Genomic DNA, 144179 nt, shown 5'->3' on the forward strand with positions numbered 1-144179 from the left:
CTGTTTTTCTCAGATAAACTCAGTTTATCAACAGATAAACACAGTTTATCAGAAAAACTCAGTTTATCACTTAATAAACTCAGTTTATCAGTTAATAAACTCAGTTTATCAAGAAAAACTCAGTTTATCAATGATAAACTCAGTTTATCAACAGATAAACAGAGTTTATCAGATAAACAGAGTTTATCAGTTGATAAACTCAGTTTATCAGAAAAACTCAGTTTATCAGTTGATAAACTGAGTTTATCATTGATAAACACAGTTTTTCTGATAAACTGAGTTTATCTAGTTTTTACACAATGGGCTTGCCATAGCCGGGCCCGTAGAATTGAGCCCGTGGATCCGCGCCTGCTCTTGAGATCAATGTATGTGCTTGCATAGTGGTGTTTGCATTTTTATAAGTTAACATAATGGTTACTGATATGAGAATATACATGTACCGTACATACTTATCAGTATATCTTATCTCTATTTACCTTAGAGCATACAGATGTTGTAGTTCACATCGCATAAATTAGATTGAAATACTGGCTAAATGAAAGAGATTGTTAAACAAGCGATGCAAACTCCAATAGTTTGATTAAAGGGGAATCAACCCCCAAATAAATACAACGTACATATATGTGCATTCTAATAAGAAATATATACCAACCTCTTTTGGAGGGAATATACAGTAGTTTTGCCATACAAAGACTAATATAAATAAACTGCATTTTGAATAATGCAAAATACACTCAAAGAATGAGCGATGAATGTAAATGTTTGTAAACTGATCTATCAAAAAAAAGTCTTCATCATATGTCTTGAAAATAATAGAGAGGTTTATTCCCATCATATATTGTATATTTTATGGGAAATCCTATAGACTAGCAATAAGAACATATAAATCTTTTAAGAATGAGGGCATTTACATTTCGGAATCAATTTTATATAAACTTGGTGGTGGTGGTTATTTTACCTGACTGTTATTAAGAAAGCATAAATGCTTGTAAGTATAAGCAACCAGACGGCCGACAGCTTTAGGTCCTCTCTGAGGGACCTGGTATTGAGGATTAATGCCTTACCAAAGGGCACTAGCGCATCGCCTTGGTTTCAAACCCGGGTCACCGGATTACGAGACCACTGCTCTACTTTTCAATATATATATAAGATGAGCATGCCATCGTGTCTGAAATCAACATAGAGGTGCAATTACCTGAAAAGCCCAAAATATAAATAAATCACTGGGTGCATTTTATGTTTTGAACATTTGGTCATATCTTCTCAGCATAACCTAGGTACACATGTAAGTGTAAAGTGTTCTTAACTTGAATCTGTCTTTAACCCCCTTCACTCCTAAAGTTAATATACAGATGATGATACCAACAAAACATGAACATATCCCTTGGATAAAACAGATGTATGCAGTATAAATCTAGAGCTTCCCATTTTACTGAACATTAGAGTATTCTAATTGCAGACATCATAATTTTAGTTGAGGGATTCACCAATTCTCAAATACAAAAAACAGAACATATAAAGTGTTCTTTGTACATATTCATGGTGAGAAGATACATAAAAGACCTTTAAGTTACTTACTTAATGATAAGTCTTGTATACATGTATTAGAAAATGGAGAAAAAAAAATCATTACTTAATTGGCATGAAATCTTCTGCATTCTCCAATTCTACATTGAAATACAAATGTACTTTAAAAATCAGTGGCACTTAGTGGCTTTGGAAGTTTATAATGATGCATGCTACACTCACTAAGTGTATTGAACTACACATTGATAAAATATGAACTTTAGAACACCATGGCTCAAAGTTTGAATGAGATGTAATGATTTAATCATGAACTCTTAATATTTGGCAGCATTTGGCAGCTTTGGAAGTTTGTGATGATGCATGCTACACTCACTAAGTGTATTGAACCTGCACAATGATAAAATATGAACTTTAGAACACTATTGCCTAACGTTCGAAAGATATGTAATAATTTAATCTTGAACTCCAATATACAAACAAAACTGAACTTTATGGCCTTCAAACTTGCAGGATTACATTTTACGTTGGCCCAACCTTCGAGAGATTTCATTAGGGGTTCCAAGTTCGAAGTTAAATCGGCTATAGAATGAATCACCATCTAGCTGACCATGTTGAGGAGTGTTGGTTGGATTCAGAACAAATTCACCTGAAAAATAATGAGAACAATTATAATAAAGAGTTTCTTCATGGGTTTCGAGAACAATCCACCCACAAAACAAAGGAATCAATTCTTGCATAATTTACTGATGCAATCAAAAATTTATCTTTAATTCTATTTGAACACTGCAGAGTGAGTTTGTAAGCAATTATAAGCCATTATATAATCCTGATTGTTAAGTGATATAGGTTTTATAAGTTATATAATCGTGGCTTTGCATTTTGTGTTAAGCTCCCCTGATGTTGTTAAGAAATACAACAACAAAAAACAAAAACAATACAGGTAACTCATGTATTAATGCAAATAAAGCACTGAGCTCATCACCTTTGCAAATAGATTTAAAGATTTTTTGACACGATTGCACGATTCTTGTAGACTTTACACAGGAACCAATTTGGGAACTAAAAAATAATTCTCCACTCTTTGAAAAAAGAAAAAAAGTCAATTCTATATCTACGGCATATAATTATTTCTATAACTAACTTCTTATTTTTTTTTCTTCTTCAAAATACCACATGGAATACCATGCTACAACCAAAACTCATCACATTTCATGACTAATGATCAGTAAAGATTCACAGTCATTTGTTTATTGATCTTACTTTTAAATGTACGATTCTCTGTTTGAAATCAAAAGCCACTTCCAATTGCTTGCATTTAGAGCAGTCTTGGTTGCCCAAGTCCAGTAAGCCTTCTCATAACATCAAGTTTAATGTTACAGAAAGGGTATCAGGGAATAATTTTCCTGGTATCGCATCGCAATTTGCTATGCATTTTTGCATGACTGCTATACAAAATATCTTTTGTGTAGCAGTTTTCTTCCATAGAAATGTACAGAATTTCATTTGAAATATTTATCCATCGGCTGAAATTGCTAATCAAAAAATTATGTAAAATTATTCCCTGGGTATATAAATGTAGTAGTAACCCTTGAAAGTAATATATTAAAAGGAAAGTCCACCCTGATATTAAGTTGGTTTTTCATAGAAGCAGAAAAATTAGAACCAACTTGATATCAGGGTGGACTTCCCCTTTAAAATTAAAGTATGTTACAAGTCAAGGAGGGTAGTATATTTCTTACGCTCAGCTGGTGTTGATTTCATTCTCTTCTCTTCTGTTGAAAATGTTCTCTTATGACCTGTAGTAAAAGAAGTATTTGTAAGGTTGATATTAATTACTTTGTTAATTAATAGTTGGAAATGTAATATGAAACATCTGAAAATATTTTGTATCTCATATAGTCATTCCAAACTATCCTATAGACCTGAAAATATTTCAGTTTTTTTGAAAAGTTGAGCTTGAATATCAGGCAATACATGAATACAAATTTCAAAGAATTTTATTAAACTTTCTCTTTAGGAATAGGGTCATAATATTTTATTCTATCTTTTAAATGCAACTGTCTATGATGCTTTCAGACATGTTTGTATAATCATTTTGAAAGAAGAGTCAATTTTGAAAATCATGGAATGATACGACACAAATTCTGCAGAACTATAGGGCCTATATCAGAGATAGCAGAACAGCAATATAATGAATTATTGTTTGAATTTATTTCCAACCCTACTTATCAAAGTGAACTGATTTATTTTATTTTCATATCGTTTCAGGTGATAGCAAATTAAAAGTTATAAGAAGTTTCAGGACCAAGATATGTTTAACGTTGAAATCTCAGGTCACACTTCATTACACTGGTTATCCTGAAGATGGCGCTATACCAGTTTAGTCCTTATGGACTATCCAATGCCTGGTTTCACAAGAAAATTATTAGTTGCCAAGTGCATGAATTTGATCATTTGGATACAACACAAGAATTTACAAACTCTACTTTTTCAACTCACTCCACAAAAGCACATCCTTATGGACTATCCAATGCCTGGTTTCACAAGAAAATTATTAGTTGCCAAGTGCATGAATTTGATCATTTGGATACAACACAAGAATTTACAAACTCTACTTTTTCAACTCACTCCACAAAAGCACATCCTTATGGACTATCCAATGCCTGGTTTCACAAGAAAATTATTAGTTGCCAAGTGCATGAATTTGATCATTTGGATACAACACAAGAATTTACAAACTCTACTTTTTCAACTCACTCCACAAAAGCACATCCTTATGGACTATCCAATGCCTGGTTTCACAAGAAAATTATTAGTTGCCAATTAGTGCATGAATTTGATCATTTGGATACAACACAAGAATTTACAAACTCTACTTTTTCAACTCACTCCACAAAAGCACATCCTTATGGACTATCCAATGCCTGGTTTCACAAGAAAATTATTAGTTGCCAAGTGCATGAATTTGATCATTTGGATACAACACAAGAATTTACAAACTCTACTTTTTCAACTCACTCCACAAAAGCACATCCTTATGGACTATCCAATGCCTGGTTTCACAAGAAAATTATTAGTTGCCAAGTGCATGAATTTGATCATTTGGATACAACACAAGAATTTACAAACTCTACTTTTTCAACTCACTCCACAAAAGCACATCCTTATGGACTATCCAATGCCTGGTTTCACAAGAAAATTATTAGTTGCCAATTAGTGCATGAATTTGATCATTTGGATACAACACAAGAATTTACAAACTCTACTTTTTCAACTCACTCCACAAAAGCACATCCAGGATATACCCCTCTCGTGTCATCAAGCTAAGCCAGGGTAATAATCGGGAGTGTCATTGTCACGTGTGACAGACAATTATGAGCCCTATAAAAGAACCCACTATTTGTAGAGGTGTCATGGTCGAGTGGTCACCTCGCCAGACTTTCGATCACAAGGTCTGCTGTTTGAGTCCCGCCGCAGCACTAATGTCCATTGGCAAGACATTAATTTACATTTGCCACACTCAACCCAGGTGATGTAAATAGGTATACCTGGCAGGACTTAATTCCTTGAAATGCCAGAGCGCCATATAATGGCAGCACAGCTAAAGTCGGGGTAATGATCTCCAAGTTTGGAAGCGCTTAGAGAAATAATTGTAATTCACGCTATAAAAGCTGAGTATTAATAGTATTATTAATTTTATCAATAAAAATTAATCTTTTGTTAACCCTTTGACTACTGAATTCAGTCACTCCCAACAGCATTAGTACAGGGCTATGCTGGTTCGCATACGCTAAGGGTTAAATGCTTACTTTCTACAAATGAGATAGGCATCTCAAAGTCCCCTGCACCGCCTGATCCTGCTGGTCCTACAGATGCACTTCCATCTTCCATGTTTGCCACTGATATAGATTTCCTATCAAATCAAAGATGATAACCAGGGCAATGCAATAATAATAACATTCTTTATTTAAAAGGGGGTAATATAATATTCTGCTTTTATATAGAGCTTAATACATCTACGGTGTCTCTAACTGCTTTACAGAGCTATTATACCTGGTCATTGGATTCAATACTTGCCCGCACACACTGTGTGCACAATCTCCTTAAAGTACTTGAAGAATAAAAAAATCAGGAGAGTGTCCTATCATATTACGACAAGTATTATTTTCATCAGAATTGTTTATCCAAATATGGTTCTTCTGAATGTTATAGGGTAATATGCAGGCCCTTGAATCCGTAAGTGTTCAACTCTGTATACAAACATCTTCTTTCCAACTGGGAAATGAAACTTATCTAAAATAATGATAATTATGTTTTTTCTGAGTACGGTAGTCCTTACTCGATGTCAAAATCTGAATTAGTATTTGCAAGAACATTACAATATATGATATAACAATTTTAGTAAAGAACTTAATTGGAAATTGATTTATTAAATTGGTCCAGGAGTGGAGATCTACATGTATAGTCAGTTCAGTTGGCCATATCTTCCAATGGATGCGCACTATGATGCAAGAATTTACCCAGCCTGTAGGCTACATCCTTGCAACACAAACTATATAAACAATCACTAAACCTAATGAACTGATTCTGTTCTTGACTTACTAATGACAATTTTCAACAATATGAAATTTACTTACCTCCTTAGTGAATCGTACATCAACTGTTGGTAAAGATATGATATAGATAGAAAGTGTTAAATGTAGATCCGATTTGTCAATAGGCCATTTTCATAATTTAACCAAATTTATGCATATATGATTTCATTTACCCGTTATTAATAAATGTATCTCAATCGTCACAATTCAATTTGCATATAGTTGTTGCTAGGTAGGACAAAAATTAAGGCTTGTCCTACCTAACAACACGTAATATATGCAATTTCCATTCTGACTATTGAAATACGTTTATGTGGGACATAAACAATGTACATGTTAAAATGAATGTCTAATTTTAACATTCTTTTTTCATGAAATTGTATAGTGATACATTGACTTAAAATCACAAACAATTTTATTTGTCAATTTATTTTATAACTTGAGTATAAGACCCCTAATGCCTAAGGTCTGCTGGTAAATACATTCTTTATGAATTCTTAAGTTATTGGTAAGTGAATATTTTTCTGACCAGTATGAATTTGCAAATCTGATTTTGCTGTGCATTCCACTTTAGCTTCTGCACAATATTATACATTGAAAATCTTCATGAAACATAAATCCTTAAATCAGCTCTTTGAAGCTAATTTTAGTAAAGAAATTGTATATCATGATTAGTTGAAAAAAGACTTGCTTGACAAAATGAATGGTTTGACTCGAACATGTTACTTTTGACTATTCATGAATGCAATATTTAATCTCTACCTGGAGCTTCTGGTGTTGCCGATTCCTCTCCACAAGTTTCTCATAGACATCGTTGTATCGCTTCTTTGTTGTTTCAACTTCTCTCCGCAAAGCTGTGTATTAATCAAATCAACATAAACTACTGTAGTAAAATCATGCAAATAAATGCTGACCCCAAGAATATTTATGATAACAAATTCAAATTCTTCAAAACAAACTCTCTCCACAAATTTCTCATAATCATTATTGTATCTCTTATTTGATGTTTCAATTTCTCTCCACAGAGCTGTTATTTATTAATTAATCAAATTAATATAGAATAGTGAAATCAAACAAACTAAATGTTGACCATTAAATTAATCTGAGAATAACTTCAAAAATTTCACAACAAATTAACAGCAAACTATAAAAAAGTAAATTTTGTGCTGAGCTAAATGAAAATAAAATTGGAAAGTATCACACTATTATGTATACTAACTTGCCAATATCAAGGAAAGGAAAAGAAAACGTTCATTATAAATGTAGCTAAATCATTTTTTAAAGAAATGAGTTGGGCTATTTATTTCCATTACTATGACATCATGTACTTACCTGAAATTTGGGACTTCAAACCTGACATAATATCAATGAAGGAAAACATAACAACATAATTGCGCTAATCTTAACACTGATTGTGTACCCTTTGTTAATTTCATTGATGTGGATGGATGAATATGTAATTTTTAAAAAAGAAATCATAAATAATTAACCAATGTTTTTGTAATCTGTTAGCTTTTAATGTATGTACTCCAATAAAATTTAAATAGATTAAAGGGAATAAAATAATTTGATAAAAGTATAATGTATGAGCAGTTACACAACTCATTATTCTAGTAGGATATATGAGTTTATATCATTATAGACCTGATTTATTGTGATAAAGGAAAGAGATCTGCTGTGACCTTATCATTTTATTCCTATGATGAATAATAATATATAAAGTCTGGGAAAAATTAATTTGTCTTTATTTTATTTTTCTTGAGAATGTGACATATTAAAGCTTACATCTAAAAGTTTTAAACAAAGGCCCTAATTCAACCAGTCTACCTTTCATTCTCGAGTTACGAAAAACACAAAATATGAATAATTTATTTGTAAACTGTATCAGTGTATATGTGCGAAGGATACTAGTGACTTCAGTCTGTGTCCTGTTGAGTAGCTGTTCACAATACTGTTCCATCTGTGTATTCCTCTCCTTTGCTTTCTTAGCCACATAATCCTGATACATTCTCTCCTGATCTATCTGAAAAAGAGAAACGTTCATTCTTATTTTAGGCTTCAACATGGCTGCCCTACAGAGTATGAAATGACTTCAGATAACAACTTTAATACATCATACTTAATTATTCATTTATGTTTTGCATATATTTCTTTTTCGATGACTGATTCCTACTTTCATATCTAAAGTAGATCGACATTGAGTCAGACTTTTATCTGATGGTCAAAAGCTGCAATGGATATTTCTTTTTCATTCTTATTCATGTGAATCGCAAATGTGCCTTTGATATAATATTCTTTGCTGTGGAAAACTGGAAATATTCATTACAATAATTGGACCATCTAATATTGAGATATACATTACAATGACATTAATGTATGTTAAGCTAATGTGTCCTAATTGCATTTTAACTGCAGTGAGCTAAACATACTTGAGTATGATCTTATAATAGTCAACCATAATTCCTTATTTAATACAAGCTTACGAACCTTACTCTTTCACGTACCATGTATGATCAAATCATGTAAATGTACCTTTACAATAACAACAATTTAATGCAATTTACACAACTTCTCAATTCACATCCAACAGATTATTAAAAGGATATCTATAATATATCGAAAATCACATGTTCTCTCATTTGAATGGGATGAAGGTAGCACAATTCCAAAACTAAATTAATTCAACAAAAAGCACAGAATTAGCTTTGGTCATTTCTACGTTCATATCTTCAGTAGATTTGATTTTCTTCATATCCATTTAATTTGATCATTATTACGGCAAAGCCTAAAGAAATGGGTATTTGAATACATCTATCATCCTAAATGAAACACGGCAACACTCAGGAAATTTTCAGTCCATTTATTTTATTCACCCGCTTAAGCTTTGCTCATTCTACATTTATATCTTCAGTAGATTAAATTTCCTTCAAAATCCATTTTATTTGATCACCATTATGGAATCTAGTCTAATGAAATAGGTATTTGAATGTATCTATCTATCAGTATCATCCTCAATGGACATCACAACGCTGTGGACAATTCTCAAATCTTCAGTCCATTTATTTTGTTAATATCTGTTAAATAATTGTTTAAAGCCTGTCTGCACTAGTTTGGTCAGGAGGGATTAGACCTCCCTGCGTGGTCACTGACAGGTGGTTATTTCATCAAATCAGCTCTTAACTAACATTAGAAAAAGGGGATCACGGGGGACCAACGAGTACCGCTTAGGTATTGTTTGCTATATAGAGAGCGCAAGTAGCTACAAGTAGTGCAGTCCCACTTTAAAAGGGATAGTGTTAAATACCTGGTAGGTCCAAAATGTGAGTGCCCTTGAGCAAGCCTCTAAGATGATTTCCGGTCTTTGTCCAGCCAGCACCATCGATTTATACTGTTCACTGGGAGACAGATCAATCCTTATTACATCAAACTTGCTGGGTAGGTGGGTATCACCTGAAATAGAGTACAGTCATGGAGAAATTGTTCAGAACTAAATTGATCAGCTGTTTTTATTCAAAATTGGCAACAATGGGATTATTCTTTGCCATGTTTTTCTTATGAATAGTCCTTCATCTGAACAGAATTCGCACCGACAAATACTAAGTAAAAGTGTTGCCAATTTGCTTTAAAAAATGAATTACTTATGTTGGCAATATACAGATTTGTATGCTTTAAAAAAAAGTCCTCTTAAAACACCCTGCCAATTGCCATCAAATCGCGAATTATAACACAATGAATTGGACACAGCCTGTGTAGAAACATTTTTCTGTTTCTGTTTTGAAAATGCATTTGGTATATTTTTTAAGACTCAGAATAAAAATCTATCATACCAACAACAATACAAGAAGAAGTAAAAGTGGACATTGTTGTAAATGGGTGCTTAACTCTTTGCCCGCCACGTTCGGCTAGCGGAACATACAGCGGGCTGCCAACTTCGACTCAAGTCACATTTCATTCACAATACACACGGAACGCATTTAATTCTATTGTACGCACACACACACAATAGTAACGCGTGCTTCGCATTGTATACACATCACACTTCATTGCACCGCTTTCGCAGACATTGTTTACATTGACATTTTCCGAGAAAAATTCTTTCAATTCTAATAGCTTGCACAGCCTTGCAAGTAATAATAGAATCTTACCATCTTACCTACAGACACAATAAAGGTCATCAAAGTACAATCAAGAGACAGGAAGTCTATTCAAAAGTACCCAGGGTCAATTTCAATAGGAGATTAGTTCATTGTCGGCTTACTCTTTATTCAATCCTAAATTACCATGCTCATTGTGACCTTCAGCACATGAATTTGGTATGTAGTGAAAGCTCATGAATACATCTTTTCAATGAACTAACTCAGGACATAAACCTCCATAACAAAGTATTAGATATAAGAGGTATAGAATACCCTTCTAAACGAAAACTTGGATACAAAATGTATAGTTGATAATCTCAAAATTTATGATAATATACATTACAAAAATGATACCATTGGCAAGACTATTAATTTCTATACAATATTGCTACACAAAGTTTTTCATTACAGTACACCAATCAAAAGTTATTGCGAGTTAAATAAGCATAGTCCATGCAGAACCCCTCCTAAGGTGGCACCCTAAAAACAATGTGGCACTGGGGGGATTGTGTACGTGGCGGGCAAAGAGTTAAAAAACAATCCAGCTACCAACAGTTACAGTTTACACACTTGCTTCATAATTCGGTGTTGTTAGCTTTTGCTAATGGAAGCAAACAATGTACATCAACATGGCACTAAAAAAGTAACAGTGCTTACCATACATGTTGGTGTACTCAAAGGCCAATCTATATTTCACTAGTTAATTCAATTGAAACTATACAAGCTGGGTTCAAATCACTTTTAACAAGAGGAAAACTTGGACATTGGTCTAGTTTCCTTTGTTACATTCGACTACAGACGAATCTTAAACCTAGCGTTGAGTTGATCGCAGAATATGGGCAATATGTTGAAGTCTATTTTATAACATGAATTATAACAGCATACTTACATGCAGGGCAAACAGATTTCTTGTTGAATTCTTTGGCTCCATGCTCATCACAAAAAATATCTAACATTTTTTGTCAAAGAAACTATAATTTTTTTGGATTTTACTCTTTATATGCCACACAAACAATCTCGCTGTGTCACACTAACTGTTTTGAGTACGAGATTAATTGATACAGACAGGTGTTAAAAGGGTCGTCATGGAGCTTATCAAGACCAGAAATGGGTAATTTTCAACGCCATTGTGTTCAATAAAGCAATCTTCCTGTCACTTGGAGCCTATTGTTTTGTGCAAAATTGTATATGAGCAACCTAGCAAAGGCAGAGAAAGATAAAGTGTTTACTGTTGAGTGTTAATTGTGAGTGTTAATTGTCAGCATTATCAATTTGACAATAATTTTGTAGAGTCTAAAGATCCTATTCTTGATTGCAGTTTGTACATTAACCTGAAACTGTAGTATAAAATTAAAAGTTTGGTCTCCCTAAATAGGCTACCATATTTTTCTTGTCGTGTTAGTTGGAATTTGCTCTGAAGCTTGGTTTCTGGTGTAGATCTAGACGTCTAAAACTAGACCCTACTGCTGAACTGTTAAAAAATTAATGCAGGTTGGTTACCTGGAGTGGGCTGGACAGTTGCCAGGTTTTAAACAGTGTTTTGATTGAAGAAGTTTACAACAAAATTTATACAAGCAATGTTTACATAACTCTTCTAGAGGTCTAGACCTAGTTCTAAGACTTTAAAGAGTCTAGTCTGTACTGTAGTCATTGCTATGTTGAACAATATTGTAATGCAAAGCCAAAGGACAAATACATATTTTGGATATTTATATAGAGTCTAGATCTAGCGCACATATCCACCATACAATTAGGTGCTCAAAGCGCTCCAATATTACCCGCTAGACTATCGATTTCGGCGCTCACAAGACCGCAAACCACCGGCCTGGCCCTGGGCTCAGGCCGTCAATTTATTGCCCATCGACCTGTAGGCCTACCCGGGCACAAATCAGATGAAGTGAACGAACGACAACATGCATTGCAAGCAAACTTTATTGAGATTTTAGTTTCTAAACAATAAATAAAGGTAGAGGCAATATTTCAAGAAAGGATACGAGAACAAGATGTCACCCATGCATTCGAATTAAGACCTTGTCTGCACTTTCGATAATTGCAAATCATATCCTCCATGTTTACTTTCTCCAGCAGTCTCCGATCTAGACAGAAATACAGCGTATCAGCGCGCGCGTGACTTCGACTTAGGCCAATCAGGGACTCGCCTGGGAACCGGTTCCCCAACGAGTCCTTTTCATCTTTGGTGAGTGCCTCTTATCAGGTGCGAGAAATTCCCTTTTCCCCTTTGATATTTAATTTTTACCCGATTTTGCTTTGACTCGTCGTGCTCCTTGTCCTTTTTAATAAGCGCACTTGTTTCCTTCTAATACTGTCACTTTCTCTTTGTAATACGAACCCCTCCTTTTCCTCTTAAGTGCCACTTTTTTTTCCTTCTTTTTTTAGGGGGGGGGGGGTAGTCACATATAAGGGCATGCGGGGGTGTGCCATTCTGATAAGTGCCCCTTTTATTTTGACACGTGACCCTTTTCCTTTCTTATAAGTACCATATTTCCTTCGGATAAGTACCCCCTTTTTATATGAGCCCCTTCCCCTTTTCAATTTTCAAAATGTCCCTTTTTACATCTGATAAATGCCCCTATTAACTTCAACAGATGCCCCATTTCCATTCTCACAAGTGCCTTTTTCATCTCTGTTGAGGTGCGTGAAGTGCCCCATTTTCACCTATAATATTTTTGCCCATTTTACTTTGACACGTGCACCTTTTTATTTTTGTCCTCTTTATAAGATTTAATTTTGTTTGCACTGCAATCTCACAAATCTTCAATTTTTTCCTAACTCACTTCGCTCCCTCGAAAATTAATATTCACACCATCACACCCAACTGCAAAGTATGTAGCTTAAGCAGTATTTTGCACCACGCCGGGGTACCACATATAGAGAGAAACAAATATTGATGTCATCCCTGGTAGTGTAATCACAATCAGATGTAAGTGGATATACCAACGTCTAAAAATGCCTGGTGTATGTTCACTTTGAGGTTTCCCTTTCTGGGTACCCTTTTTTTCCCCTCCTAAAGTGACCTTTTTGTTAGTGCCCCCTCCACTTTGGAAGATGCTCTACCGCCCCTGAACCTAAGTCAAATCGTTATCCACCAATTAACTAACTTAAATTAACTACGTATACGTCTAGTCTCTGATCTTACTGCATAATTTCTACATATATTCTTTTGTCATGTGTAAATTTGCAATATTTGTTTGTTATATATTTGTAAAAATGCAAAAGAAAAAGAAAATCAAACAGAAATAAATAAATCAAATCAAATCAAATCAAATCAAATTTTATGAAGAGCTAGCTAGCTTACTAATATTATAATAGTTAGATTATCAAACTATCTGCGAGAAGATGAGAGGAGCCGAAACACAACCTTTTTAGTCGCAATTCCACCTCATTACTAAAACAAAGACAACAAAAAAAAAGGGGGGGGGGGGGGGGACACGAGATGCAAAATACATCCAAAATTATATAGATTACACCTTGAATTACTTGTAAAATTACAGTTGTGAGTAATTCATTTCATGACCTGTGAATCAGTATTGTTTTTGAGATGGGCATCCCCGGATATTTTCATTTGATAATGCGCACCCTCGTATTTTTCTTAATAAAATTAAATACGATGCTATGGAAGTTGTGTTCAATCTTAAAATGACACAATCTAAGCCTTCTAAACGCTAACACATGTTTTAAACTATTACATTTTCACATTGAATTTTGTAGAAACATTTTACAAGATATTTGGATGTTTTTCATACAAATATTGACATTTTTAGTCCACTTATAGACACAATAAAAAATAATTGTCACTTTTAAGTGTCTGAAGAGATTATAGGACATAACATTTGACTAGTTTACCGTCAGAAATCAGAGATTTTAAGATGATGTAAGCGCTGTACCTACTAACGGCTATGAATCAATTATTTTTCGAAATGATACAAATTTCCACGACCTTATAGGCTTTTACATAATTGCTGTGATCTATACGTGTTTCCCTTGTTTACAGTGTAATGATTTGTTGAGAGGGAGGGGAAGGGGTGGGGGTTCAGTCTTTCCAAGGGGATAAATATTACAAGTGTTTAAAGTCTTTGTCCCGTCACACTTTAAAACGGTCTAATCATTAGTGTTTTCCATGTCCCACTCCTTGTTTTTAAAAGCCCTATTTAACATTTTTCTTCCCCTTCTTATTTTTTTTAATACTTAAATTGTCTTTAGGTTTGTTAGTTTTGTTAAATATGTAATGACCTTACTTGAAAAATGTATCTTTTTAAATGACAATGCGGAAATAAACGCGTATAATCAGTTTGATTTGCTGGAATTTAAATAATCGAATTGAATTGAATAGTTCAGTTGGAAAAAAAGCCTTTAGATATAAACATGACATGTTTTCATGCAATGCTCATAATATATAAATAAGTTTATATCCCTATTTAAGAATATGTTGGAAGAGTTCTTGTCCGGAAAAAGTCGTAAAAAAAGGAAGAAATTATTGAATCTACATAAAAAAGACATTTCATGAACAAAAATAATAAAGACTTTTTGTAGGATTTTAACAAATTATAAAAAGTGATCTTTGAGTAAAATTGAGACTGAGAGTGAGATATGGTGTCCAACTTGTGCACCTCGTGACCCCCCCCCCCTATATTGTAATATTATGGCTAAGCCATGGTGATGCGAAGGCCTGGGTACGCCATTGTTCCTACTTACAGTAATTAAAGACCCATTGTTCGGCTACACATTTCTTTTTAAATTCTAGCTTTGTTTTTAACGTTGAATATGCAGTTTCATTATTTCACCACAGTTAACTTTGAATGCATTATTTAGAGCAAACAGTAATAAAAAGACACTTAATGAATACAATAGAAAGTATATTGGCGCGACAGCTTGGGTAGCGTTCAAGAAACCACGTCGCCTTAACATCGCATTGACCATTGCAGTCAACAGCTGGATACATGGCCATTGGTCATAAAACTGTATATAACCCCTCTATTCTATCAGGCAATTCATTTTGCGGTTGATGAGTTTCATCGAGTCTCTCATAAACGATTTCAGCTTTTCGGATTCAAGGTAAGTGTCATTCTTATTCTTTTTATCTATATGTTGAAACTCTGTGATTTTATCAATCTTGTTTCATAATAATCATGTATCCAATTGATATGAATTGCCGCTTTTATTGCAGGTATTCACATCTAAATCTGATGAAAGTACATGTATATACATGTATATTATATATTCTTTCAAAATATACATGAGAGCCCCCAGTAGCGCATACTCAAGACGGAGGGGGGGGGGGGGGGGGGGTCACATGTGCAAATTAGCACAACCTAAAAATGTTTAAAGTTCACACATAATGATGATAAATATGCGCTCGAAAAATTATGTTCTTAAACCCTTGCACAAGCCTTAAACAAAAAATGTAATCTGAAAATGTGATAATCTGAAATAAAAACATTAAACTTTCTACAGCAAATAATGTTCTTGCTTTATGTCTAAGGAGCAAGTTATTTTATAGAATCCTGTTTATATACTCGCGCATACAGTCAATTAATTTGTTGAAATATATAGATGTTGTCAAATTGATTCAATCTGATCTAATGGAATGTTGATTAATTCAATTTATATGCCCATACAGCATCAGCATCATCAGCAGCAGCACCACCACCATCGTCTTCCTTTCTTCTGAACCGTATCCAATCATCTGATCCAACGATGTTCTGGTTCACATCCGTCGTCGTCCTTCTCATCGCTCTCTCGGCTAACGATGTCGACGCCGCTAAGCGATTCGGCAAAAAGAAAAACAAACCCTGGGAAGATTCGGATAGAGATAGCGAGAATGATCTCCTAGTAACGAAGAAAGTTTTCTTCGAAATGGAGATTGATGACGAACCAGCTGGTCGTGTTGTTATAGCTCTGTTTGGTGACACATGCCCCGTGACTGTTCAAAACTTTGCTGCCATTGTCAGAGGAAACTGGAGACAAGATGTAAGTGAAATTCCTTTTAAAACCCTCTAAATTTGTTGTATCGTTTGATATTGAAAAAGGCAAACAAAGAGCGGCTGAAATCATTCCTGACCATCATATAAAATTAATCTTGGTTTTGCATTAGAACTGCTGTCATTTGGATGGATTTCTATCAATGTTTTTCTCGCGACGCTGCTCACTCCCCACTCTTAATAAATAGACAATTATTGTTAAACCGACCATTTCAAAAGATCCGTGCACTACATCATTCGGAACGCCTTACCGCCTGATTTACGTGCCATTTTATCTTTACTTTCATTTTAAGAGACGATTTTAACACCTTACCATTTTAAATACATCTTCAGAAGCAATTCGTATCTATTCTATCAAATGTCGATGTCATTAAGTATACATGTTTTAGGAGTTATATTTTGCTTATTTTTTGGGAAATAAATCCTAACCTTGTATATTTTGTATTTTTGCTTAATGTTTTTTCTTTTTCGGGGGAGGGGGGGGGGGGATTATCTAATGTTTTAATGTTTCGTTAAATTATGTTGTTTTAATATTATTGTACAGACAGTGCTCCTTGGAAGAGCAATATTCGTTACTGCAAGGGCTACACTTTTTAAAGAAGACTAAAATAAATAAATAAATAAATAAACAAATAAAGGAATTTTTAAAAGGGGGCGTGGCACCACCCTATACATATCTTGAGAACACCAATTTTCCATATATTATGTCATTCTAACATTCTCTCGTGTTGTTCTGTTTGTTTTTACTAGAAACGATTGAGTTATAACAACACCCAGGTTCATCGCATCGTACCTGATTTCGTCATTCAGATGGGTGACGTCACGGAAGGAGATGGAACTGGAGGTAACAAATCAATAATCTTGATAAATTTATATGATTTCTTTTTTTTCCTAGTATAGTCTGTTTTCGAAACAAGATAAAACCAAATATTGGCATTAGTAAATGATACAAGTTTCAATCAAATAACATATTTAGGGAAAATGTATGTCTATTGTTTGATTACCAATACTTGTGTTGTTTTATCCTAATTTCCCTACCTGAAATAGTTAGCCTTGAATCTTCTCCGTTGCTCCTCGTATCAAAGAAGATAGAGAGCATTATATTACATTATTGCTCAAACGCAACTTATTGTAGGTTGCTCTGAAAATATTCATAAGATGTTATTTGAAATGTGATGATTTGTTGTTTTTGTCCTCAAATGTATTATAGAAGACGGAATCATGCAGGCGCGGATCCAGGATTTCTTAGGGGAGGGGGCTCAACTTTTTTCTTTTTTTTTGCTCCCGAAAATTTGAAAGTCGCTCAGTGGGGGGGGGGGGGGGGGGGGGGGGGGGGGGGGGGGGGGGTACAGAGCACAATTTTTTTTTTGATCCTCAAAAAAAATTCAATTTGCACCCCCCCCCCCCTTGAGCGCCAGGGGGGGGGGGGGGGGCCCAACCCCCAAAAAAGGTAGAAATCACGTGATTTTACATGATTTTTTTCTCAAGGGGGGGGGGGGGGGGGGCCCGGGCCCCCCGGGCCCCCCCCCCCCTGGATCCGCCACTGGAATCATGACAATTTACAGGTGGTTCTTTAGAATATACATCATGAAAGGCATCGTCATATCAACCACAATAATCTGTAGTGGTTGATGTGACGATGCCTTTCGTGAGCTCATTTGAGATCGTTAGGTTAGAAATCAATGACGCTTGTCAAAAACCGGGGAGAGTTGAGACTCGTACCTTACATAACCGTCGCCATTACGAGTTTCTAAATTATTTTATTTACTTAATTTTATTTTTATATTTTATTATTTAATCTCTGTTTTTCAAACACATTGATTATAATGATTTCCATCATGTTTTACTCTTACACTCTACAAGGTAAGAGCATTTATGGTAACTTCTTCGCCGATGAGAATTTCTACCTACGTCACTGGGGACCCGGATGGGTTGCTATGGCAAACTCTGGTCCTGATACCAACAATTCTCAGTTCTTCATCTTATTGACTCGAGCTAGATGGTTGGACGGCAAACACGTGGTCTTTGGAAAGGTTATCGAAGGAATGGTAAGTTAGTAGACACATTTTCCATATTTGTTTCTGTTCATTTATACCTGTGTGCCGAAGATGGTATTTTTGATAAAATGCATATAAAATTGATGCGGCCCCGCTCCTCTTCACTAAAATTTGAAAAATAACCTGCCTGGAGCAAGACTTGCTGGTCATTGCAATACTTTTTTTGTTCTTCACATGATCTCGTGGAAGCTGTCCTCCCCAAATAGGGTCCGAAGCCCTCATTGCTTCATGGACGTAGTTCCACTTAATCTTGAGGTGGAAGATTAATAATGTCAAAGCAGCAAGTGATATATATATATATATATTGCTCATCTTTTTTCCCGTATCAATATTGGTACTGATTATTTATTATGTTTTAAATCTTGTACAATTTGATCGAATTCGTATGTAATGTTTAATATCTATTACCTGTTACCATGCCACTTTGATCTCATTTTTATCTTTTTTAAAAGTTGCCAAACATCAGTCCGTTCCTCACGTGATAAATAATGCGATTCGTTTGTCTATACACACAAGCGCCTTAAAAAGTAATGTTTACGTTGGCAACAGATGGCGGGAGGCGTCTTATTTTGAAGTAACCAATATTCGTCAGCTGCTACCTCATTGCAGTTAGGTTTATTTCAAGATGTATGACATAATAACACAAAGACAAATGCGATAATGATTATACATACACAACCTAGTTATGTAATAGTAACATTTTACAAAGTTTAACAGTGGTAGAACATCCTGACGAGTTTGATATTCATATCTGTTTATTAACCCTTTATTTCACCCCTCCTCCAACTCTCTCTCTCTCTCTCCCTTCCTCTCTACCCCTCCCTCTCTCTCTCTCTTTCTTCCCCTCTCCCTCTCTCTCATGAATAGGACATCGTTGATAAGATGGCTGAGGTAGATGCTGATGATAATGGTTTTCCTCTCGAACCAATCAGAATCGTTGACTGTGGAATCATCCCTGTCCCCACGCCATACCTTATAGCAAACCCAGACGCTGAGCCATCTCAAGAAAAGAAGAAGGATAAGAAGAAACAGTAGATGATCACCCATTTTGACCCAACGGAACTATTTCTTTAGCAGTCCTATTTTGGGTACTTATTTAATCATCCGTTGGGATATGTTTTTTGTTTTTATATATATCTATCTCTGCCTAGTTTCCGCTCACCCAGTACACCTTTAAACTTCCCGTTTCAGCCTTCATATCCCTTTTTAATTCACATATAAATGAAAATATAAAAACAGAACTAGGCTTTTAAATGGTTTTAATATTTCTCTTTAGGTTGTCGTAAACTATTTTGTTTATATGGAAGAAAACAGGATTTTTTTTGTCAACCCTAATTTACTATCTATTATAGTTTGATTGTCTACATGAATACTTTATGTCAGTTCTATGATTGTAGGATAAAGTATCTTTGACGATAGACTAATGGAGGCTAATGTATTACATTGGCCATGCACAATAATAAATCAATATTCATTCGCTTAGCAATACATGTACTTTAAATTCACAAGTTTGTATGCATAATGGATCAAATAAAAAGAATTCAAATGAACCCATATCAACATTTGCATTGCACGTGTCATTAGTGGATGTCTGTTGGATTTATAGATCTACATGTGTTTATCTCATTTTCAGGAATATGAAGCAAATTTGAATCAAATTATCTTGTTACATCGACGAAAATGTATAGGTTAAAACCAAACGTAGATATTCTGATTGTAAATACACCTTTCTTACATGGTATTATACGCTTCATAGATAGGCTTCTAAATCAGAAAAATGAATAAATTAACAATTTGAGAGAGAGAGAGAGACAGAGGGGGGAGAGAGAGTGAGCTAGGAAGAGAGAGAGAGAAAGAGAGAGAGAGATGAAGAAAAAAAAGAGGGAGAGAAAGTGGAATAAAGAGAAAGAGAGGGAGGGAGAGAGAGAGAGAGAGAGATAGGCAGAAAGAAAGAGGGATAGAGAGACAGGGAGAGGAAGAGACAAAGAAAGAGGGAGAGAGAGGAATAGAGAATCTGTCTAATTGCACCACCCTATTACTTGCTACAATTGACTAAACTAGATTTTATGCGGATAATTCACATATCGTGATAGAACTTTGTAATGCATTATGCTATGCACAAGTGTGGGAAATTAAGAGGTTTAACCTGATGTATTAGAAATAAAGAAGAAAAGGATCAGTGAAAGTTTGAAAAAACAAAATCCCAATTTTCTTCACCTTTCCCCATCACAAAAACCACTTCATAATCATTGTAGATTGGTTTCTTTTTGCATGCTTCTCTCAACTTTTTGACACACAATTTTAAGAGCGAATTTCATTAAATGCCAAAGATAACATCCCAAGATATTATTCTTTAATAATAATGGATACCTTACAGAAAACATCTGAAAATGAAACAATGTCACTAGTCTCTGGTTTATTGCATGAGCAGGCTTTATTCTTGACTGAGAATTTTAAATCATAATTACAACAAGCTCGCTTCACCGCAGACACACAGTATTACAGCAGGTGAAACTAATCAATACATTTGATGTATTATTTCACAATCATGCCCCTTCATATGACTAGAATGTGTCTTGCATTAATCTGTAAATAGTACAGAGAGAGAGAGAGAGAGAGAGAGAGAGAGAGAGAGACAGAGAGAGAGAGAGAGAGAGAGAGAGAGAGAGAGAGAGTATTTTCTTAGGAGAAAATCACAACTTGATTGATGATAATTTATGCCTTACCAAAGTGCACTAGAGGAGTAACTTGATTTTGAACACTAAACCTACCATTTCTTAGATCACTGCCCTTCATAAGGAATATACAATATTTTTCCTGGATGACGAATGTATTTAACAGCCGACAGTCTCATATCACAAACAAGATGGGTGTAATTACATCACTCGATACATACAAAATTAATACCTCTAACAAAAATAAGCCTTTACCCTAAAACATATGACACAAATTTCATAGTTTTACATTTATCATATATTTACATTAGAAGAGAGACAAAAATGAAATGAGGTAAGTAGAATCATCAATAAAATCAAAAGGCATCTATGAGCTCCTCAATTTTTGTCATGACCCAGATCACCTTTGGCAAGTACATAAACAAATCTCTCAAAAAATGGGGAACTATCACTATGGCAACATGACAGAGAACCATGATGGACTGGAAGAAATGAAGGCATTACATCACCAAGTTTAAAGGTAATACAAAGTTTTGGGAAATTTTGAAAATTGGGTAGATAGTCATTCTATACAATTTGATATATTTGGATGCCCCTTAGGATGTTTTATAAGCACTAGAAAATTTAGCCCCCAAAACACTTCTGCTTTCGAGATAAATTGAATATAAAAATTTACCGGGAGCAAAAACGCCTACAGCTGTACAAATGGTAGCTGCGACCATGAAAATCTCAGAATATGTAGTTGTGATATATAATTTCCAAACGGGAATAGCTAATCGGTCGATTTTAGTCGAGAAACATTGTTTTATAGCTTAATTAATATCTTGACCTTGAGAGGGAGCTATACAACATAAAGAGTTTATTATGTTATTTTCATAACTTTACACTCTATTTCAACCGCGTCAACGATTACTGCATATTGTAGGATCGCATATGCTTCCAATATGTTCATTTGAACCAAATTCATGACTTCATACCAAAACTTTGTAATACCTTTAATACAAAGTTAGGATTGGTCACAAACACTGTAATATCACAAAGATTCAACATATGTCTTGGGTAGAATTTTTCAACAAAAAGAATGGTCTACAAGCACTTCTTTTAAAGGTGATTTGATTACTAATTGCCTGATCTTTTCTCTCTTTATTTCTATTTCTTTATTTCATAATGATATAAGTACTTATCCATGATTGTTGCAAACACAAACATGTTGTCAATTCACACACATGGAAATGCCACGACTTTCAATATCAAAACAAAGTAGATTAAGTAGCAAAAAAGAAATTGTTGAAATATAATTTTAAAAATAAGATGTATATTCTTAAGTTATTCATACAAAACAACATACATGAGACAAAGTCCATTACATAAATGAACATAATTTCTTTACAATTTTAAAGCTAAGTCAGTAGCAAGAAATCACATTTTTTCTAACTGAAGAATTATATATATATATAACATAGGATTTACGATCGTGTCATTTCTAGCTTCATCAATGCATTTCAAAGAGACATCCACAGAATTTATGAGTAGTAATTATTTCTAAAGACACCAATCATTGAAACCACTTACATATCAACTATACAATGTGCATCATTTTAACCATGCAGCCTTTCATGTACATGGATAAAAAAAAAGAAATTTGGAATTATTTTGTGCAGGAGATGCGATGGCTCAGTGGTAGAGAAGTGGTCTCATAACCGAGAGGTCCCAGGTTCGAAACCATGTCAATGCTCTCGTGCCCTTTGGTAAAGCATTACTCCTAATTATGGAGTCCCTCTGGCGAACAGAGCAACAAGACCAAGCTCTGTAATTATTAGGATCTCTGTCCAGTAGTGCCGTGTTTGTGCCATCGAACTGGATCGACCAAATTAATTGATTCATAATATATATATGCAATATTTTTTCCCGTAACATGAGAGTAATTTTAATAGTTTCATACTATTAATTAAATGTAATGTTAACTGTTATTGTATAATTGTTTTAAATGGGGGCACACTACAAGAGTCCTATCTCGCACCCCGGGGCAACGTGTCTGACACAGCCGGTTGTAGCAACTACTCCGAAGATCAAGATTACATTAATCTTGATCTAAGGAGACACGAACGAACGATGGAGTCCCTTGGAGAGGACTTAAGCTTGTCGGTCCCCAGGTTGCTTACTTACGAGCATACACATGCTTTCTTAGCAGTCAGGTAAAACAATAATCAACCAACCCTTTGCTTCATTTTTAAAAGATGATCAGAATAAGAGAAAGTTAGCTTGCCATTTATGACATTTATTTTTTGAACAGTGCATATCGCATTCACCATTAAATCTAAATATGCTTATTAAGACACAGTGCTTCTCTACCAATTTTCTTCAACTTTCTATGCCATAAACAATGAGATAAGGATTTGATTCAATTGGTGTTTTAAGACATTTCATCCACAAATGCACACTTTATCAACAGAAAATTACACCTGTAAGAAACTATTTAAATGCTTTTATCATGTTTAACATTACATCACTTTAAACACATTTAAAATAAAAATGCAAAGAAAATATGAAATTCTTTCGTTTTTAGTCAGTGTTTGGTGAATGGGTATACCAAATTTGGGTAAGTTGCGAAAATCTTATATATGCTCCAATTCTCATATATTTCACACTGTGTCTGCTTTGTTTGATTTATATAACACTGTAAAATGATTTAGCAGCATCTCATTTAAAGTATTAATGACTGTTTCATAAGCTACATTTAGAGATTCTCACTCAAATAATTTTCCATTGGTCCCTAACAATAATCTTCATACTATATTTAGAGTTACTCACTAAAGCAACATTGATACACATTAGCCTTTGGCATTGACATTCAGTTAAATACGATTATCCGCAATTAAAGACATTATCAAGTTCAGATATAAATGACAATAATATCATCAGACATCCAATCAAATTTACACATCACATGTAAACCAGTAAATGACAATACATGTAAATGTTTACTAAACAAATTAAATGGAAATTTAATAAAAGCTCCAGACACAACCAGTCTACATGTGCTGAATCTGTTAACCCCATGGTATATGAGGGCATCCCTTCATAATACAATATCCATAAATATTATTAGTTTTTTTAATTGCTCACAACCAATCGATTGCAAGTATGTAAGTAGCTTACAACCATTGTACTTCTTGTTGATGGAAAGTTTTATGGAACAGAGCCCTGAACTCATTTCCTACATGATTGACTATTTCAATATATTTAAAGTTAATTTAGTCAGTGCTGGTCAAGGATCAGTGATTTGGTGATAATTAGGTGTTCTTGGTCCATGTTATAGGTTATGACCATAGTAAATATTTAGGCTACTTCCATTATCTTCTTGAAGAGAACATGTAGGTTGAGGTTACCTGTTAAGATCTGAATTCTGATTTCTTATTAATATACATGTAAACTTTTCTTGAGAATTCTCATTTTCCCCCTCAATTTTCGTTATCTTGAGATTTATCTATAAATTCCAGGTTTAGTTTATCATCTGCAAGACATTTTACAACCAAGTGATTCCACCTCGACACATGGAATCCATTCATGATGGAAAAAGCCTAAGGGGAAATATACAAGTGCTTTCTGGAAAATGCAAATTTTTCAGACAGACCCTTGAAGCATTAAGCTCTATCCTCATATATGTACCCATAACAAACAAAAACAAAAAAAAATTACATTTTGACCTCTTTAATTTTGACCATCACTGTGTCAAAAACTGTCAAACTGTTAACCAATTCAAAACTTGTCTTAAGACACATTTATTCAAAATTGCTTTTGTTAATTAACTTACCCTGTTCACATTGATGTGTATTTCAAATGTATTGTAATTTGTAGGTTTATTTGCACTTTTTTGTTTTATTTAATATGTAATTTTTCATCAGTCTATTTTGTTTGTTATAGCGCTTAGAGACTTTGGTGGTAAGCGCTCTAGCAACGGTTTTATTATTATTATTATTATTATTATCTATTACCTCATACACACTTTCAATATATCTATATCTAATTACCAGACCTCAAGTTGACCTTTAAACTCCAAAGAAGTATCTGATAGGAGGGACTGCCTTGGTAACATCCTCTTCATCCTCTTCCTCCTCCACCTGCTCAAAGCTGACTGTAAGGTCAGAGTACTTTATATCATCCCCTGGCTTGATAAGCTCCACCATCCTGAGAGAGAGGGACCAAGGGAGAGAGAGAGTGAGAGAGAGGAAGAGAGAGAGGAAGAGAGATAGGGAGAGAGAGAGAAAGAGAGGGAGAGAGAGAGATAGAGGGAGAGAGAGAGAGAGAGAGAGAGAAAGAGAGAGAGAGAGAGAGAGGGAGAGAGAGAGAGAGGGGGTGGGGGAGAAAGAGCAATACATAGGTCAAAGGTCATTAGGACATTGGATAATCACATGAAGGAGATCCTGTTTGATTTTACACCAGAATTAGAATCACTGATGTTCATGAATTAAAAATCATATGAGAAGGATAAAATTAAAATAATTTGCAAATTGCAAATTAAAGGTTATTGCCTATTGTTGGAATTAATATGAAATTCCAATTTGTTGTGTGTACATGTAATACACCAGTTTACGGTTACAACAGTGCGCATGGGCAGACATGGGCGCCATTTTAACGTATCGGTAAACAAACCACTGACCTCTAGAGGTCAGTGGTTTACGCGTAAATTTAGACGGCGCCCATGTAAATATGACTGTGAGCGCACAGCGCAGGTAGTGACGTAACAATACATGCGCATCTGAAAACATTGATGACACTGCCTGCGCTGTGCCCTCACATCATATTTGCATGGGCGCTATCTTAATTTAGGCGTACACCACTGACCTCCAGAGGTCAATGGTTTGTTTACCCGTAAATTAAAATGGCGCCATAACCGTAACCTGGTGTATTCACTTGATTACATTGACAGAGAATTCTGACAGATTTATTCCTATCTTGTGAATACTGAACAATGGTATGAAGGCAATAAGAATGATCGACTTTTGCTTTATATAAGGAAACAACGTATACCCAGTCAGCTCGGATTTATAAAATGAGAACTGTGTGAAAGATGATTGTAGACCAACTTATGCTGTCGAGCAAATTATTACCCTGTCTGCCAGGACTGCCACGGAATGGCAAATGAAATGTGATTACTACATTGTCCAATATAACAATAGTTATTATTATTATCATCACAATTATTGGTCGTAAACTTACTTCTGTTTGAGCCTCTTAGGATGACCAGGTAACACAGGAAGGTAGATCAACTTAGCTCCTATAGCGACCATGCTTACATCCAATTGATACGTATCCTGAGGAGATACAACACAAGGTCAAAGGTCAAAGGTCATATTGATCAAAGCAATATAGTCAGTATATACATGTATTCCTCTGTCTTGGGATGAAGGCAAAATATCATTTTCAGATTGATACAAATACTTCTACAATTCTTCAGAAGATCCCTTGAAAGGTATTAAATTATCTTTTGTCAGCATTAAAACAAATCAAACATAATTACCTTGTCCTTGTGGTGGATTAGCCTTGTGCTAAACGAGTTATCCAATAAAGTCTACTGCTACTACTACCACTACCACCACCACCACCACTACTGCTACTACTACCACCACGATCATCATCACCATCCCCACCACCACCACCACCACTGCCACCATCACCACTACTGCTACTACTACCACCACCATCACCATCACCATCACCATCACCATCACCATCACCATCACCATCACCATCACCACCACCACCACCACCACCACCACCACCACCACCACCACCACCACCACCACCACCCCCTACCACACCACCACCACCAGTACCACTACCACTACCACTACCACTACCACTACTACTACTACTACTACTACAACAACTAGTACTTCTACTACCATTACTACTAAACGAAGGATTTCTATTCTTGTTTAAAAGGTTATTTCACAGAAAGAACTATTTGTCTATAAACTCTATCAAGATCATTCAACATGCATTTCCATCCCTTACCTTGAAGTATTGATTGAAGTCCTGCAGTTTGAAATCCTTGCTACCCTGCACCGTCCATCTGTCCCACTCAGTATAGGTTAAACCTTGCTTGAGTTTGGTGGTTACGGTCCTAGCAGGCTCAGAGAACATCACCATGGGGAGAGCAAGGTTGAGGAAGCAGTTGTGATAATCCTCCATCTTTGTCGTTCCCTTGATGTACTTCACCATCTCAATGGTAGACTACAACGGTCAAAATATAAGAAATAATAATAATAATAATATCAATAATAGGTGCATTTATATCACACAGGTACTATATAAATAAACTCCACTGCACTTAAAGGTAAAGAAAATGAAATGGAAGCTCTTATTACCAATCATGTGAAAGAATGTGTTTTGACTAATCCGTGATGGTACAATTTGGCTGGGAAACCGCCTACCAATTGATATGTTTTGTAAATTATCATATCGATCCGGCCTGGATAGATATCGTGAATGCACTTCAACATTAAACATGTGGGCATATATTTCTACTTTTTTGTGAATTTAGGTTGAAGTATTGCCATTTAAACCTCTGAAGGAAATATTTAAACAATATTGAATGGATATTTGGTATCCAAATAGTTCTAAAGAGAACTATAGCGCCGGTTGGAGAGGATGGGTAGAAGGAGGGGCTCAACGTTTCGAACAGATTGACTATCCGTCATCCGTTGTCTTTGTTCAAATACTTTTAAAATTTATAAACACACAGAAATACGTAATGCAGCATGTTTCATTTCCGTTCCATTTTGTTTTAACTTACCAATCCTGCTACAGCTGCTGTAGTCGTGGCAATGGCAGGAACAATCTTGCCGGCGATAAGCTTGGTCTTGAATCGATCAGCGTTCTCAATGCTGTACATGTTGGCTCTAAGATTCGATGCCGCTGTGATGAAGTCTATGTGACCGTTGGAATCATCGTCCTTCTCAAACTCTGCTGGTGTTAGTCGTAGCAGGCCTGGAATTACAAAAGATTTCACAGCATTTAATGTACAGTTATCGTTTTGAAACCGAGGACAACTGATCGAGCCATGTTACCTAAAGACATATAAACCTACTGAACTATTTAACCTTTGAACCTTTAAAATGCTACCAATTCAACGATAGTATAAAGACTAAGATTTCATCAAAAATTTATTCTAGTTCATTTTTTTTTCAATTGCAAATCTTGTTACCAATAATGTCCTATAGGTTAAATGATTGAATGAGTTGAACCCTAATTTTTGAAATGAACGCCAGCTTTTTTATCCAAAAATAAAAAAGGTAATATTAGAAAATGGGCATTTAAATCCAGCTACATCACTGAAATGGCATTATTTTTCTTTTTACATTCCCCATGAAGCACAATAAACTGCCTCAAAACAGACCGCTGCTTCGTGATAGGACAAGAAAAGATGTATCTTAACACAAATAGATATAAAGGTAAAACATCTTACCTGGCACAGCTTTTCCTGATCGGATGGCAGCGGTAATCTCTTTAGATGCTGAGCTCATATCGGTCGATTCATCCTCTTCACCTTCCTTGCCTTCTGATTCATCAGTTACGATCCTCTGTGAAAATCAAAACATTCCAAAGGTCATCAGCTTTCTAACGTCATGTGTGTTTCACATGTTTAGTTCGAGTCCCACCGCGGCACTAACGCCTTTTAGCAAGACATTAATCTACATTTGCCACTCTCCACCCAAGTGTTAAAGGGGTACCCGATAGGATGCGATCATTAATGTTGTTGGATTGGAATGTGTGTGCTTCTAAAATGGCGCCTGGCTAGAATGCTACCCAGGAAGCGGAGCGGGTGCACTATCATGTGCAGATTAGCAATTAAATTCAATGACTGGGGCAATAATAATTACAATGTAAAGCAATTAGAAACGTAGTATTATTAAAGCACTATACAAATGCAATTATTATTATTATTCAGAACAGATGAAAGAGAACATATACATTCTTTGATAATTCATTAAACTTTAATCTGAGGGTTAAAATACAGTATCAAAGATCAAAGTTGAATGAATGCACTAAGAATGAGAAATTCTACAATCATATCATGCATAAGGTAAGATTTGTTTACATGGATGTTTGATAAACAAGAATTCTGTGGGCATATTCTTGATACATGACCTGACAACTTTTTAAAAATGTCAATTTTTTTTGTGGGGGGGGGGGGGGGATGATGTGAGGGAACAGAGGTGCACCCCATCCCTACAGCTGAGCAACTGTCAAAATAAAAGCCCCCAAAACACCCCCACCAACACCACCACCACCACCACATACATGTATGGGTAAACTATATTAGACATCCAATTATGGAGAGACAAATAACCCAGACTCTAGATTTCCCAGACCAGGGGGGTGTTTCACAAAGACTAAGATTGACTTTAAGTTGGACTTAACTATGGCAGGCTGTTCATATGCCACTATTTGCTATCACCAAATGCCAGTAAATGGTGAGAGCAAACAGTGGCATGAACGGCCTGCCATAGTTAAGTCCAACTTAAAGTCAATCTTAGTCTTTGTGAAATACTACCCGGCGTGACCCTTGACCTACCTTAGAGGATGGTACAAATGGAGGCACGGCTACACCGGCTAAGATGGCATCTAGTCTCTCCTTACTCAGATCATCCTCACTCACTGGAATGTTATACACAGCAGCTAGCAGACGTGCACAGCTTACTAAAAAGGACATGTGCCTTTGTGACAAGAACAAATAAATGACAATGTTAGGCAAAAGGACTGAATACACTGGTGCCTAAAACCAAATTATAACACCACTATGCTGCTTTAAATTTGTGATTTCCTGATACAATTCCTGTCAATTATTATTATGATTTCCAAGACTTCCTTTCTTCACTTCTGGCAGAAGAGATCACTACCTATGTACAAATCAGATTGTACTACCCTCTCTTACTGTAAGTATTTCAAACCATCATGGAGGGATGCAAGACACAAAGTTATATTATAAACAAGAAATATCTCTCCATGGATGAGAGAGAGAGATGAAGAGGGAGAGAGAGAGAGAGAGAGACAAACAGAGGTAGAGAGAGAGAGACAAACAGAGGTAGAGAGAGAGAGACAGACACAGACAAACAGACATACATCGTCAAAGACTCACAATTCTGTCTTTGGACTGAACTCCTGTGGAGTGGGTGGTCTTTTAGGTGACTGCCAAAACATACCTGGAAAATGACAAATAGAATTACTTTTAGTGATAATTTATGGTACTCAAAAATACTTTTGAATTGCATCCATTTACAATTTTTTTAAAAATCAGTCCAAATAAGATGCTTTCTTATACTGTGTGATTTCCATCTTTAGAAGCACTCATTTGTTTCCAACAAATTCATTTTTACTCTTGTACATATTATTACACATGTTTTGGATACACCTTTTTGTATTAGGAGGCACAGTGGCTCAGTGTTAGAGCAACGGTCTCGTAACTGCAAGGTCCCAAATTCGAAACCAAGTCTATGCACTCGTCCCCTTTGGTAAGGCATTAAACTTCTTTATCAAGTCCCTTGGATAGGACTTCAAGCCGTTGTTCCCCTGGTTGCTTACTTACGAGCATATACATGCTTTCTTAGCAGGCAGGTATAACAATCATCATCACACAAATATTTCAAAGCTCTACTCCTTCATCGGCAACCTAAAAAAGCAAGTTTCATTCCAACACATGTGTTGAGCTGCCCACATAGGAAATCCCGGAGTTGCCAATTTTGTGTGACTTCTGCGTGAAATCAATTACATATTAAAACTTGCAACATTCATAACTAAATGCTTCAGATCAGACTTGCCTCGAAGTTATAAATACACATCTCTCTCAATTTTCTGCTTTCATTAAAACTAAAATATGATCAGGTTCCTGATTCATAAAACTTGCTATCAATAACAAATGCTAAAATTCTAAGACAAGTAGCTGTCAGCCAATCATATTTCATGATTTCACTAGCTTATAACAATGATTGTAACTTGCTATTGATAACCAGTTTTATGAAACAGGGCCCGGGTTGGACTGCCACTATACGATGACATTCATACCTCCATCGGATGTTTTTGCATCGAGAGGGAAAGCGTGAAGCAGCTGGTTGGCCTACGAAAAAAGATCAAAAGATAAAATATTCCATGTAAATAGACAGACAATATTCATTACCATATGCCATGCGTCAGATTCAACCTCACATGAAGTACACAGAAATGATACTCTATTGCTTGTATACCTCCACCTTAGCCAAGTTTAGAGTGTTCCTGCATTTAAGTCTTGAATACAGATCAACAGAGTGGGCAACACTTCCAATACACAAGTTATATGAGTTATTTCCACACTAAAAGCTGATACACTAAAACTTTAAGGCTTATACACTAAAAATTATGCCACCAATGGTATAAATACAATTTTTAGTCTGTTTGTATACATTTACAGGTACAATCGTTGGCAATTAATTTGATTTCTAATCAATTGTAAAAAGTCACTAGTTATGCTGTAAATAACATTTACAAAACTTGAAGGGATTTTGGCACATTAAAGTTAAGGCAATCCAGCTACATACCTTCCAAAAACCACTCTTCATCATAGATAAAATCCCCAATGAATGGCATCATAGATTTGTAAACCTGTTTTCAGGTGGTTTAAAGTCCCTCTGTACTTGTTGGCCAGGAGGGATTAGACCTCCCTGCATGGTCACTGACAGGTGGTTATCTCATCAAATCAGCTCTCAATTGACATACAAAAAAGGGGATCGTGTGGGACCAACGGTCACCGATCAGGCATAGACTGCTGTATGGCAGGAGCAAGAAGCTATAAGTAGTGCAGTGAGGCTATAAACAACTTTTGATGTAATATCTGTAAAGGACTTAGAGACATAAAAGCGCCATACAAAAGCAGAATATTATCATTATTACATACCTTGTGATTGAAGTACTTCTCAAACTTGATCCTTGCTATCCTCACACAATCCTGCCATGATGTCCCTCGGTTATTGAGGTACTTGGTGACAGGTAGCGTGTTCTCTAGAGACTCTCCACTCTCAAGTTTCTGACAAAAATTTTTTAAAAAAAAACACAAACACAAAGAAAGTGTACATGAATGCCGGTACATATCAGACTTGAAGATCAAAAAGAGATAATTTATTTAAGGGGTATGGAAGTTGAAGAATGAAAACGAGTTTACCTTTAAAGTCCTATACTATGGGCTTATAATTTTAACCTGTGTTCAATTTAATCTCTACTGTTCCGATACAAGAAGGGGTAAACTTCCCTTGCAGATTCCTGAGACATTGGAACACTTGATTAACGCATGAAGTATTGATGATGATCGATTGATAACTCCCAAAGGAATTTGGAAGCACATCAGGATAAACCTGTATCATTAATTGCTACGTGTATGATATACCATCTTTCATTCTACATTAATAAATAAAAACTTATAGATCGTTTGGTGAAGCCAATTATAATTATACTCAACTTAGTCCTAACATATACCAGTACATATAACATTGGAGCAGCAAGATTGGACACGACTGGTTTTCACACGTATGACATTGGCACAGCAAGATTGGACATAACTGTTTTTTTACAAGTAGGATATTGATAAAACAAGATAACTTACCTTTACTACATCTTCTGGTGCTCCACTCACCTCCCAGTACTTGGTATACATACTGGGCTTCTGGGCAAACAAACTCTCAAACTAAACAAAGAAAAAACATATAAGCAAGCGATAAGGAATGTTGTTTCTGATTTACATTATTGTCATTTTAGTATTTGTTTATTTAAGGGGGTTAGTCAACATGAAATAGCTTACTCCCTCATTTTGAAATGTGTTCCAATTATTAAACAGTTAGATCTTGACGGCCCCATCCCACCTTTCCCGCAATGACAAATTGTAAGGTATGCCTCCACAATGGGGGAGGCTCATATTAAGCATCATCTCAGAAAAGGAACCTACATCACTAACAATCTACAAGTATGCTTTTACCAAAAAAACTGCACAGACAAAATTGTTAATAGGTTTAAGGTATTCTTGTAGTTTATTGGAGAGTGATTGGAAATTGGCCATTTTTGGGCCATTTCACTTGGCCTTTCAATGATCGTCCTAATCAAAACTATCCCAAGAGTCGCACTCATACAAATGTTTCTTTTAACAATTCAGGGGGGTGTTTCACAAAGATCCTAAGTTGAAGTTACCTCTAAGTTAGACTTAACAATTATGGAAAGCCTTTAGCATTTATGAAAATATTTTGAACAAGTTATTTTAAAAGGCATAAAATGTTGATTCAAATCATTCATATTTTCTATTATCATGGGAGATTTCATGTTCTTGATGTGGAATTAATAAAAAGTCTAAAATACTTGAATATATCTTTTAAAGGCTACAAATGGCTCTCCATAATTTTAAGTCCAACTTAGAGTTAAGTTCAACTTAGGATCTTTGTGAAACACCACCCCTGGTAATGTATGTCCTGTTAGCAAAAAAAATCTGACCTTGTCTCTAGCCCACTGTATGGTGTGTTCAATCTGAGCAGGGAAGGACTTGAGAGTACAGTAAGGTATAGACTGCTCTGGAGGATCCTGTTTGCTTCCGTACGACTCGGTCAAATGTGGAACGATGACCTGGACATGACCTTTAGCCCCTAGCGTTCCTGACTCCATCAGAGGCTTCTGGTTAGTCACACAGCGACTATGAGAAGAGGATAACACAAGGTACAGCATCAAATAAACTGTTTCACATGATCAATTTGCCATCCTCTTTGAACTTTAAACAATTATTATTGTGGAATGATGACCTGGACGTGACCTTTAGCCCCTAGCATTCCTGACTTCATCAGAGGCTCTGGTTAGTCACACAGCGACTATGACAAGAGGATAACACAAGGTACAGCATTATATAAATACTGTTTCACACAATCTATTTGCTATCCTCTATAAAGTTATAAACAATAATAATACAACTGCATGGCTATCTTGAGTAAATGATAAATGTACTTCTATGAAGTGAACTAGATTGAACTTCGACTGCGCGCAGTCGAAAATGATGCCTCCGTCATAGAGCAATTTTACAAACCAAAACAGAAGAAATTTTTCAAATTCAAGTTCAATTGTAATCCAATAACAGGTTCTCAGAATATCGTGATTACAAGCAATTTCTCATATACATATATGACCCTTTGATCTTTGACCTCATGACCATAAAATCTACTCAGTTCATTGGCTCTGCAAGATGTCCTGAGTTAAATAGTAATCCATCTGTCAGTTCCAATGAGAATGCGTTCACAAGCTATTTTTGCATACATAATGAGCCCATGACCTTTGACCTCATGACCCAAGAATCTACTCAGTTCGTTGGCTCTGCAAGATACATACATGATCTAAGTTTGGTAGGAATCCATCAATCTGTTCTAATAATAATGCGATCACAAGCTATTTTTGCATATATAATGAGCCGCATGACCTTTGACCTTGACCTCATGACCCCAAAATCAAATCAGTTTATCGGCTCTGCAAGTAACATACATGACCTAAGGTTGGCAGGAATCCATCAATCAGTTCTTGAGATAATGCGATCATGAGCTGTTTTTGCATACATAATGAGCCCTGTGACCTTTGACCTCGTGAGCCCCAAATCTAATCAGTTCATCAGCTCTGCAAGATACATACATGACCAAAGTTTGGCTGGAATCCATCAATCGATTCTTCAGATAACGCGATCACGAGCTGTTTTTGCATACATAATGAGCACTGTGACCTTTGACCTTTGACCTCGTGACCCCAAAATCTAATCAGTTCATCGGCTCTGCAAGATACATACATGACCAAAGTTTGGCAGAAATTCATCGATCGGTTCTTCAGATATCACGATCACGAGAACGGGACGTACAGACGTACATACGTACGTACGGACGGACGGACGGACGGACGGACAACCCAAAAACATAATGCCTCTGGATACTTCGTAACGGAGGCATAAAAATAGTGAAATAGATAAATGATATGCTATTTTAGTGTCTGTCAGAGAAGAAACAGCTGGAAACTCAAAATCTAAAGCTTTGAAAATCGGAAGTTGTCGAATTAAAAACTAGCTATCGACTTGATGACATCATCTGATGTGGATTGAGCATATTTACAATGACTGTGCATTAATTAATCATGCTCATCAGCTATATAGGACAGCTGATCGGTTCTACATGTTTTGTCTTCACCGTAACTGTGGCAAATATGAACCCTGTTGCCCGTAATTTAGAGGGCTGCGGAAACTGAGTGTTATATTAATTTGCTTTTGTGCAATAATGAAAGGGAAACTATATTTTACTACTTTATATTTGTATTCTGCATTCATTAAGCTTTCCATTAATATAAATTTGTATTTTCATTGAATGGGGTCTTTAAAATAATATCTATTCCATGCTTTCACTCACCTATCAACATATCTCCTTGCCTCCACATTGTCCAGGGCATTGACAACGACATCCAGTCCTTCAAAGAAGGCATCGGTGTAGATGGTCGTCTCTGTCTGTGGACAGACTGAGCAGAAAAACGACAGTAACCATAGATTAAATCAAAGGTGTCCAAAACGTCAGTGGTATCATATCATTTTTTGAATAAAATATACAAGATCACACAATGTGTAATTACAGAATTTATTATTTTTTGGCCTTAGCAGTTTTTAGAAATCAGTCAGATAATTTGTGTTTCATTTTTTAATTCAATTTATCAATTTTATGAGAAACAAAGATATAATTTATAGTAAAATTGAGCCTTTAAAATTGCATTAAAATGCCCATGGCTTGCAAAAAAAGACATCGATATTTGGTTACCTCAGGCACAAAATGGCTTTAACCTTATCTGACTTGGTCTCCAAACCTTGGTTTTACTACTTTATAGGCCTTTGCCTTTCCGCACCAACTCCTACAGTGAGGGGAAAATATCTTATAAAGGAAGGTAAATAGTACAAAATGTTGTTTCTCTAGAAGACTTTAGAAGACAACTCTCTTCTCCACATCCCCAAAACATCCACAGTAACAGATGACAATGCTTTTTAATTATATGCACCCCACCTCTGGAATCAACTGCCCCAGAACATCCATATATAACCCACGCTAGACACCTTTAATACACCTTTATATAAGGTAAAGCGCTGTGAAACCAAATGTGTGAGAGCGCTATATAAACAAACATTACTATAATTATTGTTGAAACTTACTCTTATTCTGATGCGCTTCTATCTTCATATCTGGGTTGATATCTCGAGTGCTCTGTGCTGCAGTTTCTGATTTGGGCTTCTGTAGTTGCAATAATGATATGAGATATCATCAAAACATTTAGTGAATACTACAATAGCACATTTGAAGAGGGGAATAAAGAATAGCCAGTGCTGAGTTCAGACCACAGTATGACATAGACTAACTCTTTGAGATTATGCTTTCAGTTGCGCCGCTCTAAAACTTTGGAATAACTTACCACTAGGCATGAGAAAAGCCTCATCTGTTTGCTGTCTTCAAACTTTTGTTTGAAAGCACTTGTTTTCAGGAGATTTTTAATAGTTTAATTTTTTAATACTTTTTTTAATTGTGTGTTTGTAAAGTGGCACTGTTAGGAGTTTTGTGTTCATCACAGCACAGTAGTTTATATTTATATAGTAGCTGCGCTTTATACATTGATCTAATTATTATTGATGTTATAGGCTTCTTAGCGTGTCATATATTTTCTGCACCTCATAATGTAAACGATACAGATGTTCACAATATTGAGGACCATGACACATAACATACAACGTATGGTGGCAAGATGTTTTATGGCTTCTGAATCTTAATCTATATCTGAGGAAATACGGTTAAAAACTAGACGAGTTGGACTGAGTGTGAGCCTGAAAAAAAGGACTATTGAAAATGCTGTTGCACATGAGCCTTGAATATTCTGGAATCTTGAATGTCAACTATGGATGATGGTAAAGTGTTATATCACTTCAGGCATACACTTGAAGGGATACAAGTTGATGTATACTAAACAATTCAAGTATCATAAATAGGATAAATGAGGAGGCGCGATAGCTAAGTCGGTAGAGCAGTGGCTCGTAATCCGGTGACCCGGGTTCGAAACCAAGTCGATGCCCTAGTGCCCTTTGGTAAGGCATTAATCCTCATTACCAGGTCCCTCGGAGAGGACCTAAAGCCGTCGGCCATCTGGTTGCTTACTTACAAGCATTTATGCTTTCTTAGCAGTCAGGTAAAATAACCACCACCACCATTCTAGATACATGCTTTGTGTGCTACTTGATTTTACCAAGTGGGGGCTCTCAGGCCAAGTGTATCACAGCTAAAATGGACAATCTCTATTCCCCGCATTTTGTCTCTCAACACATGGCTGTGTTTCATAGATGAATGTTTGAGTGATTGATGAATGTTTACCTGTATGTGATGAGGTCTGAAAAGGAACTGTCGATTCAGGTTGGACTTCTCAATGATGTCATTGTCAGTCACCGTTATCTGAAAAATAATTGCACAACATGAAAGAACTGCACACATAGCAATGCTGTTTAACCCTAATAAGGCCGGCGGGGGGGGGGGGGGGGGGGCCATTATGGCCCCCCCTCCACGATTTTTCCGATTGCTCGGGAACGCATATGGATGGCGCCCGGCCGCTTGCTGACTTTTTTCTTTCGAGTCTTGCGCAACTTTTAAAACAATTTTTTTGAAAATCGGACCTACGGTTACAAGGTCACGTGACCTTTTGTCTTTGCATGTCAGCCCGAAAATCGCTCATTTTCGTGATTTGTGTACAAAACATATGTAAAAGTCATTTTTCCTAAAATCAGATCAAACATGGGTTATTGGGTCTTGTTTAGGTGGTTGTTTTGGGAGTTAAAATAGTTAAATTGTAGTAAAAAATGAAATAAAACAACAAAAACAATGAAATACATAAGTTAAAAAACAATGAAATACATAAGAAATTATCAAAACAAGGGATAACATAAGGAATAAGCTGGCTCTTCCAAATTTTTTGTTGTATTATTATTCAGAATGGTCTAATGAATATATGTAGTGAAAAAGAATGCTTAAATATGAATAATATATGATTTATGGGTAAAAATGTGATTTTTATGACTTTATTTGCATAAATTACCATAAATATGCAAATGAGTGAATTTTTCAAAAAATTGAAATTATCTTATTATTCTATACACTTCACTTGACATGCGTGCAAATTTTCGCGGCGATTGGCCGCTTCGCGGCTGAGATCTTAAGGGGGGGCCATAATGGCCCCCCCCCCCCGGCCATAGTAAGACCTCAAATAGCCCGGCCTTATTAGGGTTAAACTGCAACTAAAACTACACATGTCCCTGTAAAAATTGCACAAGCAAACTCTATTTTAACAGGAATCCAATGAACGGGTACACTCAAATTCGCAACCATGAATGAAATTGAAAATTTACTTGTTGGTATTAAACTTTACAAGGTATAATTTTAATCATTTCCTTAATAATTCACTTTTGGTGATTATAAATTTTGTGTTTCAATTTCAGTAGAGTACCACAACACTTTACATTGCAAAAAGTGATCCCATTAATTGTATTTGTTCTGTAATAATAAAAAAATAATAATAAATGCAATTTTCACTGGTTAAGTACAAACAAGTAGCACTAGACTTGCACAGACAGCTGATTTGTTTTTAGATAAAAGTCTCTTACAAAATCAAATGAATTGCCATAAGTCATTTTATATTGAAATTTTTATCAAATTCAATTGACTTGATCAATTCAACAACAACAAAAGAAGTTACCAACCTTCAAAGCTGTTATGATATGACAATAATCTCCCCCCCCCCCCGAAAACAAAGCTTTGATTTATGCACCTTTCCTCCTTGAACTCCCACACCGAGCATTGCAAAGTTTTTCATCATCTCACATCCGATAGCACCGCATCCAACCATGAAGAGATTCTGAGATGCGATCTTCTGCACCAGGTTGTCACCAATACAAATCCTCAAAGCATCATATCGGTCTCCCCTATAAAGCAAAGACAGACAAGCATCAATCATCAAAATACTGTATAAAGATTTCAATTACATTACACACTCCCATCTCGTCTACAAGTTTACTCATATACATTAGGTTTACGGTTGCACCATGTGTGAGAGAGGGGGGAGGATTGGGGGAGTCCTGAAAAGGACTGTCGGTAATCTTTCTTTCTTGAGAGTGTGTGTAGTCCTTTAAAGGACTGTTGGTAGTCTTGAAAAAGACTGTTGGTAATTTTTCTTGAGCTTATAGTTCTAAGGAGAACTATAGTGCCAGTTGGAGAGGATGGGTAGTAGGAGTGACTCGACGTTTCGAACAGGTTGACTATCCGTCGTCAGGAGCTCCCCCTCTCTCACACATGGTACAACCGTAAACCTACTGTATATCTACATCACCATGCAAACCGATACTTACGAGCAGCATCTTAGTTTACTCATGATATTATAAAAGGGAATGTGCTAATAAACATCTGTACTTGCTCTTGAAGTAACCTGACAAATCATATTTTTGCAAGATGATTGGAACAGATTTCAGACATGTAAAAAGGAAGACAGAAGGAGTGCTAGAGGAGGAAAATTGTGCTAGAGAGTATCAGAGAAAGCACACATGTGGGTTCAATCCTTAAATCGTTTAGCCCATTTACATTTCCAAGCCGATAAGAGAACATATTGCACCATGAACTCAACTTTTCATGTCAACACTATGATGCTAAATATTCAGTAAATGCATTCTTCCAAACGAATATGTGTACCGGTAGCTGAAGAACTGTGTTGCAAATGCTTGTACATGCGGAGGCGCGATAGCTCAGTCGATAGAGCAGTGGTCTCGGAGAGGACCTAAAGCCGTCGGCCGTCTGGTTGCTTACTTACAAGCATTTATGCTTTCTTAGCAGTCAGGTAAAATAACCACCACTATCAGAACATGCTTTTATACTCACTTTGGCATGAAATTATCTGCACTTTCATTTTCCAGTCCCTTCAGTACTTCTGATGAATCAAGATGGACCTGAAATGAGATATACAGACATGCACGGATTGATTGAAACAATACTACCACGGATGTTTGATATAAGTAATACAGTCAAACCTGCTTTAGTGACCATCTATCTACAAAGACCACATTGTTTGTTTCCCTTGAAAATGGTTTTTCATTGTAACATGTACTAAAGGAACCTGTCTACAATGACCACATTTTTTGTTTCCCTTGAAAAGTTTTTTCATTAAAACATTTACTAAAGGAACCTGTCTACAAAGACCACTTTTGGTGTTTCCCTTGGGCGGTTGCTATAGACAGGTTTGACTGTTGTACATGGTGCTAATGCTATCTCCCTCATGCACCATCCAGCTCTTATGCAACTATTCCATTGTGATTTCTTTCAATTAGAAATTTGTTACTCAGGATTTTGAAAGACAATTTACTTTTGCATATAAGCCTTTCATTCTCATGCATCATTGGAAGGTACCGGTATTGAACATCCCACTCTCTATCTAGATGGTTTCTTGGTCTCTATATCTTCATAGGAGGTACAGTGTATGGAGTGGAAAAAATAAAGATTAAGAATTATTCATCTATTGCTTAGCTCAGTGAAGTCCGTTCTGGATACCAGATGCTTTGAGAGGAATGGACAGAAACCGTTCAGGAAGCATACCGGTATACCACTGTGGGGTTTCCTATTAATATCAAGGTCCTCTTATACCATCACAGGCTTAGAAGAGAAACCAATGATTGGGGAAGTTGGGGGAAGAAGGCTGTACCACTCACCCATTGTTTAAAGTCTATCTGCACTAGTTTGGCCAGGGGGGTATTTCATAAAGCTGTTCGTAAAGTAACGCATGACTTTATGATCGACTTGAATATGAAGTGCCAGACAGGATGCCCAAAGTTTTTCCGGATGTTTTCACAAAGTGCAACTATATTTCCAATAACCTCAATTAAATTATGGCAAAAAATATACTTTGTATTAAAAATATTTGTTATAATAAGAATGTTAATCTATATCTGCACAGTTCAACTTTAGTTGATGCAGTTAAAAAATGATTGAGCATCCCATTTGGCTTTTCATATATAAGTAGTTTGTAAAGTCATGCGTAACTTTACGAACGGCTTTATGAAACACCCCACAGGAGGAATTAGACCTCCCTGCATGGTCACCGATAGGTGGTTATATCATCAAATCATCAAATTGTTAAACGATCCCTTTAAGGACGTTGTGAGCTATGAAACATACAATCTCATAAGACAGCCTATCATATGTAGAGGGGTTTGTACCTCACTCACCCATTGTTTTAGAGGAGTGAACTTGCCGGTGAGTGCCTTGAGGACCTCTTGAGCTACAAATCCTCCCAAGGCAGCACAGAGAGGAGCAAAGCAGCCTTCAGCGCTGTAGGCCAGGGATGCAAGCTGCTTGGTAGACGGGGAGGGGATAGGGTCAGCAAGGGTGTCGTTCAGACGCATCGCAATCTTCACAAAGGCATCTTTATCATCATCGTTCCTGTAATCAAATATAATTGAGAAGTGTTTGGTTGTTTATGTGGCGTACGATAATCCTTCTTATCATGCACTAAAGTGTTAAGAATGCACAATGTTACGGCTCATTTACATAGAGAAGGGCTCACTTACAGAGCAATGTTTCAATACCCATCAGTCCAGATGTAAGAATTTCAATTACTTCACAATAACTGAATTCTTATACTATATTATTCTTATAGCTATCACACATATGCACAGCATCCATGAGATTTACTTGACAAATTCATCTCCTTAAAAATATTGTTAGATGATAAGGTGTGGCAATCTCTCAAGCATTAAGCTTATATTGTCATACCTATGTATGCTTCTGTATCATTTACAATTGCAAATGAATAATGATCGTAATCTAGTGTTTACTACTGTGATGGTCATGATCAAACTATGTAAACTGTTGAACCATGCAGAAATAAATAAATAATTAAAAATTGCCGTAAGTAATTCAAATTCGCATACAAGAAAAAAAGGATTCAGGAAGCATACATGGCAAGATATTCTACATACCTGACGCTTGGTAGTCTCCCATTCTCCTCTCTGAACTGCTGCAGAGCATACATGGCCAGATGGGACACCATCAGGTCTTTAGTGAAGTCTACCAGGATAGTAGACGGGTTGGTCAGTTGGTCTCGGAGAGGTAGCTACAGACAGCAAAGAAAGAGCGTGACTTTAATATGTACCCCTCTACTATTCATTAATGGCTGCTTGTGTCACACTGGATATTGCCCCAAGAAATAAACTTAATGTATGTTTCATAAATGAGAGGTCCTAATTAAAGTATCATCACAACATTTTATTTTCCAAACAGTGTAAATCTCCAGCTTGGAGAACAGCTAGTGTCAACCATGTAAGATATAGGTGGTTTTCAAAGCGAGGAAGCGTGACAAAGACTAAATATACCATAGACTACATTCAATCCTGTCCACCTCAAGAAACTAAATGAAGCACATGTGCTTTTCTTGTGCATGATTCAAGAGATGATGCTGGCTACTTTATTATCTACACTGTACTTTATTAATAACATACACACCATGTAGAGGCGTCATGGTCGAGTCGATACGTCGCCGGACTGTCGATCACAAGGTCCGCGGTTCAAGTCTCGCCGCGGCACTAATGTCCTTTGGCAAGACATTGATCTACATATGCCACACTCAATCCAGGTGATGTATATGGGTAGGTACCTGGCAGGAATTAATTCCTTGAAATGCTAGAGTGCCGTATGGCAGCTGTGCTAAAGCCAGGGTAATAATCGGGAGCGCCAGGAGTGTCAAATATGACAGACATGAGCGCTATACAAGAACCCACTATTATTATTATTATTTAAAACACATCCGTATCAAATTTCATAACAACAAATGTTTACACCACAGAGTGAATACATCACTATGAGCATGACTGACAAAGAAAGCGGACAAAATATACAGTTCCTCAGGTAGACAAAGGAACGTCCCTTCACTGCTATTATGTAAAAATGTGTAGAACAGGTGTCACATGCATATTCCCCTTTTTACATATTAGCAGTGAAGGGATGTTCCTTTGTCTACCCAAGGAACTGTATATTTTGTCCTCTTTCTTTTCTTGTCTGTCATGTTCATAGTATATGCCATTCCAGTGGCAAGAAGACTGAAAACATTGAAGTTACTCACAAACTTGACGATGGAAGGGACCTTGACTTCTATAGCTATACCACCGGTCTCATACGGCTGGAACCCATCACCTGATGTATCCTCTATACTGAACTTGTATGGTGAGATCCCTGCACAAATCAACAAGAAAAAATAGTGGATTATGGCTTATTAACATACGAGGCAAATAACTGCATTGTTGTTTTTGTTTTTGTTGTTTTTTAACATGGAAATGTATTGCCAGTAGGGATGAATGAAAAGCATAAGTGTGCAACAAGGTTTCATGAATACCAGTTCTCACTATTTGTATGTTTGGCAAGACATTAATCTACAATTGCCCCACTCCGCCCAGTTGAGGTAAATGGATACCTGCTGGCAGGAATTAGTTCCTTGAAATGCTAGAGCGCTTACGTCCATGTGAAGTATATTATGCTTATCTCATCATATAGATAAAAACACTAGTTGACTGCATACCGCGAATGAGCCTTTAGAATCCCCTACACAACCATCTACACTACATACACATATAACTGGATTTATGCTCATTAATGAACTTGAACGTGTAGATAAATACACATCATCTCAAACAAAGTTGTGAATATATGTTGGATTCTATTAGATACCTGTTGTATCTAGTTATTATCCTTAACTGCCCTTGATATGGAACTCAAACAAAAGAAAGATATTGATTCAGATTGAATATGTAAAGATGTTGTGATCCAGTGGATAATTCTCCCGACTGTGAACCACAAGCTACAGGGTTCGAATCCCTGTCACAGCACTAACGTCTTTGGCAAGACATTAATCTACAATTGCCACACTCCACCCAGGTGAGGTAAATGGGTACCTGGCAGGAATTAGTTCCTTGAAATACTTGAGCGCTGCAATGGCAGCCGAGCTAAATCCAGGGTAATAACAATGGAGTGCCATATTATTATTATTATGTATAAATTGACCATGTACAAAACATTTCAATAAAAACATAGAAATACCTACTTTTGACCTTGTGCCTTGCATCATTGAGAGCAGTCATTCCCTTGACCTCTTTGAAAGTCACATAGTCTCCTGTCTCCAGACCATGATATTGCTGATCCAAGCATGTCACTACGCCAGGATTGTCCTATATATCAGATCAGGACAAAATCAAGGATTAGTATTGATACTTGTATCTATGGTAGGTAGTTAATGAGTTTACAGGTTCATATCAGGTTCTAGTTAAAGTTTTTATCACATTCCATTAAAAAACATACCATTAAAACTAAGAACATGAATAATATGAACAATTGCATATGTATATATAAACAAAACATTACAGTAAAACGAAAATGTAGAAGGGAGAACCCTAACAAATATAGAAATTGAACAATATGTACTACAAGCACAAAATATAACTTAACAAACCAACAAAGTAAACAGAATATGAACGAACACTCTAAGCGCAACAAACATTATAAAAAGGAATAAGTTGCTCAATAGTCATGACAGTAGGATCTTATAATATATTAGCTATGTTTTTTTTTTTTAAAGTTAAGTGATGGGCAAGATTTAAGTTTAACAGAAAGAGAATTCCAAAGCTAAGTGTTACCAAAAGAATATATAAACAATTTGAAAACTAAAGCTTCTCATAAAACAACAAACTTGGTTGAATAGATTATAAACAAATCAGTACGGTAACATGGATAATATTATATATATCATAAGAACAAATCAAATCAAATATTTAACAATGGCTGAAACTCTTTGAGCCTACTGTATAAAGCATGTAGACCAAGATCATCAACATGACATACATGTTAGTCATGTCTTCTTACCAAACTTTTTCAAACTTGTTTTCATTAATCATTAACATTTTACAATGAACTATACATGTACATCTTAATTGTAAATGTTATGTACTACATATCTCAATGACATCTCAAAGGCAGAACTAACCGATGATAATTATAATAATATGCTTATTAAAAAATTTCAATGGATTTTGAAAGAAATGTTCTGAATTAATTGCCTTTAACAACCTGGTATCAGGTAAATTTCTCTCCATAACCAAGTCTGTAATTAGATTACTTCTTCTAAAATACTCCTCTCCTTTCAGAGATGCTAAAGTTAGGTCTATATACAATACATGACCTGATATACTGCAGACTTTGGCGTTTTCACGACAGGGGTTAAACGCACAAAAACAGACTATGGTTTTCTAGAAATGACATATTGATGCACAGTTTGTAAAGCAGGGATGCCAGTTAGAATTGATCAGAGGGCCTGAAAATCACCTAAAATGAGCTATTTTCTACACAAAAAAAGCCTAAACTATGGTCTGAAAATAACTTGCCAGGGCCTGAATTCAAGCTATTGCCTGAAAATTGGCATCCCTGGTAAAGATTCAAGATTCAAGATTAAGCCTCACCTTAGTGACATCTGCAATGAACACTTGCATTGGCTCTTCTCCATTGACATCCTGCACGGTGAACTCATCACCAAAGTCACAGAAGCAGTAGCTGTACAGACCATATACATCAGCTGCTATGAACTGAGAGAGACAGCAAAGGACAAGTTGAAGGGGGGTGTAACATTGCATATACTGGTTAACGCCATCTACGACTTCTGCACGTAAACGAATGGACTTGATCGACGGTCAGCGTGCTAGTGTTCACGAAACAGACCAAAGTTCTCCTTATGCTTCGGTCTGGCGTATGTTGCACGCACATAAATACTGCGGTCGCGTCGTCCGTAGTCGTATTATACCCGATGGCCCCGAGTCAGGCCACGGGAAAGACACGTAGTCTCGTTAGGCTACACCCCCTTTAAAGTCAATCAACACAGTCATTCATCGATATAAAATAAGCTCAGGATTTAAAATAACTGGGCCCTGTTTCTACAATAACAAATGCTAAATATCTATGATAAATAGATAACAAATTTTCTCTCAGCCAATCAAATGCGGCGATTTCAGTAGCTTATAACAGTGATTGTAACTAGTTATTGATAACAAGTCTTATGAGACAGGGCTCTGGCTTCATGAGGAAGCACCATGTGTGTACATGCATCAATGCTTCCTCCTAAGAATATCATCTCTTAATTGTTTACAAATAATGTTATTCATTCTAATCAGTTTATTTTTTCATCATGTCAAAACAAACATTACTCTGGCTCAGCTATTAGACTAATTTGATCTAATCATATAAGTTTCTACTTTACCAGTGAATTATATCTTTTCTAAAACATATACATGTACCTGCTGATTCAGTCACAATGTATTAAAAAAAATATCTTATGATGAAACGAGATACAAGTATTAATAGCTATTGTCCTTGCCCTCCCCAATTTTCATATAAAATAATTTTCAAATTTAAATTGTTTCCATTATGTTTCTTGAGAATGTCACATATCAAAGCTCACATCTTAACGTATTCAACAACGGCTCTAATTCAAACAGCCTGTCTTTCATTCTTGAGTTACAAAAAACACCAAAAACATCAAATTTTATTTACCAGTGATCGCTTTCAATCATTAGAATGTACTCAGTCAGAGACTCCCGTCTAAAATATCAAATCTTCATCAAACACTGACAAATTTGAAGGAAATTGGTATATACAGTCAAAGGCCATCCAACTAAAACAGAGAAAGTGGCCACTGTACACAGGTAGCCTTTCTAGACGGGTTGTACAAAACACATTTCGTTTTCAAGGAGACAAAATACATAGACACTAAGTTCTTTTCCCGGCATCCATGTGACTCTTTTCCAAATGCATGTACTCTTGTTTTGTATTCAATGATTTTCTTTGCTTTTGCCGAATAAATAATAATAATAATAATAATAATAATAATAATAATAATAATAACAACAAGTTTGACTGTACCTTGATTTGAGGGGTCTGAGCCCTACAGAACTCATTGATCTTAAGCTGAAGACCGAGCGGTGTTTCTGTTAGGACGACACACTGGAACTGTTTGAGGAAGGTCAGGTCAGAGTTGTCAGCTAACGTCTGTTGACTCAGCTTGATGCTCACATAGGGGTTCAACTCAGCCAGTCGGCTATAAGTTGCTTGAGCCCTTACAACAACAATTAAAATGGAGCAAATCATTAGAATACAGGGAAAACTTGACATAGCGAGATCTGCTATAGCGAGGTAACATTTACAACAAGGATATTGTCACAGGCCCAAATCAATTTATGTGTAATTCTATGGCGGCATGAACCTCTTATGACGACTTTTCGGCTATTATGAGCTAAAACAAAGAAAAACATTGTTAAAGATAAACTTGAGTTCTGGTAAAAAAAGAAAATGAATTCTCACAAAATCTAACGAAATATACACTGAATGTTCAAGATTACAAATAAATGTCATGTGCCAAACAATTTGGGAAGAAAATGTATACTGGCTGAGTAATGAGCATAGAAAGATTAGGAAATCAGGGTAGTACTAGCCCCGACACCATGTGTGTTGTCCCATATACATCTTTCTGTGTAAGTGATTGTTACTTTACCAAGACTCTGCCAAATTTATGATGATTTTGATGACTCCAAAACCTTGCATTACACACCATTACTTACATGCTATATGATCAACTTTTCTGATCCATTCCACACCTTTTCTTTCACAATGCAATCGCATTACCAGAACTCAAGTTTAACTTTAATCATTCCTGTTATAATGAGCAATTTTCACTGCTCTTCAATCGTAAGACAAAAAATTGGAGCACAACCTTCTTTTGCCCCAAGATTATTGCACACAAATCACATGGTTCGCGGTTGGAGTCCCAAGACATTAATGTACATTTGCTACTCTCCACCCAGGTGTTAAATGGGTACCCGGTAGGATGAAACGCTATTATATTACACAAATAAAGTGTTTACCTGGTCTTGTTGGCTTTAGCATCCTGTTCTCTGAGGAAGAACTGTGTTCCCAGATCTTTCACACTGCAGGACTTGCCATCATTGATCGTCAAGGACTGCAACAGACACAAGAAATAAATAAGATATATAAAAAGGTGATCATTAAAGGAAGGTGATCATTAAAGGAAAATGAAGATAGGAAAACAAATGACACAGGTCCATAATCAGAAAATTCACTAGGATGTAGGACATCCTTAACCACTAAATACATATAATATATAAAATACAAAATGAAATATATATTCAAAATAAATACTACTGTGGCCATGTCCATAGATAAATCTACCCATCATCTACCTGATCAAGTTAAAAAATCAGAAAATGCAAGTAAAACGAAAAAAGTAAGTAGTCTATTTGGAGCCACAAACTCTGCATTATATGAGTTAACAACCTTGTGGCTACAAACAGACAAATTGATATATCCCTAGGTGTAGAGACTATTAAATGCTCATTTTTTTAATGCAAACAAAATCCTTGTGAAAGTTAATTTCCTCTTAAGAAATGCTAACAGCAAATCTATGATGGTAATAATACAAGGCGCTGTTTTCAAAGAGCTTGAATGTGAATAGGATACCCCCAAAAAAAGACATACACACACAAAAAAAAGAAGTGTGGAAATCATTCATGTTATATTGCTTTGATATGCTTGGGTTAGTGTAGATTAAGTTTTAATTACCTTTTTTATTATCAGATAATCAAATAAACTGAATTATATTGATGTACACAATAGTATCTCAATAAAGAGATTTATCAAGTGATCACATGTTTCTTACCTTTATTCCAGCAAGTACAATATTCTTGGCTGTATGAGTAGAAAATACAAGAAAAATATTTAAAATTCTCATATAATCAACATCATTTAAGGGTGTAAAGCATTCATTCTATGAAAATCCAGCCAAAATAAAGTCACACAATTTGCAAACCATTTGACCCTAGACTTGATCAATGCAAAAGATATTGGTATAGCTTTACCCTGAATATTTCCTTTCTTAATGTAAAAGTATATCTTGCATGACCCTCAGTTAGACTGACTAAATACTACATGCAGATATAATGGCAACAGCAGAGTGTACTCAGATTTACACTGTGTAAAAAAAAGTAATTTACCTGATTTGAAATAAAACAAATACATGATAATAACAGATACCACACGACATTGAAGTATTTTTTTTTAATTGCCAAAAAGAGGATGCCCCTTTTAGTAGAGGTACATGATGTGCAGCACTGTTATAATTAAAAGAGTTACCTATTTCTACCCCTATTCCACCGAGTCCACTGAGAAAGACATTAGAGGTAGCCATCTGTTTCATAGCATGGTCTCCAAGGACATAGCGCTGACGGCTGCAAGAAAAAAGGGAGAGAAGGGTTAGCATACGGTAAAATACCACCTCGCTTTGAAGAAATAGGTGCATATATGTTAACTCTTTATTCAACATGGAGTCTGAATTTATGTAATGTTTGTGACCCGTGTTTTCTTATTATCCATTCTCATTATCAATATTTATTATAAACAGCTCAATTTGTAGACACACATACAAGAATTAACTCCGACTTTAAATACAATCATTATGAAATATTGTACTCATAAGCTTTGATTAATATTTTTGATGTGTAATAATTTGATTGTTATTCATTTATTTATGTATCAAAGCCTGCAGTGTCTGTGACTTTGTGCACATTATTTCTACCATTGTTATCTATCCGTTTGTATTTTTATTTTTATTTGAAATCAAACCTCAAGTTTTGGTTGCAATCAAGAAATTATGATAACAATGGAATTGAAACGCAGGACTGCCACTTTGTTAGGAATATATTATAGATGTACCTGTGATAAAAGTCGACTGTGGCAGTCCCCTGATTGGTCCATTGGTTGACCAAAGCAGGCAAAGAGTTAGTGTTTGCAAGAACAACACGTTAGACAAAGTAAAAGTATAACTTCACCATTATCCTTCCCCTGTTGATGAACAATTCTACTTAGAAATTATTTTGAAATTGTAAACCAAAACATGGAGATATATCTAAATGAGGAGGTAAGAAACAAGTTAAGATTTCCAAACCTATAAAGGCTGTCATCAATGTCTGCGTTGTCAGCCATCTTGGTATGCTTGGATGCTGGGACGTTGTCCGGGGCAAGACCGTGTTTAGGAGATGTCTCTTTTTTAGTTAACTGAAAGACAAAAGAAAACAACTTCATAGTTCAGGGAGATGAAGTTTGGTATAATTCTCAATACTACGAAACAAATAACAAAATCAAAATGGAAAACAGCACACACATACACATGTATGATATTTCCAACATCATATTAGCTTCTGGTTGCACGGATGAAAGCATTCCCTGTCTGTCAAGTGTCAATGTGTAAAATTCCCTTTTTTTTTACGTACATTCCTCGTGTAATATGTCATGCAGTATAGCAGATAAGATTTAGTCCTATCTTGTATGCATTATTTTCATAATCATGATGTATCAAAATTCATGCATATATATGCCTTTGTGAAGCGCCTCATACATATTATTTCATTCACCTGTTACAAATAAATGTATTTTAATGGTCAGAATTCAAATTGCATACATTAGCTGTTGCTAGTTAGGACAAACACTATGGCTTGCCCCATGTGAAAACATATAATATACGCAATTTACATTCTGACTATTGAAATCAAATTATTAAAAACAGGAGAATGAAATAATTTGTATCGGGGCACTTTAGTTTAAATTTGTTTACAATTCAAAGTGGCTTAAAAGATTAAAGACATTTTGGACATATTAACTTGTCTGAAACCACATAAATAAATACACGCCATTTATTATACCGCCCAGTGAGTAAATAGTTACAGAAAAAAAAATATCTGAGGAGATACGTACGGGATAAAAACTAAAGAGGGATGGTTTTGAAAGATAAATGACACTATTTTTATACCAATGACCTATCACCCAAATTAGGAAGATCTCCTCACATCACAAATATCATTCATAACATTCAAAATATTAAAGTGTATGAGGTAGACATTGTGAATGAACCTGTACATCAAAGTAGCTCTCTTGCCGTGGATTTTAGCAAAATTAAAGCAGCATTATGAAATCCACCGTGACTGTAACTTGGAGAGCTTGATCAGCCGTACATTGCCGCTCTAGAAACACAAGTGATTGTAAATTTTGTACAAGATATCATTTATCTTATGGTCACACACACATACATACCGGTATAATATATTTATATATATATATATATATATATATATATATATATATATATAAGGTATGCAAGGCCTCTAGGGGGCACTAGAACAAAAAACTCATGGAAGATTCCAAATTGTTTATTCTGTGTGAGTACTTGACTGATAAGCTTTCAGAGTAAAGTCCAATCCCTTAGTTATTTCTGGTCATTTCTAGACACTAAAATTTTTTCAAAGTTGCTGGACAAGTAGAATGACTTAAAACAGGAATAAACATGTTTCATGTCTGCAAACAGAGTTAAAATCCCAATTTTTAGATTAGACATGTTTAATATAAAAGAATTCCCCCAAAGAGCATTTAAAGTGAATAGTGATTAAATTTGCCTTCCATATTTACAGTTTTCCTAGGTGGAGATGGGTAGAGAGAAAGAGAAAGAGAGAAAAAAGATAGGGAGAAAATGAGAGAGGAGAGAGAAATAAATAAATATACAAGGGGAGAGAAATAGAGGGTACTTTGAATCTAGGCCCCATTACCTATTTCCCCTTCTAGATTAGCGTTCACATTAAGTGTTTCTATTCTACTTGTTTGGAATTTTAGGTAATGAATCAATTTATGTGAATGTTTTTTGCTTTAGCAAGAAAACTATAATGTGGACTGTGGATTACATGGTTTGCGGTTCAAGCCCCGCCGTAGCACTAATGTCCTATGGAAAGACATTTACCTAGCTCTACATTTGTAACTCTCCACCAAGGAGTCAAATGGGAAACAAGGGAAGGAATTCGTTGATTCTTGAATGTTGGGATTAACAAAATAGGCAGCCTAGCAGAGCTGGGTTTGTTGACCAAATTGAAATTGATATGTACGAGATTTAAAAAAAAAAAAAAAAAGTCCACAAGTCCAAAAGCCAGTGTGCAATGTTCGTTGGGTGTAGGAAGGGGGGGGGGGATTATATACTGTTTATACTATCATAGTCGACTACGGACACTTTTTAATTTCATATTTTTCATTTTTGTTTACATCACTATTCATGCAGGGGAATGGATGTTAAATATCATGCAAGACGTCTAGGTGATATCCACTCCAGCAAAGCATAGAGAGTCAATGCTATTGTGTATTGACCTCTAGCACTACCCTACGTGTTAATAGGCAGAATTGCACGCACGAATAGTCCATACACACATAACACACAAATGTACGCAATATCGATGTGGCTGATCGGCAAGTTTGACAGTAGACTCACGATTTGAATTTTTAAATCATTCTTTCTAACATCGGTAAGTTGAACAAATTGTCTTTTCCTGCTACTTAGGTGCCATCAATTGTCACTAAAGTACCGATTTTTAGTGAAATCAGTTGAGTTTTTTGTACGAGGTGTTTGAAATGTTGAGAATCAATGGCACGTAGGGTAGCATGCCCAGTATTCGGTCCATTCCCAGTATTCAGTCAGACAGCCATTTCAACAGCTGTAACAATTAAACAAATAATTTATCAAGCCCCTTGTTTTATTATTCTCTAGAAAGAAAACATACAAATGCATAATTATATACGTAGAAGGTGAAAGTTGAAGTTCCTCCTTCTATACACTTTCTCAAACTCCTCGAAGGCTCTCCAACTTTCTCTCCCTCCCCCATCTCTCTCTCTCTTGATTTTAATGTTTGTTTTACCTTAATACCGGTACTTATTTTTAAATAGATTGTACCCTCTTCTTCTCTTGGTACTTTTTTAATGCATTGCAATCCTCCTTCCGTCTCTCTAACTGCTCACTCTCTTTCTGCATGTCTCTCTCTCTCTCATTCTCAATAATGTACCTTTTCTTTAATTCTCTCTCTCTCTCTCTCTGTATCTCTGTCTCTCTCATTCTAACTGCTTTCTCACTAGTGTACCTTTCTATTCTCTCTCTCTCTCTCTCATTCTAACTGCTCACTCTATCGTATTTTTTTTTCTCTCTCTCTCTCTCTCTCATTCTATATTTGTGTGTCTTTTCAACAGCTCACTCTCTCCCTAACTGTGCTCTATCTATTATCTGTTCTTCTATCTACTCTCTGTCTTTCTAACTTTCTTTCTATACGTAATATTTCTCCCCTTCGTACATCTACACACTACATCAGAAGGTTAATTTCCAGGGTGGGTAACTGTGTAAAAAGTGTTCTAGTATTTTTAATCAAATCAAATTAAATTGATCATCTGACATCAGTAGACATCTGTCCGAAATATTGTCTTCCTTGGTAGTTTAGTACAGATATCGTCACTGTTTTCACGAAGTGACGGTAGTGAAAAAAAATTGCATTCACTTTGGGTTACGATTTTCCTCACTACCGTCACTTCGTGAAAACAAGGACGATATATATATATATATATATATATATATATATATAGGCCTATAACAGGTGACCCGTGGAGGAATGCAGGAAATTCAGATACTTCCACAGTTCTAGAAGAATAAAGACTACTAGAGTAAACCGATGGTGAGAGTCTGAACACAATTCAGAGGAAATAAAATAAAATACAACGAACTTAAACTTAAAGTAAACAATGTCAATGCTACGCGAAATTAGGCTACTTATCGTATTTGTATGCATACACTTCGATAGAGTCACTCATACTGTAGTTAGCATGACGTTTATGGTGTAAATATATGATAAATATACAAATAATACCCTTTTTAAGTAAGACACTCGTTGTTAACTTAAGTTTAAGACGTTATCGTGACTGTCAATTTCAAGCTACAATTAACAAGATAATATAATTAATTATGACTAGCAGACTAAACGTTAGAAATTGAATCTAATAGTCTTGTCAAAACCTACTCCAAAATATTACATAGCATGGCCTTGGATTGCTATAGGTTTTAGTATAGATTATCAGCAATTGAAATGATCAGAATCAGATTGAATTGCATTTCCATTGGCATTATGCCATACGTGATACGTACATGATATACAACACATGGGACTACACAGAGCACTAAACACTAACTACTTCCAACTTCCAACCTGCTTTTAAATTACATAGAAAGCATAGTTGAACTTTCGAATGTACTGTCCGTTAACATTCTTTATAATACTGGTTTGAGCAATTAATTGCAGCACATGTAGGCATTTTCAATGATTACATTCCTCAAAACAAAGTTCAGAAACAGAACGTGCAGTCAAGTTGTACACAAATCTGTATTCCAACCCTCTCGCACATCGATTTTTCGGAAGTGCAACATGGCGGACCCACGCAGTCAGTTCTGTGAGCCAATGAAATGTCCAGGTGTAGTGGTTCTACCCTAAAGGTACAGCTTTTAATACACAGCCAGGATTAATGCAGCTATGTGTGGGTGATATCCAGCCCTTACGGCTATGAATAAGCATTAAGTGACTTAGGCTGTGCAGAGATCTCAAAACCATAATGAGTTAATTTAGTGGAAATTCCCCAGACAGTATCAATGCATGCATGTGAACAGCCCCACCCCCCCCCCTCCAAAATTACCCGACACGAAATAAAACGAACGGGACTAAAGTCAAACATATCGGCAAAGTCATCGGTTATTTAACAACTTCTGAACATGTATACTTCGTCTAGATTCACATAAAACACCAGATCACACAACAGGCATACATGCAAATGGATAATCCATTAATACAAGTATAATATAACAACAACATGACTCGTTAACTTACTAGTTTTGCAAGAGAATGGGCGATGAAAATGACGAGAGTCAACTAATAGGCTTGAATCAAGACACACTGATATTTAGGGAAAACATGAAAGCGATAAAACTCTTCGATCATGAATGAACTGTTTGTGACTAGTGTGTATTATAGAAAATCCTATATTGGCAGGGAATGGCAGCAATAAGCTACCACTCAAGTAGCTTCTTGGTAGCAGCCTAGCAGCCTATTATATAAGTACATAAATATGTCTATAAACTCATATAGCACAATTTTAGTTAGTAGAAATTCGTACCATCTTCAGTGGAGGAAGAAAACACACACAGAGAACACGTCGAGAAGAACGTCACTTTTCGACTCGCTTAGCGCTTGGCGACGTAACTCGTCCTCCGACATATCGCCAGTCATTATAAGGGGAGGGTCATAACAAAACAAACTTTGTTATGATTATGTTTATGTTTGTATAAACTACAACTATGGAAATTGCTTTGCTTTTATGTTATATAATTATGTACGAAGAGAAATTGGAGTTTTGAGAAATAAATTCATAGAGTACAATTGAGTTAGGGCTATGCATGCAGGCATGTCCAAACATTCTTTACAAAATTAATGTTCGGAGTCAGTGGCGTACGTAGTGACTCCACCCATCGCGGGAAACATTGGGGTGGGGCACATGTCCTACTCGGAAAATGAATTGCGAATTTACAGGGCTTTTGATTATGGGAGGTGGTCCAGTCGTCTTATTTTCTCGTCATTTTCCCTTTCTCCTTTCCCATTTTTTCTTGGTTTTTCCATACTTAATTATTTTACCATTCGATGAAGGGGAAAGGCGGGGGGGGGGGGGCGTCATCCCCGAGCCCCTAGATAATATATAAGGTAAAATAACATTGATTTGTTGTTGTACGAATGCAATTTTTGGTACAGGGCTTTATAGGACGATCTTTATCTTTATCTGAACGACCCTAGGGTTGGAGCCCCCAGCAAAACATTCATATAGGGGTGATTTGGGGCAGGGGCGTTATATATTTTTTATGGGCTCCGGGATGACGACCCCGCCCCCACATCTTTATATTAATGTGTTACCGAGTGCTCCTATATAGGCTAATATCGTTCAGTAGGTCCTAAGGAAGCCCTGTACCATCCGCCGAGTAACGATAATTTCGCTAAGCCACCTGACTAATATGGACATGATTAATGTGAAGCATAAGACCGATGTCCAACTCTGCTGCAAAACTTAGTCATTAATATTATGCATATTTGAACTCTCAGACTAGTGCAAATACTACCATGGCAGCCAGGAAAAGTAAATAATGATTCTTTTTAACGACAAAAATGTCAAAGGCAAACAGTTTGTTAATATGTGATGTGAACAAATATCTAAGGTTAAATTGTGTTTTGATAGTGTTATCAACCTGCGAAAAAGGGTGCTCAAAATAATAATTTCATATCATTCTTTCCATTTCCCCCTCAAACTGATGTTGTTTATTGCTTATGATATTGGCTTCTTGTATAGAGCCCGTATTTGATATGTACTCCTATATTTATCCGGTTTAATACAGAGGATACCATTATTGGTCCCAATAGCGATTAAGGAATATTATTAAAATTATGTAGGCCTCTAGTCATATTTTCTAGTGATTTTTTACATTACTTAGTATATACATTCCTGACATTGTGATTTTAAGAGAGGAATTTAATTTTCCACTAAAAAAACATACATTATATACACCGACTTAGTTCGTGTAAATTTTGGTTCTCATAATGTCTCCTATTGCTGCCCTTTTAATCTATCATTCTCTTTCTCTCTGTTTAAATATTTGGTTAGTGTTTGATATGTGCAACGTTTTATGTGATATTTCTTTCAATGTTGACGTATTACACATCATATAATTTTAGATAAGATAAGATAAGATGCATTATTGGTCTGTAGGCCTATATTACGAATAATAAATTTTACAGCGCAATTTAAAAATGTCTATTCTTCGAAAACATTTTTATTTTTAATCATGCTACGGTCACAAAGGTTCGTACGAATAATAGTTTCGTACGAATCTCCCCGTTTTTCCATAATTTTGTCTTCCCGAATTTCCATTGTCTGAAAATCGTCCGTACGGCGTTCGTAGCAGTTCGTAATGGCATTTGTGACGGAGGCTTAACTCATATCAGAAAATTTGAATAAGAATGTGAGACAGAATTATCAGCAATGGTTTTAACCGTCAACTACCTTCAAAACTAACATTATAGATAGCACTTTTTTTGTAAGGCGTGGATAAATGTTGAAAATAGAAGCAAACAAAACGATGGAAGTTCAACTGCTTTCCTCTTCCCTCTCTCTCTCTCGCTCTCTCTCTCTCTTTTCTAACACACACACACACACACACACACACACGCACGCACACACACACACACACACACACACACACACACACACACACACACACACAAAACCACACACACATTCCCTCTCCAATAATTTCTATCTCTCTTTCTCTCTAAATAGGTGTCGTTGCTAACATTACTAAGTTGTTACATTACAATAATATAGGCTTTTGTGATCATGTCGTTCCTCCTAATTTCCATCCTTATTAGTCCTTCTTCCCTCTCTCCTCGTATCATTCCTTCAACCTATCAAACCACGATGCTCTTTCTCCCAATCATTCCTATGGGTTTCATAGTCATTACCACATTCACCGGGGCCTACAGCTTTACAAGCATGCTTTCATGTAGATCCCACCATATTTCTCTCAGTTCAATCAGTACTCTATATTGACCGCTTATCTTTATGTTATTTATGTATGTATCATTGATTGTAAATTTCATTTTTTTTTTTTAAATTGTATTTAATTTTTGAAATGTATATGTAACATGAGAAATATGAAATTTTATGAAATGAAATGAAAATGAAATGATATTATCTGATCTTCCTATAGCTATACCAAGTCCCTTTAAATATCAATTGCTCAATTTTTAGCTTAAAAAAAAGAGAGCATCCTTTCTACTCTCATTACGTCACCAAACTCATATATTATTATACACACAAACAAAACATATATTTTAAAATCAAATTACTTTATTTTAACCAATAATTGGGCACACGAACAACAATTGATACAGAGACGATTTAAAAATTATGATTATGAAACAGGAATAACACTCTTTGGCTGATTCATTCCAAATTCTTTCTGTCAAATAATTCCTTACTTAAGACATGTGGTAATTGTATCCACTCGTGGTATTCGCTGTTGTGATATTACGCAAGTATAATACTTAATGCCTATTACGGGTGGCCAACCCGCGGCCCGCGGGCCGCATGCGGCCCGCTAGCTTTTCTGATGCGGCCCGCGGAGCATTGAAGAAGTGATAATAAAAATAGCTCATAAATGAAATGCGGCCCGCATAGCAGCGATGTAATAGGGTAAAACATTTACAAACAGCTGTATTTCTATAATTTGTTCCCATCATTCACAACATATTGAATTGTTACGTGGTTGATGCTAAACTCCTAAAATTTCCTCTCATTACATTACATTAACGACATTAACACCCGGGGGGGGGGGGGGGTATTCACATATCACATACGGGGGTGTCCGCTCTAATGGATGACTTTGTCACACACAAAATCCATAAACATGGGTCCTACTTCTAACAAAAATATCATTAAAAATGGGTCCGTTTTTTCAAATTTGTTGGGCGTTTGCCATGCAAACACCCCCAAACACCCGAAAAACACCCGAAAATTGTGGGAAATGGGTCTTTTTTTCGAGAAAAATGACCCTTAATAACGGATAGGGGTTCGAGGCTGCAGGTGCGTACACGTATTGCATGAGGGTTTTTCTTTTTTTTTTTGGGGGGGGGGGGAGAAGACTATCTATGGCCCGCCAGGTTATGCTAATCGTTAGCTGTGGCCCGCGAGCTTTAAAAGGTTGGCCACCCGTGTATTAAACAACAAATTTAGTATCTTGAAAGTAGCAGTACTTTTTAGGGGCTAGACACAATGTATCATTAGTGATCATACATGTACATCTGATAGGGGCGGCATGCATGGCTAGGGTAAATATAAGTGAATCACCTTGAGTACTTATTTCCAAACTCCAACACCAATTAAAAACAGTCAATGGACAATAAAACCATTATAAAACTATGACATTTCAATCAAACGATTAAGAAGATTTATTAAAAAAACAGGTATAGCATTAAATGCTATACACGGTACAGACTACATAAAAACATATTAGTGGATAAGTGGAAAGTGGTGAACACAATGAAAGCCAGGTGTTTGGCTTGCTTCAGTTAGATGCTAGTTGTTTTAATGTGTGCCATGCAATGTCGCCTTTCCCCGATGTACACTGTAAGTGGACACTTCTATACCATTACCATGTGTGTTGCACACATTTCTTATGTTGCATGTATTATATATTTCTGGTTAATTTTGTTGTTTTAATTGATTAGTTTACATAGCATCATTTGAGCAGCAGCGAACTAAGTTGATTGGCCTTCTTGGGACTCTCCTTGAAGGGCCTGCTTGTGTGACCAGCTGTCATCAATTAACTGTCTATACCTGAACAGGCTTTTGTTCCCAATCGCAATATATATAAATTACAAAGTATACTTTAATACACGAAATAAGATAATATACAGTTAAATAGCCCACAAATATACTCAGCAGTCATATCACACGAAGCGTACTATAAACAGTTTTGTCTACACTGATTCTTTTCGTTTATACATTAATAATAATGTAAATGAAACCAAACGCAGCCCCTTGAAGTAATACAAATGGGTGAAATGTATGAAATACAAGTACAGTTTTGTGCGGTTGCGTGCTATAAAAGGCAAACTTGGATATTAAAGCAATATAACGCTACAAGTATAATGACTGAGTACTCTAAATTTCTGTCCTCATGATTATTCTTCTAAAAATAAGAGTTTTAGGGGGAATGTGATTTCTTTTTAATTCAGAGATAAATTTTGAATAATAGAATATGACACACTCTAAATCATACGTGATCATGCATGAATTTTCAGTTGATAAATAACCATGTTAACAGCGCTGTGACTGGAATTTGACTATTATACATCTATTCTATATCATTGTTCACTCTTATTCTATGTTCATTATGTTAAAAAAGATAATTATTTGTTTCTTACAGACATTGATAGGAATACATGTTCACCATTTCACAATAAATATAAACACATAAGGTTGTCGTACAAAACAGTTTTTAACAAAATCTTGATTATTGGTTATGAGTAACTGAGTCTATATGATTATGCATTTATCATACGTAAAGAATAAAGAAATGGAGCAAATTTGATAAAACATCTGGGAACCTCTCAAACCAGAAGAATAGCAGCGAGGATGACTCCTAGGCCAGCGGACATGGCTATAATAAAGAGAGAAAATATGATATTATATTATTAAGCATGTGTATGGTTGTTCACTAAAACAATAGTTGGTTTATATAAATGACACAAAAAGACGGAAAACACATCATATGCCTAAGTATGAAGCTTAAATTGCGTGGTTGTTACTGAATTGAACAAGATAGTTCATGTGTATTATGGGAAAGTGAGCATTGTAAATTTCCCCATGCTGCCCCTTTCCGTTCGTTTGCATAATTCCGATTCCTCATGTCTGCCTGGCTATGATATTATTGACTTGAATACACTTGACATTAGGCCTAACAAAACAGAGATGTTGTATTGCCCTTTAGGTGCCAAAACATGGTCGGTCGGTCGGAAATCTTTCTTTTTTTATTTAATTTTTTTCTTTCTTTCTCTTTGGGCAGGTATTTCTCAGTTTGAATACTAACACATATTTGAATATCTAAAAAATAAAAAATAAAAAATAAAAATCCGACGTAGATTTCAAGATTTTGGGGTCGGTCGCAAAGGGCAATACAACATCTTTTTTTATAGGCTTTATGCAATACAAGAAGGTGAGAGTGAAAAAACTGTACCTAGCTTGCCCAGATTGACATTCTGCCCAGCCTTGGACGTAGTAGACTCAGGAGGCGGGGCGGTAGTATAGTCGTTAGCCGGAGTATACATCGTGTTAGCTGTGCATGAATATAGAGAGATAATAACATTCTGTCACGTAATTTTATGTGAAATGAAAGAAATATTCCCTTTTTTAACATAATTTACATAAACGTTACATGAGGTTCATCGATCCATCGGCACTACTCATAATCATTTCACTTTAGTCAATGTGAAAACTTTTTCTTTTTTATTCTTTCGTTAATACGTCCAGTATTTTTCATTTTGGTTTATAAGCAAATGATCTCTCAACGAAGTTTTAAATCAGCTCTAAAAGAAATCAATGTGTTCTCCCCCATTATCACCATCGTGATACTATATTTTGTTAATGCTTTGGGATGTGCTAGAAACTAAAGTATAAGTGATCAGAACAAAAGGAAGTCCATAAACAATAATGTGTAGACATGCTCGAAGGGATTGCCATCAACAGAAAAATGTGAAAAGGAAATAATCCTTTTACATCAAAGATAGAGATAGATAAAGATAAGGATAAAGATAGTCGATATAGAAGATTGAGGATGCATTATTTAATCGTAATTAAAAGCCTTTACCCTACACAAAGTTTATTAACCAAAAACTTACACATCAGAGTGAATTTCATGACGAAGGCTGTACTATTGCCACCAGAAGATGGTGTCAATGATACAGTGATGGTGTCTTGGAGTGTACTGTATGGGGTACGACTAAGAACAGTCGTGCCAGATGTTCCTGCTGGAGTCAATTCTACAAGGTCGGACTCAGATGAGATGTCCAGGTGTTGGATATTGTCATCTTCAAAGTCAAAGGTCGTGATTATCTCAAGGTCATGGAACAACGGAACATTGATATCCAATATCCAAGAACAAGACACGTTTGCTTCGTAGATGTCCGGGAAATTCTGTAAAGTAAAGAAAACCATGTTCTTAGTCAGAGCTAGCTGTCATTTCGGTTATAGACAAGACCCACGTGATGTCCCTATACAGTGCGTCCCAGAAAAAACAAAACCGAGAATTATCGATGTTTTATCATAACTTATCCACATCTATAATTAATAAATGACACATGTTTGGAAAGCTTAGATCCTCCTCTTTTATTTGATGCCATTTATATGATGCATATTTCACGCATGAGTGATTGACATAAATTTGAAGAGAGGAAACCAAAAAATCATTTGGCGGACGGTATCTGAATTTCAAAGAGAAAATCACATTTCTAGAAAGTTGAGTTTCTGCCCTTTCATATGACACCTCAGTCAGGAAAAATGACCTAGGAATAACAAAGTTCTGTTTGTTTAAAGTAATGCCTGCATTTCCTTATTTTCATTAAACGAATTCGTTTTCACTGGCTGTCTGTCGTTGCAACAAACGGAATTAACAAAAGACTTAACTCCGTTTCGTTGACAATCAGCCGTAGACGACAGACTTAATGCATGGCTGATCGTCAACGAAACGGAGTTAAGTCTTTTGTCAATTCTGCTAGTTGCTACGACAGACAGACAGTGAAAACGAATTCGTTTGATGAAATTATGGAAATGCAAGCACTACTTTAAACAAACATAACTTTGTCAAACCTTGCTCATTTTTCCTGATTGAGGTGTCATATGAAAGGGCAGAGACCCACCTTTCTAGAAATGTGATCTTCTCTTTGAAATTCAGATACCGTCCGCCAAATGATTTTTTGGTTTCCTCTCTTCAAATTCATTTTAATCACTCATGCATGAAATATGAATCATATAAATGGCATCAAAATGAAAGAAGAGGATCTAAGCTTTCCAAACATGTGTCATTTATTAATTATAAATGTGAATAAGTTATGATAAAACATCGATAATTCTCGGTTTCGTTTTTTTCTGGGACGCACTGTATATATTAATAATAATAATAATATTGGATTCTTATATAGCGCACGTATCGACCTTGCAAGGTCCTCAAGGCGCTCCAACATTACCCGGCTATGCTAGGCTGCCGATTTCGACGCTCACAGCATTTTATGTAGTGCACGTTGTCCGTATGACATAAGATGATGATATACTATGAGAGACGATGAGAATGGTTTCATCATCCACCCTTGTAATGGTTTAATTGAAATAACATAATGTGAAGTGTGGGGAAAATGACAAAAGAGAGAGAGTCTCGTAACAATTAATATATGAAAGGATAGATCCTAATGGAATTTAATTAATTTTACAACAATGTGTCAATGACATCGCCTATCGGTTTTTCCCCTTAAAAAGGCTTCCCTTATTAAATGATATCTTTCACATTATGTATACTAGAAGAGATGTATACTTGCGGAATTTCAAAATGATATTCTAGGCCATTCAAAATATGATATGAACATACATTTGTAGATATCAGTTACAAATAACAGTTCATTTTTAAAATATCACGGATTTACTTGGTAATAATTTAGAAGAAATAAACAATCAGAAACACTTTGTAAAAGGTAACCACTTTTTCATAAATATCTTTTCTTTCAGATTTGTTTTTACATATATACTTTTCCATGTCATAATAACACCTTATCGCTCATATTATGTGTTAAAAAACTGGCAAACACTTTTTGTGATTGTCTGCAAAAAAATTATTTTCATAACCTATCAGTTATTTAAAAAAATAAAAAAATTGGTGGACCCTCCGACAGGCCAATTTATTGAAAATAAATCTCTGAATAACATATTTGAATACATGTACAAATGACTATCATATAATACTTCAGAATAAGATATCGACCATAATAAACGATGAATGAAAGCATAGCATATTGATAATAATAATATGATAATGACAATACTATACATACAGAACATGATGGTAACAAATATTTAAAAAAAAAACGAAAAACCTATCAGTTATGATCAATGCTATAACGTTCCCACTATCAGACCAATAAACAAAAACATCGTAAAAAAGGAAGTTTGTTGATTAAACAGTGATTTGTAAGATCATACTTATACGTACCGGTGATGTTATGTAATGTGGCTGATCAGGAATAATCTCCACCCGCTCCGACTCACATTGACCAATCACGCTGGCTATATAAATACAAATGAATTTCAAAAAAGGGTGAAAGAGAGGAAAGTCTTACTGGTAAATTTATAATTATTGCATTAGTAACAATATTAGTTATAGTAATTTGTGTTCATTCCTTTTATCTATAGTAAAATGATATAACAAACTAAGAAAATAAGAAAATTAAATTAAAAAAAAGAAAAAAAGAAACACATCATATTATCCCAGTAGCGACCTCATGACACAAGCGTTACTCTTGTTTGAAGAATACCCCATAGAATAAATTTAAAATCCCGTTTATTCAGCCAATTATTTCGTTAGTTCGTTCTCTGTATTTTTGTATCAGCGAATGGTTAAGACCCTATACAAAGACAAACACAAAACACAAAACAAACATTTTTGTTTGTAATGGTAACATACCACTGTAGACGCTGGTAGCCTCTTCTCCACCACACTGCTGTAGATCATCTCCTTGGCATCCCAGATCACAATCCCCTACAAGACTACGATTACCCAGTCCTGATCCACAGATGCAGTTGGAACCGTTGGTGAGCCCTAGGTATGGACTATCAGAGCATGCCTCGGCACAGGTCTGGATATTAACTTGCTGATCCCCTAAATCTGCCAGCGAACCATTGGTAAAGAACGGATCGGTAGCCGTTTGGGTATAACAGCCCTCATACCCGGGAACTGGGGGAAAAACATGAGCGGAAAGCTTTGAATATAATTATTCTCTACTTAGAATACGTATAATGCGCCAATACTTTGTGTGGTATGTCAGTAAGTGTGCGTGTGCTTGTAGCCCATCAATTGTGCGCCAGAGAGTTGACAAACCAAAAGAACAAAACCAACCCTCGGTTCGGTTCTCAATTCGTTAACGATTTTGAGAGTTTTTATCAATTACAGTATATGAACAAACAATCATGTAGATATGGAGTACGTGACACCTTCATTCACCTTTTACTAGCAAGAAGAGAAAACAGCCATTCAAATTAATCGCCATTAGATATTGGTGATGGTTAACAAATTGCTGACCAAACTAAATGTATTTAACAAGGCTTGTCCCCCTACACGTTCTAGTATAATGTCTATTCTTCTAGAGTAAAGGCTAAGTCCACTCCAAAAATAATTTGCTTATGATAGATGCAGAAAAACAAGAGAAACAGAGCAACAACCACAAAATGATTAAAATCGGATAACTAATAAGGAACTTATGAATTTTTGAAAAAGTATGAAAAAGAATGGAACAATGGAAATCAATACACAAATTGCCAATTTGGTTATCAGTTTGTGACGTCATTGCCTCACTATTTATCAATTGCTTTGTATCTTTTTATCCCATTTATTTCTATTTTTCTCCCCCAAAACTTGATTTCCTCAAGCCTTTGTCCAGGTTATATGGTTTGTATCATATTGCGTACATGACAATACACAAAATGTTATGAACTTTGAAGAATTGACACTATTTTCTGAATATTGTATGTTCATAATCATTGATTTTTATACAAAATAATACAGTAGTTCATTGTAAATCAAATATTTCATGATTTAACTGAAAAATTACTATACTAGTGCATTGACACAAACATATTATTATATCAATGTAACTTTGATGCTGGTGTGAGGAAATAAGATTCTTAGGGGGGAAATGGGAAATTTCTATTATCAATATAAAGAAATCAATTAGTGGATAGTGAGGCAATGACGTTATTATATACTCATGAGTGAGTTGCCAATTTGTCTTGTGATTTTCAAAGTTTTTTTATTTTAAAAATTCATAACTTTCTTATTAGTTGTCCGATGTTGATCAAACCTTTTTTTATTGGTTTGTGTGATTTTTCTGCTACTATTGAAAGTACGTTATTTTTGGAATGGACTTGCCGTTTCACACACTCACGCACACACAACCACAGCACACAATGGTAAGTTTTGGAGGTACTTACGTAAGCATGAGATTATGGGAACTCCCACACAGACTTCTAGGAATTTACAGGACAGCTGTAGACGAGAATCTGTGTTATTCTGTTCTTTCTTACACATTGCAAATCCAGGGGCTGCAAAGTCCATCACCTCGATGATCATTGAGCCCGTAAATCCTGAAACGTATTGATACATTAATGGAAGAATTATATAAATTATACTTAACATTAAAAAAATAATTAAAGTGAGGATACTAACGTTTTTAGTATTGTCGTGTGACACGCTGACATGAACTTATATAGGATATGTATAATAGTTGGGCTAGATTAGTGCTGTTTTCTATAGATTTTTCTGACAGTAAGACAACAATAATTATCATTTTGTTTTTCCTTTTTATGAATATTGACGTGCGACATGACTAATAATTGACCCCCGGATTTATTGCTGGTATTTCTTTATAGAACATGTGAGTACTATCCACGGTTGTATTTCAGTATAACACTTTGAAAATAGAAGGTCCTAGATGATATTACAATGAGTAACTATACTGTTGAATTATTAGTAATATTAAGAAAGACATTTTATACTGACCAAAATACTGACAGATAGTGTCTGCCATATCAGTGTTCCAGTATGTGTCTGTCATAGTAGCGTTCCAGGAAGTGTGATTTGCACAGATCTGAACATGCGTATAGTTCTCAAGATCCACCGTGGGGGCTCCATTCCAAATACCAGGCTCGCCATCAAATGTTACATCACCTTAAATCAAAAAGTGTAATATCAAAGCTCAAGAAAGTATGTTATTATTGGCCTACCCTTAAAGGCAGACTACATTTCTAAATGTAGGGAGGTTCAAGCTTTCATGCAGTGTTTCAACTGAATTAAATCATTTGAAATGATTACTCGAATAATTAAGTAAATCGAACAAAATAAACTGATTTTTTATTAAATCATAACTGTGTGTCTAAGAAATATCAGTACAGAGAATTGAGGAGAATGGTGTAAAATTATTCGTTGTGTTGCAGGAAGAGAAGCTATACTATAAATGATCTGAGAGATGTTTAAATTTGGAAGGGGGATCAGATGCACAACTGTGAAATCGAAGTAAAATCTATTTGATGCCATCTTGTATATCTTTCTATTTCGATTGATAAAGCTGCATACACATTTTAGATGAACAGACTGGTTTACTAACATATTTAAATTTCTGGATTTTTCTTTCCTAGGGACCTTGTGACGAGCTATTCCGTTAACATTTTTTAACGAATGAACTGCAATTATAGTTGGTATCCAGTCTATATACGTTACTTGTTGCTATGTCGGGCAAGCACGGACAAGCTTCCAGGTTGTCAGAAAAACCTTTGTTTAAAAGTATGCATGCAATTTGAATATAACTGTTAGTTAACAGGTCTATTGAAGCTGACAGATCGCTAACAAAATACAAAGATGGAGTCAATCTTTCGAAATACATACTTATCTCTTCGAATTCCGCTGAGGAGGATGCCACCAGGAGGAGACAAATATATAAAAGACGCATAGTGTATCCTGAATTATTTACTCCAATATCTGTTCGCAACCCCATTCCGATTCTTAGATGATCTTATCCCTGCTTGAATTATTTCCTTTTGCAATTCGAATCAATTTTCGATAACGATTGGTAAAGTGCTGACAGGTTTTCAGGTAGCCAAAAGTATTATAAACAAGAATGAGATGATACCAACAGTGAACGTCAACGCCTGTGCTATAAATAGAAATGATGCAGTCAATTTGAACACGAACCCACTGCATGCATTCTTCACTTTACCCCAGACCTTGTCGTCTCGTCAAGTGTCGTGCATCTATTTGAATACAGGAAGAAAAGCAAACATATTACCATGACGACCGAGAAAAGCACACATTGACTAATTATATGCATTTTGAAACGACAAATGAAATAGTTGGAGAAAAAAAAAATCGATGACGTTTTAATTTATTGGCATGAACGGAATTTTCCTTTGGCTTATATGATTCGTTTTATTACTTAAGACGTACCTTCAACTATTTCCTACACATTCCTCAAGGATATTTGCAAATAGAAATTTGTTTGTTTAAATATGGTTGGGGGAAGTTTGAGTGTGTTTTATATAAGAAATTTAGGTCTTGCAAAATTTGGATTTACTTTCATTCCATTTAAAACGAAGAAAACAAGCTAAATAAATGATGTGTCTCCTCTAATTACTTTGTTGGTATCTTCATTTTCAACTAAAAAATTGCTTTTATAATGACTGATACTAAACAAATATACTTGTAATATTATAATTCGTTCTTTGTTTGTACAGCTTGACGTATGTCTAGACAGTAATGATTCACTAAACCTGTATGTCAATACACGTTATCATGGTTATGGGTTATATATGACTTTCAGTGTATTTTACATTTTTTGTATCCTCACAAGAAACATAGCTAAACTAAAATATCCCATAGGAGGCGCATTCTTTAGAACGAATTTGACGACGACATATTGGCCAAATATGTCTAGACATTATAAAGATTCAGATTTCACATGTTGCCTGGATAATTCACAGATGGAAATCACAGAGAGAGGGTGCGGCATTTTCCTTACCCTATATGAGGCCCCTAAAGTTGACATGATTATTTAAAATTAGTTCATGTAAAATTTCCCTATTTAAAAACTTCGTAAAATGTAATAGTTCTGCTTCTCAAGGATATTCAAATATAGTAATAATATAATACATTCAAACATGTTAATGCATGTTCTGCTTTAAACTACAGACGCCTGATAGGGGTGGGTAGGCCTAGAGTACTAAGCCGCAGGGTTTTTAGTTTCTCGAGGGTGGAGTCAAATTATATGCTTTTTGCAAAGTCTTATAACCCTACAGAGCTGATAAAGTGTTACCAAGTATTTGTAACTTGTATTTTTGTTGTTGTTATTTCTGCACCGTTTCATAATTAGTGGGACTATACCTTTGTGAAATGTGCCCCGATGATTCCCTTGGCTACGTACGCTATCGCCGTGTCAGAGGTAGTACATGACCTTATACCTGCATACACACTATTGAAAAACAAATATCAAAACAGGTGAACCAATAGTCTCAATCAACATGACTACGTAAATACATTTTGATGTGTAATAAACCAAAGACAAATTACAGCGATATCTCTTTGAAAAAAAATGTCCTAGACCAACTAAAAGAACACACAATGTATTTTATTTTGATAAAGAAGTGTACTAAATACACAAATAAATTTTCATTAATGGGGTGAGATCATTATTTCATACACTGATTCTTGACAATGTGCACACACTTTTAGAATTACATGGGGATTTTGAAATTACTTAGGGGTTTCTCGAAATGATACTATAAAACAATATGTGCACATTATTAATTTGTGTCGATATCCTCCATACCTTTGCAAAAGGTGTATCGTAGAATCGAAATCCCCCAAAGTCTATGTAGACAAAATGCTATGATGCCCTTACTTGAGATTATAAGCGTGTTCTTTGTTCTTTCTCTCTCTCTCTCTCTCTCTCTCTTTCTCTCTCTCTTTATTAATTTGTTTAAACAATTCCATTTGGGTTATATTTGTTAAGTGTATACTTCCCTTTTTGATGTTAGTCAATAAAATATTGTATTGTTAGAAGCGTCATTTTTGCATTGCTGCAATTTCTTCAACCAAGCCCTCCCATTCTCTCTCTCTCTCTCTCTCTCTCTCTCTATCTGTCTCTTTCTCTCTTTATTAATTCATTACACAAAATAATTTGGGTTATATTTGTTAAGTGTATACTTCCCTTTTTGATGTCATTCAATAAAATATTGTATTGTTAGAATCGTCATTTTTATATTGCTGCAATTTCTTCAACCAAGCACTCAATGCAAGTACCATTTTCACAAGCACCCCCTGTATAGTATTCTTATTAAAGTCCCGTGCCCATTCTTTTGCACTATTCCTATACTTTTGTTCGATAAATCTGAGGATATTATGTGTTTTTCTAATTACACTTTAATGATGTTTAATTATTGTATTTCAACAGCAAGAATGAAAATTGCATATATTAAGTGTTGTTAAGAAGGGTAAGTCATAATGTTTGTCCTACCTAGCAACAACTAATGTATGCAATTCGCATTATGACTTTTGGGATACAATAATTCATAACATAGGTGAATGATATATTTTTTTAGCAGCTGTTTTTGCATTTATTGAAAACTAACAACCTAAATATTCAAATAATATTGATGATATAAAATCTAGTTGTTTTGCATAAAATGTACAACTAAAAACAAAATACAGAGATGTAATCGACAACTTTGAAGTACGTAGGTAAATATAAAAAAAACCTGTATAAATTAATGTAGCGGCCAATTATCATAAGCATGAATGCTTGAGTCGAAAGCAGCCGAAAAAGGGATGGTGGCGCATGACGCTGTTACAATGGAGTGTCACGTATAATTCGTATTGGGGCAATTTCCAAAGACTATAAATTAAATTTCGAAATTGCGAAATTACGAAAATGAATACAAGATGCATCTGGTATTTAAATATACATTTCACAAGTCTTTCTAGTTTGTCCTAGCCGGGATCACAAATGACTCTGAATAAAACCAAACTTGAGTGATGGAGTCTTGGTCGTTGATAACAAACAACCCGAGAGGGAAACCTGGGCATTTAATGAAATTTGATGCAAAGAGGAAGTCAGCGTAGCTAAACTAACATTTGGAAATGGATACTGATACAAGATTAAAAAGACACCATTGTTTACACATACAAAACACACATGTTGGCCCAGTGGTGGATCCAGGGTGGGAGCATGGGGGCCGCCGGGCCCCCACCCCTTGCAAATTATAACAAAAGCTGGTTAACAAAATTTTACCTTTGTGTTTTTTTCGCTCAAGGGGGGGGGGGGGGGTGTTGAGTAAGAAAAAAATAGTGCTCACTACCCCCCCCCCCCCCGTTGAGCAAAACAAAACAAAAACAATATTTTTAGTACTCACTATCCCCCCCCCCTCCCCCCGCTCTTTGATTCGCCGCTAAATATTTTCTTAGTTGAAGCAGAAGCACATCATCCTTACCTGAATCTAAAAGCAGCAGAAAGGAAGATATTTTGAATAGATTATATAATTAAAAATAGGCACACAAATAGATAAATAAATATATAATTTGATAGATGGATGGAAAAATAGATGATAAACAGATTAATACGTAGGTGGGAATTAGATAGAAAGATAAACAGACAGATAGAGAAAGAAAAAAATAGACTGGAGAAGGAGAGAGAGAGAGACACAGAGAGAGAGAGAGAGAGAGAGAGAGAGAGATAGAGAGAGAGAGGGAGAGGGATGAGAGAAAGAGGTAAAAAGGGGAGGGGAAAGAAGATAGGGGTGATAGGAAATTACACGTGAACAACATCCCTCACGTATTTAAAAAAAAGAGCCGGGGCAATATTGTTTGTTTGTTTTCTTATTTTAATTCTAAGTTTTTAACACTTTTTAATGTTTATTGCTTGACCAAATTTTGCCTACACAAAAAAAAGGCTGCATAGAAAACCTGAATAATAGATGGTTTAACCCGACGAGTGTTAATTTCTTCTGTGGGTGTTTGACGAGGCCAAATAATGTAATTAAAAACATCTTCATGGTACATCCCATGCCGAGTATAGCCTTGTAAGTTTTCGTATTCCCTCTTACGATGTAATGCTAAAGGCACAAGAGGGCGCGATTGAAAATCTGCTTTCCACTACCATCGATCTCAAAGTGATGCGAGAAAGTTCGGGGAAAATAATAACGCAGAAAATCATTTACGACTGGAAAGTAGACTGTGTCCTTCTTGCCCTGCCCACTTTTTCGGTCGCTCTCGCTCTGCAGCTCAGCTGAGCAGCCGCTATACACGTGTGTTGCACTCGCGTCGGATACTCGCTCCGGATACACACAAAGAATCCTTGATCTCTCACATATATCGCAGTGAAGATTGCAGTATCATCCTATTTGCTCAAGGAGGAGGAGAAAATAAGATGGCTACTTCGGAGGATGCATCCTTACCTCCAAGCACATCTGCTGGATTTTCTGATGCCCTGACTCATTTCTTGCTGGTGGTAGTTGGAGAACCATTAGAGGAGGATTACATCGATGTGATCTTGGCAGAAGTCGAGAAAGGTTTGTCAGATTCCAAAATAAACTCTCGCATCTATTTCACTTTCAGCTAGACATGTAATGTAATGTGTCACGTATGTATCTGTGTATGGAAAATGTGCATATTGTTTCATGATGTATGAGATGGTGATCATGATGATGAGCTGGTGATCATGATGAGGAAATGGTGTCTCTTTCATCATTTTGTAATTCAATATCTGGTAGGATCAGATGGTAGCCTACTGTAGTAATTGCCAAGTTGTGCTGTCAATAATGGAAGATGGTGATGGTTTTGTATGAAAGTGAATGGTGTTGAAGATGGCCGATGATGGTGATAATTTATTGCTCGTAAATCCACCATTGGCAAATGTGAAATGATGATTGATGGGATAGATATCTCCATCAAGGACAAAACAAATTTGATACAAGAATGGAAGGCCTACTAAACAAAATTGAAGATATTTGACAGCACTCCTCAGCTACATTCCAAAATGAATGATATAGATAATGTTCTGTTTTTGTGGACAACTGGACACATTATGTAATGAATAGTTTGATGCATGTATCTGTTCATGTACACATACACTGTACATGTACATGAAAGTGAGAGTAAGTGCCTATATGGTGTCAAAGATCTTATGAATAATTCAGTCTTCATGCATTATCTTGTTGGTTGCTTGGAGTTGGAATACTTTCCCCACTTAATGAGATTAGATATTATTAGATATATCAAGATATTTATGATCGTAATTCAGAATTTCAAAAACCATTTTCCCAACAGTTTTTATGATACAACAGTCTATTGGGGAAAATGAGTACCGGTATGGTAAGACCGGTCACTCAAAGATTTTTACTTTTTTGAGCCACTTTTTGATCATTTTGTAGTGCAATTTTTCAGGGCTTCAATGCTACACAATATCACAGACGCTGATAATACGTAGGGCCATGCATCTCAGATTTGGCAATTTTAAAAAACGCCTTTAAGAAAGGTGAAGGCATAGACTTCTGCTATTGCAGTAGATACTTAATGTCCAGAATAGGCAACAAATCTCTTTTATTGAATTTACTAGTATGTACAATAGAATATTATGTATACAGGTGGACACTTATGCTCTTACTTTGGTTGCGGTGGGCCTCTCAGGCATAACAAAACCTCTGTTAATTTTATATTAAAAAAAAAAGGTGATATTAACCCTGGTGTTGAAAGCCTTAAGAAATAGTAATATCCCAAACTATTATCAACTGAAACTCTTTCAAATGTAGTTTATGTGTGATTGTAAAATTCTTAAAATGAATCACACTAGTTTTATGTTAATAATCCTGTTCTAAAAACTACAAAGTTTGATGGGGAAAGTGATTAAAATGGAATATGACATTCTTAGGAATGCCATGATTAAAACAATTATCTTGACAGTGTGCCAGTTGGGTTAATGACATTACTAAGCTTTGGTATATTTTAGTTTGCTGCAAACATTAAAAGAGAAATTAGGTGTAAGTTGGCACAACTGAATGTAGGCAGTTTGGTTTAAGATTCTATTTCCGTGCAGATAACAAGTAATAGATACATGTAAGTCTAAGTTAAAGTCTACGTGCATTTATTATGTGAGATGGCTTACAGTCATAAATTTTATAGTCTCGGTTTCCCATGCAATGCCACACGTATCATTCTTGAAACCGTTCTTTGTTCTGGCGCTTGAGATAAGTTACTTTTAAAATTGAGATATTTTCAGATGAAAGGTTATAGCAACTGACATTGACCTTCTTCTTTGTATGAGACAAGTTGCATCAAATTAATCTTCTTATTGTAAATAAATACAAAAGCACAAGGTTCCAATATGAAATGCTATCACCGATATGCTGCCCTTCTTTCTTACTCAACAGTAGGTTCATTTACACCGTGACAACAAACATTTTTTGAGAACTCATTGATTTTCTTATTACCATTAACACTACTGAAAAACCCATGAAAAATCATCAAAGTTTGCTCATACCCATTTTGGGGTGAATATTACACACGTATGCGGGACTTATCGGTGCCCCGCATGCTTCAGCGAAGTTTCCTTTACATTGCAATTTAACAAAAAATTGGTGAAACTTCTGCAGGCGTTTAAAAAAAACCACACTCTAGAAGTGGGTTTTTGGTTGCAGTGTAAATGAAGCAACTCAGTGATAGAGTTACAATATTACACTGGCTATTCTCCAAATCTCGGTTAATACAAGAATTTACGTTTTCCTGTTGGGAGATTCTAATACCCGACTTCCTGTTTTGGCCCCTAATTTTCTCTCAAAGGCAATTGATAGAAGTGGGAACATAGTTGGATATCATTTGTAGACATCTGTGCTGTGTGTGGCAAGGCAATGATTAACATGGAAGAGGAAATAAAATAAGGCCATTGTTTGCTTTACTTTCTTGTAATTGAATCAGTGAATCTCCTTTGATTTGGTTCAAGAACAGTTTAAATCAGGGGGCATGGTCACATTTGTTAATGGGTTAAGGGGAGGATAGGGATAGAAGATATCAAATGTGTAGTTATTATTGTGATATTCTGAAGTGATAGAGGGCTAACCAGAAATCATGGTTACTTAATAATTTGTTTCAAATTGAAATGAACAGTTTAAAATCAAAGTAAAGAACAGTGAGAGAATTGTGGAATTTAAAAAGTGTTGAGGTGTTAACTCTTGTTGCATTTCTCCGTGCAAGGAGTGCACAGAAAAGAGGAATTTTTAATAACCTGTTAATAGAGATCTAGGTAATGTGCTATTATTTCATTATTGATGTGTATTTATAGAGAGTAAATCCTATTTTAAAGTCACCTTTGAATTGCTATCCGCCTCAGGACTTCGAGGATTATGCAGTTGAAAATTTCCAAACTTGACAAGCTTGGAAAGTCTGTCTTTCTTTGGTTCTTTGATGAAACAATACAGAATCTTGATAGACCAATACCAAATCCAGTCAAATGTTATTCCAAACGTAAGATGAGATGATATGAGTCATTTGTTGTGCATCTCTGAGTTGCATCCCTACCACGGTGTGGCTACGAGGGGGCCCCCGAACCGAACAAGTGAAAAACATACAGAGGGCAGCTAGTGCATGGCTGGTGTCTGAAGTGTAAGCAGAAACTTGTGTTACATCTTGGATGTGGGCCAACCTTCCAAATTCTTCCACCCCTGGGAAACTAGTTTAAGCAATGTCGAGGGGGGAAAAGAGCGCCAAATAGGTCCGATCTGTTCAGTTCATGCTGGGTTTTGAAAAGTTGTATTACATGTACTTTTTGTTTATTATCACATTATCACATTCAGGTGAACATTTTGTTTTTCCAAAGTATGAGGATGTGCAATCCTATGTTTCTTTGAATGACTGCCCCTTGCCTTCCCCCCTACCCGTGTAGTAGACTGTTATACTATTATGTTTCAAACTTTCAATGTATGTATGTTTTTTCTCCCTAACACCTGATTAACAGCCATTTCATTCACTTGCTATGAATAATGGTATCTCTAGTTGTTTCTATGTTGGGAAAGCCTCTGGCGAGCTTTATCATTGTCAAGAGAAAGTTTGGTTAAAAAATTATGAATAGAATTAGTAAATGGGTCTATTTGATGGTTTCAATAATTTGATGCATAGTTTTGATCAAAGACTTCTCTTGAATGAAAAGCCTGGGAGAGGCTTGCCCAGGCTGACATAGCAACAAATAATGTATGCAAAGTAAAATTCATCCAAATAGCTGCATTTCGCATAGCAGGTGAATCATATAGTTGGTAAGCAAGGGTTTGGGAGAGAAACATGCATAAATTTAAATGATTAGTAAACAAATGCATGTGCTATATTTAGTTCTTTGTTTACTCAATCTCTGTTGTCTCTTGAGAACCCTTCAGTTTTCATATTATCTCTCTGTTGCACATGAATGAGGAAAAGTGAAACTGAGTTATGATAATCTATTTGAAGCCAGAAGGCAGATACACTTAACTCTGTGTACAATGATATGATGTGTTAACGCCCTTCTGGCTCATAACAGATGAGATATTGATGTTACTCTTACTTAAAGGTAAAGACCAGTTATGCTCAAGCGATTGCATTGTGAAAGAAACGTTGTGGAATCGATCAGAAAAGGTTGATCATCTAGCATCTAGCATCTAGCATCTGCAAGGTTCTGGAATCATCAAAATGATAAGAAATTTGGCCCATTCTTCGTAAAGTTACAAGCACTATACACAGAAAGATGTAAATGGGACTACCCTATATCTCTCACAAACCATGAGAGAAACAAATTTACCAAATATATGAATTAGTAGGCGGTTTCCCGGCAAATTTTTTATCATCATGTATTAGTCAAAACATATTCTTTCACATGATTGGTAATAAGAGCTTCCATTTCATTTTTTGAAATTGGGGCGTTTCCAATACTGGTCTTTACCTTTAAGGTACCAAAAAGTAAATGCTAATAATATTTCACCAAACTGAGCCCATTACTCTTGTGAATGATCCTCTCTCAAATCATCCATACAATGATAATGTCAATGTGATATTGGACATTGAAAGTATCCTTTGTTCCCATGCTAGTAATTGTTCTCCAAAACCTATGAAAAGAATGATCATATTTTTTACATTGTGTGTAATGCACAGTTGCACACTGAAAATATAATTTTGTTTCATTGTGGAGAGCACGACCGGCATTACACACAGGAAATAATTGATAGTCATGTTCGTTGGAAAGTGATTTGAAACAGACCTGGAGAAAGTAGATTATAAATGATGAAAACATGCGTGAGTGAAGATGAATGGTGTAGCGCTTCGCTGGACTACAAAGGCATTATATGGAAACATCTGCTTAAGCAATGGCATGCTTGACTGGTTTACAATCTGTGGGCTTTTCAATAAAGATCCAGTCTGGGGTGCAGACAATGAGAATAAAAGCCTTATTATTTGAATCAACAACTTGAGTGTGCGCCTTTCTATGGCACACAATAGCCCCGTGATCCCAAGGACTTTACAGCGTGACTCATTGGGCTACCCTTTCTAGATGTAAGCTTTATTCCTAGACTCCTTTATTGCGTGGCCCACACCTTTGTGCCCTTATTAATCAATGATCACTCATTCTTTATTAGGGGATTATTTAAAGAAGAGGGGTTCATGTGGTCATAAGTAGGCCACTGGTGACCCTAATTTGAGGTCATGGATACTGAGGTAGACCATGGGAAAAGAGCTTAAAATCGCCAGACACCCTGTTTTAATGATCAACTATCCGATGTATGCACCCCCCCCTCCCATCCATTACAGCTGATGCTATGCTATGGGTTTGCAGGCTCTTGTTAATATTGTTAATGAGTGAAAAGTCTGCTTTAATTTCTCATACAGATGAACGAAAATGAAACTGATCTTTAAGTGGATCTTTGGCAAGGGGTTGGATTGTCTGGACTTTGTACTACAGACTGTAGACCTACAATACAGTATTTAGTTTCCTCTCCAGGTCCAGCCTTATAACAGGGCCATAATTTGTGCCCTTGAACATACACAAGGTACATGATTATAATTTACAAATGCACTTGCATGTACTTCAAAGACCAAGTGAAAATCAGTAAACGTAGAATTGTCTCTGTCTATGTAAAAATTCAATTTTGAAGCTGATGCATTCATGCCTGTGATTATATTTACTCTAATTTTAATGTTCTTATAAACAGTGATCAATCAAACTTGTCATGCTTTGTTCTTCTTTGTAATGTCCTCTTGAGTCATTAATGAATTAAATAGACAATGCCAGTATTTGTACATGTCAGGCTTGTCAGCATGTTTATATTAAAGATAAAGACCAGTTATGGTCTAGGATTGCATTGTGAAAGAAACGTTGTGGAAAGGATCAGAAAAGGTTGATCATCTAGCATATAAGTATCATCAAAATGATAATAAATTTGGCCCAGTCTTGGTAAAGTTACAAGCACGATACACAGAAAGATGTATATGGGACTACACGAACATGTGACGTAAAAGTCTGTCCCGATTTTTATGATGTTACATGCCATATTTAGAATATTAAGGCATTTGAAGAGCCATGCTTTTAGGGAACATCTTTTATCTGGATGTTCTTCCACACTTGCAATGATGATATCGCTCACAAATTAGTTTTCACCTTTTTTGCAGAACTCAACCTTCTCTTTAAATTGTCAGCATGTATATTGAGATAGTTGTTGGGCTGGATGCTTGGATAGGAATGTTACATGATATAGTGATAATATACTTCCTTGTTCCGAAGTTCAATGTGGTTAATATGATTCATTGCTGCAACCTAACCTTTAAGTGATGAATTATGGGATTAATTTTAATGCCAATCTGCAACTATGATTGCCAGCAATTCTTGGGCTAAGCTTCTAGCTATTTTTAGTCTGAAGCTGAAGGATGTAATGAATCCTGCAATAAAAATCTGACATTTCATTTGTAGTAATTGATGGAAATAAGGAATTCATTTTAAATAATTTTGAGTAGGAGATGTAATTAGCCTGTGGGTCAATTGAATAGGCCTATATATGTAAGATATTTCAGAACATGAAATGTTGGCTTCATATTTGATTCAATTACAACTATATAACATTTTATAGACCGTTGTGAGATCATAAGCGTAATAAGGAAAAAGTGTTGAAGAGCATTAAATACCCTATAAAATTGCACAGACAGTATGCATGAATTATACACGTTTTAATCACTGTCATTTCTGATTAATAAGAGTTCTTCAATTATTTGTTTCTACATCTGTAGTTTTTTCTTATAATGCTTCTGCTTAGTCATACAAATTGTTTGAATTTGAAGCTTATATAGTAGTGAAAGTGTTTAATGCAATGGACATGAACTTTTTTGAGTATTTATAATATTTATAATGTCAATGATGTATTTTTTCAGAGTTTTAGTATCATTCTACATTCATATTAGAACTATATTATCTTTAACCAACCTTTCACCCCGCCCTACTTTTAGCCCATCTCTCTATGAACTATTTGACTGATATTGGTACCCTATGGTGTTTAGTATGAAGGGTATGGGTACTGTCAATCAACAGCCAATACATTGGCTCCACTCTGGCTGGTAACTGCTGACAATTGGCAACTTCGCCACTGTCGCTAATGAGGATTTGTTAGTGGTTTGATGAGGTCATACCTTCACCTGTCTTATATACAGGCTTCAGGGCGATATCTGACTCATGATAATATGTTTTTTGAAGTGGCTTTTGTTCACTAGCAAACCCCTTTTGTTTCTGCGGTCTTTGCCGAAGCATCAGCAATGCCCACAACCTTTAAATTGAAGAGATACGTGTGTTCTACTTCTTTACATCATTTTAAACTCTGGGAAGATGAGCAAACTTTGTCATGCAAGTTGCAAGACATTGAAGAAACTTTCCATGATCATTTTATTTGATTTGACTACACAAGCCTAAGCTTCAGCTTTGGATAAACTTGTGTAGGTCAATATGGGAGGACAACCACCATTTTGTAATAAGGGATCACCCAAACCTGAAGATTAGTTCAACAAAATGACAGCCATTAAAATCCAAACAATATGATCAGATAATGTGCTTTGTGGTATTCCGGTGATATAGCTATTTAAAAGTATCAGTTACACATTGCAGGGGATTGTGTTTTTTCATACAAGCTACACAAACATAACCTAGTTAAATTTGTATGGAGTATAACACAATCCAATTAAAGCCAAGCAAATACTAAAGTTTAATGTTTGATATTCTTGTGGTCATCAGCAGGGCTCTGTACCATTAAATCAATCAGATTGTGTAAACAGTTTTAATGTACATAGTATGTTTCGGTTATATCATTATTTCATGTACATGTATATATTTCATAACAACAGAATTGTTTTAAGGTTAGTGCAAACCAAGAATACTTCTTTATGATTTAATGTTTGTTTACTCTTAGTGATTGATATATTGACATAAATTATGGTGTATTGAACATTGGGGGGGGGGGGGGGGGGGGACCTGGATTAGCTCTTACTATTTATTGGCTCCATGTAACAATTATTGACATGCTGGAATACAATAATCTTGAATTTGTGTGTGTAATAATGAATGAATAAACAAACAAAGAACTGAGAAAGCAGATGTAGATTGAATCAATAGGATATCAAGGAAGTAAATGTTTATAGATCTTATCGAGGGTATACATTTCAGTTTCACAAGCTAAGAAACCTGGCTCAGAAACAAAAGTTAGGCTTTGGGCGCGTTCATGCTTGATTTTTGAAGGTAGAATGAGCGATCTGAAACGCTCATCGTGATCGCAGTTCCACGGTGTACTGTTCATGCTTACTTCTCTGGCTCATCCAGGCAATTCTCCTTGTGTGGCCTTAATTGGTCTTCCAGCTGGATTCGCAAACCTTCACTGTGCATGCTACGTAGACCCACTAGAGGTCAGTGCGTCGACCCCATTTAAACGCGTTTACAAATTGTAAACGCATCTTTTTGTGAGTTTACGATCGGCGATCGTGATCGCCGTTTTTCGGTGATTCTACAAAAGTAAGCATGGACGCAACCGTGTTTTAAACTAAACGTGTAACAGATGCCTGATTCTGGCCAGAAAAAGTGAAGCATGAACACGCCCTTAGTATAAGGTTGTGTGAGTTTGCTTGATATATATATTGACCCCTGTTTAGTTGGGTTATTTCTCTTCTAGGGCAAAGGGAAGTAATAAAAAGCATAAAAATTGGAACTTTGAAGTAAGTTTAGCACCATGAGAATACTGCTAGCCTGGACAAATAATGTTTGGTTTAACAGATTTAGAGCTATATGGAAGCCTTCTCCTTCAACATACTTTTGTGGAATATCTTTGACTTATAAATGCCTCTTAATGCAAACTTAAAATTCTATTATAAAAATGGGAGTGTTAATTCTGTAATTCTATTGCTATGAAGTGAAATAAAACGCAACCTCTCAAATTATCGTTTGCTGGAATGCTTTTTAAATCTTGCAAATATATCATCATAGTTTCATGTGAATTTTGCGCAGTCCACTTTAAGTGACCACCAAATTATGCATTTGGGAACCTTTCAGTCTACCAAAGTTTCATTTTCATCCTCATGTAATTGGACTCGGTAAGTAAGACTGATGTCTAGCATTTTGCTGAGATACGTGTGATGATAGACGAGGAAACTAGATGCTAAAAAGGTGAAAGTTTGAACCTGACGTGTCGGTTTTGGGTGAGAACACAACCAAAGAATTCTTACCCACAAACCACTCTTGAACTAACTGTAAAATAAGGAGGATTAACATAATCCCGAATGTGGTGTACTAAGGGATTAATCTTGTCTGAGTGATTAGCTGGTAGGATTATAATCCTTGCAGGAAACAGTTATATGCTGAGTAATATAGGATTACATTCATGAGTACATGGTGTACCCTCTCACAGCAAAGTTCTGGATGGTTTCCAATAAAGTGTGTTTAGAAACATAAGTAAGTAAGAAAGGCTAGATACCAATATACATGTAAATACATGCAGAGTGTCATGGCTCAAAGGAACTCTCTACTATAATAGTACTTATTATCTATTTTTATTTTACATACTTGAGATTTCTTTTATGTTAATCTTGTTCATGTGATCTTGCATTTCCCCATAGGTTTAATCATATCACTCTTTGTTGCTTTGTATTCTTGTCCTGATCATGTTAAAATGTTTGGATGTGAAAGTAGTTTAGAAAGAATTCGTAAGCGAGAGCAGGAGATCATGGCGTGTTTGTTGGGGGAGGGGGTGTGCATACATTGTAGGATGATAATTAGAAAAAAAAGAAGGTAGGATGGGAATTTTCCTTCACGCATGGTAAGTTTGACATCAATATTTATTACCCTCCTTGCTCATGCTATTACATGTCCCTGATGATAGGAAGAAGATCAGTAGGCCTGTCTTCATCAGCTCGAGTTTGCCAAATAACCCGCTTTTTTCAGACTCAGGATATTATCCCGAAGCTCGAAATTGCGTCTCCACCAGACCGATACGCTCATCACAAACTAGCTTCGTAAGGGGCGCAAATTAGCCCGCATTTTCCCAAATAGCAGGATATTTTGGAAACAAGACCAAGATTCCTTGGGATATTTTCTCAACCAAATATCCCGCTAATTGCAACTGCAGGTTGATGAAGGCGTAAATTAGCTGGATAATTTGCATTCAGGATAGTTAAAATGGTGGGTTTTTTGGCAAACTCGAGCTGACGAGGATGGGCCTAGTGTGGATTGGTGGAAAGGTGTTGCAGACAGGCAGGATAGGAGGTTTGTTTACCGAAAGGAAGCAATCGGAATGACCCTTTCCTCAAATTGATACCAAAGGATAACACTAATACTTCCTCCTGCTTTTTCTATCCCTTAAAAAAATAGACAATTTGTTTGGGTTTTAATTAGCTTTCGCTGATATAACCAGGTCCTGAACTGCATTCTTACACAGGCTGGATGAAAAGATAATGTTGATGATGGTGATATCAAAGGTAGAAGTTACACCCAGTAATTGTTCCTTCCAAACGGTCACATTAGTTCAGTAACTCTTTGACCGATGAACCAGTAGACAAAAGCCCTTTCTAAATGCCGTCATCTACAGCAGTAAATGAAGTGCAGGGGAAATCCTTATAAAATTGGTTGATTGTGAGTTCATGTTGCCCCTTTTATGTTTTCCTTTTAAATGAAAGTACAATGGCCTTTTACTTTCAACGATACTCCCCTAAATTTTTTGTGAAAAAAAATACTGTGAATGCTCAAAAAAGTGACAGCACAAGGTAAGATTTACCAAGATTACCTTGTCCTCCAAGTAAGATTTAGAGGTCCTCCCATGTTCGTCTGAAAGCTGTCTTGGACAAATAGACTTGTTTACTAATTTATTTTCATCGTAAGTTTGTTTCTCCACCTAATCCCTGTATCGTTACCAGCCATTTCATTCACCTTCTATGAATGATGGCATCTCTGTTGATGGAGTTCACCTTGCAGACATTAGTTGTTGCTATATCGGGCAAGCATATGGTGACAAGCTTTTAAAAAATATTTGTCGAGAGAAACTTGGTGATTGCTAACACATTTTAGGTTTTGTTTACATCAGAGGTATAGGTGTCAATTAAGGCTAGGTGACATCAATATCATATTTCATATTATCACCTAGCCCTTACGGCTAGACTGGCTCGTAATGATAATTGACCTAATTTATCCTGTACCAGTACGTTACCATGGATACCATGGAGATAGATGGTGTGGTACATGTGCAGCGTATATGGGGGGGGGGGAGGGTAGGAGGAGTTAGGGGGGAGGGGGTGGGAGATAGAGGTAGGGGAGGGAAAGAGAGGGAAGGAAAGAGGAAGGGAGATGGAGAGGGAAGGATAGAGAGAAGGATAAAGGGATGGAGACAGGGAGGGAGGGAGATGGAAGGCACAAAGGGAGGCAGGGGAGGCAGGGGGAGGCAGGGAGGGAAGAACGGAAGGAGGGGTAGTCCTTTTTTTATCTCAAATGTGTGCTTGTCTTTTTCTGTCAAGTAAACTGAAGCATTTTGACTTCTAGTAATCATATTCATATCAAGGATATGCAGTCGATAACCTACACACGTCCTATCTTGGATGTTCTGCATCCCTGACTTTGATGGGCAACTCTTTCCTGTGTAGACAATTTGAAATAGGAGATATCTGATGATTGAGAGGAGGAGGTGGTACTGTCTTTGCATGGCTTTGTTAGAATTCAAAGGCCTGTCCTCATCAGACCGAAGTTGCAAAATAACCTGCTATTTTCAGACTCTGGATATTTTCCCGCAGCTCGAAATTGGGTGTTCACCAAACTGATACCTACATCACAAACGGGCGCAAATTAGCCCGGTATTTCCCAAATAGAGGGTTATTTTCGAAATAAGACCAAGGTTTCTCAAAATATTTTCTGGACTAAAAAGCCAGCTAATCGCAACTGCGGGCTGACGAAGACGGAAATTAGCTGGCTACTTTGAGGCTAGTTGAAAAATTGCGGGTTATTTTGCAACTTCTGTCTGATGAACTCAGGCCTCATGTGCTGAATAGATTTCCCCTTTTTTCCCTCTTTTATTTTGCTGAGAGGCAGAAGGGCATTATATTATTTTATTTTAAAAATATCCAATCCTTCTGGCTTTTTGCAGCCAGTTTTGTTGTTGAATTGAAGTGCACGCTTGTATTTCCTTCATGAATACAGATTCTTATCAGACTCTTAGCCCCTGGAGTTTGCAATGAACTGATGCTGTGGATAGCAAATGAGTGCCTCGCGATCATGAGGCCATCCTCTTTCTAAATTACTAATTTAAAATTGATTAGGCTGGGTAGCAACATTACAGAGATATAAGAGCAAGTGCACTGTGGTGAGGCGCCCCTTGTTAAGTACTGCCGCTAATTGAAAAAATTAAGTGCTAGCTACAATGACATTTAGATTTTCAATATCATTGCGATTTAGTTATTGACGTCTGCAATTTTACAGTGAAAAATGATAGATGTAGTTTCATTTTTTTCTTATCCAGAAAATTTGTTGTGGATTTACACCTAGGTAAGAAATGTTTAATATGAAAATTGTTGTCAAATTAAATCCTATAATAAGATTCGAAAGAATGAAGTGACATATTCACAATTATTTTTACTATCTGCAGTCACATTTTGTAGACTTTTACATTCCTATTCTATCTTCATTAAAGAATAGAGAGAAATAAGCGCTTGATGTTGAATTATGAGTAGGTAAGAGAGAGAGAGAGAGAGAGAGAAATGGGGTGGGGGGGGGGGGGGGAGAAAGGGGGCGGGGGAGAGAGCAGGCAAATGGCTGAAGGCCTGTATAGAACTGAGAGAGGGACACACACACACACACACAGAAGAAATACACGCAAGATGAATGGTAGAGGGGGGGGGGGGGGTAGGAAGAGAGAAAGGGTTGAGGGGACATGTGATAATTTCTCACAGACCAGTCATTAACTGGATTGGATGCTACCATGCTTGTCATTTTGGATTCATATTTTGATATCACATTGTGCTTTAATCCTAATTGAATTCCTTGTTAGTACATCTTCGTGGGGAGTGGGGAAGCATTCAATCACATGATCTAGGACAAGCAATGGACTGCTGGATGTGAATAACAGTTTCTCCAGCAACCCGTAATGAGCAGGAAATCCATTCATAGATGTCACAGGCATGTTACACTGTCTACAAAAAGCTCCGACAAAAGGGACAAATTAATGTGCATTTACTTATGAAATTTTAATGTAGAATAACAAATCTTTCTTCACATTACTTGCTGGTGTTTTTTCAACAGACAAGTATGTGTATTTTTATTCTTTGTGCTGCAGAAGATATCTCCTATCACCATTTGTTTTTTTTATGTAGATGCCATAACTCATTCCTCTTTTGAAACCAGATTCCCTTCAGTTGATTTGGTAATTTATCACAGTAAAACTGATTCTTAAATCAAAATTAAGAAAAATATAGCAATTTCAATAATTGACAATATTTTTCTCTGAAGATTAACCAACACAGGCATTAGGATTTTGATGTGTAGTTTGAAGTACGAAATAAGCAAAAACTGAAATGAAATATCACATCAAATATTCGTATTGTGATAACCCAGAGGGTGTGTGTGATGAATTCAATAGGCTAACTGAGAAGAAGATGTTGAATACCCTTGCATTACAGCCCAGTAAATGTCAATCAATGTTTACTTCGGTAAACACAGTAGGGTTGCTTGCTTGCTTTTACCGGTACGTCTTAAGCTACATGTACATTCACACTGTAAGCAAAAAACGTGTTTTTTCTCACGTTCCGGTGTTTCATCGGTAGTTGCTATAGTTGCTATAAAGCGACTATTGATAAATACAACGATTAAACCCAAATTTAAAAATACATCACTTGGAGTTTTTTTTTTTTAAATGCTTGCAGAAACTTCACTGGTTTCACAATGTAAATGCATGAACACCGGTGAATCTTTCAGTTTTTGGCCACATCACGTGACTCTGCTCTCTTACCTGCTATCGCATGTAAGGCAGCGACAAGTGGGACATGTGTGAAACTCTCCGAAAAATGAATTTTTAAACACTGACATGTTTTTTTGGGGCTGTGTAAATGGGCCGTTCCTGGTTCTCCAGACTTATGTTGAAGCACCTGAATATGACTACAGAATGTGCATGTAGCCCCAGGGAAACTTCACTTTTCATATCTCTAGCATATAAGTATTTCCATTTTAATGTCTATCTAGATGGAAAATTATCATAATGGCAGCAGAACAAGGGTAGGGCATCATTTTGTACAAGAATATACGACACTGTGAACATGACTGAAATACAAATTGACACTAATCCCTCCAACTTGAGTTTCTAGCTTTATTCGATCTTGGAATGAAAATACTATGTGCTTTCATTACACAAAAGCAGTTGGAAATGCAAAATTGCAACCTATGGTCTAGATGGCTTTAAATCATTATTTTTTTCAAACAATTCATTTGGGGGAATTAATGTTTTGTGTTTTATTTTAACATGTGGGGTAATCCCTGTACCTTGTTTACAAATCTGACGATGAAGCAAATTTTTGTCTTCTTTATGTTTCCTTTTTGTTCTATCAATGTCTTTTGTGCAAACATACTTTGTGTACTTACATACATGTATGTATGAGTCATACCTGGAGGTATTTGTTTAGTCTTAGTGGCTCTTGGTATTAGCGAGATTGTTTACATATATGAGCAAGATATCTGACTGTTCCGGTGGTTTCACATGAAGGCTTCAGATTTATGTATTATTTGATTGGAACATGCCTGAAAGCAATGAATCATGCAAGTTTCAAAATATGTGAAGGAGTCATTCACACAAATACAGGTGTACAGAATTGGCAAGGTTACAAAATCAGTTTTCGAATCAAGATTAGAATCTCACCTTTTTCAGGTGGGATCAAGAAATCCTACTTATCTTTGAGATGCTTATTAAATCTCATTGTAAACTAATATGATTAACAATGGTGATCAACTGATCATGGTGATTTGTTAATTGATGTTGTCAGTAGAAGCGATATGAAGAAAGCATTTATACATGTATTTATCAAGTGTGGACTTGGGTGCGAAGGGATTGTGACTAAAGTTGAACTGGAATTCAGGTCTCGCTTTATCTTTATGTGTGAAGTGGCCTGATATCAAAGAAATTATGAAAACTTGATTTGATACAATAGTAGTTTCTATATTGTTCACTCCTTCCCTCTTTTTCCAGTCTACATTATTTCCTGTCTTGAATTTGAGACATTAAAGGCTGTCTTTAAACAAAGCTAACCTTCTTGAACTTCAAGTAAAATAATTTTATGGAAGGGTGGCATTTAGGGTGCTGTCCTATATATGATCGTACATTATACATTTCTTTTTAACCCTTGTGGTGCTAGCTAATTTTTCCAGTGTTTGTATCACAAATTCAATTCAATGAGTCAACACATTGTATTTCAACAATATTAGTGCTCTTTAGAGTTCTTGCCAATTCACAGTTCATGAACCTACATGGATTCCTAGGAGAAAGAGAAGAAAAGTAAGCCCTCTTATCTAAAAATAAAGGAAACATTATCAATTTTTGGCAGCGTATGCTGTCAATAGGGCATTTTCATAATGTAATCAAATTTATATGCTTCGTTATAAATTGTTTCATTCACCTGTTACAAATAATTGTATTTCACTAGTCAGAATTCAATTGCATGTATATTGATTGTAGCTACATGTACGTACACTGTAGGTAAGACAGATAAAAAAGACGGATAAAAATTGTCCTACCTAACAATATAATGTACTGTATGCAATTCAAATTCTGACAAGGCATGTATAACAGGGCACGTATAAACATCTGTGCATTTAAGTGCACCAAATTTGATTACATTACAAATAATGGCCTATTGTAATGAAAGGGTATAGTTACAAAGAGCAATTGGTGCATTTTTAATAAGATGCATTAGGCCCATGTAATCAATATCCCAGTAATGCTGCAATTCTTGTCATTTTTTGCAGGTAATAATGAAGGACAATTTGGTAAAGTCACTAAAAAAACACGTATTCTACTAACATAAAAACTGTGTGCAGAGTTGCTAAAAATACTTCTGATAAATCAAAGAAAACAATTTTGCTTGGTGACAATGGCCCCCTTTAAAACCCAAGGATATTCTGTTCTTATTGCCCCATTCATACGAATGTATGATTGATAACGAGATGCTACAAGAGATAAATATGCAAAGCTCTATACTTTTCTCCTTTGTGCGTAGTAATTTAATTGGCATTCAAGCTCGTAAACTGCAGACATATCTTTTCTCTCATCGTCATGAGTCAGCCGTCTGGAGCAGTAGCCTGAGGACGTATTCCTTTACATCCATCTTCTAAACATGAAGCAGCTACTCTGACAGTAGCCAGGCACACTCCAGTAACAAATTTCTAGTGTTTCGTTCATATCCTGTGCATAGATTTGCACCAATAAGTGAAGTGATCTCATTGACTGTCGCAACTGTGTCGTGAATGGTGTGAAAAAGAACGTTTGAGTGAATTAACTTGATGATGCAAGGGGTTTCTTCTATAAATTGTATAATATAATAAATAGACAAGTAGTATAAACATAACATTTTGGATCATCCCTGCATGCACACTGATACTGTACTATGTACAATTATATGATTCATGCGATACACACTACACAGAATTAAAAAAAAAAATCAAATCCCTTTGTTTTTTCACAGGCTTATATTGATGACCTATTGTAATTTTGCTGACACAATGACCTAGATTTTAATATTTGATAGTTCTTTTTGTATTGAAGCACCTATTGAAAGGTGGTATTTTTCAGTTTAATAAAAAAAAAAAAAAAAAAAAAATATATATATTTTTAAAAATGTTTTTAAAATTTCATGATTTAATTATTAAAGTACTTCAAACTTGATAAAGTGCATAGAATTATTCATGATTCAGGCTGAGATTACGATGAAATCCGCTCTGTGAATATATACATTAAATCATGTTGAAGGATTATACCAGTATGTACAAGGGTGTTCATCAAGTGACGCATAAGAGGTTTTAATTTTATCCCATGTTTTTCTCAATCTCATGGTAATAACATGGTTCCAAATATACCCGGCCTTCCTATGTGAGACACATACTGGCACCAGGTGTGTTATGTCACATGTTCATTTCCCATTATTCTGTCTCGCCTACCACAGACAGGACCGGCCAGGAAGCAGCACTATACCGCCTGGGTGATTGGTGAAGAGGCGCTCGGGCGTGACCATACCGCGGTATCATTAGTAGAGCCTTAGGAAAATAAGCATGGTGTTTCTAATACGTCACTATCTCATGTAGATAGCACTCATAGGAGGTTGCTCCCAGCATCTTAAAGAGAAAGTTGAGTTCTGGAAAGAGTGAAACATAATTTGTGAGTGTTATCATTGTTATTATGCAATTCAGGAAGAACACCTGAAAAGCATGGCTCTTCAAATGCCTCCGTATTCTAAATATGGCATGTAACAGCATAACAATCGGGACAGATTTTTATGCTACATGTCCATGTAGTCCCTTATACATCTTTCTATGTACAGTGCTCGTAACTATACCAAGACTGGGCCAAACTTCTTATCATTTTGATGACTCCAGAACCTTGCAGTACACACCAATACTTATATGCTAGATGATCAACCTCTCCTGATCGATTCCACACCGTTTCTTTCACAATGCAATTGCATGACCATAAACTCAACTTTATCTTTAAGATGAACATGTTTGGTTTGATCAGGGTTTATCCTCTAAGGCATTAATGACAAACATCATGTGAAGAACATTACAATAGGTAGAAGCCACATCATGTGAAATGTTCATTTTGTATTGTGTTTAGTGGACATTCACCTTTTGTCTGTTTGGAGCCAGAAGGGCGGGCATCAACTCCTAGCATTTCACTTGAAATGAACGCCTCTCTGTCTCTCTTAAACTCCAGACTACTAAATAATCTTATTTACAAGGGTTCGATATAGGACCCATCCGGCTCTAGTAAGCGATGGGTTCACTGAATCCCTTGTAGAATACAGAAGAGTGGTAATAATTGTTTACAAATATTTACTTTGCTTCTAGTCGCTTTTTTGTGGAAATTGGAAAACCACTAAACTTAATAAAACAATAAATATACCATACCCTGTTAATTTAAACAAAAAATAATGCTGGTACTTCAATGACATAAACACGCATTAATTTCCAATTTTCTCCGTATTGTGACGGTGAGGCACATGTATCACAGTATCATGTTCATATCAGACTTGTATATTTGTAATAAGAGAAGGCACAAGTGATACATATATGTAGACGAGCATGGATTCATTTCAGATTCTTTCCCCCTCATCTCTCTCCCCCTCCTTCTCTCCTTCATCCCTCCCACTCCTTTCCTCACATCTTTCTTGAGATGTTGAAGCTCTCGACACAAATTCAATGCTCCAATGTAATGTAAATTAGATGGAGATCATGGGTTCTTTTCAGATTCTTTCCCCCTCATCCCTCCCCCTCCTTCTCTCACATCTTGCTTGAGATGCTCTGGACACATTGCAATACTTTGAATGTAATGTAAATTAGATGGAGATCATGGGTTCTTTCAGATTCTTTCCCCCTCATCTCTCTCCCCCTCATCTCTCTCCCCCTCCTTCTCTCCTTCATCCCTCCCACTCCTTTCCTCACATCTTTCTTGAGATGTTGAAGCTCTCGACACAAATTCAATGCTCCAATGTAATGTAAATTAGATGGAGATCATGGGTTCTTTTCAGATTCTTTCCCCCTCATCCCTCCCCCTCCTTCTCTCACATCTTGCCTGAGAAGCTCTTGACACATTGCAATACTTTGAATGTAATGTAAACTAAATGGAGATCATGGGTTCTTTTCAGATTCTTTCCCCTTCATTTCTCCCACTCCTTTTCCCCTTTATCCCTCCACTCCTTCTACAACATCTTGCTTCAAATTTTGAAGCTCTAGACACATTGCAATACTTTGAATGTACTCTAAATTAGATGAATATCATGGGTTCACTTCAGATTCTTTCCCCTTCATCCCTCCCCTTTATCCTCCCACTCCTCCTCCCACTCCTTCTCCAACATCCTTCATGAGATCTTGTTGAAGCTCTCGACACATTGCAATACTCTGAATGTAATCTCAATGAGATGTAGACCTATAGCCTGGCTTGCTGTAGCACAATGGAGTGATCTGTCTGGATGTGCACAGCTCGTTTGTATTAAAGGGACAAGACAGCATTTATGTTTAAGTCACTACATGTATGCAACTTCATCTAGGAAGGAAGCCTGATTTTAATCGTATGAAGTTGGGCATTTATAAACAATTCAAATGTCTCAAGGGACTTCACTGCTGTAACAGTATACATTTAAGTTGAATACTTTTTTTTCTTCTTCAAAACAGTATGCAAGCTTTTACTAAACTATTACATGTACATTTCATCTTTGGTGTCGTGATATACATAGGAGATATGTCACCAGACTGTGGATCACATGGTTTTTGTCCCACCGTGGCACTAATGTCCTTTGGCAAGACATTACTCTACATTTGCCACTCTCCACCCTGGTGAATTAAATGGGTACCTGGTAGGAAGAAATTCCTTGAATGCTACAAAGCGCCTTATTATGACAGCTCAGCTATGGATAATAATATGGTACTTTGTATTCAGCGCAGTAGAGTATATTCATAGTAGCTGCGCTATATAAATGCACCTATTATTATTATAATGATAAATTGTGATTGCCATTGGCATCCTCCCTATTGACCTGTGTATAGTGTTATCTTGGTATTAAAGCTACAAACTGTATTGATCTTCTCATTATATAATAACCGGAAGACTGTACTCCAAAGCCTGTATCATTATCAAAGTAATGAGTAGTAATCAGTGAAACAATCGTGACACAATGAATAGTAATGAGCTATCCCCTGGAATGTGGTATCTATAGACAAACGTGGACTGTGAAAGTACATCTGGGTGCTGACCAATCAATGTAACATTGATTTTCACCCAGGGGTGTTGTCTCTTCCACTGCTGTTCTGATCAATATTTCGTCTATGGCTGAGTCATAGGCTATCTATCATATGCTCACGCTGTTTAAACAGTGATTAAGTAAATCAATTGTATCGTTTGTTGCGTGTATTTACAGATGATCGATGTAGGCAGCAAGCAATTTACATGGGGTTTCATATCTATTTTACCCTTTAAATACCGGCATTGCTCTGTGATGCTATGAACATGTTTTTATTGACATTTGTAAAGGAGTCCCTACTAAGAAATAGTTCCATTATTCTTTAGAGTGGCCTTTACATTTCCCCATTTTTCATGGGTAATTGGTCTTTTTCTTTCTTTGGTAATAACATACATAAAATGAGCTATAATGGTACATGAGCATTTGTCTACATCAATAACCCTCTTCTTGTAATGGCCAAAATGAAACTGATTGAATGTTTGGGCAGCACAAAACATACACCATTCGATACAAGGGTCTGAAAATCAGATTATTTACTAAAAGGATTGCAATCCCTAAAGTCGATTTGACAACTAATGGTCGTTAATTTCTCACAAAAAGACATTTTCAAGCCCTTTCGTTTTGAGGGAAGTTCTAAATTAGTATTATCTTTTAAATGCCGGTGGAATTTAACCTTTTTCGTTTTTGGCCTGCAAATAGGTCATATAGTACCTTGACGAACAGTTTTAGGTGTAGCGCATATGATTGGGATGGGAGCATTCATATCTGAATGTGTGAAATCGGTGTCCCAGTGTGAAGATGTGAAGAACCTCTAAACTCAGTCAAGGAAAAGGAATGGAATTCCCTCTTCAACACCTGTCCACCTGCTCCTACGATGTGATGATGTTGAGAACTACAAGGACGTTAACTCAGTGTGTAAGATGATAGGACTTAAAGTAGTCACTAAAAGAAAATTCACGATAACTGATAATTATGGACAAATCATATATGGATGGAAAGATTTTCTCTTTAAAACCACAAATAATTTGCTGGAAAAAAAAAATCATATACACTGTAGATATCATGGAAAGGCGTAAAATGCTTTGTGGCTAGCTTTGTCTCGCATGTGACGTCACAATTTTTGACGCTCTACGGAGGACCGCTGAAGGCAGAAAATCTGGATCTCAAAATAAACATTTTTGAGAGATGATTACTGCTGGCTCCAAACATATTTTGAGGAGGAAGTTATTATATTTGATCCCCTTTGCAATGATATGAATTTTGCATCAAATCAAAACACTTTTGATTCGTTGGGTGACTACTTTAATGCCTATCTGGCTCTGAACAGGCAGTAGGATTTTATGCTCAGCTCTAAAAGGGCATTTTTTGTAATGCCCTTCTTGCTCTCATGTCTTGCTCTAATCATAAGATGCGGTGGGATTGAAGACTTATTGAAAACAAGATGAGATGTGTCTTGATCTGTGAACTAGCTGTGTAATTTGAATTGACCTTTGACATCCGAGTGAGCTGAGGGAGTTCCGCTGGGGACATGACATGATGGAGTGAGAAGCTTGGTGAAAGATGGATCTTGAGTCTTGAGAGAAGTGATTAGATTTGCAGAGTCTGTACCATCAATGGTTTTTATTTGAAAATGTATAAAGGGCCTCAGGTTTGTTGCAGTCCAAGCAGCAGTCATTCATATCTAAGCCAATCTCTGCTCTTCTGCTAAAAAAGATAAAACATCATTCACAGAATATGCGACTCTTTGATTTGTGTGTCACCTCCTCCCCCACCTAGTCTAAATTATCCAGACTGTATATATAGTCGTAGGCCATATATGCCTGTTTCTGAAGTGACCATAAGGTTGCAGTGAATGTCAAAATAGGAGCTGCTCATGCAGACTGCTTGCTAAAATCATATTACTGTTTCGTAGGTATCAATGAAACCTGTCCTAAGATTTGATAGTTTGAACAAGGAAATTATATCTGTGGTTTTACTTAAAGGCATGATATCGTTTAACAATGTTAAATCTGAGATGCATGGCCCTATGTGTTATCAGTGTCTGTGATATGGTGTAATATTGAAGCCCTAAAAAAAAAATTGCTCTTAAAAATGATCAAGAAGTGCCTCATAAAAGTAAAAATCTTTGAGTGACCAGTTTTACCATACCATACTCGTTTTCCCAAATAGACTGTAGTGTTATTAAAACTGTTTGGAAAGTGCAAAATTTGGTTTCGAATTCCAATCATAAATATCTTGATAATCAAACAGGCGATCAGCTTGTAAAAGTCATGGGATTCTTGACTGACCTAAAGGTTTATAATTATCATTGCAGCATGAGCTAAATCCAGGATTTTGTTTCAGAATCTGAGACAAAGTTACCGGATCCCTTTAAGAAAATGTGATTAAAAATTGCTTTATGATGTGATCTTTTAGACATTATCTTGCACTTGGACTTTCATCTCTCTTTCATCTATGTACACATGGTCTAATTTATTTTTCTGAGAAGCGTATCATAAATTACATTATTTGTTCCCCACTTTGATCCCTATGACTATGAGCTGAACTCATCTCTGCATTGAAGCACATCTATGAGATTACAGTTAAATTTATGTCATATTTCCGGTTAGACTATAACTTGAATTTCCCCTGATATTATATTACGGTAAATTATTGCTGACTACACCCTGGTATTATATTGTTACTTCTATTATATTTGTGCTTGAAACATGATGCTGTTTCCTGTTCTATTTCCAGCTCTGGTTAGCATGTCTTCTACTCTTCCTTTTAAATTTTTTGACTGCTTGTTGTGTTTTTAGATTTAGTGAAAGGGCAAGAAATAGGACTATATAAACGTTTTTAAAGGAAATGCAGTATTGATAAAGGTCCACTAAGAGGTGATGTTTCCATGGACCTATAAACTTATTTTTTTAGGTCTATGCTGATGTTACTGTGACAGAAATAATGATCAGTTCTGTTTTTATACTTTGTGAAAGCTGAGAACTTCCTGTTCAACTGTTCGGCTCTTGGATGGGTCATCATTTTGTAAGCTATATTATAGTAACGCATGTAATTTACTGGGTGAATGCAAGCCTTCCACAAGTAATCTGCTCAAAAGTAGGTCGTATCAAGGAATAACAATTATCTGGTCAAACCATAATAAGACCATTTAAGCGTTGGTCACATCCCACCGTGCGTGTTTTTAGTCCGTACGGTTTTCGGGGAGGCCACGGCCGCCACGTTTTTGTGAAAACGTAGGGAGGGAGTGGCAAAGGCAGGGAGGGAGTACCGGCAACGCGCGTCACACGCACTGTGTAAGTACGTGGCCCGCACGCCACGCCTGGCCACGAACGGTTGCGTGCATCGTACGTTGCGCATGTGGTAAGTGCGTTGTACGTGCTTACAACGTGCTTACAACGTACGGTCTCCGTGCGGTTGCCACGTTATCGTACGGAGGCCGTACTTACAAGTGCTGCTCACGTACGGTGTCCTTACTCACTCGCATGTTGTAAGTGCGTGCACGTGCGATGAACTCGGTGTTTATATAGGACGACATTCCGATGTTCTCTAGAAGTCCCAGCTGTTGCTGCCTCAAGATGCCGCCCATTCCACAGAAGAGACCATATTATGCATAAATCAGTGCGAACAACGTGCGTTGTAAGTGCTTACTCGGTACGGTCCACGTGAGTTCTGCGTGCTCATTGGATAGCTGAACTGGGGGAAGTGGCGAGTAAGCACGGACCACGCACTTATCACGTGCGCCTTTAAAAGACGCACGGAGTCAGTGCGTTGTGCGCTCGTTGGCAGTACCGGGCACGCACGTCACACGCACTGGGGTGAATCGGTAGCCCGAACGCAGCCCGAACGCAGCGAAAGTTCCACATGCACTAAAAGTGCTACGGTGTGTCTGCGTGCTCCCAAATCCGTACGGAGGCGGTACTCATCACGTACGGATACCCAAAGTTTGCCCACGTTTTTGCACGTAGACAGCACGCACTTGCAAGTACGGCGGGATGTGACCACCGCATTACACATCCCAAACACCATGTTAAAAAATCATTGATTTTTTGGACTACCATTTACACCACTGGAACAACCCATAAAAACGTCAAAGTTTGCTTTTACCTGTTTTCGTTGACTAGTGCGCGTGCGCAACTTGTCTGTGCCCAGCGTGCGGGAAGCACGAAAAACAAGGAGAGTCACGTGAGTCACGTGAGCCAAAAATCAGTGTCTTAACTACCGAAGTTTGCATTTATGCTTCAAAAATTGGTGAGACTTTGGAAGGCGTTAACAAAAAAACACAATCCAGAGGTGGATTTTACGAATTTGATTTTTGTTGTCGTGTTTGTCAGTAGTTGCCGGCAAAACACGCAATGTGAGAAAAATCAATGATTTTTAGTAGCAGTGTAAATGCAGCTATATTCTCCAAAAAGAACTGAGGCAAAAGACAGTTGTTTGTTGCACTCAGCAGTCAGCACATTGGTGTCATGTTATCAACCATGTTTGCTTACCGGTACTGAAACATTATCTTTGCATTTGAAAAAGTATGTTTAGAAATGCTGCTCAGACTATCAAAATATTGAATTTCTATTTTTTTAAATGATATGATATGACATTAAACAAAAAATGCATCTGGCCTTAATGTTCTTTTTTTGTCTCTAATTGAATTTAGATTATTTTTATGGATGACGAAGGGCAATTTTTGCGCATCTTTTCCCATTTTACTTTTTAAGTGTTAAAAGGAGACCCAGTATAGTTGGAGGCATAATGAATAATTGATGTACATTTATAATCAGTAGACAAGTTTGGATCCTGCTCCAATTTCATGAGCCAGCAGCCATGCATGACATTTGAGGGATGATGTTTATACATGTTGTGGTATCAGTTACCGACCCTCGTAATTAGAGGTGAACAAGTCATTGATTGTATGAAACATATTTGTAACTTGAGTTCTTGCTAACTGATCAAATTTATTAAAAAAAAGTTATATAATTGATGCTTGTCTCATAATTATTTGGTAACCGAATGCCACCCTCCTGTTCTCTTTCAATCCTTGCTTTGTTCCAAATTTAACTTTGTAGACAAGAGTTTTTTAAACACATTTTATGACCTTCTTACAAATTGAAAAAGAAAGAAGTGCTTTCCTTTATCCATTAATTTTCATTTTTTCATTTTTTTACATTCCTGGCACTGGAATGGTTAAATATCTTGGCTGTTAAGATGATCAGTTACTGCTTCAAACAACATTTGAAGTAGACCATCAATAGCTGAAATGCAGTATGTTACCATTATCACAGAGCAAAAAGCTATTTCTTGTATTCACCATACCAGTGGTGTTTTTTTTGCCATCCAATTGCCACCCCCTCCCCCAGTAGCTAAACCACTGCACCATGCCAAAAGCAATAATAAGAGACACATTTTCTATGCATACAAAATATAAATCTCTTGTACAGCAAATCAATTCTATTGCCCTTTTACCAGGCACCAACAGCTATGATGCAGTGTAATTCTACATGCAAGAACATTCAATCAATCAAGCATATTGGCACTGAATTACATGTCTAACAAGCTTGATTATTAAAGACAGAACTGGTTCGAAAGCAAGAGACAGAAAGCTATCGTTTGGTCACATTTCCTATGCATACAAAGTATAAATCATCTCTTGTACAGTTAATTGATTCCATTGCCATTTTACCAGGCACCAACAATTAGAATGCAGTGTAAATCTACATGCAAGAACATAGAACATTCAATCAATCAATATTGGCACTGAATTACATGTCTAACAAGCTTGATTATTAAAGACAGAACTGGTTCGAAAGCAAGAGACGAAAAGCTGTCATTTGGTCACAAGCCAACATGTAGTTTATAGAGTTTAGAAGACTTTCAGTGTCAAGGAAGAACAAAATTACTATTTTTTTTCCTTCATTGACTTGTAAAACACAGATTCTCTCTGTTTTTTCTCCCAGGGTTCTACTGAGCTTTCAGGAAACTCACACTAAGATAACTCTCAAATTACACTACCTTCATTTCCTTAGATTTATTTTATGACAAATCATGACACAGACATTGGTATAGTATGGAATAAATAGCTGCATTCACACTGCAAAAATCATTAATTTTTATTAAATGCTGGTGTTTCTTCTATGCAAAGTACTGGCAAACAGGACGAAAAACCAAAATGAAAAATTCCACCTCTGGTGTGTGCCTGCCAAAATGTCACTGATATGTATAGTGTAAATGCAAACTTCAGTACTATTCCTCGCTTCCATGTGAACGCATGCAGGACAGCGACAAGTGGCATATGCGCACTACTCACCAAAAGTCGGAACGAGCAATTACTAATGGTTTTTACAAGTGGCGCATGAGCATGTCTACTCGCCCAGAAATTGGAAAAAGCAAACACACATTTTTCTGGGTTTTTCGACTAGTGTAAATGGCAGTCCCCCAAAACACCTATTTTTCAAAACATAGATCGGGACGTGTGAACGGGCCTAATGATTCTTTCTCACTACTTTTGCTTTAATAACAGGTCATAAATTATGGGATGAGCTCCCTTCATAACCAATTTCTAAAGAAATCCTTCATTCAGTGTTTAAGCTGGTGCAATATTTCACTCTGTATTCAACGAAACCATAGTAAGTTTTGATAAGATGGTTTTTATGATATAATCCTTTGAGAATACCAATTGTCACCTCATGTATTGAAACCAAGCAGAAGATTGATCACAAAAGTTCACCTCTAAGAGGAAGACCATCGAAACCAAATATTTCATCAGCCCAGCTCTGATTACATGTTAAGATCTTGAAGAAAGGAAGGCTAATCTTTGTGATACCAGTTGATCTGGTGTGGTAGGCTAGATATCCGGCTATGTTTGTGACATCCTACAATGTCTCTTTAAAAATCATTGTTTGTTGGAAGAACTCAGAGGAAATGGGTTCAAGGAAAGGAGAATCCGGTTTGCTGTTTTCAAACAATTCAAAATTATTTAATTGCCAAGTTTGTATGAAATTTATAAAATTCATTTTTGGAATGAAAATATAAGAATATTTTTTTATAATAAAAGAAGGAGAAAATATTTTAGTGAACATTGATTTCTCTGACAAAGCAAACAAGGCAAAATTTATCAAAAAGATTCTTAGATGATACGTAGAGGGATAATATGATACAACTAATATTGGTCATATATGCATAAATGATATATTGAGATTTGTAGAATCTTTCGTTAAGTGAAGTACAGTAGCTTGTTTTAATCTACAATAGTCTGAGATTTAATGAGATCTAAATAATATATTCTGTGGGGGACATCCAAAATATGAAATATTTGTTTTCATGATTCCTCTCAAAATATATGTTTCATAAGAATGATCTGTCATTCATTGTATGATAGCACCTGCAGAGGAAACACATGGTCTAATGCTTTCCTCAGAAATATGCTATTGTTATTTGAGCATATTCGTGATGAGCAGGAGCATGGTCTGTTGTGCAAGCTAGGAACGACTGTTTGAGCAATCTACATGTGACTGACTGGAGCTGTTTACTCCATACCGATAATGATAAGATACAAAAAGGTGAAGTTTGCATGGCACCCCCAGATTCCGAGGCGTGTTAAAATGAGTAAAGATGTGAAAGCCAGGGCATCTGGGATATCGCTTCCTGTGAACGGAGCCTGATGAGTTCAAGGCCATTTGAAGCTTTCTGCTGACAGGGATAAAAGATACGAAGGTTAAGAGAATGTTCTTGAAGATGAATCAGGAATCTACGCATCTATAGAGACAATGGGGAATACGTCTTCAAGAATAGAAGACAGAGAGAGAGAATGAGAATGTTCTTGACAACGAGTCGGAATCTATGCACAGAGACATTGGGAAATATATCTTCGAGAATGGTAGAAGACGACAGAAAGAGAGAGAGAGGCAGACAGACAGACAGACAGGCAGTTATACAGACAGAGAAAGAGAGAGAAAGAGGTGGGGGGGGGGGGAGACAGTCTGACTTTACCAAGGAAATCTAATAATAAGGTGATAATGTGATGGAACTGTTAAGTGGAGGAGGAATGTTTTGTCTGCTGAGAGCCTTGAGGAAGTCAACTCATACACTTTAAAGGCATCATTTAAATTTGAGATGCATGGCCTAACGTGTCATCAGTGTCTGTGATATGGTGTATAGTTGAAGCCCAAAAAAAATTGTGCTTCAAAATGATCATGAAATGCCTCAAAAAAGTCAAAATCCGGATTTACCATGCTCATTTTCCCCAATAGACTGTAGTGTTATAAAAACCGTTAGGAAAACGAAAAATGAAATTTGGATTTCCAATCATAAATATTTTGATAATCAGACAGGTGTTCGGCTTGTAAAAGTCATGGGGTTCCTGAGTGACCTTAAGGTTTACAATTATCATTGCAGCATGAACTAAATCCAGGATTTCGTTTCAGAATCTGAGACAAAGTTACCCAATCCCTTTAGCATAGAGTTGGTACTCTCTTGGATCTCGAAAGATGATCTGTTGGTTTGTTCTTTTGGGGGGGTTTCTGTCCCAATTATCCTCTAAAACCTCTCCCTGACACCATTGAAGTTTTACATGTGCATGTGCCATAGTCTAATTGTTAAAACTTACTTTGGGTATAAGGGTTCAAAAATTTGTTTGTACTGAAAGAAATTAAACATTTAAACATCAGTAGCAATGGTGTATTCTGTATTGAAATGTACACCATTTACTCATAACATTTATTTTTTTCTCTTGTTCACTTATACAGGTCTGAAGAACTGGAATATTGATGGAGATTTAATAGACTACAATGACGTCCTCAAATCTGTAGCAGAGGCTAATCCAGTCAAGACTGGGCTAGGTTTGTACCTTATTATTTTGTTGTCATACACGGCAGAGTTCTAATAAGAAGAATATTAGGGAGTGGGGAGGTTTTAATTCGGGAAAGAGCCGAAACCTCATGAAGCATGTAGAGCTCTCTCGAGAATGATATACTGAATTTCTGATGAAACCTCAATTTTCCTATACAAAAATTAATTAAAAAAGGGCCATTCTGAATAAAAAGTATTAACATATTATATACCTGATTCATCTTGTGTGATGATCCTTACAAGTTTAGAAAGTTTTGTGAGTAATATCTTACTATCTACTTAAGATAGTAGTGTGTGACCTTTATACCCAGCAACCCCTCTAATTTGCATCATCCCAAGATATCTTGGGCTAGTTTGCAAAATATCCTGCCATTTGTCTGGTGCGTCTTAACCAGCCCGAAGACTCGCACTATGCACGAACGCTGAGCAAAATATCTCGAGCTTATTTCTCTAGCTCGAGTTTCAAGTCTCAAGCTGAAGAAGACGCAATTGTAACTTCTGGCTTATTTCCCAAATCAGAAATAGCGGGTTATTTGGCAATTTCGATCTGATGAGGACAGGCCTTGTGTGATCTCCTAGGATGCATTTAGAGAGCCCCCTTGCCATTCAATCTACAGAACAGAGCAGTAGCCTGTCACATGAATAGATGTCACTTATAATGAGGTTAAAGGTCATTGAATCCGATGAAGATTCCATGTTGTCTGTGTGTGTGTGTGTGTGTAACCGACTGGTTTCCTGATGGATAACCTATGAAGAGCTAACCAGAGAAAGGTCACATTCTAACCCTGAGATACTCCTTCCGTCATCTGTTGAGAGCCAGAAGGTCGTTTAACTGTTCATTTTATCTACAAAGAACACCTCACCCTAGGCAGAAGACATGTTATGTGCCATTAGAGGGGTGGTTACAGGCGACGTGTGGGAGGGGGAGGGGTATAGGGGATAGGGGAGGGGTTATAAGGGATAGGGCAGAATGATTTTGAAATGAGATGTGCCACTCATGAGACATTTCAGAAAGTAATTCATGAAAATCTGCCAAAGTTAGTGATTGAAGCAGAACTCCAAAGTTGAAAAAGTTAGCAGGAGTTAACACCACAATTGCAGAGTAATTAGCCCTGCTATTTTGCAGGGTTAGTTAACCCCGTACTATAGGTGGGGTTAGCCAACTTTAGCCCACTTTGGTAAATGCCAGTCTGAACAGAAAGTGGAATAGGCTTAACCCCGTACTATAGGTGGGGCTAAGACCCCCCCCCCCCCTTTACCCCACCTATAGTATGGGGTTAAGCAAAATATTGCCAGTGTGAAAACAGTATTAGTTGCAGTGCACATGATCAAAACAAAAGAAAAACAGCCATGGCATTCTGAACATGTGACATCTGTCAAAGCTAATTTACATTTACATGGAATACTTTCCATATCATATATCAGTCACATGTAGAGAGATAATTCATTTTTTACCACATTTATCTCTACCAGTAATTGCTTTTTGAAAGCTTTGTCTTTGCAATCTACCAATGAATAAAACCGACATTCCCTGCATTGAAGCATGCAGTGCTCAATTTTTACGCATTTATGATTTTATCACTAAACCAGTGTTGTGTGAAAATGAATCCCAAATTGATTTTCAGCGTAAACAAACACTACCGGGTGTTCTGGCATACAACAACTGTTGCATGAATCATCCTTTCAGGTGAATTCTTGTGTGTGGGGGATGAATTTTGAAAAATAAAAAGGGAGTTCCTAGGAAAGTAGGGCATAAACATCCTGTTATTTGAATGTAGGCCTAGAAGGCCAACGTGGGTACATACACGAATCCATAGCATATACTGTCACTCTGTGTGTGTGTGTGTGTGATAATACTCTGTCTATTATAGTCGGTACTGTACATTCACATAATATTGTCTCAAATTAAAAGTATGAAATAAAAATAGATAAATGTGGAATGCCTGATTTAGTAGGATAGATGTCAATAATAAATACAACCATGACTTGAAAAGTTGAAATAGTTGACCGAAATGCAAGTGTTGTATGTCAACGGAATAATGTAACATATGCTTCCAATTTGAATGAGATGTGTGCATGAATAGTAACATTTCCTTGATTTTCTGACTTAGATCTCGATTTATGCTATTTAAATTCAGAAACTAAGAACATGATCACAGTATCTCTACAGTGTAGTGTAGCCTCCCTTTTTGTCCATAATATGTTCTTATAGCTTCAATAGCTTGTATTCATAACGCTTTATCCATCTGTCGCTTTTCCCTTCTTTCTCTTTCTGTTTCTCTTTCTCATGTCTTTCCCACTAAGCATGCACTCTAATACCTCTTTCCCTCTCTCTCGTTCTCCTTACCACTCTCTCCATTGCAATTTTTGTTTCTCTATGGATCTCTCCTTTTCTCTATCCTTGTCACTCCTTACGCCCCTCTGCATACATTCTCTCCCTCTCTCTTTCTCTCTCTCTCTCTCTCTCTCTCTCTTCCCCTCTCTCTCCCCTCTCTCTCTCTCTCTCTCTTTCTACGTCCCCCTCCCTCCCTCTCTCCCTCCCTCCCTCCCATCTCTCCCTCCCTCCCTCCCATCTCTCCCTCTCTTTCTCCTCTCTCTCCCCCTCTCTCCCTCTCTCTCCCTCTCTCCCCCTCTCTCCCCCCCACTCCTTCTCCTCTCTCTCTCTCTCTGCTCATTTTCCCACCCTCTCCCACTCTCTCCCACCATTTGTAGTAGGTCCATGCTCCCACTCTCTTCTCAGTCTCCTCCATCTCTTCTCTTTCTGTGCTAAGCCCATGGCTGCTGTTTGTCTGAAGCTGTCTAGCGTGTATATGACATCAATGACATCATCGCTAAATATAGATAGATGAGAGTGCATGCCTGGCTTAATGCATTTGCATCAGACGAGCGGGGCAGACAACGGCTCAATTAGATTCATGCCTTCTGTCAGGTTAACGTGGCCATCAATGTAATTTGTGTGAAAACAAAAGTGCTTGCTGTGGCTATAGCACAATGTACAGCAAGCTTGCGGCTTTCTTGAGCAAAAGAACAGAGGTCGTGCGGTCACTTATCAATCAGCCATATTGATTTGATTAATATAAAGAATTAAATGCCTCTATGATGTGAATCTGGTTTCAGTATATTGCAAGCTGTATAAAGCAAGATATGGCCGGCCGGGAACCCCTGTTGGTGTTCTGCTATTGTCTGATACTCTACATGTACACACCTTCATCCAGACTATTTTGATAGCAAACAATCAATATTATCGTGAGCCCGGAACCCCACCAAAGCATGACATCACAAATAAAAAGAGATTGGATTTGGGTTTCGGAAGATGTGTATTATTTCAGCCATGCCTACATGCACACTCTTTGCTCTCTCCTTCCTTTTTGTTTGGATACAATTAACATTGTAGGTGAGGGAAAAGCAAATAATGAATCATGTTGAGCAAAGCAATGCTTAATGTTCAGATCAGGCTGTTGAGTCGTGCATGCAGTCATGTTTTCATTTGTATGTTCAAATGAAGAGACAAGAAAATTATGTTTTTAGTAATGTCTTTAATATTTTTATTCCAAGGATGGGGTAATTATTGTGTAAGGTGTTATTTAGATTAGAAGAAAATAACTATTAAAACATAACTATGTCACTGCAGAGAAATATTAAGTAGCAATTCTTTATAATTCAAGACAAGAAAGCCATTTATAATTAACTCATTTTCATTTGATATGATTACGTGTTCCATATGTCTTTGCTGCAATATTCAAACCCAGTGTATATAGGCTAAATTTTAGATATCAGCTCAGTAATTACTTAATCGTAAATCTTGTTGAACTTGAAGCTCCTAGACCCGTTTTGCAAGATTTAGTTCAAATTTTAAATGCATAAACCGGCAATACTGCATCACAACCAAAAGAAAACTACACTTTTAATTCTATACATCTATATATAACCTATATTGATTTTACTTTCTTAACTACACTTTTAATTCTATACATCTATATATAACCTATATTGATTTTACTTTCTTTTCATATAGTATCTAGATCCTTCAAATGAAATGTGCAGCATACCACAATAAACATGTTTTTTAATTTTTTTTTTTCTGGGCTGCCAGATGTGCAGCACCTGGGATTTTCTCTAATGCGATTGAGCTGCTGTGAATCATATCTGTGGTATTTCATTGATCGACAGGCATTTCTTGCTTGGTTGAGCAACCGTGACGACAGGCATAAAAGAAGATGTCACTTGAAATCCAATTGACTGATTTGTTATAGAGAAGAATGCAGGCTGTCAGTCAAGCATGGCTCACCTTGTCCTCATTTTAATAAAGAATTTTTTATTTTATTTGGATAGCTCAGTTTGTATACTTTGTTTTTGTTTGTAAGTACTATAATCACCTTTGATTCGAGAATGGAGAAAAGTATATTTGTAACTCTGAGCTTTGGGAAGGTTAGATGTAGTTTACAAATATTTAATTACAAAAAATGATAGATGGATATCTGTGATGATTTCATTTGTCTTTCTGACCTCTTTGATAGCAACCAGATAGAATGTAATGTACACAAATATCTCTCCAAATTCAGGGTATTACTGAAATATTTGTTTTTGAGACACTGTGAACTGAACCAAGTCGAAACTCAAATAATAGTAGCATACATTGATGGAGGATTTATTTAATCAGACTCTGGGTAATAATAGTGCACTCACATTGAGAGTAATTGAAGAAAAAAAGTAAAAGGAAATTCAACCTTGATTGTAAACTACTCTAGAGGAAAGCAGAAACAACAGAAAAGTAGACTGGTGAAAGTTTGAATGAAAGCAGACAAAAAATGAGGAAGTTATGATTATTTTGAAAGTTGCATTCACTATAGGTATGGGCTCTTCAAATTACATTGTAGCTGTATCGGTTATGTCTCTGTGATGAAGTGGGGACAACTTTCCCATTTGTTCCAACACACAAAATTACTACAATTTCAAATTTTCAAAAATGTATGACTCAGGGGGGGGGGGGGGTTCTTTCCCCTGTAGAGGACCTATTGAGAGGACCCTTCTTTAGAGGACCCTTCTGTTTTTCCTTATGTTTATCTTTTCTTTTTAACCTTTTTTTTTCCTGCTTTTATACAAATGAACTTATTACATGGGTTGCACTTTAAGAAATAATGGGTGTAATTTCAAAAGAATTTTACGGTATTAAAAATCAGAATGTTATGGGAATCTTCATTCAAAACAAATTTCCTGTATTGACTTTTTAAGGTTTACTGGTATGTAACCTCAGTCTAGCGTTCTTCCTATTCTCAGACTACAACAATTCTCAGTCAAACAACATAATATAAAAAATAATGATCCTTTCTACCAATACACTCTGTTGTGTGCTGCTATGATAGGGGTATGCCTGCATCTTACTTAAAAGAGAAGGTTGAGTTCTGGGAAGAGGTGAACAATAATTTGTGAGCGTTATCATTGTTCTAAGTGTGGAAGAGCATCAGATAAAACATGTTCCCTGAAAAGCATGGCTCTACAAATGCCTTCATATTCTAAATATGGCATGTATCTAACAGCATACATATGGGAACAGATTTGTATGCCACATGTTTGTGTAGTTCCATAAACATCTTTCTGTGTACAGTGCTTGTAACTTTACCAAAACTGGGCCAATTTTTAAAATCATTTTGATGATTCCAGAACCTTGCATTGCACACCAATACAACCTTTTCTGATCGATTCCACACCTTTTCTTTCACTGTGCAATCGCATGACCAAAACTCAACTTTATCTTTAAAGTTTTACTCCCTTCCGTTATAAGACTGGTGTACCCTGTAATTAGAGAGTAAAGCTGATGTTCATAACATTAACTTGATATCTTATCATCTCCATTGAAACGAGGACAGATCAGGTTCACCATCAGTTCATTCATTGTCTTTCCTTATAGTAAGAGGATGAGAGAGACAGGAAAAAAAGTGCAGTGTCTTTGTCGCTGTCTATGTTCTTAAGATTTCTCAACACATTTCCAGATGCGAATTCGGTTAGAAGTTTGATTGATTTTAAACTGCATGTAGCGGTTTATTGGTGTTTGGTCTACAAACAGTTTGTCTACTTCCCAATTGGTCTATTCCCATGTGGTAAGACCTGTCTACTATATCTACTTTCCAGCCCATCTAATTCCCAGTTTGTGTAATACCCATTTTGTTTACTATCTTATATATGGTCTGAAAATAATTTAATCACAAAATAATGATAATAAATAAACGATTATTGGACCTTATGGATAGTAGACCAAATGGGCATTAGACAAAACAGGAATTAGACCAAATGGTTACTAGACTAAATGAACAATAGACCAAATGGGTAGTCGACTAATTGGAGATTAGATTAATTGGAGATTAGACTAATTGGAGATTAGACCAATTGGAGATTAGACCAAATGATAAGTAGACCAAATGATTATTAGACCTTATGAATAGTAGGGTGATAGACCATATTGGAATAGAGTAATTGGGTAGTAGACAAAATGATTATTAGACCATGTGGATAGTAGAGGGGCTGGGTGTAGACCAGATGGGAATAGACTAATTGGGTAGTAGACGAACTGGTTGTAGACCAAATGGCAATTCCCCAAAATAGCAGTGTTTCCCAATATCTTCTGTGGAGAAAGTCAACTTCTGTCTATGTTATAGATCCACACATAAACGTGAATGTATCCTTGCACATTCATGTAGCATGCATCCGATGAATACTGTATGTTGGGTGCCATTAGATGAATGGTGCCATGCTGTAATGGCATTGAGCATTGGGATGTGCGAATGTGTGACGTGGCCAAGCTAATGAGATGGCCGCTGCGGCTGACTCTCAATCCAGTTGGCTCGTTGAATAGATCGTATGTTCACATCATCAACGATACACAAACCACGTCTAATCATGAAAATGGTTGAAATGAAGTCTGAAACATTATATGCTAGATCGAGTAGTGTGCAAAGAAATGAAAGAATAAACACATGAAAATAGATCAGTCTGAATCAATAACAATGGTGAAATTGATATCACTGTTTTATGTCTCCTCACTATAAAGAGAGTTGTGTAAATATGTATCAGGTAAACCTAAACTACTGTTTTGGTATATATGGGGTGGAAGATAATATAGGGCGGATTCTCTAAACAACTGAATGAAAACATTTTTCTGATATCAAATGTTTACATGAACTTGATTTCATTATCAGATCTAGAAACAATTTATGGTAGAAGGTTGATGAATATGTTCATCGTCATAATAGTTTAAATATCTCTCTCTCTAAAAAAAACACACACTATTTAAGTATTATGACATCGATTCCTTTTTTTTCATTCCATTACAAAAAAATGTTTTAGTTTTAGCTTGTTTATAAATGGGTGTTGCCATGACCTAAATAGTGGGGGCAGTACATATTTTAGACAGGCTGTTTGCTCATACATGGATTTCTAACAATTATGTGGTTCATGTAAAAAATGTATGTGGTTAGGTGGGATGTTGGGGGGGGGGGGGGGGGGGGGATGGGGGGTGGCGGTGGAGGGAGATAGTGTCAGACTGAATCGGTTTATGTGCCTATTCAGTAGTCCTGACCTATAAAATTTCCCTTTTGTGTGCTCCATGCAGGTGCTAATTGGAAACTAGTCAAGTGTCTAGCAATGGTCGCCTTTAATATAGAAGGGAGGTTTAGGTGGTCATTATTATTATTTTTCTTTGAATATGATGTCTAAGAGCTGATAGCCCTCATGATTACCTCCCATTATCCTTCATTTCCGTTCTAGTGATGATGGGGGTGTAGAGTGATGAGATGGATGGGGGCCTCCATGATGCAAGGGAGTAGGAGGAAAATGTCTGGAGGCTTGCTTGATCTTTATTCATTTTGATTGAACGATTCAACATTTCAATGTAATATAACCTTGGTAGTTACGAAGGTGGGAATACTTATTACAGAGGTATAGGGCTATGTCACAAACGTAATTTTACACCATAAGGCTGGTGTCTGCAAGTATTAAAGGCATGAACTTATACCATCTAGGTTATTTAAATTGTTTACATACATTTAACACTCTTATAGCTCCCAGAGATGATTTGTATTTGTTAAGAGAAAAGCAATTTCATGGCTACATAGTTCATATCTAAGATCTAACTAAAACAACAACTCTATGTTGACAAAAATATACAGAAATTTAACCTATAGTACAGTTTGTGTTCAGATTCCCCAAATCATTTTCTTAGGATAGAGCTGTGACATTAGCTTTGACCCAAATATGATGTTCAGCAGAAATAATTCAAAAGAATGAGCACATCCTCTAAAGAAATTTAATTGAAATGGAAAAAGAAATTCATGATCCCAAGGTATCTCTGCTGATTAAGATCTTATTTTATGACTTGTTTGATGCATGTTTGATGATAATGAACTGTGACAGGAAAACCAAACATGCCTGTTTTCTTTGAAATGTTTCACAGGAAGGGGTCTTAATGAGGTTATGCTGCAACATCCACTTAGCCACTGCATGTCTAGCTGAGAGAGACATGTATTTTGCAGTGAAAAGCTTTCAGGCATCCGGCAACGAAATGAAAGCATTGCAAAATTAATATGATGCATCTCTTCTCCATAGTCAGTCATTAAAGCTGCGGGACCCATGTGCTGATAGTGCCATTATAAAGGATAACAAATGAATGCGGCTGTCTAGATCCTTTTGTAGTTTCCTCTTTGTGTTTTAAACTAATTATCCATTAACACTCTTTTTGTTGATGACCGGTAATCATTTCAAATCTCGCTACCTCTTCACTGTAATAGACCATTTTCGCAATGTAATCAAATTTAATGCACACATTTTTAAGTGCCTCATTACAAATGATTGTATTTCAATAGTCAACAATTAATGAATGCAATTTACTTTCTGACTTTTCAAATACAATTTTTCATAACAGGTTAATGAAATCGTCCTTTTTTTCACTACCGTCACTTCATGAAAACAGCGACGAAATAATTTGTAATGTGGCACTTAACAACATTTATGCATTAAATTTGATTGCATTACCAAAATGGTCTATTCTAAATTCAATTAAATTCTATTTGATTTATTTCAACCATAAAAATACATATGCAATAATTAATGGAAATAAAAAAATGGGTTTGGAGCCCCTAAAGAAGTTTGAATACAAACTTGTGGTTGGGGAACCAACCATGACATCAAGAAATTAGAAAAATCAACAAAACAACATTAAAGGGAAAACAAATATATACAAGAAGCAGATTATAAAGACCTATATATGAGAATAAAACATTTACAGCAAAGCACCAGCCATATGAGTGCACATGGACACATCGTCAAGCTATACTGCGTCCCGATGCACCCTTATATTAACCCTTCTGGCAGACGGTTTTCCTAGGTAATATTGATTACAGATGAGCTGTTTACCAGAACAGGCAACTATTATTCTTTATTTAAAAAATGGTATTAGGTATATTTGATGATTTGACTTTGATGACTTATTCCAATTTCCATTTTCATTTCCCTCCTCCTCTTTTCAGTCCATGTCAGCTTTGGTTATTGTGGAGCCCATCTTGGTATAGTAGTCCTCATCAACCCTACATCGGAGTATCTCTCTCAGGAGCTACGTAGCCTCCTGGCCCACCCTTCAGTCAACAAGCATGTCTCCTTTGGAGGACACTCTCTTGAAGGTACCGGTGACTGGGTCCTCCATGATGACACCTATACGCTTCATGATGTCTCGGAGGTCTTCTGTGAGCCTGATGTGGATGCCGCACTGCTCAAGGTATTGATCTCGTAGGAGTTAGAAGTCTAAGTGCATGGTCCCGGCCCTCCCTCTTTCTAATTATAAAGATAATAACCTTAAAGTTACACTATTACATTCATGTAGCTGCCAGTCACAAACCGTTCTCATTAGGCCTGTGTTCATCAGCTAGAGATTGCCAAATAGCCAGCTATTTCTGATTTGGGAAATAATCCCGAAGTTAAAAATTCTGTCAGATCAAGACTTGACCTTGAAACTAAAACTCAAGTTCGAGAAATTAGCTCTAGATATTTTGCTCAGCATTCATGCATAGTGCGAGTCTTCTGGCTGGTGAAGATGCACAGACACATAGCGGATATTTTGCAAACTAGCCCGAGATATCTTGGGATGATTATCTCGACCAAATATCCCGCTAATTGCAACTTCGGGCTGATGAAGACGCAAATTAACTGGATAATTTGCGATCGGGATAGTTCAAATAGCGGGATATTTGGCAATCTCGAGCTGATGAGGACAGGCCTATTCAGAAATGTACTCTAAAATTTACTCTTGGTTCCATGGCTCTGTGCTTTATTTTGTCAAGGATATAGGAGTAGGTTAGTCTTGCAATTGGGTTTAAGATGGAAATGAAGATGATTGTGTTCTATAGATGCTCCTGATGCCACCCAAGACTGACAAAGTTTTGCTAGGTGTATGTGTTATGGAATTGGTAACATTAGGGGAGCCCTCAGGATAAAAGAAGACCCCTCTTTGATTTGTGCTCACCTACATTTTATTGCAAGGCCGAGTTGACAAAGTCCAGTATTATCTGGTTCAGATGATATTAGGGACTTTTAGATTCGCACGAAGACAATAGGTCTATGCTACAATCGATGTCATTTTAATGCACTGCCTTGAATGGACGTCACACGTATCAATCCACGCAAATCTAAAAGTCCCTAATACTGAAAAAGGTGAGCAGTGAAGGTAGATTGTGAGGGATTGACTTTAGCCACCCTCTCCCTTACATTCACATTAAAAAATGCTGCAATGAAATAATAATAAAGATACGTTAGTAGGTAAACTTAGTAAGTTTGAAGTGATCTAAGGATGATTAGTCAGACAAATATTCCATATATTTATGGAAAGGCTTCAAAATTATTATTTGCTCATGTGCTTCAAAATGAGACTTTATAGGGATTGATTTTCAATTGAGATATATTTCAGTTCTTAATGCTGTTATTGATTTTCGTCATTGTGCTTCATATGAATGATTCATTGTGGCCCAATTTCATGGTCGGTAATTGGGGAGTCCATAATGGTCTTGTTTGCTCAGTTTCTTGGCTGTTTATTCAAGGAATAAAAGTATAATCTAACCGGATCCAAGGTGCAGACTTTGTTTTGTCTGATCAGAAAGAAAGAAACATCAATATTTGAATTTCACATTGATTCATATCAAAGGGGAATATAATCACGATCTTTGTACCTCCAAGATGTGACCAGAGTAACTCACAATCTGGGGTATTGGCATAGTCACCTTTGCAATGCAGAGGTGCCAAAAATAATTCACACTTCTTTGAAAGATTAACATGATATGGGCTTTGATGGTCCCAAAGAGAGCAAACATTACCTTCATCTATGGGTGCGTTCAAGCAACACCTTTTCACCCTAGAAACACTGTTATCAAAGACGTTTAGTTTAAAACACGGTTGCGTTCAAGTGATTTCAAGCAAATTTTCGTCGGTCGCAGAAATAAACGTGTTTAAAAACGCAAACATGAGAAACTGAAAAAAAATGCAATTTGTATCGTGATTCTGCAGAATCAGGGTCGCTAAGAATCACTAAAACGAACAGATATCTCAATTGGGATTCTATAACGTCATCATCGTGGCCTGCGCATGCTTCCGGTTTGGCTGACAGTTGACCGTAAACAAATTCAGAAAGTATGCAGCCTATTGTTGACCTATATACTCCTGGGTCAAACTGCACAGTGTGATGAGCAGTGGCTGGGCTTGAAATGAGCGAGAATCAGCGTTGATGAAAAACCGTTTGAACGCTCTCCCGCAGTAACCATGTTTTTTAACAGCGTTTTGATTTGTGATTCATGTTTGTGATTCTAGCTTTAAAAAATCACTTGAACGCACCCTATATCTTGTAGTGTGCAGGTGGGAACTGTGGATACGCGAACATGTTCAGCAAATTTGTACAACATCCTGGCAAGATGTAGGCAAGATTGCAGCCAAACTTTTGTTTTCTTGTTAGCTCAATCATGTTCTGAACAGCTTTCACACACCTGTCTCATTATTTGACATTATGTTTAGTTTCCAGCCTCTGCCATAACATCGGTAGGAGTCTGCGATCCACATGTTTGAGGCACTTTAGGGGGATCAAAGTGTGTTTTCCAAAGTGGATTGATGAAAACATGGTGTATTATTGTATGTAATAAAGTGTCTTTCTCTCATTATCATTCAATTGTAAGCTCTTTAGTCTTATTGGAATTGTTTATAGAAGCAGAAATTCAAGCCCTGAGGAAAATACAGAACATAAATACAGTAAAAGCTAGTAAAATGGATGCCTCAGATGACGATGTAGGTGAAAGATTATTTAAACTGGATCTACTTTAAACTAATTGATGAACCTTTTCTTTCAGTTTTTCTCATCTTCTCTCTTTCTCTCTGTACGTCTGTCTCTCTGTATCTGTCTCTCTCTCTCTCTCTCCCTCTCCCCCTCTCTCTGTGTCTCTCAATCCCTGTCTGAGCATCTCCATTCTCTTAATACTGCATCTCGGTCTATGTCCATTTTTTGTTATATTTCTGACTCCTCTGTTGCTGTTTTTTTAAAATATATTTATGTTATTGACCTCTCTCTCTCTCTTTCTCTCTTCCCAGGCCTCCCAGGATGAGAAGCAAACATTGTGTCTCTCTGGATGTCATTGGTCCACTGCAGCCGTTACTAAGGAACCATTTAGTAAGAGCCTCAATCTAGCTATCAACCCTCAGGTGAGAGAAAGCTTCATGTATTTTTAAATAGCTCTGCCACGACAAACGCTTCCCCAATGACAAAAGCAAGCATTGAACATTCACATGTAAATATGTGGTTGTAATTTTGTTAGAATGTTATAATTTATGATCATTTTTTGTTAAATGATTGCCAGATTTCGAACAGTATCTTTGACTACAAACAAACAACAAACAAGGGAGGCCTTGATTTAATAGCTAGCCTGTATGGCTCATTATGGTTTCCAGAAAATAAAAATTACCTTGTGCTCATCTTACATAATAATTGTGTACGTAATATGATGTTCGGTATTGTGGGGGCATTTCCAAAATCTATAAATGTGTTTTTGGAATTATTTTTCAGTATTAATTTCTACATATTTTGGTCTCTCCCTCCTCTGTTTCTGACTTTAATGTTGACTCTTTTCTTTATCGTAATTGATGTTTTTGAAGAATGATCAATAAACAGTGCATTTGGTTGATCTATTGCATCCATTGCTGACATTTGGATCAATCTTTTGCACTGATTTGCTTTTGAAATTAAAAGTAACTTATCAACAGTTCAGAATTATTTTATTGGATATATATACATGTCTATGGGTCTATCCTTATAAAGTTTTATGTTCATGTATAATCATTGAGAGCTCAGTTTGAAATGAAATGCTGATATTATTTGAACTCTTTTGTTGTGATTACAGGAAGCAAAGCATGAAGTTGAGGGTGTATCCATACTTCTAGAGACCATCAGGTCCAGGATTGAGGTGCCATCGCCCTTTGATCTGCTGGAACCACCAACCATGGGTGTAGGCATCAAGTGTAAGATTACCAAGCCTACTGTCCTCATCTTCCCTGCAGCTAAGGGTGACTGTGCCTTCTTTGCAGTCAGTGACTTCAGTCTCTTTGTTGGTGGAGGCTATAGCATCAAGAGTTGCTTCTGGAAGTTCGCCAAGCATCTGCACAGGGTGGATGCTGTGATCCTACCCCATACTCGTCCCGACACTGTCATTGGTATCAACAGTCTGCTCAAGAGGAAGATCGCTGAGAAGCAGCTCGAGGGCCCTGAGATAGGCGCAGAGGGCTATGAAGATTGGCAGATCAAGTGCAACTCACCAGAAGTTGGTGTCGTCTACATGAATGCTCCTGACAACAAGCAATCGCCAAAGAGTCTCGTCTTGAAGACAGTCAGTCAAGGAAACAAGACCACAAAATTACTACAGCAGCTGTCCATTAAGCCGTTCCCCTGCACAGCAAACGGTGGCAAGGAAATCAAACCCATCACACTCTATCTTAAGGTAGGCATAGGGAAGCTAGACATGTACATCTTATCCCCTACCCAGGATAGCAAGGAGTTGAAGGATTTCCTGCAGCAATGGAGTGCAGGAAAGGCATTTGGCAAGGTGAAGACAGGAGTGAAGGTGAATGGCAAGGAATCAGAAGTGACCCTTCCCAATGCTTGCTCCATCTGTGCTCTGATGGTATGGCAGCCTGCAAGTCCTCATGAGAACATCGTCAGGGTACTCTTCCCCGGGAATGCCCCTCAGAGCAAGATCATAGAAGGGCTAGATAGAGTCAAGCATCTTGAGTTCTTAAAGTTCCCAGATGCTGTACAAGCCAGTTCAGGGAAGATAACAGCAATGAAGAAGAAAGATGTGACAGCAATGAAGAAGGCAGCAGCTAATGGAAGTGGAGCAGTCAATGGCTCTGTCAATGGAAAGACGTCTCAAATGAAAGAAGCCAATGCATGCACAGACGGTGTTCATTGTAACACACCCCCTCCGTCCCCTTCAGGGGTCTGCACCGATGGTGTACATTGTAATACACCCCCTCCAGGGAACGTATGCACTGATGGCGTACATTGTAACACACCGCCACCAGCTAATGTATGCACTGATGGTATACATTGTAACACGCCACCACCAGACAATGTTTGCACCGATGGTATACATTGCAACACGCCACCACCAGACAATGTCTGCACCGATGGAATACATTGCAACACGCCACCACCAGACAATGTCTGCACCGATGGTATACATTGCAACACGCCACCACCAGACAATGTCTGCACCGATGGAATACATTGCAACACGCCACCACCAGACAATGTCTGCACCGATGGTATACATTGCAACACGCCACCACCAGACAATGTCTGCACCGATGGTTTACATTGTAACACGCCACCACCAGACAATGTCTGCACCGATGGTATACATTGTAACACGCCACCACCAGACAATGTCTGCACCGATGGTATACATTGTAACACGCCACCACCAGACAATGTCTGCACCGATGGTATACATTGTAACACACCACCACCAGAGAAAGATATCAATGAAGATGATGCTGCTAACTTTAACTTGAACCAACATCCAGTGAAATTCAATTTTGATGGAGTTAAGGGTAGCGATAATGTGGATAACAATCGTTGTGAGGATGGTGTTCACTGTAACACTCCTCCCCCTGAAGATGACTATGAGCAAAATGGAGTTAATGGTGATGTAGCTGGCATGGCATCTGGGCATGGAGATGATGCCTTTGTAGCTTCTGGTGACAGTCAGCTACCTGAGAGTCAACAGGGAATTGAGAGCGATGTTAACTTCAACCCTACACATCCAGGATTGACAAAGATTGACACAAGCAGACTTCAGGGTAGAGGTTCCCCAGAAAGACTTGCCTCTGGTGAGATAACTCCTGCAGACATGGTAGAGTATGGCATGGATGAGGACTCTGATGGATTTTCATCAGGTCATGGGACTGTAGGGAATACCCCAGACCAGCCAGAGCCACCCAGTGATCCAGCAAAAGAGGACTTTCCTGCAGCTGATTATGGGCCACCTGTTAGTGAATTACCTGAGATTCAATCAGAACAGACATCATCAGGGGTAGACATGGAAGATGCATCATCACCAAGTGACCAGCCACATCCATGGGAGCCTACCATTGAGCTTTCAGCAGATACCACAGTAGAATCTTCCCCTGCTCAAGATGTCCTTTTGGGCTCTCCTGAGATACAGGTCACAGAACCAGCAGAAATGGTTTCAGAAGCCCGAGATGCTGATGATAATATTGGCCAGCACGGTGCGCTTGAAGCAAGCTGTGAGCTGGATGAGTCATCTGAAGAAATCTCCCAGGCATCTGAGATTGAAGTTAAGCCAAATCTCCTAGAGGATGATGCTGAAGATGTATCAGATCCACAACCAGAATTAATGCAGTATTTTCGCAATGTGGAAGAAGAAGAAGAGAAAACCAAGATGGACTCTTCCTTGCCAGAAGCAGAATTTACCTCCCAGGCTGACATGGAGCCAAAAGATCCTCTGCATGTAGAGACTGATGATCCATACTTATTAAGTAATGCACCCGAGGCAGAGCAAGAACGTGACGTTGGGGAGGATACCACATACTCCAGGGAACCTGCTACCGAACCTGAAGCAGATCAACAAGTCCTTGCGGAAGAAAGTCATGTAATAGAAAGCGAATTTGCTGCACCTCCTGAATTTGCAGCACCTCCTGAATTCTCAGCACCTCCTGAATTCTCAGCACCACCTGAATTTGCAGCTCCGCTAGATTTTGGAGATGAAGCGGGCATGGTTGATGAACAGAACGTTCTTGATGAAGAGATCACCAAGGAGACTGATCTGGATGAAGCAATCAAAGAAAGAGATCTAGATGAGGAAGCAGAAGGCCAAGAGGTAGTCCAGGAAACCAATTTGGATGAAGTTGAATCAGAAATGAAATACTCAGAGGAATCTGCAGTGCAGGAGGAAGTCAATTTACAAGAAACTGACCTTGATGATTTTACAATGGGTGTTCGGCAAGAGACTGAAGCAGACGTCTCTCCCAATCAAGCACCTGCAGAGGAATTCAATATGGACTTTAGTGGTGCTGTTGAAGTAGAACAGATCCATGACCAAGATATCAATGTTGCAGCGGAAGTCTATGGGCAATCAGAACAACCTGAAGAAGATGAAGTAGTGGAAGTAAGACAGAGCCATGATGATAAGACAAATGATGCACGTGAGGTCTTTGGGCAACCAGAACAACCGGAAGAAGATGAGGAAGTAAGACAGAGCCATGATGATAAGACAAATGATGCACATGAGGTCTTTGGGAAACCAGAACAACCGGAAGAAGATGAGGAAGTAAGACAGAGCCATGATGATAAGACAAATGATGCACATGAGGTCTTTGGGCAACCAGAACAACCGGAAGAAGATGAGGAAGTAAGACAGAGCCATGATGATAAGACAAATGATGCACATGAGGTCTTTGGGCAACCAGAACAACCGGAAGAAGATGAGGAAGTAAGACAGAGCCATGATGATAAGACAAATGATGCACATGAGGTCTTTGGGCAACCAGAACAACAGGAAGAAGATGAGGAAGTAAGGCAGAGCCATGATGATAAGACAAATGATGCACATGAGGTCTTTGGGCAACCAGAACAAACTGAAGTAGATGATGCTCTTATCCAAGAATCTGCTCAAGAAATCGTTCAAGAGGTTGTTGGTGCTGCAGTAGGAGTTGTTGAAAGGGACCAAATGCTCAGTGAAGACTTGATGCAAGATGATGTAGTTCAACAGGACACTTTTCCGGATGCACAAGAAGACTTTGGAACAGATGTTGATGCAGTGCCAGAGGACATTCCAGCTGTTGAAGAATCGTATGTGATTGAAGATAGTGAGGTAAAAGAAGAAGTGGTTTCTGTCACAGAGCCAACCATTTCAGATTCTTTGGAGCAGAATGCCTCTGATTCTTTAGAGGATCTGCAGAATGAAGCTGCTTCAGATGTTGACATTCCTCCTGTGATTGAGGAAGAAGTTAGTGTACAAGTTGAGGAACAACAGGAATTAGAACCGGAGGGAAGCCTTATGCTTGAAGCAACCTTAGCTCCTGCTGTGGACGTAGGTGGAGCCAATCTGCTGGCAGACATGAGGGAGGATAGCGTAATTACGCCGGAGGTAGAAGTTGAAGTGAAACCTGAACCGGCTGTTGAACCAATAATATCTGATGAACCAATGATTCCTGATCATTCTTCTCCACCAATTGTGCTGGCAGACATGAGGGAGGATAGCGTAATTACGCCGGAGGTAGAAGTTGAAGTGAAACCTGAACCGGCTGTTGAACCAATAATATCTGATGAACCAGTGATTCCTGACCATTCTTCTCCACCAATTGAAGAACCAAAACTACAAGAGTCACAAGAACCAGATACAGTACTCACAGAACCAGACCTCCTGCAAGAGAGCCTGGGCAATGTTCCTGAATCACCAACAGTACAACCAGAACAGCAAACTCAAAGTACAGCAGTGCTCTTAGGAAGTTCATCTGTCTCCTCTGTTACTAAATCGACCAAAAGCTCAAGTGAGTCCAGTGGGAAGCGTACACCATCACCAGTCAAGTCATCAAGCAAGAACTTGAAAGATAAAGACAAGACAAAGAAAGCAACTGATAAGACAAAGGCTTCTGATTCTAAGACGAAGACTGCAACTAGAAGCCCATTATCATCGAAAACGACAGAGAAAAAGACAAGTGCAAAGACTTCCGTGACTCCCTCTGTCAAGAAGGCTGTCTCTGAGAAGAAAACTCCTTCCGATACAAAGTCAACAGTCAGAAAATCACTCATAGAAAAGAAAACTACAGAAAAGAAACCAGCTGATAAGAAGACTCCCGGTGAGAAAAAGACTGCAGCTGAGAAAAAAACTCCAGCAGAGAGGAAGCCGCCTATGAAGTCAAGATCACCGCCTTCATCCAGTAGAGGGACTGAGAAGAAGTCATCTTCTGTGGCATCTAGGAGCAGTCAACAGGAATCATCGGCAAGTGCAGATGGTCCATCAAAGAAAGTAAATGGAGTCTCATCAAAGACTACAACTCAGAAGAAGACTAGCACTCTTGCATCAACGCCAACAAGCAGACCAGGGGCTAAGCAACCAGCTTCACGTCCATCAACTGCCGGAAGGCCAACCTCGGGAGCGAGTAAAACCGGAGACTCCAAGAAAACAAGTGATAGGCCAACCAAATCAGCGCCTTCCTCTAGAGGAGATGCCAAGTCAAATGGTGTAAAGAAAGCTACGGCCAAGTCAGCCCAGCCTTCTAAAGTAGCAAGCATTCCAGCCAGTGGGCCTGCCGTTTATCTAGACCTTGCCTACATACCTAACCATGCCAGTGCGGATAGTATCAACTCAGAGTTCTTCAGACGAGTCAGGGCCAAGAACTACGTCATCAGTGCCAATGACAAGGCAAGGAACCAACCTGCGGTAGCTGTTCTTGATGCGCTCCTGGAAGGTAAGATGAAATGGGAAGATGCAGAGGCAGAGATCACCGTTATTCCAACTTACGACTACTTATCTCTACGGGACTGGGAGCTCACCAAGCATCAAGAACTCTCCAAAGCCAAGATTGAGATCTCGCAGCCTGCTTGCAGGAGCATCGTTCAAATGAAAGATGAAAACTTCTTCATGTACAAGGTAGAGTTGTAATGGCTCTCTGATGACCATCCTTGAATGAGAGTATATGAATGTTCAATCCACTTAGATAGAAGATTTAGCTTTTTCTATTCACAAAAGTGTCCAAGATACTTTATGCAATGTCTGTTACTTTTCTTTTTCTGTATTGTTTGTTGTAAAAAATAATGTAATTGTATAAAGAAACCAAAGTATGTTTAAAAGATAATGGCATGAAATGCCTAAAATACATAAACTATGTACAGTTTGTTTGTGCGTGAAGAATAAGATGAATGGTATTCCACTCATCACAGAATGATTGTGGTAGATTAAAATCGAAAAAATGGCTTTTAAAAAATGTCATAAAGTATAGCTAAATGTGATGTGGTACATAGTGCATTGTAAGCATACATGTATCAATAAGGTACTTAAATTGAAAGCTTTGCTTTCTAAGAAAATCATGAAATATATTCATAACAACTGAATAAGGATTAGCCCATATTCAGTTCATAGCGTAGAAAGAATGGAAGCCCATTGTGATGTCAGAGGTAAACCTTTGATAATTTGTTTAACCGTAGCAGTAATGTTATTGCTTTATCAAAGGGTCATTGACCTATTCTGCGAAGAATCATGCAACAGTGATAAAGTCATGTGCAACAGGACAAAACAAATTATTGTGAAACTTTCTTTAAGTCAAATCAGATCAAACAAAAAGCAGAATTCTAGTATGAAGTGATTTTTAAAAATTATCCTAGAAAAAAAAATTACCTTGTAAAATTATTCATAGCTCTACAATGTTTTGAGATAAAGTATGGACTTCTATACTCCCTTAGATACAGGTTTACTCAGTCCTTTAAAAAAGACATCAATAAAAGCATGAATCATTTTTTAACGTCATGTAGTGATAATAATGCTGATATAATATCTTTACATGCACATTATTCATTCCTGTGTCATGAGCTTGTTATGAAGTACTTGCATGAAAAACAGAAGTCAAGACTATTTGTTTCAAATTGAATAGATTCTCTTGAAATATTTCTGGCCTGTAGGACGCTTGATGTAAATGTTTACATCTATGAGCGCTTACAGAGTTGGACAGAAGTCTCTCTGTGCACTTTTCAAAATAAGAATCTGAATGTGTGGAATTGGTAATCTGATATCATTCCGTTGTAGACCTAGACCAAGGCTGAGTAGTCCTGGTCCTACATCCAAAGGAAGATGTGCTTTGTTAAACTAAATTATCTTAAATGAGTTGACACATTGATATAATGTGAAATATTTACAGGTTTGCTGAGATGAAGTTTTTATCATACAAGAATAGAAAAGTCGCTCCTGGAGATATTCTGGATTTCACGTCGTGTATGATAACTCATAGCATGTTTATCAATTACAGTTTGGTCCTAGAGTCATTACAAACAATGTGGAATTGAATAATTGCTCTATCAAACTCTGTTAACACTCTTAACTGCAGAGGACGTTCCACACAACAAGTATTAGACCCAGTTTTATGGTATTTAATAGGAATATAAGCTTGATTGTAAACAATATTTCAGTATAGAAAAAGTTTCCCCCACAATGTTATATTTGGTGATATTAGCATTGTAATGTAGTCAAACCATTTATCATAATTTCTTTATATTTCTTTGTAAATGAGGGATCATATCTCAGTTTCGTTTGCATGGAGCATTCTGTCTCAATATGTCCTTACATTTCATGACAGGCATTTGGTGATCGAGAATTGTGTATACAGTTTGTAAAAAGTGTTCATAGGAATATTAGTACAGTAATTTAAATAGAGCTTGTGCATTAACCCATGCTTTCTGATTGGGATATTAACCCCTTAAAATTGTGCAATTCAACAGCTTTGTGACAAGGATTATCTGCTTAGGCTCGTAATGATAACCAATATGTTCAATTGAAGATATTGTAATGACTTTTGGCTTTCATGTTTATTTGGATCATGTTATTTTATTACTGTTGAAAGAAATTGCCCTGTATAAAAGTGAGTGTATTTGCATAATGAATATCATGTATTCAATGAATACCTAACGATAGAGGTCGTAATCAACCTGTGCCAAGCATAATCTTGCCCCCTTTGTATTAAAACATATATTCATAAATATAGCAGGCCGGGATGAAACCTTAGAATGTGATTGCACTAGTCCATGTATTGATTAGTTTGCCACCATACACCATGTCATATCTTCACCATAATCTATATGCACGCACCATAATTCCGAAGCCTATCAAGGTTTATTGTATAAGTGTTTCAGACTTAACATTTGACAACCTTTTTATGCCTCCGCCACCGAAGGTGGTGCCGGAGGCATCATGTTTTCGGGTTGTCCGTCCGTACGTCCGTACGTCCGTACGTCCGTCCGTACGTCCGTCTGTACGTCCGTACGTCCGTCCCGTTTGACCGTTATCACAATATCTCAAGAACCATTTAAGATATTAACTTAAGACTCGGGAATAGTATTTATCACCATAGGAAGACGATCTGATTAGATTTTGGAGTACGTAGGTCAAAGGTCACAGGTCACAGAGGTCAACTTATGAAATTCCTTGTATTGAGTTTGTTAGCGCGATATCTCAAGAACCATTTGAGATTTAAACTTCAAACTTAAGGATAGTATGTATCACCATAGGAAGACGATCTGATTAGATTTTGGAGCATGTATGTCAAAGGTCAAGGGTCACAGAGGTCAACTTATGAAATTCCATACATTGAGATTGTTATCATGATATCTCAAGAACCACTGGAGATTTAAACTTCAAACTTAGTGATAGTGTGTATCACTATAGGAAAACAATCTGATTACATTTTGGAGCACGTAGGTCAAAGGTCAAGGGTCATAGAGGTCAACTTATGAAATTCCATACATTGAGATTGTTATCATGATATCTCAAGAACCACTGGAGATGTAAAAACTTCAAACTTAAGGATAGTATGTATCACCATAGGAAGACGATCTGATTAGATTTTGGAGCACGTAGGTCAAAGGTCAAGGGTCACAGAGGTCAACTTATGAAATTCCATACATTGAGATTGTTATCATAATATCTCAAGAACCACTGGAGATTTAAACTTCAAACTTAAGGATAGTGTGTATCACCATAGGAAGACAATCTGATTAGATTTTGGAGCACGTAGGTCAAAGGTCAAGGGTCACAGAGGTCAACTTATGAAATTCCATACATTGAGATTGTTATCATGATATCTCAAGAACCACTGGAGATTTAAACTCCAAACTTGTTTAAATTGCTCTATGGCGGAGGCATCATTTTCGACTGCGCGCAGTCAAAATTCCATCTAGTTCGTTGTATGAAATCCCAAGGTAATTTGCAAGCTAACGTTTCATTGGATAAAGACTTATGATTATCGCCATAAAACTGCAGCTTTTCCCTTTGTACTGGCCAATTTTCATATGTCATTTTAAATGTTTGATGTCTATGTTTTTGCTCTCAACCCTTTTTTTAATATGATATATCTTGTGCAAAAGGTCAAAATAGGTGTAATACCAACAGACAATCATAGCTATTCTTTGACATAATTATATACAATTATCAACACTGATCATTGATCAGGTTTGGGGCATTGGATTAAGGGGCATTCTACTTCTATTTCTATTCTGCTACTTAATTGTCAAAGCCTGCATGTTCAGCATCTATACAAGAATGCTTATTACGGGATATATTACGCAATCTGTTATTTCCTACATGCTGCAGATGGTGTAATGAGTTTGATTTATTCATTACCACCTGTCTCCTTCGATTAATATCATCCATTCAGTGTCATTATTAGTTTATCATCGTGCCAATCATGTAGCGAATACTAATTAGATACCTTTCTCCTCTCAAAGTCCCCCCAACTAATGGATGCTGTGTAAGTTTCATGACAGTACCCTGACATGAATTGCATGCTATGGGAATTGATCATATTGGCCGTTTGTCAAAGGCTATTGTTATACCATTGTGTTAAAGATAACCATGCAGTATACTTGTATCATTGTGTAAGCTGTAGCAAGCTCATTAATTATATACCGTGGACAATCTGCTATTGTTGTATGTTAAAATTGCACAATCTATTTCCATTATCTAGACAAGCAATTATGCATCATGAGCTGTCTACAAGTGACAATTATCATATGTGAAATGTACATATGCAGTGACTTTACTAGAATGATACAATTCCATAATGTATTCTCAGCCCACCCATGATCTACACTAGCTTTAATCAATAAGTTATCTTGATGATATGCATCTATGTAGAGGTAAAATGGTATATTCCGTTAAAAAAAGAAAATAATTATGGAATCTAAGGTTGGAGTGCATTTCTATTGTCTTAGATTATGTTATCCTGAAATATTGAGAATCATGATATTTGCCAAGCCCTTGCCTGATAAAGCAAAATATTTCAGCAGCTTGCACAAGTGTTTCTTTTTCATGAGGATTTTTGTGAATACCAAGGACATATGTTCAAACTATGAATTAGATATTGTCTAGCCGAAGAACAAAAAATGTGCAAAACGTGACTATTTTGTTTCCATCCAGGTTGCAAGAATTTGGTGATGACATATGTGACATGAAATCAAGCCAATTGAACAACCTACTATAACCTGTTAAAAAAATGTGTCTGTTCTATAATTGGTCTGATTGAACTTAAACCATGTGCATGTGCAAGTAAATACATATTGTTGTCCTGACCGCATAGATAACTACTTTGCCTCATATATGCTATGTGAGTTATGATTTTAGAGAATGGGATTTCCAGCACATTTTGTATACTTTGCTCATATTTTCTGATCTAAAATCTAAAATATCCTCCTGGGTGATAAAGAATTCAGAATAACTTTAAGCTGTTTCTTTCAAAATGCAATGTATTATTACTCGCATTCAAGGTGAGCTTTAACCTTAAGATGGAAGGTGTTGCTGCGACAGGTCGATAGTTTGAGATCCTCTGTTCAGTGATCACTGTACATTGTTGATCAGGTGTAATGATAATTACTGAGAGTGTTACATTCGTCAAATTCTACTGTTGGCTTGATTGCTTTAACACCTCTACTCAACCGTTGATAACCGTTGATACATCCTCGGTAATGTGACATACTGGTATGCATACACAAGTTATATTTATTGTAATATTTACCTTCTCTCTCTCTCTCTCTCTCTCTCTACCTCTACCTCTCTCTCTTCCTCCTTCCCTGCCTCTCCCCCCCTCTCTCTCTCTCTCTCTCTATCCCTCTCTCACTATCTCTATCCCTCTTTCTCTTACTCTCTTTCTCTCTCTCTCCCTCTTTCTCTCTTTCTCTCACTTTTTTCTTTCTCTCCCTCTTTCTCTCTCTCACTTTTTCTTTCTCTCTTTTGTATCAACGTTCTCTTCATCCTTTTATTTCTATCCACTCTGATAATCTCTCGTCTGATCTTTTTAATGTTATTTATGGCATAATTCTCATTTATTTCTTTTCATATTCTGTTTACCAGATACATGTAACATATTGTACTTGTTTTCATGTAAAGTACATGAAAAGTAATGATGCAAAGAGGGATATAAACCATGAATGTTTCGACACTAAACAAGTAACTGATTGGTTTAACCATGATATGTACTATCAACTTGTAGATTGCTTAATGGAATGATACAATTCTTGCATTTAAAAATAGTAGATCCATCTTCAGATTGGATACTGAAAGTGACAATACATCACCTGTTAAAATGTATAATTTATTTCTTTGTCATCACAAATGTCATTCTGTGGTTTCTGTTAGAAATCAGTTCACTGGGGGATAGAAATAATTTCTTAACATAATTATACACTGTCATTGATTTAATGCATTGTGTGAACTGAACACATAGATGTATATTGCTGCTATTGGATGTACCGCTTGAAGCGTTCTTCAGCCATCTTTCTCACCCTGATTAAGAACGAATGTCAACAGTTTCACATTTGTAAGGAAACATTCGGTGACCTGAAGGCGCTGATGAGAATTTGAACAAAAATAGGAGAATGGGAAATGCACTCATTTTTCAACTTTGGTTGCCACAATGAAGGTTTTGAGAATCAAAAGGGCATTTTCAAACAGTTTGATTACTAATGTCTGTAAGTGCAAAATCATTCCTATGTTCTTGTATGTTGTCAGTGATTTTTCATTTACAGGTCTCGATTTGTTATATTTGAACAGAATTTGTAAAGATTGTAGTCTTGACGGCGAATGATTTAAATCTGATACTTGGAGATCATTTTGTTTTTTGGTTTGGTACATGGCCTTACAGCATAGTTTAGGAAGAGTATGCAAGACAGCGAACTTTCAATGTTTAGTTTTAAAACACCAATATAAACTTGTACTATTAAATACTCTTATACATGTGCTTCCGTTTCATTCAACGATGATGATTTTCTTGATCGTATCTGATATTGTTTCTGTAAATCTTGTAGCATGTGCCTAACTAATATCTGAACAATCAAAGTCTATGTAGAATATACTTGGTTACTGTCAGCATAACTAATCAATTAGTCTGGAATTTCTAAGAGTTAATTACAACAGAGTGCATTGTTCTGTTTGATTGCATATACATATATATAAAAATGAACAAAGCTGAATAATTATATGTCTTTGCCTATGGATGAATAGTAACCGATTAGCATATACAGTATGAATTCTAGGTCATAAAAATCAATTAACCATGTTAATAGTTATTTGTGTAATTCTGTGCCAGTCTCTCGCGTTGTTAGAATTAGTAGTACTAGAAATATGTTTAGTGCATTAATTTTAAATCGTTAAAAAAAGTCACTGCATTAGTGAAGATAAGAATAATAGTATAAAACACATGTAGGTAGTTATAGAGCATTAGAGCATTAGTATGATATACGCAGAATTATGTTTTAGATGTTATATTTATGAAACATTGATGTCTGATGTACACAAGTAGATAGTAGTGCTAGTTATTCAACAATCATTCTCTAGTAGTTGCATTTAGATCTGTAGTTGACAATGTATGTAGTCTGTGGCACCAATCAAATGTATTTCAATTAAACAAAACAAAAAATGCTTTCTATGATCTAGCATATTTCTCTGAATGATTCAACCTAGACTAGATGTGTGTCCTGAAGGCCAGGCATTATGTTGAATCTGTATGCATCATTGCATCGGAACACTGGCAGAAATTGGTTCCATTGCAAGGACTATTCAATTAGTTTTCAAAGTAATATTTACATTAATTGATCTTGGCTTTAGGATGTACATCAGCCGATACTCTGTTAACAAATGATTGAAATTGTTATTGGTAAACTTTACCAATATGAAATCAGTCATAAGGGAAACACATTTTTTAACACATGGGAATTTAGTACATAGGATGATGTAGCAGATGGAATTAATAAGAACACATTTTGCACTAACAGTCTGAATTCTGGTAGAAAACGTGTTAGAAAAAAATTCTTATGAATATCAATCATGGAAGTTGTATTTTGCCTTTTCTATTATTTCGTTATTATTATCGGTTAAGCGTAATATTATGTTTGCTATATAATTGAATAATACAACTGTAAATGGAAACTTATATTGTCATGATGGTATATTTAGCATTGATGTGACTGTTACAGATAAAACTATTGGGGGAAGGCTGAATAATTTTTTAAAAAGAAACAAGGTTAAAATTTGTATCAGCATAATCATGAATTGAGGGTGGATTTTATGTTGATTGCAGAGATATTGATAGTAGTTAGTTGTACTCTTAATCAAAGTCAGTAATTAACATCCTCTCAAATTATTATTTTCTGTAATAAAAGCCAGTAGTTATGAAGAGGATCACTGTATGCTAACCAAATTTTTTGTCTTATGATTGTAAAGCTGCTCGTTTTTCTTTCAAGTATGTAATGCTCAATATATATGCTTGCATGATAATAAACATTCAAGAACAGAATCTTTTTATTCATTTCCTTTGTGATTTCTTTGTTAGGAAGTAATGACATTTAGATTATGATCATGATGGAAGGCTCATTGCATGAAGGACAATCATTGAGAAAAGACCGGTTACTAACGTAAATGTACTATTCAAATGTATGGATGTTTCTTTCCTGGGTACCTAGTATGAATGAACTACAATACTCAGAATCTATTCTGCAGATATTACTTGTTGCTATGTCAGGAAAATGTAGGGCAAGGCTTCTCTTGTCAAGGACAAACTTTGTTTAAAAAGTATGCATACAAATTGAATATGTAAGTGATCCGGTCTATTCACCCACTCTGAAAATAAATGCTGGTCCTAAACTAGATGCGATCCTTATTGTATCTGAATGTGAGAGTTATATACGTTTAATAGCAACTTATTGTGAAAGAAGTTATAGCACGATATCCAATTAACTACATTGTGAGACTGATGAAGATGAATGTGTGAATTCTTGGTGATTATGATTGAGTTATTGCGAGATGGTGTAAATAAAGGTATGTTTGTACAATGATGATAATTGTGATGTTGACACTTGGTGATATTAGGGACTTTTAGATTTGCACGTCGACATAGTGGACTGCTACGTGTGACGTCCTTTTAAGGCACTAAGGACAAATCTAAAAGTCCCTAATGATGAGTCATGATGACAGTGGTCGTAATTATAATGGTAATGATGGTGATGGTATTGATTTGTGCTGATGACGGTGGTGGTCACGATGATGATGATGATGATGTTGATTTATGATTATTATGGTACGCCTAATAATGATGATGATAATGCGGACTGGGATGATGATATTACTGGTGTTGCTTGTGATGATGATGGTGATAATGATGGTGATGATTGTGTTGCTAATAATAACGGAATTGTTTCTTTGAATACGTGGCCATTGGGCCATTTGCAAATCAAATGATGAAATAATAAGGGTGGAACGTTTTTTCGTTCGAGAGTACTAGAAAGAACCCAATGGTAGACCTCCTCTTACCTTCAAGACGCCATCTAGTGGTGATTCTAGTACCATACGCCTTGATATCTCGCTGTATCCTTTGCTGCTGTTGTCATTTTCCTCCCGTACCTGACTACCTCTCTGCAACTGAATGTCGGTTTGTCTGTGCTTCTACCCCTTCATCTTTCTCTCTCTCTCCCTCTCTCTCTCTCTCTCTTTCTCTCTCCCCTCTCTCTCTCTCTCTCTCTCCTCTCTTTTTTCTTCTCTTTCTCTCTCTCTCTCTCTCTCTTCTCTCTTTTTTTCTCTCTTTCTTCCTCTGTTTTTCTCTCTCCCCACCCTCTCTCTCCAACCCTTCTCTCGCTCTCTCTCTCTCTCTCTCTCTCCCTCCGCCCTCCCTCTTTCTCTCTCCACCCTCTCTCTCTCTTTCTTCTCTCTTTTTTCTTTCTCTCTTACTTTCTCTCTATTACCCTCTATTTTTCATCCTCTCATTCTCTTTTTCCTCTACCTGTTTTGTAGACGTAGACAATTCAAGTCTTTTTGTATATTTCAGTTTTCTTTCCTGTTTCTTATTTTAAAAAAACACGACACATTTTCAATTATGTATTTGAGTAATAAATATTCTCTATATAAAGTTACATCAATTCTATATAGCAATATTTACATATCCGGAACAGTATCGCATCAATACTCTACTTTATATATATATATATATATATATATATATAATTTATGCAGCGGGATTTTTCAGACAGGCTCTTTTATGGGGAAAAGCGGTGAAATTAGTACAATGCAAGCAAGCATTGAACATGAACAATAAAATATTCATGAATGTAATACATAATAAGATTCTGGCGAGCAAGTCGACTTGGATGCTGTAAATGAAAATAAGACCATAAGCACACGATTATACGATGCTTAGTAGGCCTACTGGGGATGGCATGGCGTCTTACTCTGGTGTCGCTTCATTGAACGTTTGTGATACTTTCTAAAACACAATACTTTCTTTATAGCATTCAACATTGTTCACGATGACACCGAAACATGTCTCGAAACGGCAAAGCTGATTACAGCTTTGATTCAAATATCACAAATGGCTCAGGGGCTTTTTCTTCAGAATTGTTAATTATTTATTTTGAAAATAATGATGACATGAATTTATTTCAAGCAAGCTGAAAGAATTTCGATGGTTTCGACAAACTTTACTCCACGTTCTCATACCCATGGGGCTTTAAAACGCATTAGCAGTATTAAACTATACCTCAAAATAAATAGATAAATAAGTAAATAAGATAGAGTGATTAAAAAAGAATTCTGATGAATACGACTACTTCCTGGACAATCATCTCAGGCAGTACCCCAAGGACAATCATCTCGGACAGAACTCATATATAGAACAAACCCCAAGACAACTTCCCCTTGGACATCTATCCCAGTTCTAAAAAAAAAATACCACAAACTACAAGTATCAACTGCCAATGCTATATGATTAAATAATGGAGTAGTTTGGTTGCCTGGTTGATAGTCCGGGGGTTATTATCGACATAGTTGCTGTCCGGAGAGTTGTTCTATAAGGTTGTGGGGTTCCGAGGGGTAGTTGTCTTGCATTGGGGTTTGTTCTATATGAATTCTGACCGATAATAATTATAATAATATAATTACATTTCTATAGCGGTTCTACGGGTAAAAGATCAATAATGTTTGTCTGGGATTGTGTCCATGGTTGGGGGGGGGGGGGGGGTAGAAGTCAGGGAATAGGCCCCTGTAGGGGTAGCTGCAAGAATGAATTAGGTATATTGTCAAGAATCATGTTCAACAAAGTTAAAATACGTCTACAATGCTTGAAATGGTTTAGCATGAACGTAATGTGACTACCCTGAAAATGTTACATTATTTTGTATCATAATAACTACAAACATGTCAAAGGGGGTACTCTTTATATTTAATACAGGTATTCTTTATCTTTCCTCCAAACTAATACAATTTAGTTTTTATACTTCATACTCACCAGTCATTGCATAATTGTGTTCAACATAAAATGTGTGTTATCATAGTCATATCTCTATTTCAGTTCATATTTATATTAAAGTACCTTCGTAAAAGTAAGAAAGAAAAAACAGCATAAGATATAATTATCATTAGTCCTTTTCTCAGCTCAAAATTTCGCTTCAAACAGTCATTATCCTCCTGTAAGTTTTCATTTTCATTCTTTTTAGGATTCTTCTTGTTGTAAGCGCTTTGGGCCGCTCTGGGAAAAGCGCAGGATATAAATAATAATAATAATAATAATAATAATAATAATGATAATAATAATAATAATAATAATAATAATAATAAAAATAATAAAGACGTTGATGAACGTAGAGTGGTAACAAAGAATAATAATTGTGTCACTGCGGTGGATCTAACAAAATCTTTGAAAACGATCGACTCGACCGAAATCACATCGACACCGTAATAGCAGTTTACCCTAAGGAGAGGACATTTTAAGGGATCCTTTATCTTCATTCCGTATCTATGATAGAAAAAGGAATTATAAGGTGGAAACGTCGGTAAGCTGTAATTACGAACACGGACCTAATGGTATAGGTCACACGTATCCTTGTACAGTAATAATATCCGTAAGGCTTTATTCAACTTTATGTGTTTGTAAAAGTGTAAAGCAGCGTTTTTAAACCTTTTTTCTTCTATAGTGACGGCATCCTTTGAAGAATTTAAAAGTTTCGCGTCACCCCAATCCCAAACTCATCACATAAGATGCCGCCTCGAGGCACGAATACAATTAATTCATATATTTGGTCACCTCGATACCCGAACATGAAGATATTCAGACACTTCGCTGCCTAAAATCATACAGTTTCTAAATGTTGCGAGCGAACGAAGCGAGAGAGGGAAAAAGACAACTTGCTATCTTTAAAATCCCATTTCTACATTAAATTACGATCATACACATTTCAGCGTTTATGATGTATTTGATTTTCACGAAATTTATTTCCAAAATATCTTTTTTATATAAAGTTTCTCTCGCGTCTTGCGGCACATCGGTTGAAAATATAATAATGATTATAATAATATATATAATGTTTTTCGTTCTTTTATATATGTTGCTATTTCTGTAGCCTATTACTCTGTTGTCGTCATATACTCTATAATTATTCAAATTTGTTTGGACCTATGATTAAATGTAATGTTATCATTTGTCAATTTTTGTTTATTCTTTTGTATATTGTCCATTTTCACACTTATCTGCAGTATACTATATCTCAAAAAACATCTCTGTCATATTTGCGATTGTAATTATCACTTAAGATTCTACCATACCGTTGTAAGCGCATATCGATTTTTAAAGTATAATGTTCTAAGAATCTACTACTAATATTATTATTGAACCTCTTTATTCAACATACTCCAGAATCACCATAAGGTAATACTAGGAGAATGAGATTTAAAGAAAAAGGGAGCGCGGCTTAGATTTCAGAAACGGTAGATAACGGATCGGTTTGTGGAAATGTCATGGCACAACCTAAAAAGAAAATCAAGTTGAATCAGATATGGAATTACAGAATGTCGATTATCTCTGATATAGGTCCCGAAACAGGGGCGTGGTATTAAAGTAAAGCAAATAAAGAAATCACTGTTAAAGGGATTGGGTATCTTTGTCTCAGATTCTGAAACAAAATCTTGGATTTAGCTCATGCTGCAATGATAATTATGAACCTTAAGGTCAGTCAGGAACCCCATGACTTTTACATGCCGATCGCCTGTCTGATTATCAAGTTTTCCTAACAGTTTTTATAACACTACAGTCTATTGGGGAAAATAAGTATGGTAAAACCGGCCACGCGAAGATTTTTACTTTTTCGAGGCACTTCATAATCAATTTGAAGCGCAATTTTTTTAGGACTTCAACTCTCTCTCTCTCTCTTTCTCTTCATCCCTTAGAACTTCTTATCAAAGGAGGAGAGACTGCTTGGGTCAGGATGACATCCCATAGACCCCCCCCCCCTGGTCATGACAAGAAATCTTTTCCCCTGCCCAGTATTGTCATGAATGCACGTTATAAGGTAATATTAAAGGTACTATGTCCCATTTGCAGGCCAAAAAAATGAAAAAGTTAAATTCCAACTGCATTTGAAAGATAACACTAATTTAGAACTTCCCTAAAAAAGGTGGGGCTTGAAAATGTCTTCAAGTGGGAAAATAACGACTATTAGTTGTCAAATCGACTTTAGGGCTATAGAGCCCAAAGGTAATAGTCTTGACTTTCAGACAATTGTACCGAATGGTCATACGTTTTATGCTGCGCAAAGATTTTTTTTTTCAATCAGTTTAATCTTGGCCATCACAAGAAGTGGGTTATTGATGTAGAAAATGCCCATGTACCTTTTACAACTCTTTTCATGTATGTTATTACCAAAGAAGAAAAAAAGCCAGTCAGTCACTCAATAGTGTCTGACAGTGAAGTCTAGCAAGTAAACGGGTTTCCTTGCATAATTTGAATATGAGGACACTGCTAACGTTTAAATTTCACAGATAGGACATACATGACATATTCATAATTCCTGCAAAGTTCTACAGCATTTGAGGTTGGCTGCAAAAGGGACATAGTACCTTTAAATGATTCCGTATTGGAGCAAAAAAATCGATAGGCTGCAAATCGTAATGGTGACATAATAAGCGCATGGTGCATTTGCTATGTCGATGTTTCAGACAAATTGTGCAATTTCATTTCCAAGAATATACCTATATCGTGACATTTGTAGAATTTATTCATGTACATTGTAGATGGGGAATGAAGTGTTGTAGCTTTGCATACGCCAAAGGCATTGAATGAGCAAGTAGCAATTGAGATATGTTCCTGCATCAAATACTCATTATACTTTCATAGCGCGCTCATCTAGATTATGGAAATCACACGCTGAATGCAAACAGAGATAATCCGGTATGTTCGCCTTCATATTCGTTTGACCGTACTTGAACGCCGTTAACCAGGGCAAAATGGAGATGTCACTATTATGAAGAATTCGTATCACGCTTACTCATATCTCTGCGTTCCTTGAGAGCTTAATGTCATCGCTGTAAAATATGTTGACGCTTCTAGTTTTATCGCAGGGTGAAGACTGGGAAAACCAGGTAATTTAGAGATTCTGCATTAAGTCGAGATTCTGTTTCATGTGTTCTTATTTTCTCCTGATTGTCTTTATGATTACTTGGTCTTCGGGCTAGTGAACAGTAAATATAAGCAGGGTTGTAAATTGGATTCGCTTGAAATGAAGTGCCTGGGAAAATGGGTCTCTGTCAATGTCCACTCTCTGAAAATAATACTTAAAAGGAGCCGTCTACCATTAACAAGCTGAATAACCTTTATGGAATATATTTGTTACCTGTGATTTTATTGATAACAGAAAATTCCTTACTGGTCGTCGTTGAAAAGAAATGTACAACGTCAAATATCACAACATTGTTATGTGCGTAAAAGTGGATCACGCATTCAAAAGAATGTCTTATATTAACCTTCATATGATTCTTTTGATAACTTAGCAGGCATGAAACATATACTTCGATGCAAGTCATCATGAAATAGAATTTCCTATAAGTAAAGTACAAATGGATTGCTTGCATTTTTCAAATATATCATGTCAGAGCTTACTACAACAACTCCTACATAATGATCTCGCATTGATTATTCTTAAGAAAAGTGGTAAGTAATTTATTAAAACAATACTTGAGAATGACTATGAAACTGTCAAAATGAATACATAGATATCACATTTTGGGGAGTTATGAAGGAAATGTTTGTCATCGAACATGTTCCGAAAAGTATTCTCTTCGTTCTATACCATCTGCTCTGTCTGTCATCGGACCATTGTTCCTCAGGGATTGACTGACGCTACGGAGTCTGATGGCAGAAGCCTCCGACTTGCTCTTACATCTACCGTTCAACCAAAGGCAACATGGCTTCCAGAGCTTCCTGAAGCCCACTCTGAACTTGGTGTTGAGGACACCGTAGACAAAGACGTTTAAGACGCTGTTGGTTAAGGCAATCATGAAGAGGGCGGAATGAACGATGGGACGAACTACCATATGAGCATTGAGTAAGAAGGTCACCACTACGTAGGGCATCCAACAGACTAGGAACACACCTAACAGTATGAGCAGAGTTGTAGCAGCCTTCGTATCACGTAACGATTGGATTTTCTTCAATCTTACAGCTTTCCTAGACACGTACCTTGACGCTAATGGCTTCCATTCGCCTGATTCACCACTGGTTGACGATTTATGTCTGTTCATTAAGCGTTTATTTCTGTTTTGTTTTCCATTCAGAGTTAAAATCTTATGGGCTCTTATATTTGCAGTTTTTGTGTTACTATCTGCTTTAGTCACAGGCACATTAGGGTCAACTTGAAACAGATTTGGCACTGTTGAAAGACCCCTTTGAATAGAGAAGTTGACTCTTCTGTCATCTGTGTCTTCGGAAGAGAGTCCATGACGACTAAATAAGTGATCGTTACCTACCTCTTGTAATGACATTGAACGTTTCCTATTCTCCCTTCTCAAAGCCCGTATATTAAAGTGCCCTTCCGATTTGGGACTTTTGATAAGTTCTTCGATTTTGGAACTTAGTCTCGTATCTACGCTTGTCATGTGTTCAGGAAGAGACTTCATTTTTTCTTTAGGAGTGCGCTCATTCACCGTTGCTTTGGATGCTCCTTCTGATCGTCTCTCACATCCACTTTTTTCATTCACCCAGCGACTCGGATGCTCAGCGAAATGGGCGGGAAGTGGTCTGATCTGTCGTTTGACTTTCCGCGCAACAATGTAGATCTTCGCATAGCAGAACAAGATCATTGCGAGTGGTAGACAGAAGCTGACGAGATGAGCTGCGATGGTGTAGCCTAAGGTCGATCGTTCCCAGTCGACCGTACAGGCTCCGATGTCCTCGATATAGGCATACGACGCCACGCTGGACATAGGTAGACAAGCGCATATGATAGAGAGAACCCATGTGCATACGAGATAGACTGTAGCTCGTGGGGCCGTCATACATTGCTGGTAGTGAAGGGGTTTCACAATCGCTACGTACCTGGACAGAAAAGAAAAGAAAAGAATAGAATAATAAATTGCTAAACCACCAACAGATCATCAAAACAAAACCACTGCCACTAAAATATAACATGACGGTAATGTGAATGATTAAACATAAGGTTATGTTCTTATACATCTGACAACTGTCATATAAATGGTGACGTGGCAGTTTGATGACAACAGTACAGTTTGCCTACAGCACAGTTGGCCTAAATAGCATAATATTTAGTATTTAGTATTTGTCATCATAAATTCTGCCTATGGTTTGGGCAGTACATCATGATGGTGACGACGATGGTGACGATGATGGTGATCAATAAAGGCGTCGACAATGAAAAGGACGATGATAACGATTGCAATAACACAATGGTAAAGGCTTTTACAGGAAGTCAGAAGCAATATTCAATACCCTATAGAAATCCTGCTCGGATTAAAAGGGGAGGTCCAACTCCAACTTGATATTAAGTTCGTTTTCAGAGAAAACAGGTCAGTGAAAGTTTGAGAGAAACCCGATTTAAAATAAGAAAGTATTTTTTTTAAACTAAAAAACTTATTACATTTATATTTCCCCTTAATACAATTTAAAATCATATATTCACTCTAAATATCATTATTGCAAATATGTTCATATGCAACAAATCTACCCCGTCATCAATAACTAAGAAATAAAAGTTTATGAAATTTTCTGTACGCAGCAAAGTGGAAAGTAGCTCGCGAGATACGTCACAGTATTACTAATTTGTGTTTCACTGATGACAGCTTCAAAGACTCATAACTTTCCTCTTTTTAATCGGATAATGCTCAACCTTTCACTAATTTGTTTCTCTGTTTTTTCTGCTTTTATAAAAAAAAAACTTAAGTAATATGTCATCGTCGTTTTTGCACAGTTCAAAAAGGCGACCGACAAGGCTATTGAACTTGCCTTAACCCTTAGGCTGATTTCTTAAAAGTCTATAGGATCGTGCTCAAGCCTCAATGTTCTTAATATCATGTCGCTGTGATATAGTATTTTCATGTGATGATAAAATTAAAACAAATTATTGTCAGATCAGATCAGATCGGTTCCCTGCTTGCGCTACCGCTCCGTAAGGGAGGAACTACCCGCGGGTCATGGTTATTAAGTTAGCTGTTTCCATTCCCAGGCAACAAAGCTAGCACAGCCAGTGTTTTCAATCATTTCCCCCATTTTGTATATGAATGAAATGTTTTACATGTATCATGGTGTCTGTTATTTGCCAAATGAATAATAAATGGGCAAATAAAATAAAGATCATATGACCACAAAAACCAAACGATTCGTGCGGGTAGGCAGGGTTCGGAAAGCCTCTTTCATCTTTCTTTTCTATGGCTCTAGCTGTTTCTCTGCAGCTCAGTTAGGCCCCATTCTATTGTTGTTCTTGAAGAGCACACTCTTTTCCCCTCGCCATCATTCACTTAGCCCGGAGAGTTATCCGATCCTCCTCTTTCCAATGTCTGATATCGTTTCCGTTACTATGGGAACAGAAGGTGCATCCTCCTGGCAAATTTTGAATCAATAGTCATTTAACAAGTCCTATGTGAATGAATGGTGTCACTGGCATCATATTTGACATGAGACATTATTGGAATTGATCAGCCCCTGTGTTGGCACGCAATATCGATTCATTATGTTACATAAAGCAACAAGCCACAAGCTAGGCTTCGCATATAGTGCACCTGCTAAATGTCATCCAGTTTTCTTTTGTTTTTATGAGAACGATCTTTATTTAGAATACCCCAGTTTCTCATTCGATGTCGATGTTCCTTCGATTTTTCCTTGATCTGGTTCTAGTATTTTATAACTTTCTTGTACATCTCCTACTTCTTCGTCTTACTTCTCGCTTGAGCTTTCTAATACCTCGTTCAGACATGAAACCATCCCAGCCCCCCCCCCTCTAAACAAAAAAAAAAGGGGGGGGGGAGGAAAAAAGTGCACTTCGCTTTTCTGTAACCCATGGCACAACAAATAAGTGAATATCCAATCCTACCCAGGAATTTATAAAGCGCCAATATCTAGTTGCCTAATCAAAGGCGCTGATGAGACTGAACAACTACCAACAGACGTCTGTTCATGATTAAACTGGGAAAGATAGAAAAGCGGTGACTAAAATTATTGTAAGCAATCTGAAATAGGTATGTCTTCAGTTGAGTTCTGAAAATGAATAAGATGAAGAGATTCTATTCCCCCTGTTTATATTATTTACATCCCCCTTTTACACGTACTTATAGATGTTTTTGTCCAGCGGTGGTTCTTAAAGGCCCACTGCACTACTTGTAGCTACTTGCGCCCTCTATATAACAAACAATGCCTAATCGGTGACCATTGGTCCCCCATGATGCTCTTTTTCTTATGTTAGCTGAGAGCTGAGTTGATGAGATAACCACCTGTCCAGTGACCTTGCAGGGCGGTCTAATCCCTCCTGTAAACTATGGCAGATAAGCTTTAAGGAAGTTTGACGACTATAAACATGATAGAGATATGGCTTTGCTATCACTCTCCCTATTTGAGAAACCTTATGCACTTTCTCTTATACTAGTGCCAGAGTTTTTAAGTCAGATGTGCCATGCATTTTCCCTGATGCATCTTAATGAAACGAGTGGCGTCGCTGCCATATTCTGGTGGAAAAGTCAGGTTTGCTGTTAGCAAAGTTGAAAAAAGTATTGTCGGTAAATCGAAATATCTGTTTTTTTTAACTGTTTGTTGGTAGCCCTGTGGACAAATCCATGGCCCAATTTTGCCCGACAGCGCCCCTCCCCTTCACGGTTCAAAACTTCCGGGGATGCCCCAGTTAAGTTGGAACGCATTGCGTGGTTCCTTCCTCTGGTCTCTGAAAGGGGAATTTCCCTTTCCGTTTTAAGACTTCCGCACTTACTCCTAAGCCCCCGGCGGGACAACGAAGCATCTCCATAAACTTTGAAAGAAGACACTCGAGGCGCAAGATGATTTATACAACCCATGAAGTATTTAACCCTGTTTACTTTTGTTATCACGCGTAATGACTGATAACAAGTACGTTTTCTACTTCGTAGCACTGTTCAACAGATATTTTTTTTCATTCTACTGCATCAATTCACTTTATTAGTCATGATGATTTAGAGTATGATATCCGTTGGTTCGTGATAGATTACAATTTGCAAGATCGGTTTATGATAGGTTAAAGCAGTGTGTGTCAGACGAATGATGCAGTGAATCGTTCTGATGTTTCTAGCTTGAGTCTGATCTTGTCTACAATCGCAGAAATCTCTCTTCACTCCAAATGCCAAGGCTGTTCTTTCCATTCCAACCGTAGGACTTAAGCATCGGGAGGCGAGGGTGAGGGGGGGGGGGGTGGTCTTAGACAACACTTTCCGGAAGAGTCTGGCATCAGAAAAGGTCGCCATCACAAAACAAAATCTGAAGATGATTAATTAGATTTAGCCACGGACGGAAAAACATCAAAGCCGTTATTAGTTGTTTTTTTTTAAATGGTATCTTCAGGGAATATAGCTTAAAATTGTTCAGAATACTTGTGATAACCCCCAAAGAAGGAAGAAAAAGACCCTAGATAAAGTACAAAATCAAATAAATGACATCTCTGTATGATACGAATATAAAATAATATAATATCATCAGAGGATGAAAAGATCGTATATAATATTAGAGATCCCGTTTATTAATGCCTTTAAGTAGAGTTTTGTCTATTCCAGATGCTATCCAAATTCTTATTTTCACCTTAACAGACTTTATATTTAGGAGTACAATATTTTTTTTAACTAAGGCTGTCATCATTTTAGACGTGTGTGCAATGCAATGGCGTGGCTACGGGGACACGGGGGAGGGCACGTGCCTTTATTGAATGGCGGGGAAAAGAGACAACCTGAGACACAGAGAGTGAAGAAATAATAGGAGGAAGGGAATAGAAGAAGCTTGGACTCCCTTGCATTTCATTTACCTAGAAAGACCGACCTCTCCCCTCCTGATCGCAGTGCCGCATCAATGCATGGCTAGACCCACCTTAGCCATTGATGCAAAGTATAATGTGGCAGATCATTATCATGATCGGAATCAATATTGATCACTCCTTCATCGATAGGAAAATTCAATATCACTACAGTTACAGCGTAACATGAACGCAAAACAACAAACGGGTGGCCACTTTCAATTGGCATTAACAAAAAGAAGTCTGTAGCTGGGCGATTTGTACTTGAGAGACAAAAATGTAGATTTTCAGTTCACGATTCCGACTTTCCGGCGAGATTTCATCTTTTTTTCTCTCTCACTCTAAACAATCCTTAGTGAGTTCAGCTGTATACAGAGACCGCTGCTCTAATAGGATAATGGGTTTTTGACAAAGAAGAAGAAGAAAGAAGGAGCTGTTACTGTTAGAAGCTAAAATGGGCAAGTCTCTCTCCCCCGCTCTCTCTCTCTCTCTCTCTCTCTCTCTCTCTCTCTCTCTCTCTCGTTCCCGTCTCTCTCCCTCTCTCTCTCTCTCTCTCCCTCTCTTTCTTCCTCTCTCCCCTCTCTCTCCTCTCCCTTTTCTCTCTCCCTATATCCACTCCCTCTCAGTCTCCCCCTTCTCTCTCTTTCTTTCTCCTCCCTCTCTCGCTCTCCCCATCTCTGTAACATCTCCCTCCCCCTCTATCTCCCCCTCTAACTATCTCCTTCTCTCTTTCTCTCTCTCTCCCTCTAAACCCCCTCTCTCATTCCACCCCTCTAACTCCCTCTCTCTATCTCCCTCCTCCTCTTTCTCACCATCTATCCCTTCCACCCTTTCCGGATATTATGAATACACGGTACTCCCTGTGGGAGACTGGTTCACATTTTGCTTACTAATAGGCTCTTGACATATAAAACCCAAGTCAGTATTTAAATTAGAAGCTGGAGAGAAAGAGAAATACAAGCTTCTTATAAATATATGCATGGAAAGTGTAAAGCAAGACGGATGAAGTGCCTTGACAGAATGGCATCGCAAATGAGTTGTGTAGCATAAATAGTGTATAGTCAACGTGACTCTCTACGCAAAATCTTTTATCGTTCCAACTCTCTCTTTCTCTCTCTATTTTTTAATTTATTTTTCGACTTATTCATGCTGCAGATCAATAAACGTTTAAATGCCAACTGACAGAAAATTTTCTGATTCATTTTTCATTTTGATGTGAAAGCACTAAGTCATTAAATGATGGGAGAATTTATAATCAAGAAAGAAAACTGTTGAGATGAAGGAAAATGGAAAAAATGATGAATGTCTTTGCAATACATGTGGTCTGTCTGCTGGTTAACCAATACTCTGTTTAATTGCATTTAGTAGCTGCAGCAGTAGTGGTAGTCATTAGCAGCAATACTTCAATTTGTTTTACCATTTCATATTTTCATGGCATTTGAAATAGCATAACAAGTATAAAAGTAAATGGCAGAAAATGACAAGAGACAGTGCGTCTGATTACATCAGATATAGAATACAAGCCTTTTCATTAATTTGATTTGATACCATAGTGACAATCTCATAAATATTATTTCAACTATTTCTATAGCACGACGCGCAGATTTCTCATAATACTTGCTTAAACGAAATCTTGAATTTTGTTACGCATGCTACTTTTTATTCTGATACACACTAATGTAATAGGTTATCATTATATGAACAATATGATTACGTAGCTCTACTTATACCCGTAGTGTGTGATGCTTTAGGTACACGGCACAAGGCTTTTTACAGCGTATATAATGTTTACACTGTCAAATGTGAATAAGGCTATACATTTCAAAACATATATATCGGGGTGATGTTTGTAAGTAGTGAAAAGAGAGAGCGAATATGAAACGGCGATGTCTATTATGGCTTGTGTATTGTGTATACCACCTGCGTTTGGTCGACATTATTCATAAAAGTAACTAAGCAGAGTTGTGAAATATCATGACGTCATCCGATGTTCAATGAATAGGTTCAATCCATCGATCTCTACACAAAATCAGTTCGAACTTAATGTTTTCCTTGAAACTTCTTGTAGATCTCTCTCTCTCTCTCTCTCTCTTATTCTCTCTCTCTCTCTCTCTCTCTCTCTCGCCCTCCATAAAATTGTCTGCATATTATTCCTGTATTTCCCCCATTGTCCTACCTTCTAAATGTTGGAAGAAAAAAATGATGAACATTTCCAAGATGATATTCATTTAGAGCTTGCAATAATTGCGTCGTCTTAATTTCAGTGTTACCCTGCTTTTACCAAATTCAGTGCAGCAAACACCAAACGCATAACGTAAGACACACCGCAGTCATATTTCATTCGACAGTTTTTTCACTTTGTGTTTGATTTGAGGGTTATTTGCAAACTTCCCACTTTAATAGTTCAGATAAAGACGTAATAAGTATTCTCTGGTTTAAGCGAAGTTCCGACGTTCTTTTAAAATGAATTCAGTTCAGTTTATTAAAAAACACCAGACACAGCAATAATGACGAACGAACAAGATCCAAATTGGGACCCAAAAGAGCTATGCTTGTGAGTGGGGCCACTGGGAAGGATGGGCCTTTCAAACTCGGCGGATCGGCAAAGAGACAAAAGAATACTGAAATACATAAAGTTCTTCAGTATCTTAAACGGAATATTTGTTGTGATGTACAGTGTTATTTTCCGTCTACATGTCAAAAGGATGAACATGGTACCTGGGATAGTTATAATTAATGAATAAGTCATGGAACCACACCATGACTGGTCCTCGTTAACGAAATGCATGATGAATCAGCTTCACCACAATGGCCAGCAAGAGAGCTACTTTGGGACTATAAACAATCATTAAATATATTCTTGGTAGCACTACCTGTCTAAAATGTCGATTGTGTATTTCAATCTATAGGGAAATAGCCCTCATAAACCACTCTTGATAAATAGATTGTATTCGTTATATATCAAGCCTCCTATTAAAGCAATGAATAATGTTTTGGTTTGTATAATCTCAAACCCCAAGAGCTGTATTCATGTGAAATTTAGAAAATTAAGAATGCCAATCTAAACTTGTTGTAACCGTTTGTACTCTATGTTATTCGTACCATACCGTACTTTAAGGTTTTGTTTAAATGTTAATGTTCATTTGTATCTCTTGAAAAATCGCATAATAAATAAAAGGTACTTACCCTCTTTAAAATTGATATTTTTATTCTTTCTGATAAATGTAAAATGATAAGGAAGGTGATGAATCTATCTTGAATATTTCACACTCAGAACATTCGTGAAAATGCTAATAAAATATTGATATATTTTTTCCCTCTTACGTTTATAAAAACGATTCAATTTATTAGAGTTCATAAGTAGTATATATAATATATTATATCTCCTAAATGAACAAAATCCACGAAGTTACCGATACGATAAGACTAGTAATTTTGTAATGCCGCTGGCGATTCAATGACAAGATTATCGTTGACTTACTAATAATAATAATAGTACATTTATAAAGCGCAGAAACTATCCAACATTAGGTATATATTCTACTGCGCTACAAGAGCTCCTGATTTGCTTAGATTTACGGTACAGTTAATTAAAAAGAAGTGTTTTCAGTTTTGACTTAAAGACGTTTACAGATGGTGATTTCCTGACTTCAAATGGCAAGTTATTCCAGAGTTTTGGGGCTGCACAAGCAAATGCTCGATCACCTAGCGTTATTTTTGTTTTGATAGATGGGATCTGTAGCAACAAAGTATCTCGGGAACTGCGCAAGTTGCGATTGTGTTGATTAGGTTTGAAATTCAACAGTTCTTTGATATAAGTGGGAGCTTGACCAAGAAGTGCTTTATATACAATCAGCAAGATTTTGAATGTTATTCTCTGGCGTACTGGTAACCAATGTAGATTTCTTAAAATTAGGGTGATCCGTGTGAATTTAGAACAACCACAGATCAGCCTTGCACAGGTGTTTTGAACCCGTTGCAATCTCACTATTTGACAGTCAGGGATCCCATACAGTAGACCATTACAATAGTCCAGCTTATTGGTGATACATGCATGTACAATGTCTTTCGTAATGTCCTTATCTAAATATTTACGAATACGTCTGAGATTATAGATCATGTAGTATGCTGATTTACAGACATTTGTGATGTGCCCTCTCATATTCAAATTCGAATCGAACTGTACTCCAAGATTTCTTGCACTAACAGATGGTTCTATTACAGAGTCTCCAATTGATACACTGTTTAAGTTGATTTTGGATGTCTGTTTAGGTGTGCCAATGATCATTAATTCAGTTTTACTATCATTAAGCATGAGCCTATTTTGCAACA

The 144179-nt window shown here is 36.7% G+C and overlaps 6 protein-coding genes across 8 annotated transcripts; 2 read left to right on the forward strand and 4 right to left on the reverse strand.

Annotated features, from left to right (window-relative positions):
• Positions 1-6160: 6160 nt before the first annotated feature.
• Positions 6161-12342, reverse strand: LOC115920517 (E3 ubiquitin-protein ligase CCNB1IP1-like). Its single transcript, XM_030976355.1, has 7 exons — positions 12253-12342; positions 11148-11207; positions 9427-9572; positions 8031-8145; positions 7455-7475; positions 6885-6976; positions 6161-6187 (listed from the first exon to the last, which is right to left on the reverse strand). Exons 1-7 carry the CDS (start codon positions 12326-12328, stop codon positions 6161-6163), a joined length of 537 nt encoding a protein of 178 aa, XP_030832215.1. The 5' UTR covers positions 12329-12342.
• A 3572-nt stretch (positions 12343-15914) lies between these two features.
• On the forward strand, positions 15915-19870 carry LOC575422 (peptidyl-prolyl cis-trans isomerase B). The gene is made up of 4 exons (XM_030976273.1): positions 15915-16246; positions 17008-17101; positions 18121-18305; positions 19182-19870. The coding sequence occupies exons 1-4, from the start codon at positions 15974-15976 to the stop codon at positions 19347-19349; spliced, it is 720 nt and encodes a 239-aa protein (XP_030832133.1). The 5' UTR covers positions 15915-15973; the 3' UTR covers positions 19350-19870.
• Positions 19871-24922: 5052 nt separating this feature from the next.
• On the reverse strand, positions 24923-55224 carry LOC575276 (ubiquitin-like modifier activating enzyme 6). 2 transcript variants are annotated; one of them, XM_030976947.1, is made up of 27 exons: positions 55195-55224; positions 50126-50235; positions 49315-49409; positions 48842-48870; positions 48030-48124; positions 47032-47224; positions 45579-45701; positions 44171-44294; positions 43196-43305; positions 42057-42190; positions 41304-41517; positions 39964-40031; positions 38864-39017; positions 37420-37497; positions 36216-36294; positions 35431-35536; positions 33500-33695; positions 32625-32705; positions 31923-32051; positions 31058-31109; positions 30135-30198; positions 29571-29712; positions 28461-28575; positions 27789-27982; positions 27008-27226; positions 26210-26304; positions 24923-25177 (listed from the first exon to the last, which is right to left on the reverse strand). In XM_030976947.1, the coding sequence occupies exons 1-27, from the start codon at positions 55195-55197 to the stop codon at positions 25039-25041; spliced, it is 3141 nt and encodes a 1046-aa protein (XP_030832807.1). In that variant the 5' UTR covers positions 55198-55224; the 3' UTR covers positions 24923-25038. The 2 variants fall into 2 exon arrangements, with proteins under 2 accessions (XP_030832807.1, XP_030832808.1); XM_030976948.1 differs by lacking the exon at positions 55195-55224 and adding an exon at positions 54909-54976.
• Positions 55225-58564: 3340 nt separating this feature from the next.
• On the reverse strand, positions 58565-67580 carry LOC105444701 (kremen protein 2-like). The gene is made up of 8 exons (XM_011679289.2): positions 67322-67580; positions 66440-66607; positions 65872-66024; positions 64349-64618; positions 63878-63951; positions 61521-61815; positions 60860-60958; positions 58565-60283 (listed from the first exon to the last, which is right to left on the reverse strand). Exons 1-8 carry the CDS (start codon positions 67428-67430, stop codon positions 60234-60236), a joined length of 1218 nt encoding a protein of 405 aa, XP_011677591.2. The 5' UTR covers positions 67431-67580; the 3' UTR covers positions 58565-60233.
• Positions 67581-71708: 4128 nt separating this feature from the next.
• Positions 71709-121524, forward strand: LOC575071 (microtubule-associated protein 1B). Of its 2 annotated transcripts, XM_030976323.1 has the most exons (6): positions 71709-71994; positions 100663-100755; positions 110284-110528; positions 113375-113485; positions 114181-118416; positions 118546-121524. In XM_030976323.1, exons 1-6 carry the CDS (start codon positions 71853-71855, stop codon positions 119962-119964), a joined length of 6246 nt encoding a protein of 2081 aa, XP_030832183.1. In that variant the 5' UTR covers positions 71709-71852; the 3' UTR covers positions 119965-121524. The 2 variants fall into 2 exon arrangements, with proteins under 2 accessions (XP_030832183.1, XP_030832182.1); XM_030976322.1 differs by having other exon boundaries at positions 114181-121524.
• A 13028-nt stretch (positions 121525-134552) lies between these two features.
• LOC575013 (D(2) dopamine receptor-like) lies at positions 134553-135890 on the reverse strand. Its single transcript, XM_030977333.1, has one exon. The coding sequence runs from the start codon at positions 135865-135867 to the stop codon at positions 134623-134625; it is 1245 nt and encodes a 414-aa protein (XP_030833193.1). The 5' UTR covers positions 135868-135890; the 3' UTR covers positions 134553-134622.
• Between the last annotated feature and the right edge of the window lie 8289 nt (positions 135891-144179).

The sequence above is a fragment of the Strongylocentrotus purpuratus genome, unplaced genomic scaffold, assembly GCF_000002235.5.
Source record: "Strongylocentrotus purpuratus isolate Spur 01 unplaced genomic scaffold, Spur_5.0 spur5_scaffold_9, whole genome shotgun sequence".
Taxonomy (NCBI): domain Eukaryota; kingdom Metazoa; phylum Echinodermata; class Echinoidea; order Camarodonta; family Strongylocentrotidae; genus Strongylocentrotus; species Strongylocentrotus purpuratus.

Coding starts and splice junctions, on each gene's coding strand:
- LOC115920517 (XM_030976355.1), bottom strand. CDS start 12,328: ATGGAGGATATGATTTGCAATTATCGAAAGTGCAGACAAGGTCTTAAT. Junction 9,573..11,147: donor GAAATCTGTTTGCCCTGCAT/GTAAGTATGCTG, acceptor ACTCTATTTCAG/GTGATACCCACCTACCCAGC. Junction 6,188..6,884: donor GGCAACACCAGAAGCTCCAG/GTAGAGATTAAA, acceptor CTTTACCAACAG/TTGATGTACGATTCACTAAG.
- LOC575422 (XM_030976273.1), top strand. CDS start 15,974: ATGTTCTGGTTCACATCCGTCGTCGTCCTTCTCATCGCTCTCTCGGCT. Junction 16,247..17,007: donor GAGGAAACTGGAGACAAGAT/GTAAGTGAAATT, acceptor TGTTTTTACTAG/AAACGATTGAGTTATAACAA. Junction 17,102..18,120: donor GGAAGGAGATGGAACTGGAG/GTAACAAATCAA, acceptor ACACTCTACAAG/GTAAGAGCATTTATGGTAAC.
- LOC575276 (XM_030976947.1), bottom strand. Junction 31,110..31,922: donor AGAAGTACTTCAATCACAAG/GTATGTAATAAT, acceptor CTTTTTTCGTAG/GCCAACCAGCTGCTTCACGC. Junction 28,576..29,570: donor CATTTGTACCATCCTCTAAG/GTAGGTCAAGGG, acceptor TGATTTTCACAG/AGGATCGTAACTGATGAATC.
- LOC105444701 (XM_011679289.2), bottom strand. CDS start 67,430: ATGGGGTTGCGAACAGATATTGGAGTAAATAATTCAGGATACACTATG. Junction 63,952..64,348: donor GGCTACCAGCGTCTACAGTG/GTATGTTACCAT, acceptor GTATTTATATAG/CCAGCGTGATTGGTCAATGT. Junction 60,284..60,859: donor TGTCAATCTGGGCAAGCTAG/GTACAGTTTTTT, acceptor TCTTTATTATAG/CCATGTCCGCTGGCCTAGGA.
- LOC575071 (XM_030976322.1), top strand. CDS start 71,853: ATGGCTACTTCGGAGGATGCATCCTTACCTCCAAGCACATCTGCTGGA. Junction 71,995..100,662: donor CTTGGCAGAAGTCGAGAAAG/GTTTGTCAGATT, acceptor TCACTTATACAG/GTCTGAAGAACTGGAATATT. Junction 110,529..113,374: donor TGGATGCCGCACTGCTCAAG/GTATTGATCTCG, acceptor CTCTCTTCCCAG/GCCTCCCAGGATGAGAAGCA.
- LOC575013 (XM_030977333.1), bottom strand. CDS start 135,867: ATGACGGCCCCACGAGCTACAGTCTATCTCGTATGCACATGGGTTCTC.